At 45.0% G+C, this 138,258-nt stretch overlaps 4 protein-coding genes across 4 annotated transcripts in view; 1 reads left to right on the forward strand and 3 right to left on the reverse strand.

The window, feature by feature from the left end:
* The window catches only part of PKD2 (polycystin 2, transient receptor potential cation channel), a 24,104-nt gene extending 22,279 nt beyond the window's left edge, over positions 1-1,825 (forward strand). The window contains exons 14-15 of the mRNA XM_056855013.1: positions 1-135; positions 1,586-1,825. The exon at positions 1-135 is cut by the window's left edge and continues 13 nt beyond it. Coding sequence (XP_056710991.1) covers positions 1-135; positions 1,586-1,825 — 375 coding nt within the window. The remainder of the gene's footprint in view (positions 136-1,585) is intronic.
* Positions 1,826-4,053: 2,228 nt separating this feature from the next.
* On the reverse strand, positions 4,054-30,209 carry LOC130482557 (broad substrate specificity ATP-binding cassette transporter ABCG2-like). Its single transcript, XM_056855325.1, has 15 exons — positions 30,109-30,209; positions 28,364-28,423; positions 27,463-27,577; positions 25,888-26,040; positions 24,837-24,994; positions 23,064-23,215; positions 21,665-21,769; positions 20,197-20,438; positions 15,335-15,417; positions 12,975-13,064; positions 11,730-11,854; positions 9,380-9,534; positions 7,755-7,844; positions 4,680-4,774; positions 4,054-4,201 (listed from the first exon to the last, which is right to left on the reverse strand). Exons 1-15 carry the CDS (start codon positions 30,201-30,203, stop codon positions 4,054-4,056), a joined length of 1,866 nt encoding a protein of 621 aa, XP_056711303.1. The 5' UTR covers positions 30,204-30,209.
* A 9,601-nt stretch (positions 30,210-39,810) lies between these two features.
* On the reverse strand, positions 39,811-76,359 carry LOC130482512 (broad substrate specificity ATP-binding cassette transporter ABCG2-like). Its single transcript, XM_056855256.1, has 15 exons — positions 76,163-76,359; positions 73,025-73,084; positions 70,197-70,311; positions 69,739-69,891; positions 67,861-68,018; positions 66,453-66,604; positions 64,122-64,223; positions 63,172-63,416; positions 57,392-57,474; positions 55,956-56,045; positions 47,273-47,397; positions 46,395-46,549; positions 42,001-42,090; positions 41,370-41,470; positions 39,811-39,958 (listed from the first exon to the last, which is right to left on the reverse strand). Exons 1-15 carry the CDS (start codon positions 76,357-76,359, stop codon positions 39,811-39,813), a joined length of 1,974 nt encoding a protein of 657 aa, XP_056711234.1.
* An 18,737-nt stretch (positions 76,360-95,096) lies between these two features.
* Positions 95,097-107,307, reverse strand: PPM1K (protein phosphatase, Mg2+/Mn2+ dependent 1K). The gene is made up of 6 exons (XM_056855665.1): positions 106,855-107,307; positions 104,932-105,032; positions 99,698-99,863; positions 97,682-97,826; positions 95,849-95,983; positions 95,097-95,228 (listed from the first exon to the last, which is right to left on the reverse strand). Exons 1-6 carry the CDS (start codon positions 107,289-107,291, stop codon positions 95,097-95,099), a joined length of 1,116 nt encoding a protein of 371 aa, XP_056711643.1. The 5' UTR covers positions 107,292-107,307.
* Between the last annotated feature and the right edge of the window lie 30,951 nt (positions 107,308-138,258).

The following is a 138,258-nucleotide window of genomic DNA, read 5'->3' on the forward strand; positions in this document are numbered from 1 at the left end:
GTGGATCGTATGGAGCATTCCATAGGCAGCATCGTTTCCAAGATAGACGCTGTCATTGTGAAGCTGGAAGCAATGGAGAGAGCAAAACTGAAGAGGAGAGACGTCTTGGGGAGGCTGCTTGACGGGATCACGGAGGTAAAAAGGCAAATGAGCCATTGCCGTATGTCTCGTAACATTGCTGCTGGAACGCTGTTTTTGTTATTCTTCAGATGAGTGGATGCTTCAAATTTCCAAAATGTGCTGTTCTTGTTTGCTGCTGCATCTACGTGGAAATTTTTCCCAGCCAGCCCTCGCAATGCCCAGGTCTTCCCATTCCTCTGTTACCCCGATTCTTCCCTCTCCCCCAAGCTCAGCCCTGCTGAAATCTCCATGCAGAAGGCAAAGCAGGGGAAAGAGAAGCTGGGTTTCTCTCACAGCCAGTCACAAAGCGGTGTGAAAAGTGGTGGGGATTCAAGTGCTTCCTGCTTCCTCAGCTATTTCTGAGCAAAAGGGCTTTTTAAAAATGAGGCTTGGATTTCTACCCTCCCTCCCTTCTTTCACACTGTTTCGTTTTTTGTTCTTAAAATGCTTTTTTTATGCGGCAATTGGGTTTGAGGGGGAGGAATCTTCTCTCACAGTGAGCACTGTGAAGTAAGCCAGTTACAAAGCAGCATTTAAAGGGGCAGGACTTGATTTGAGGTTGGAGACGGCTGGTGCAGAGATTCCCAACTGGAAAGTGTGGGTCCAGCCAGCAACAAACCTCAGGTAAAACTCTCATGCATAAATGACCTCAGAATGCCCCCTGGTTGGTGAGGGTCCTCGTGATGTTGTGCTGTTTGCGAGCAGGTGTGGGCCTCCTGGGGATTTTCCCTATGGGGCAGAGCAAAGGAAAGACCTCCTTTACTACAACTTGAAGGGGTAATGGTGGAGTGGCTGTCGGCAGAAGCTCTAAGTGGAAGCTCTGCCTACAACCAGTGGGGCATTCTTCAAAATGGCAGCACAAAGCTTGTCTCCCCCCACCCACAACCCTTTAACAGGCTTTTTTTTAGTTCACAGCAGAGTGATTTGGGTACAATGGCTTAGCTGTGTAGTGGAGAGGGGGAAATTGCCAGGCACTTCTGTACTGATGAGACAGAGGGTGAGGGGGTTAGTGGAGAGGGGGGGAAACAGCAGCAATAAGCATGGGAGAGCCAGTGTGGTGTAGTGGTTAGGAGTGGTGGACTCTAATCTGGCGAACCGGATTTGTTTCCCCACTCTTTCACATAAAGCCAGCTGGGTGACCTTGGGCCAGTCACAGTTCTCTCTGAACTCTCTCAGCCCTACCTACCTCACAAGGTGTCTGCTGTGGAGGGAGGAAGGGAAGGAGATTATAAGCCAGTTTGATTCTCCTTAAAAGGTAGAGAACGTTGGCGTATAAGAAACCAACTGTTCTTCTCTGCCCCTGCTACTTGTTTCTGCAGTGGAGTTAATTTGTGGGGACAGTCAGTAATTAATAGCAGAGTATTTCTTCCTAACTGGAGAACATTTTCATGTTTTACTGCACCGTCACGTTTTTACAAGTTTTGTGGAAATTAACCTCAATCTGGTCAATGATATTTGTGCCTAGGATGAAAGGTTGGGCCACGGCAATGAAATCCACAGAGATCAAATGGAGAGACTCGTCCGAGAAGAACTGGAGCGTTGGGAATCGGACGATGCGGCGTCCCAAGTGAGCCACCGACTGGGGACTCCCCTGGGACTCAATGGTCACTCACGAGCTAGGAATTCCCGGCCGTCCTCCTCACAGTCCGCAGAAGGCGCGGAGGGGGGAGGGGCTGGAAATGGCGGGAGCAACGTTCACGTCTAGAAGCGTTTTCCCGTTGCCTCGAAAACGACGAACCTTTTCTGCAGTTAGTGAATTGGCTTGGTGGCAGGAGGCGGTATATTCAGTACACGGAAAAACTGCTTGACTACTAAGTGCCAGTTCAAGGTATTTGTGGGAATGATCCTCAACAGGCCCAGTCATAGGTGAGTCCCATTTTAGTCACTGGGGCTTACTCCCAGGAAAGTGTCCTTAGGATTGCAGCCTGTGTGACCCTTGACAGCTGCATTGCCCACCTTGTCCTCTTACGGGAGCAAGCGAAGTCCCGGTGGTGGTAGCAGCGCTGCAAGGATTTGGGTCAGAACTGATAGCTGGCAGTGCAGATACCCGAGGCTATCCACGCCTCACAGACTCAGCTTGGACCTGGCCAACGGTGCAAGTCTGGGAGGCAAAGCTACGCCTGTCTCGTCCTTTGATCCTGCTGCCAGCTGGAAGCCAAACAAGAAGAAGAGTTGATTTTTATATGCCGACTTTCTCCATCACTTAAGGGAGAATCAAACCGGCTTACAATCACCTTCCCTTCCCCTCCCCACAACAGATACCCTGTGAGGTAGGTGGGGCTGAAAGAGTGTGACTTGCCCAAGGTCACCCAACTAGCTTCATGTGTGGGAGTGGGGAAACAAATCCAGTCCACCAGATTAGCCTCTGCTTCTCACGTGGAGGAGTGGGGAATCAAATCCGGTTCTCTAGATCAGAGTCCACTTCTCTTAACCACTTCACCACACTGGCCTCTGGCCCCCAGCCACCTTCCAAGACCGTGACCCAACTGGTAAGTTAAAAGGGCCAGTCCACCTGGCTTTCCACAGTGGAACCTGGAAGCATCCCAGGGAAATGTACCTTTTTCCTGGGACACTTTCCTTGCTAATATTAGAGTGCTAAATTGTCCACCCAGCGCGTTTGGAATCTGCCACTGTGATATGTCTTGGTATGCTTTTTTTTAAAAAAAGTTTCACCTTTTTGGTGTTTAATGGACAGCACAAACATTATCTTTAGTTTGCGGTATGTTAATATGAAAATCAAAACGTTTGTATTCCTAATCGTACATGTTTATATTTCTGTAACATGTTGTTACTTAATAACAAGCTTCATCTTGAAGTGCAATAAGCGTTCATGGGTTATCCATGCATATTGACAATGTACCATACTTTTTAGGTATGGCAACTGAAATACTTGTTTTTGTATCCTTTCTATTTTGTATCCTTTGTTTTCTGCAGTGAAATCACCCTGTCTCTTAGCAGTAAAATACAAAATACTTGTTTTAGGAAATTGATTATACAAGTCTTAACGATTGAAGATGTATTGAATTAATAGTGAATACTTCATCACCTAATAAAGATTTTATACTGGATGCAGCAGGTAGTGTTCAGTTTTTTTGGAGGAGAGGAAGGAGGGAGTCTTCTTTAAATTGGACCCAGAATTGGAAGTCATATAATGAGGAAGGGAGCGGCCAGGAGATGACTTTTCTTTTTCTTCAAGGAGAATCCAGTTCATTTCTCAAATTACGGTAAGACAGAGGACTCTTTGCACCAGGAATGAAGTGTATTTTCTCCATAAGAGGGCATCCAAGGTTCCAGAATGCCATCCTGCCTCTTCAGACCATAGGAATTTATAGTGTTGTGGGCCTTGGTTCAGTAGCAATGACAACTTTTTTTCCACCAGTATTTGGGAAGTTACTGAAGGGTACAAATTCCAGTGGTCAGCCGTGTTAGTCTGCTCTTAACCACTACACCACACCGGCTCTCAGTAAAAGGCATACCCAGGAGCAACCAGGGAGGAAGAGCCAGACGTATTCCAAGGCAGGTGGGAATGGGTAACTGGCAGAGCAGAATGAGTGGGTGAAGAGAAAACCTCCTCCTCTTGCTCTATTCTGAGGCTGTATCCTGGGATGCTTGCCCAATTAAAGCAACCCTTGGGGGTGAGACAGTCCCAGACTCAGACACGACCCCAGCAAAACGTAACAGTAACAATTCCCCTTTAGTCAGAAAGTGGTATGGCCAGGACACTGATTCACTGCCTTCTGTGCCGTTTGTGAGAATGAGTCCTCAAATGCACCCATGAAGCTGGTATATTTTGCAGCAAATGTTGCTCCAGTAGAATTTGCCGGAAGTGAATGTGGTATGCTTTAATCAACAAAACACTCGATACTATACAGGTATTACATGTTTACTATAAAAAGTACAGTATAGTGCTGAAATAGGGAATGTTTTCCTTGCTTACGTATATTTTTTTAGAAGTCTCAACTTTGTGTATGCAATTGTGAGGAAAATGACTGTCATGCATACAAGAGCCACGTAATTCTGCCAGACGCCCCAAGGAGTTATGTTGATACCTTGTATTTTCAAATACTCTTCTCCAGTGCATCTAACAAGAGAGTATTTTAAATATATATTACTAAAAATGCACAACCCTTGATTTGTTTATATTCTTGCAAAGGGTGGCGCCTAGGACAATTCAAAAGAATAACCGAGAATCTGCAGAGACGGAATTCCTCTTCTTCCCGCCCAAATACCATTTCCCCACTTTGGTTGTTATAAGCAGCTTTCTCCCCAATATTTTATTTTATTAGATTTACATCCCATCCTTTCCCTGCCAAAGCTGGGCTCAGGGCAGCCCAGCTGTTCATTTTCATTTTTTACAGGTGATTTATAAACCCACAATTCTCAGTACCAGACTTACTATATCTACGGCCTCTCTTTTAAAAAAAAAGTTTAGGTGGGAAGCCATGCAAGACTATAGGGTAGCGATCAACACACAAAGAGATCACAGCCACAAGGGGAAAAAATTAAAAGACATTCAGGTTTCAGTTCTTAGCTTACTGTGCAGGGGGATAAACACTTACATTGTAAATGGACTAGGGGTGATACAGGTCACATTGACCCCGGTTGTGGAATCCTTGCAAAACTTCAGGCCGGTGAACTCATTGATTTGCAAAGCCTTTGGAGAGAGACAAACTGTATTACTTGCTTGTGTTTGCATGTACGCGAGAAGGCGTCCTTATCGCCAGACTTTATGATTTTGCAAAGCGAAGGCTTTGGAGGCAGACAATGGCTACTAGCCGTGAGGACTAAAGGGAACCTCTCCATCTAGAACCAGCTAATCTATGAATGCCAGAGCTGGTGGCTGCATGAGGGAAAGGCCTTAGGGACCACGCCCTGCTTGTTGGCCTTCCAGGGGTAACTGGTTGCCTGCTGTGTGAAACTGGACGGACCACTGGTCTGATCCAGTAGGGCTCTTGTTTTATTTATATGCCCGTTAATCACTGATGTTTTCAAAAAAAAATAACCCCCCCACTGGATAATTTTTAATTCTATAATCTCTAAATAAATTGCATCTCTGATGTAATTCAGTCCAGGAAATGATAAGTAATAACGGCACACGTTAACCCCATGGAATTCGAGGTCTAGAAAGGGGTGCTGCCAGGCAGTTCAAGGTATCGACCACTAGGGGGCAGCGTTGAACATTCAGATTCAGACCTCCAAGCCGTGGTTCATGTCAAATTGGAGATTCTTATTAGAGGCTCCTCTATAAGAAACTACATTTGGAGCAGACAACCGTCACTAGAAAAGCAGCCTGCCCAGCCAATCACTGCAATAAGGTTTAGAGGTGACCTCCTCAGGTGCCTTTTAAAGGATACAATGGCTATTCACCCAAGATGGCTAAATGGAACCTTCATGTTTAGCAGAATTATGCCTCTTAATGCTACCTGTGGAGGGAGCAATGATGGGAGGAGCCTTTAGCCTCTATGCCCCTGCCTCTGGGGCAAATTGTGGACCCATGTGTAAAACAAAGAGGTTGGACTAGATTGGTCTGATCCAGGAGGAATCTTCTCATGCTCCTGGGGTCTTCCGTGCACAGTTGCAGAAGAGACCGGACTGACTTTTTATGGAATACAAGTTGGGGCCTGCCAGATTGGTAGGGGAGAAACCCATCCTCCCCCAGGCTGGCTCACCAATCGGCACACTCATTGGGCCTCGCTCCTCCCCCACACCTGTCTGCCTTATCACTGCTTCTGCAGTTCAAGCAATAGAGAAGGGGGGCAGTGGTATCTTCTGCTCCTCCTGTGGGGGCACCTCCCACTCCATCCACACACATATCACTGTTGTTTCAACAGCTCCTATGGTAGCTGGGAGGGGTGTCCACTGGCACCATACTTCCTCTGCAGCTCACATGGCAGGAGGGGCAGTGCCAGTTCCCTCTTGACTTCAGCCCACCCACCTGCCTGCAGCACCATCTGCCAGGCGTGGTCATCCATCTGTGAAGAGGATGGATGGGTAAGGCTGGGCCAATGGGCATATGGAGGGTATTTAACCCCCCTCCATTTTTTTAACCTTTTATATTTTTCTGCAAAGCTGGGGGTTCCCCTCCCCCAAGTAGAAATATTTGTTTTCTCTATGTGGCCCCAATCTGTAGTGTTAAGTATCCACAAATTGGGCCATGTTGAGAATTACATATACCAATGATTCATAAGATGTGAGAGTGAAGCCCTACTACAGGATTGGCCTGCAGCCTGCCTGAAAAGTATCCTGAAGACAGAAAGTTTTGAATAGCTGAGGGCTTTCCCACACTGGATTTTTGCTGCAGTTCAGCTTCTTATATGCATTGGCTTTTCTCCTCACTTGCACATAGTGTGTTTTGCAAGTCATTGCTCCCCCAGTATCTTTTCAAGTTTTTCTTGTTTGTTTGTTTGTTAAAAGCTTACCTTTGCCGCAGTCTGAAAAAACAAAAAACTAAAAGATAAACTCAAGGGAGAAAAGGAGAGCAACAACCATAATGACATGCCCATGGAAAGGGGAAAGCCTTTCCCTCTCAGTGATATGACGGTACAGGCAGATAATGTTTGGTGGAAATTTCTACAGTGATTATTTCTTTCAAAACTTTTTTTGGGGGTGGGGGGACTTTTCATATTTGAGACTGTCTTCTCCCATACATTCCTGCCCAGGAACTAAGATCCCTCTTGACCAGGGGTGGGGAACCTTTTTTCTGCCAAGGGCCATTTGGATATTTATAACATCATTCGCGGGCCATACAAAATTATCAACTTAAAAATTAGCCAACCAAGCCCCAAGCAGGCAGCTGCCCCATGACACCCCCCCAGCATGGGCAAGCAGGCATCTAACCGGTGGCGCACCCACCCACCTGGTGGCACAGAATGGTCTGTTGCGCCAGCCAGGCGCCCAGAAACCATCCGCCTGGAATAGAGGCTATTCCCCCTTGAATAGAGGCTATTCCTGTCCGCGGGAGGGGGCGGATCGCCAGTCTTCGATCCTGAGCTAGAGATCTGCCAGGACCCACCAAGGGCCAGACCAAATGATTTCACGGGCCTGAAACGACCCCCGGGCCTGATGTTCCCCACCCCTGCTCTTGACTGTCCCATCCATCAAAGATGGTAATCTGAGAGAGGGCCTTTTCAGTGGCAGCCCCACGATTATGGAACAGCCTTCCAAGGGACGTGCACCTAGGCCCCCTCACTCTCAATCTTTAGAAGGCAGCTGAAGACAGTTTTACTCATGATAGCATTTGATTAGTTCTTCGGCCTGCTGGCAGTTTTAATTAGTGATCTTAATTTGTGATTTTATGTATTTTATTGAATTTTATTATTATTTACATCAGCGGTTCCCAAACATTTTGAGTCATGGAGCACTTTTCAGGAGAGAAATTCATCACAGAGCACTAATTTTCACCTTGGACCTATATACTAAACCGGATGACAGTAGTATTTTTCTTTGCAATCTCTTCACGGAGCACTAGGAGATGATTCGCGGAGCACCAAGTGCTCCGTGGAGCACAGTTTGGGAACCGCTGATTTACATTATAAGCCACTTCAAGTTCCTGTAAGGTAGAAAGGAAATAAATACATACATACATACATACATACATACATACATACATACATACATACATATAAATGACTTACATTCAACCCATATCGAGTGATACTGAAGTACTTTAGCCACAGCAACCAGGGAGAAATGGTTGTGATATTTACCAACAAGCCAGAGAAAAGCTGCAAACACAGAAAAATTGGGGTGGGGGAGCAGAACTCTTCAGAACACAGAATTGTCCCTAGCGTTATTGTGTGGTAGATATATTGTATCGTGTAAAAGTAGAAAACCCTAGTGCAATACAGTGGATAGGAGGGCAGCAACTTCTGCATGTAGAATGTCCCAGGCTCAATCCCAGCATCTCCAGCTCAAAGACTTCAAGGGAAAGTCCTCTCCCTGCTTCCACAGAGCTAGCTAGATGGGCCAATATTCAAGTGATTTTTCTGATATTTTTCAATATTTTCTGACTCAGCGTAAGTAGCACTGCCAGCCTCCAATAACTGGAGATCTCCTGCTATTACAACTGATCTCCAGCCGACAGAGATCAGTTCACCTGGAGAAAATGGCCGCTTTGGCCATTGGACTCTATGGCATTGAAGTCCCTCCCCAAACCCCACCCTCCTCAGGCTCCGCCCCAAAATCCTCCCACCGGTGGCGAAGAGGGACCTGGCAACCCTAAGCATAAGGCATACTTGTGCCATCCATTGGCACGCACATTGCAAGGAGTATCCTATGTGGAAGGCTCTGCGTTCGCCAGAAAGTGAAGCACTTTACTTTCCCCTATAAGAACGGATGGTGGCCCTTCGCTTACAGGAGAGAAAGTAGCCTGGTGTACCACTGGGGTGCAGGTTATGCCTGCTAGCCGCCCCCAGTGGCCACAGTCATGAAGAATCAAGCATGCTCCAAACAGCAAAGCTCCATGCTTGACTCTCTTTCTAGGTTGCACCTGAGCATGGCAAAACTTTGGAGAATGGAAGGAATGTTGGGAGATTTGGGAGGGGAGGAAGGGTTTGGCCCTTTCTACTGGGAGCATCTAAAGAGGCCAACAGCATAGACTAAAACCATTTCTAAGAACTCAAAAACTAAAACATTAAAACAAACGGGCAAACCGAGAAGTTCAAATGGGCCAGGAGCTAGCCAAGCTGGTCCCTACACAGGCCAGCTAGTGAGCTGACATCAATCATTGCATACATGCATTTATTTTATGTGTTTATTTATATCCCACTTTTCTCCCGAGGTGGGAAACCACTTGGCTTTTAGAACATCATTTCCCCCCTCCTCCATTCTCTCAAAACAACAGCCCTGTGAGGTCGGCCAGGTGGAGAGTTTGTGATGGGCCCAAGATCCCCCAGAGAGCTTCCATGGTAGGTGTGGGGATTTGAACCCAGGTCGCTCAGGGTCCCAAGTCTGCCACTCTACCCGTTACACCACACTGGCTCTCCGTTGCTGCCACTGAAGGTCTGAGCCAAGCAACTCTTGCAGCACTGGTGGAGCTGTTGGGGCTTGGCTCTGCTTGCCCCTGGCGGCCAGAGGTCCTCCGGGGCAGTGACCCACTGCCAGTTTCCCCAGGAGGTTAGCCAATCCACCCTTGAGGACAGAAACACACACACACACCCCGGTTAAGCAGCAGCAGCAAAACAAAAGCTGAATCCTTAGCCATACAACAAGATACTCTTGGAAAGAAACATTGGCCAGGAAGGAACGGCCCGGCACTCACAATCATACAAACGAAGCAAATGTTGATGAGGAGGTTGGCAATGGATGAGACGCTTTGTCCGGTTGCGATGGCTAGAGACAGCGAACTAGCAGCATAGGCGATCAGTATAAGGGTAATCATCATGATAAAGAATGCCTGTGCAGTAGGCTTGAATCCTGAACAAAAGGGAAAAAATATAATTCACAACTGCAGATTTTTTTTTTAGTATGTGTTGATACACATCTGCAATGCAATCCTCTGCAGAATTAGCCAGGGGGGTTAGACCAGAGTAACTTCATCACATTATGTTGTTGATATCTTTTTTTTTTTTTGTGGTGTCAAGTCACAGCTGACTTATAGTGACCCCGTAGGGTATTCAAGGCAAGAGACGTTCAGCAGTGGTTTGGCATTGCTGCCTCCGTGTCACAACCTTGGTATTCCTTGGAGGTCTCCCATCCAAATACTAGCCGGGGTCAGGGCTGAGAGTGTGTGACCGGACCAAGGTCACCCAGCAAGTGGGGATTTGAAGTGAGGTTTCCCAGGTCCTGGTCCGACATCCTAACCACAACACCATGCTGGCTCCCGTATCATAGCTTGCTTTTATTTGCCAGTATGACCCAGGCTAGCCTGATCTCATCAGATCTCAGAAGCTAAGCAGGGTCAGCCCTGGTTAGTATTTGGATGGGAGACCACCAAGGAATACCAGGGTTGCTGTGCAGAGGAAGGCACTGGCAAACCACCTCTGTTAGTCTCTTGCCATGAAAACCCCAAAAAGGGGTCGCCATAAGTCGGCTGCGACTTGACGGCACTTCTCACACACACACACACACACACACACACACACACACACACACACACACACATTGTATCCTAAACTGAACATATAGTACAACAACCACTGTTCCCACAGACAGATCATGATGGGTAGCCGTGTTAGTCTGTCTGTAGCAGTAGAAAAGAGCAAGAGTCCAGTAGCAACTTAAAGACTAACAACATTTCTGGCAGGGTATGGGCTTTCATGAGCCACAGTTGTATCTGAAGAAGTGAGCTGTAGCTCACGAAAGCTCATACCCTGCCAGAAATTTTGTTAGTCTTTAAGGTGCTACTGGATTCTTGTTCTTTTCCACTGTTTCCACAATTTAACAGGCTGAATTGTCAGACAAGCCCTTGACTAAAACAATTTTCAAGAACTAAAATATTGAAAAAAAAGGTGCAAACTGGGAATTCAAATGGGCCAGGAACAAGCTAACCTGCTCACTGCATGGGCCAGCGAGTAAGCTGACATCGATGGTTGCATAAATGCATTTTATCAAATCATCTATCCTTTTGGGTTCCAAGGCAGCACTTAGCTATTTTCACGCCCGTCCTCCTGATTCGAACCTACATTTAAAGCATTTTTATGCCAACTTCCCACCCAAATAGTCCCCAAGATGGTGAACATGAAAACATTTGAACACCAAAACAGCATTTAGAGTAACAGATAAAATAATTTGATAAAAACATATAAACATATATCACCAAAACCAAGGAGGAGGGCCAATATGCTATCTTAAGTTGGAAAGAAAAGTTAACCTTTTTTCTGACCGTAAAAAACCCTCCAAATAATTTGCTAATAGAACAGCAAATGAAATTATGAGGTTCTGCCCTGTATTACCATTCATTCCGCTTATATAGGGCAACATTCTGAATCTAAACCACCTGTACACCCTGCAACAGCCTGCCAGCCAAACATTCTCACTCCAGCCCAAAAATCCTTTACATACAAGGAGCGAACCTATTTGCAAGGATGCTCATTCACTCACCTTTCTCCATGTGAAATGCATGAACCCCACTTATGCAAGAAGCCACTAGATCAGCATACGTTTATGACCTAGTTGGCAGAGACCTGAGAAAGTGAAATCAGCAGTGCAATCCTGAGCAGGTCTACTCTGGAATCCACTCAATGGGGCTTACTCCCAGGAGCGTATCCTGAGGACTGCACTGAAAATGTACCACTTCAGATGACACATGAAATGGTGCATTTCTGAATGTCTCTCCCGCCCCATATATTTTTTAAACCCTTCCTGCAACTAGAAACTAGCACTTTGTGGAGGGAAGTGGGCTAGAACCTTTGTCCCTGGTGTACTAGTTTTCTACCTTCGGGACGTTATAGCGGCCAAGCATTTTTTTTAAAGAAGTATTCTCCACCTTTGCCTGAAGTGGTACAGGCCATCCTAACACCTCATTCTGCTGGCATGCATAGATCAGAGCTACATTACCCACTAGCTCAGAATTGACGTATCAAATACAGGGGGGGGGGGAAGAAGGGAAGTTACAATCACAGGGAAATCATAGGGAGGTGGGAGAATGATTACTTTGGTGGGATACTTGCCTATCATGAAATAATTTATACAGGTGAAGATTATCCCAGGTAAAGTCCTCATAGGTATCATATCAGCTATTATCTTTGAGAAGAAATATGCAGACACTCTGTAGTAACCACTTATGTATTCATGCCTTCAACAGAAAATACATAACAATATTCAGGACTGGGACTGGTGGAATAAAACATCCAATCATCCCATCAATCAATTAATCAAATGCCTCAATCCTGTTCCCAAACCATAGCTTTGCTGACAAAGCCGCAGGTGAAATATCTGGATGTTTTTGGTACCATACAAATGTGTTCTTATTAAACACATTGTGTTCAGTTTTGGGCACCGCAATTTAAGAAAGATGTAGACAAACTGGAACGGGTCCAGAGGAGGGCAACAAAGATGGTGAGGGGTCTGGAGACCAAGTCCTATGAGGAAAGGTTGAAGGAGCTGGGTATGTTTAGCCTGAAGAGGAGAAGACTGAGAGGGGATATGATAACCATCTTCAAGTACTTGAAGGGCTGTCATATAGAGGAGGGTGCCTAGTTGTTTTCTGTTGCCCCAGGAGGTCGGACCCGAACCAACGGGTTGAAATTAAATCAAAAGGGTTTCCGTCTAGACATCAGGAAGAATTTTCTGACGGTTAGAGCTGTTCCTCAGTGGAACAGGCTTCCTTGGGAGGTGGTGAGCTCTCCTTCCCTGGAGGTTTTTAAGCAGAGGCTAGATGGCCATCTGCCAGCAATGCTATGACCTTAGGCAGTTCATGAGAGGGAGGGCATCTTGGCCATCTTCTGGGCATGGAGTAGGGGCGACTGGGGGTGTGGGGGGGAGGAGGTTGGGAATTTCCTGCATAGTGCAGGGGGTTGGATTAGATGACCCTGGTGGTCCCTTCCAACTCTATGATTCTATATGCAGAAAAAGTTATAAGGCTGGATTAAAAAAAATCTCCTTGCGGTAGAGCTCTTGTGCAAGCATAATACAAGAAAAAGACTGTGGTAGCGCTAAGTCAAACGTATTCTATTTCCACCTGCATTTCCACCCACGCAACCAATTTCAAAGTGCTGTAATATATACACATACTACCCCAGGGTGCTCTTTTTCACCTGGGACACCTGTGTCACCCTGAAAAGGGGCAAGAAGGACTTTATCCCCTTTGAATGTTGATGTGCGGCAAAAGGGCTCTGTAAGGCTGCAAACAGATAAGGCTCCTAAAAGATGAATGAGCAGCAGGGTGGCATCCCGCCACAAACAAATTTACCTACATAAATATCCTTTTCTCTGTGATAAAAAGTTCAACAGTCGTAACACTATTCAAACACTGATTGGTGGTCAAGAAGAATAAAGCTCCAACTCTAGAGGGGGAAAAAAACACACAGACACAGATTGAGGATCAGAACAAACTGGGGCCCAGACATTTTTTAACTAACAAAGCAGAGATGAGCACATATGGGGCAGTGATCACATTATAGGATTGTAACCGTTGTCAGAAACACTTTGAACAGGACTGTGAAAACAAAAGGCACCACCTTCTGGAAACCTGTCCTGTGCAATTGACTGGCCTGGTGAGTGGGAAGGAGTGAAGGCAACAGGGAAAGGGGAGAGGCTATGTGGGGCGTTCAGGAAAGGGAAAGAGGAAACCGTGGCGGGGGAAGGAAATTTTATTTATTTATTTATAATAAATAAATTTTATTACTGGGGCCCCAAAGCGGCTTACATCATTCTCTTCTCCTCCATTTTATCCTGGGCGGTGTTTAGGCTGAGACTCTGTAACTGGCCCAAGGTCACCCAGCAAGCTTCCATGTCACTGACACTTTAACTACTACACCACGCTGGCTCTTGCAGGGGGACCCAGTGGGAGATCCCTTTCCCATTGGTATTTTGTACCTTCCAAAAGGGAGCCATAATTTGGATGTTTGCACTCTGATATTTAGCTCTACCGTAGGTTTCTTTCCCTGTATTTGGGAGCATCTGCGTGATACTGCCCTTTGCCAATCTTGCTTCTGTGGCTTTCCCCCCACTTTCCTGCAGACTTCTCCCAAACTGGTTTGGTATGATTTTTTTTTTTTTTTTTTGAAAAATCTCAGCAAAAGCACCTTTGGTAACTGTGTAGATAAGAAGAAGACCATTTTTGCTGGTTCCACTTACAACACTTCCATTTACCTTACCTTAGTTCCTAGGAATACCATCTCCCCCCTGCTGCTGGCGCAAGCTTTTTCAGGCTTTAAAAAAAAGGAAATAGATCGCTATAGCATACAAATCTATCGCAACAATGGAGCCGTTCCAAACTTTCATGCAGAGATATAAGGGGAAATATGCAACCTGTGCCTTTCTCCTTATAACTCCACAATGCAAGAGGGTAGGGACTTTAAAAAAAATGAAAGGGGGGAACTGATAATTTTTTGCGATAGATTATTATAATGTTATAATACTATAGTGATGTAGCTGGGGCAGGAGCAGGGAATTCGTAGCCACAGAGGCAACAAAGGTGGAGGAAGAATTTCCATCTGGATAGCCCGTTGCCACAGTGAATGCCTCGGTCTTTGCAGCAGCGACAGGAACTACAAGGAAAATCATCTCTGGTGGAAGCAGCCTTTCAGAAACCAAGCAGTAAAGCATATAAAGTAAAATTAGCAGCATGCTCCAGATCTGACGCACACACGCTGATCCTATATCCACAAGAGCTTCACTATTCACAGCAGTGTTGCTAAGGACCACATACATCTCCGACTGCATGCACAAAGCAACCAGTGGAAATCCAGTGGAATTACTTTCTAAACAGATGAGGCTTAGGACAGAGATGTTGCTGGTACTGGTCTGCCTGGAGTGGGCATATGCTGCAGAAATGAATTCCATTGGAACCAACACCGAAACAGGATCTATTAACCTGACTGCCTCTTCAATAAAATGGGAATCATGGCACGCACTTTAGGCAGTCATTTCACTACACACACACTCACACATCCTAAATATAGCAACACAAAAACACGTTCAAGTAATCCATGGTCAAAGAGCTCTCCCAAACAAGTGCATTCAATAGATCAGCTTAACTCTTCCTTGCATTGAGAACCAATGTGCTGCAGAAGTTAAAGAGCATCAGACTGGAAGGTGGGAGACCCAGGTTCAAATCCCCAGTCTGCCATGAAGCAAACTGCTATGAAGCAATCTGGGTGACCTCAGGCCTCAGACCTCACATCCTTTGAAAGCTGATTCACACATCTCAGTGTCCTCTTGATGTGCACATTGAGTTCCCTGCTGGGAACTTTTGGGTGCCTGATTTGGATGAGAAAAGTGCCACACGAGAAAAGAGGACTTAATCTATTCCCCGTCCCATTTTTTCCAACCTGAAATACCCCTGGGAAGATGCCATTTGCCCTCATGGGTAAGATTATGTGTACAGAGGGGCTAGACATAAGTTTCCTCAAGGGGGCAAATAGCCTAATAGCCTCAAAGGGTTGTTATCAGGATAAAATGGGGGAAGGGAGGATCATGCACATTTTGCCCTGACCTCCTTGGAGGAAAGGTGAGATAAAGGCATACTAGCTAATTTACACTGCAAATGCCAATCCCCCCAAAAAGGCTGAATTGTATTCTTATCTGTAATGTATTCTTCCCATTTACTAACCTATTCTGAATGCCAGTGACATCATTTTCAACATGTGCAAAAATAACTCCAATGAATAGTCCCAGAACAGTTGTAATACAGATCTAGGAAGGGGGGAAAAAATCAAATTAACAAGATGCTGCCTTTGGGGAAGGAAGAAAAAAGCATATTTATTTTAAACACTTATAATCTCTCTTTCCAAAAATATCCAAGGAGGCAAACATCAAAAATGACACGATCATATCATATCATATCATGTTATATCATACAAGCCTCCAGCAGATAAAAATATAAATGGCAGAATAAATATTTCAACAGTATACAAATAGATCCCCATAATTCAATGGAAGCAGGAAATAGTCATTGTTCATAATTGCAAACTAAGTGATAAAAAGGGTGAGAGCACATACAAATCAGTTCTAAACCTTTTTTATCTTCATAATGTAATGCATACTTTAATTGTTTAAAGAAAAACATTTATACTTTAAAATATTGTCTCTGTCCTTCACTGTCCTTCAGTGTTACTCCTCTGAAGATGCCTGCCACAGCTGTGGGCGAAACGTCAGGAAAGAAAATACCAAGACCACGGTCACACAACCCGGATAACCTACAAGAACCGATTTATACTTTAACTTGAGCTCAAAAAAAGATAAAGTTATCCAAATATCTGAAAAAGTAAAATCCCAAAGAAAGATGTTCTACAGTCTGCTGAATTTCAGAATTAGCCCCATCTTATTTATTGTATGAAATCAATTTAATTGACAATAATCATATTATACCGGATTCTACGCTATTTAAAGCATAACGAAAAGTGATGGAAATCTCAGGAAAGATGATGGTAACAGGCTGTTCAGCATTGTTTAAGACACGAGGGATTGTATGAATTTTAACACTGAAATGCACTTGCTTACATGGTACCACAGCGCTAAAGGACCTGTTGAAAGGACCAAATGTAAGGGATAATTCCGCTGCTAAGCCAATTGAAGTGGGAAACAAAGATCACATCAATACCAATTTAAGCAGATTGGCAAACAGGGCTTAATGAAATGTGGGGTCTTTCAAGACTGCATTGCAAATCCACCCTTAATGAGGTTAGGGAGATATGAATTATTGTGAGAAAAAAGGCAGGGCCATTAACCCTGGGCGTTTGTAAAGCTCTTAAGACCATAATCCTTGTCACAAGGTCAAGCTTTTACAAAGCAATTAATAGGGATCCCAATAATATCAACATACACAAAAAGCCTTTAACTTCACACACTCTGAAGAGACGGCCAGCTATCGCTTGGTATTTTGTTTTTAAACAGTTGCAGGTTTTGTAGAAGACATATCACTGGAAGAACTATGCATGCTGCGAACTGCGACACAAACATGATTTGCCAGACCAACTTACCTTTTCAGCTCCCTCGATCAGAGACGAGGCAAGCTCATGATCGGATCGGATCGACAGCTGTTGTCGAAGTTCATGCCCAGCAGCTTTGCACCTGTGCAATAGCCGCTTATTCTACAAGACCTGCCCCGTTGACGCACTAGCAAATAACACCGCAACAGAAACGCGCTCACCACCACAGATTCCAAAATGATTTAAAAATTCTGTACCCACCTATCGCCCTTTCCCGGATTTTTTCTCAAAAAATCGGGTCTTCTCCCTTCGCACCCAGCGATCTTGAGTGCAGTAAAGTTTGAAAGAAGGGAGGGCCAGCGCCCCCGCCATCACAGCGGAGCCCTCGTCCCGAGAAATGCGCATGCACGGCACACTCCGCGTGGATATTAGGGAAAAAAAGTGATTGGCCAGTTTTCGGCTTGAGGGATTGTGGGATGGCAGCGAGGGGAGAAATAAAGTGGATTTTCAGATCGCACTCCAGGCTTCGGGTGGGAAAAACGGCTTTTTTTATTTACATCGCCGTATATGCGATTTCTGTTAACGCGAAGAAATCGTGCGCTGAGGCCGCTTCCAACATCCTTCGCGTGACATGAGGTGCGGACATGCAGGGAAAACGCGCGTGAGAAGGCGGCGCAAATGGTGAGTGCGGACACGGCCCTTATCACCACAGTTTCAGTTATCAACCTCTGTACTGCTTGCCACAGTCACCAAAAAACTGGCAATATTGCACCGTTACACTATTTCTGCCATTAGGTGAAATGCCTGGTGTCATGGTATACTGTGATTTGGCTCAAAATGAAAAAGGAATACTTTTGCTGACATCAGTAAACAGAGGGTGGGGGACAGGCATGGAAGGCACATAGAGACATCTAAATAGACATCCCTTTTAACTGTTCTGATTTTAAAAAATCAGAAATGGAGGAAGTTGAGTGCAAAAAGGATTGCTATTGGGTGAGAAAGCAGCATAATCATGCAATAGACACAACCAAATCCCTTTCAACAGTTCTAAACTTGTTATTTGGATGCAAAATACTATGCTTAGTTTGCCATGAGGTCCAAACTGTTACCAAAACAAAAAGAAACAGGATTCAAGTATGAGAAGGAAGAAAAGAGAGAGCAGGACAAAAGGAAGATGTGAACCTGAGGGATGCTCACAATCACCAAACCATGGTTTTGCATTATTTCTCAGCTGAAGCACTGACCCAGGGATATCACCAAAAGTCAATGATAGCCTGTCTGCTAGAGAAACATGACATCGTGTGAACATCTGTTTCATGTTTTGGGTACTAACAGTGCAGCTTCCAAACTCCTTTCGCCCCGGTAACACCACCCGGGATGCCGGCGGTCCTGCACCATCTTTTTAGGTGGCACAAGACCACTTTCCCCTATGAAGGAAAAAGGCTTTTTTCCAGTTTTTATTTCAGAAAAAAAAAGGCTTTTTTTCCCCTCCGTGGAGGCAGGGGAAGCCTCTGAAGAGGCTTCTCAGCTGTGCCGTCCCGGCCACCACAGTCTCCCCGCCACAGGAAGGGGGTCTAAATCTCTCTCATAATAGCCCTGTTCACGTGTTACAGTGGACGCAAGTACACTCTGAATGTAAATTATTTAAATTAAATTATAAATCTAAATAATTATGTGTTAAAATAATTATAAAATATAATTGCATTATAAACTGTACATTTAAATACATTATATGAATCATAAATTATTTGTCGGGGGCCCTGTGCCTTTCTAGAATTCCCCAATCCCCCGTAATGGGGAATCATACTGGAGTACAAATAGAGGTCGTGGATCTTCTTAATTGTTTAAGAACAGTTTCAGCTATACGGGATGCTGATTCAGACTGGGGCGAAGAGAAAGGGGAGGTTAATTTTCCCGCCCCACGCATGGTTTCAACTGTAACTAGCTCATCCAAGCAAAACATGATTACACCCATCCTTTAACTTTAAGGGGTTTAATAACAGTGCTGGGGAGGGGTATTGTTTTGTTAAACTGTGAGCGGATATTAAACCCTTTCTCTCCTCCCCACATGGCCCCGATCCAAACCGGAGCCCGCCCAGCCGAACGTGTTCTTCAAAAATCACTTTAAAAGATCCTGTGATATTTTTTACTGCGCAAACATTTTGTGTGTGTGTTTATTTTTGTGTTTTAATATGGAGCTTTATATCTCTATTGAGGGGATTTAAAATGCAGGCTGTAGAGTGAGAAAGAGGGGGGACCAGATGGGTGACCGAAGGACGTTATGATTAGATGGTAGCTGTACCTAGGGGGCAGAGCTGACTGGTTTGTTCATAGAGTCTCTGTATGAGAGCCAGTTAGTAAAGTGCACGTGGAGAGAAGAGAGCTGAGTACGGTGCTGCAGAGTGCGAGAGAAATCTGTGCTCTGTGTGGAAGTTATGAGTGGCAAGCGAGGAAAATAAACCCGTGTAGAAGCTATGGGCCTAAGTGGCAAGTTAGGAAACTAAGCTTTGTGCAAGTTATTAGCCTAAGTGGCAGGTGAGAAAAATAAGCTTTGTAGCTAGGTCTATTTAAGGAACTTTAGAGAAACAAGAACTGTACCCCTATCTGAAACCATTCCACTTATGTACCTATCTGAAACTATTATGCTTATTAACCACACCGAAACAGTTATGCTGTTTTACTTGTATAAGGTAAAGGTCCCCTGTGCAAGCACCAGGTCATTCCTGACCCATGGGGTGACGTCACATCCCGACGTTTCCAAGGCAGACTTTGTTTGCGGGGTGTTTTGCCAGTGCCTTCCCCAGTCATCTCCCCTTTACCCCCAGCAAGCGGGGTCCTCATTTCACCGACCTCGGAAGGCTGGAAGGCTGAGTCAACCTTGAGCCGGCGACCTGAAACCGACTTCCCTTGGGATCGAACTCAGGTCGTGAGCAGAGCTTCTGAGTACTGCAGCTTAACACTCTGCGCCACGGGGCTCCGGTTTTACTTGTAAATACACTCTATTTACATTTAAGAAAAACAACTGTTTTGTTTAGGGTAAAGGATCCCCTTTAACCTCACAGTCAACATGCTGACCATTCTGTCATTCTTCCAAGTCTAACTAAATCCTCCTGTTCTTTAGGTCCAACTAAGAATCCTAAGGCTCTCGCCTTTGGTGGCAGAGAATACAATTAGGGAATATTAAGGAAGGCAAGGAGGCAGCGTAACACACGTCACCTCAGAACACGACTAAGAGGTGCTTTGACATGTGTTACATATAAGGGATCCTACAGAAAAGAGTAAAAACATTACAGACCCTATCACAGATCTCCCACCAAGTCCACTGTTTTGACCCTGAACACTCTCACATTTAAACAGGTTTGACATGGGTTCGCATCACTAGTGTAGACATGCCCCAAACACAGGTCAGAGACAACACACTGCGCATCTCATAATATATCAAGCACAATTCTTCCCCTGTTATTTAAATTCAAAGCCTTTTTCATACAAAACCCAGCTGTGTTACTTGTTCCTAGTAATAAATGTGATGAAAAAGAAAGGCTACCTGAGCCGTGGAGTTTTGTGGATTCCCTATCAAATTTTTGAATGTGCGTTTGGAGACCCACTTGAGCTGATGAAAGAAGGAAGTGGAGTATGGAATAAGATGGTAAGATGTCTTTCTTTTTTTATTTTCTAAAGACAGCTGCTTTAATTCTTCTTTCATTTTTAGGTATTGAGCAGATCGAGAATATTGTTTGGCTAACATTGATGCAATACTCGCAACTTCTCCTTCAGGCTTTTCCAGGTCTGATTGAAATTGGGGATGGGGGGAGGAATGAAAACAACAGTTTATCATATTGCAAGTAAGTGGCAGACACTGTGATTTCTGGTTCAATAGGTTTCGCCGGCAGGTTTTCATCATGCTCCAAGCTCTGACTAGGAAAACAAGCTTGAAAGTAACCTGCAGAAGACCTGCATAGACTTTACCGTAACTTCTTGTATATACCTCTTTGGCTATCTCTTGGGCCCAAGAGAAGAAGAAGAGTTGGTTTTTATACCCTGCTATTTCTCTACCATAAGGAGACTTATGGTGGCTTACACTCGCCTCCCCTCCCCCCCCCCAACAGGCACCTTGTGAGGTAGGTGGGGCTGAGAGAGTTCTGAGAGAACTGTGACTGGCCCAAGGTCACCCAGCTGGCTGCATGTGGAGGAGTGGGGAATCAAACCTGGTTCTCCAGATTAGAGTCCACCACTCTTAACCACTACACCACGCTGGTGTATTTCCAACACCACCTCCTCTGTGACCAGATAATTTAGTTTACCATTTTTAATCCCTTGTGGTGACCTTTAAAAGGGGGATGAAAAGACAATGGCTTGGATCCTATGAGCAATTTCCATGTACACTAAATAGTTTCGGAGTATGCTTGCTCTTGCGCTAGCACATGGCTCATTGATAGGGTTACCAGGTCCCTCTTCACCACTGGCGGGAGATTTCTGGGGCAGAGCCTGAGGAGGGCGTGTTTTGGGGAGGGGAGGGTCTTCAATGCCATAGAGTCCAATGGCCAAAGTGGCCATTTTTCTCCAGGTGATCTGATCTCTATCTGCTGCAGATCAGTTGTAATAGCAGGAGATCTCCAGCTAGTACCTGGACGTTGGCAGCCCCTAGCGGGTGAAGCCTAGGAAGGGTGGGGTTTGGGGAGGGACCTCAGCTGAGTATGATGCTATATAGTCCACACTCCAAAGTAGCTATTTTACCCAGAGGAACTGATCTCTGCAGCCGGAAGATCACTTGTAAATCTGGGAGAAGTTTAATACCACTTTATTTTAAGCAGAGATTCTCCAGCCATCTTAAAGAAACAAAACCAAAGCCTGGCCTCCCCCTCAGTCTCCCTGTCCTAAACCCGCTTAGATCTGTGCCTGCCTCAAAACAAGGCCTCTGTGCACTGATTCTTGTGTTGATAGTTATGTAAGCTGATGATGCACACAGAATCAACTTCTTCCACAAGGTGTCAAAAGATTTTCGGCATCCATACCTGTGATGCTAAAGTCAATTTTACTAGCTGCGGCAGCAGTAGAGTCTCCATTAATGATATCCATAAAAAAATCTGCAGGATTGTTATACGCTTCACAGACAAAACCTGTAACGAAATGGCAGGTCATTTAATCAAACAGCTTGTTGTGGAAACCTGTCCTGAAAACACAAATATGCATCACTTAATGCTTAAGAAGCTACTTCTAAAAAGCTAACAGAATGAGGCTGCAAATCCTACATACGCTTACCTGCAGAGGTGGCCTGTCCACTAGGCAACCCTAGGCTTAGGACACCACAGAGTGGGGGAGCCAGGGCTCGCATGTGGGGCTGGATGGCTGGATGGCAGCTCAGTATGTCTGGGCTGGCTGGTGTGTGTGCTAGGGATGCCAGACTCCAAGTGGGACCTGGGGATCCCCCAGAATTACACCCCCATCTCAAGACTACAGAGATCAGTTCCCCTGGAGAAAACCGGCGCTTTGGAGGGTGTATATGGCACCGTACCCCACTGAGGTCCCTGTCTCCCCAAATCTCCAACAGTTTCTCAATCTGGATCTGTCAACCCTAACCCCCCCATCCCCCACCAGTGGCCAGTAGAGACCTTGCAACCCTAGTTTATGTATGTATGTATGTATGTGTGTGTGTGTTTGTGTGTGTGTGTGTGTATGTGTGTGTGCGTGCGTGCGTGCGTGTAACCTGGCCAGCTGGCCTAGAGTGTGAAAAACCCTTGGGCTTATCTTGCTTACATGGGATTAAGCTCCAATGAACCGGGAGACTAGTCTACTAAAAATACATCTTTCTCACCCTCTCCCACATCCATGTTCTCCATGTGTGGAAAACATTCTCAGTTTTTGTTATTTCTGAGATCAGTATTTTAAAATTCTGGTTCCCCCCCCCCCATTTGTTATGCTCCTTTTTCTATTAAAAATTGGCTTGATCGTCTTTGGAAAGACTGCATTTGAGTCATGGGCCAATACAAGTTTGGGATAATTCCGAAGGTTTGTCGAATTTGTGCTGGCCTGCAGTCTGGACACATAGCAATTATTTTGGATCCCTGCTATGACGGGAAAGAAGAGAGCTGTTGCAGCAGAAAATGTTAATCATTGGACCCTAGCCTTTCTCTAGGATTTACGGAGGTAGGATGATATAGACTAACTGGAACAATGCCACCCAGTAAGCTTTATGACCCGCTGACCATTACATGAAACTTATTCTTGAATTTTTTGGATAGCAATCACACACTATGATGATTTCTGCTTTCAAATCTCACAGTTATGGAGGTAATGTACAGATGAGTGTTCGGGTTGTTGCTGTTTCTTTTGTTTGTTTTTGCAACGAAATGATGTTTATGCAGTATTTTCTTATTGGACATGTTCTAGTAAATGCATCATATGAAAACTCACCAATAGATATGAAGTACGGCAGAGCTTTACCAGCCAGGCCGTGATACAAAAGTCTTCCTGCGGCAAGCAACGTCAGGCTGTCAAACAATTTGAAAATAGCGTACCGAGGCTGATGGATTGAAAAAATAATTGTTTTCCCACTCACCGACATCCTAAATGCAACACAGGAAAGATAATTAACTGCTGCAGTTACTCTTTGTTACTCGACCGTACAGAGCCTCAAAGAGGTTTACAATCACAAACCCTTCCTCTCCCCACAACAGGCACCTTGTGAGGTAGGTGGGGCTGAGAGAGTTCTGAGAAAACTACGACTGGCACAAGGTCACCCAGCAGGCTTTATGTGGAGGAGTGGGGAAACCAATCCGGTTCCCCAGATTAGAGTCCACAGATCATGACTGGTTCCCAACCAGGGGTCCATGGACCCCCAGGGGTCCGCGAGAACTAAATTAAGGTCCGCAAAACAAAGTTCTAAACCCATAATAAATTAATATTTTCAATTAAAAGTTCTCTATTATAAAAATATATATATTCAAATATTATTCTAAGTTTAATGTTTAACTAACAGTTATGATTAAAGTTTATTTTCAAATTCTCAGAATTTTTATTTTGAACCTTGGGGTCCCCGCACCGAGCAAAAAAGTCCTAGTGGTCCCTGGTCAAAAAAAGGTTGGGAACCACGGGAATCGAACCCAGTTCTCCAGATTAGAGTCTGCTGCTCTGAACCACTACACCAAGCTGGCTCACAACCACAATCATACATGACATTTATCGTGGCTGCTTTGGATGAGTCATATATTGTACTTTTAGTGCTTGAAAAAGACTACCCATAAGCCACCCTTGCTGCCTTGAGAAAGAACTATACATTCCAACTATATATTCCTGACTCTATCAGAAAAGGGTGGGGAAAAATTGAATAAAATCAACCAATCAATACATTATTGGTACATACAAAACTATGGATTGGATCAAACTAATATTTTCACTCACTTCCATCTAATTCCCCTACTTATTACAGCTCCCGCCGTGCATGGCTTTTGTCCATGAAGGTACCCTGACCCCAGCATAGCCTTTTTGGTCCTCATCTTTGGAAAAGTGGAGTTGAGATCTGCCTCAGGGGGAGAGCAGTGAAAGCTCAGGTCTGGCTCAGGGAAAAGAGCAGACAGAGCGAAGGGTAGTGTGGCAGAGTGGTTTAGCTCTAACTCTGGATGATAATAGAGTACCTGATTGTTAGGGCTGTCTCTGGTAATGAGCAGACCTTGTACCATTTAGTCTGATCCTTGGGAAAGGGCAGGCTGGTGTGGGTGGAATCCCAACCTAGCCAGTAAAAGCCTATTTGTGCCTGAAAGCGTTCAAGTAAATTAAAACCACTCTCTGAAGCCATAACTAGCTTAAATTTATGTTCCTCGGCCAGGTTTATCCTTTGTCTACCTGGAGACCTGTGCTGCTGATCTGTTCTTTGATGCCAACCAGTAAATCAACAAATCTTCTGTGTTTATATAAAAATTTGTATTGTACTTGCGCACCACAAAACTTACGTCACGGCAGCAAACACATGCCCACACATTTTCTACCGTAAGAATGCCTTGAAATCGAATTGGCAACTATGGGGAAGGTTTATAGTTTAAGACAAACCTGGTTCCCCAAAATTATAGGAGGTTGTGAGAGTCACCTTGGTTGATAGAAAAGGCGTGACAGATGTATATGTGCTTTCCCTCCAGGAAGCATATTTCTGCAAAAAAAAACTACAGTTCCCAAGAATCTGATGCAATTCACCTTTTTAAGAGCTCCATGACAGCATTGGCCGTGCTGGAATCCAATCCAGTCGTTGGTTCATCTAAAAACAATATTGCAGGGTGTGTAATGAGCTCTAGTCCAATACAGACCCTTTTCTTCTCCCCGCCAGATATTCCACGAATAAACTGAGTGCCAACCTATGCAGGAGAAGAAATCTCAAAAGTAAAGTTCTTTGGGCTGTAGCAAAATGCTTAAATACTAGGGAAATATTTAACTTTGGTATGATTTAGAATCTAAGGGGTCTCCAACCTTTTTGATTCTGTGGGCACCTTTAGAATTCGAATATAAGGTGATGGGCGCAACCACAAAATGGCCACCATGGGAAGCCAGCTGGGTGACCTTGGGCAAGTCACACTCTCTCAGCCCCACCTACCTCACAGGGTGGCTGTTGTGGGGAGGGGAAGGTGATTGTAAGCCGGTTTGAGCCTCCCTTAAGTGGTAGAGAAAGTCAGCATATAAAAACCAACTCTTCTTCTTCTTCTTCTATTTGCTGCCTGACATGTATTCCTACAAATAGGTGGCACAAGGCTGCGAACAAGGGATCTCTCAAATTTTCCCCCAAGGCAAATAGTCAAGGATGAAGAAGAAGAAGAAGAAGAAGAAGAAGAAGAAGAAGAAGAAGAAGAAGAGTTGGTTATTATATGTCGACTTTCTCTACCACTTAAGGGAGAATCAAACCAGTTTACAATCAGCTTCCCTTTCCCTCTCCACAACAGACACCCTGTGAGGTAGATGGGGCTGAGAGAGCTGTGACTAACCCAAGGTCACCCAGTTGGCTTCATGTGTAGGAGTGGGAAAACCAACCCGTTTCACCAGATTAGCGTCCGCCGCTCATGTGGAGGAGTGGGGAATCAAACCCAGTTCTCCAGATCAGAGTCCACCGCTCCAAACCATCACTCTTAACCACTTCCCCACGCTGGCTCTCAATGGGGGCATCAGCAGTCAAAAGCCACCTCCTTCTGTGACAGGCATTTCTATAATCAGAAATGGACATTTGGTATTTATTCAGCACTACCACATACATCTATACCTTGGCATTTGCAACTTTAGTCAAATCCAGTTCCACAATGACCTGGTCAACCCTCTCCTTCTTCTCCTCTGAGCTCATAGAAGCAGGCAGCCGAAGCGCTGCTGAAAACTCTAAATTTTCTCTGACTGTCAAGGTTCCCATCACTATATCATCCTTTAAGGGAAAAAAAAGAAAGAATAAGAATCAAAAGAATAAGCTTTCACCTGAAAATTTGTCTATACCACAACCACTATCACACCAGTGTTAGTGCTCGTGGATGCCACAGTGGGAATAATAGTGTTGCTGCACCAAGTGAAGAAAGATGACTATATTTTGCCCAACTTGATTTGACAGTTAATGGACTTCTAAAGCTAGGTAAAGGTGACTGCTTTTGATCGCTAGATTTACCCCCAAAAATTGATGATCGATGGGTACTGCTGTTGGTGGGAAGTGCCCACAAGTCACAGCTGACTTACGGTGACCTTGTAGAGTTGCCAGGTCCCTCTTTGCCACCGGCGGGAGGTTTTTGGGGCAGAGCCTGAGGAGGGCGGGGTTTGGGGTAGGGGAGGGACTTCAATGCCATAGGGACCAATTGCTAAAGCAGCCGTTTTCTCCAGGGGAACTGATCTCCACTGGCTGGAGATCAGTTATAACAGCAGGAGATCTGCTGTTGGCAACTCTATGACCTTGTAGGGTTTTCAAGGCAAGAGACAAACAGAGGTGGTTTGCCATTGCCTGACTTTGCGTCATGACCCTGGACTTCTTTGGTGGTCACTCATCCAAATATTAACCAGGGCAGACCCTGCTTAGCTTCCTGGATTAGGAAGATTAGGCTATCCTAGGCTGTCCAGGTCAGGGCTACCAGTTTGGGCAAATGCCATATGGTTAGGTATGACCGAGAGAGAGATGCCTGTTTCCTCTGATCAACTTGCATATTTGCAAACAAATATGCTTTCTGTATTTTTTCCTCATAAGGAAACAGACCCTGCAGCAGCTGTCAGTAGAACTTTCCTACCGCTTGGGAAAAATACATCCTGTGTAGTTCTGTAATTTAAAAAAAAAAACCAAACCAAACCAAAGAAACAAAACCAGAAATCAGACAGTAGCAGAAGACTGGTGCAGGGGGAGAGAAGCTACTTAACTCTTTCCCTCAAGCCATTTTCCAGCCAAAATTCATCACCTGCAAGCTACTTTTACCTACTGTGGCGAAAAACCACAAATACCCATACATTTCTGTAGAAGAAGAATAAACAGCAAAATACGATCCAGCCAAAGATATCAAACACCGTATCAGTAAACAGTGCAAAATGTGTGACAGAGAGGGAAAGTAAAAAATTAAGGCCTGCTAAAGACATTATTTGCCCTGACCTGGCTAGCCCCAGGCTATCCTGATCTCATCAGATCTCAGATGCTAAGCAGGGTCAGCCCTGGTTAGTATTTGGATGAGAGACCTCCAAGGAATACCAGGGTTGTGACGCAGAGGCAGGCAATGGCAAACCGCCTCCAAAGATCTCTTGCCTTGAAAACCCTACAGGGTCGCCATAAGTCAGCTGTGACTTGATGGCACACGAGCACACACAAAAATACATTATTTACCTGTATTACATATCCGGACATACATTTAAACTGTGGAGGTTGAGGGTGCCCATTTATCAAAATCTCTCCAGTCAGTCCACGAGGATCTTTCCTTGTAGCTAAAATATCTAATAGGCTTGAAGACAGACAAAATTACCTGGAGTAAATAAGTTATTATAGCCAGGATGCCTGTATGCATTTTACAGATCCGTCATCTGAATCTTTTTTCAAAGATAATTTATCGCTTACATTATGAAGAAAAGGATACATCAGAAGACACTCAGCAATAAATAGTAACCACAGAAAAAAAGAAAAAACATACTCAAAATTACAAAAAGGTTGCACAGTCATACCAATTCACTGTCAGATGTAACTTTCTGGTCCAGAATTCAAACAGGGATTCCAACTTTAGAAGTAGGATGGTTTCCCCAGCCTACCATCTCTGTCAGGCCATTTCTGTTAGTTTTGGTAGTTTAACTATTTACCACACTGGTGATACTTCAATAAGGGGTTGTTTGCCCTAGACTGGATGCCACTGGCAGGCTTTTCCTGCTTTGATAAAACATCTTAATGTTTCCATGCACCTCCTGCATTTTCCCTGTGATCTTTCCCAAACCTGTTTTGAGGTGGTGTTTCGGGGAAGATCACACAAAGCCAGGGTAGCACCCTGGGAAACTCCAGATCTTCCAAGTCCCACCTACATTGGCACAATTTTCGCTGCCCCTCTACCCTGTGGCCTCTTTCAAAAATCTGAAGTTGAATATGGTTATAAGGTTATAACAATCTGTACATCAGGTTTTCTGAATTCCCAGCTTCCTTAAAAATATGGATATAACTCTAACCCCTTTCATTTCAGAGATATGCCTTTCCCCTTATGTCTCTGCAAATACGGGAGGTAGAGATTTCTTATTTAAACACTTACGATGATTTCCCAGAGCCTGTGGGTCCTAGAATTGCATTGAGACCAGGTTTCATGACCCCGCTGTAAAATAAAATGAACTTGTCTTCAGTTCATTGCTTAATCTGTTCATACATTCAATTAACCAGATCCCCTCTCTTATTATTAGGCAGAACTGTACCTAGAACTTCTTGGAGTGACTGGGAGTGAGCATCCAAAGATACCTTTGATTTGAGGGGTTAGGAAGCTGCTCTCTTCTTACATAGAGTATAGGCTGGTACTCACCATGCAGTGTTAAAAAAATATATCCTATTTTTCCCCTCCAAATATCAATGGACAAATAACAGTTTCACAAGGTTAGGATCTGTGCTTAATAAAGTACTGCCTTAACTGTGGTTGACTACCTCTACTACCTCGCAAGGTTAGGATCCGTGTTTTATAAAGTACTACCTTAACTTTGGTTGACTACCTCTACATGGTAAAGCATGATACAGTGGTTAGAGTATCAGACTAGGATCTGGGAAGCCCAGGTTTGAATCCCTGCTTTGTCATGGAAGCTGGCTGGGTGACCTTGGGCCAGTCACACACTCTCAGCCTAAGCTACCTCACAGGGTGGCTGTAAGGATAAAATGGAGGAGAGGAAGAAGCAGAAGAAGAGTTGGTTTTACACCCTGCTTTTCTCTACCTTTAAGAAGTCTCAAAGCAGCTTACAATTGCCTTCCTTCCCCTCCCCACAACAGGCACCTTGTGAGGTGGGTGGGGCTGAGCGGGACCTCTGAGAGAGCTGTAACTAGCCCAAGGTCACCCAGTAGGCTTCATGTGGAGGAGCAGGGTGAAAAACCCGGTTCACCAGATTAGAGTCCACAGCTCATGTAAAGGAGTGGGGAATCAAACCCGGTTCTCCAGATTAGAGTCCACCACTCTTGAACACTGCACCCCGCTGGCTCTCCTCTAAATGGCTTTGGGTCCCACTGGGGAGAAAGGAAGGGGACAAACAAAGTAAGGAAGCAAATTCATTTTTTACTGAAAGATCATGAATCTTGGCTCCAGCTTCGTTTAACTCCAGGCACATTTGAGATGCCTTTAAGGAAGTGGAAGAGGGCACAGTCCAGTGGGAATTTCTCTCTGTGAATGACTCCATTTCACGGGGATTTGAGAGGAGAACATGCTATGTGCCCTTTGATAATCAGGATTTTGGATTTCCACCTTGGGAACCAAGATACAGGACAGACGTGGACTTTAGACATAGCATGGTATAAAGAGCACCATAGGCTATTTGCACAGATTTTTAAAAAAATATGCAGGAGGGATATAAACCCAGAACAGTCAAGTCTTGTGAAAAGCGACAATACAGAACTGTAATATTCTGTGCTTATGTTTTCACACACTGCTGGTTCACAAGACATGTATTTTGCCCTGACTTTTAGGATCTCCCCATTAGCTTTCAAACTCGCACAATGCTTTCTCAGAGTTCACCGTTTATGTATGGAACATAAATCATGAGCTCCAAGAAAGCCTAACTCCTGAGTATGTCTCAAAGGGCCTGGGGAGGTACCAGTCACTCAATGCTTCCATGCGGGATGCAGGAGGATTTGTTTTTCGGTGAACATTCTGGCTATAATGTAGTATGCATGGAGGAGATCACCAGCTGGGCATTGCAGAATCATAACTAAGAAAGAAGGGCTCTACCAGACCAACTCTGTTCCACACAAGGGGACAGCAGGAGGGTACTCGAGATCAGTAAGTATCAGCAAGCAATTAATTCTTACCTGATATCTCTTAAAATCTCTTTCTTAATGGTTTTTCGGAAGCCAAAGTAGCCCGTCTTCACTTTCATGTTGTAGCTGATGTTGTAAAAAGTCATGGTGCTTCCGTGAGCAAATGCGGATTCTGAAAGAGTCACTTTTTTCGTCTTAGATTCATCTGCATGTTTCACATGTTCTTCATTCAAGATCTGTGTAAGCCTTTTCATTTTGGGAGGATAGCATTACTGAATAAATGATGGGATGGGGGAAAAGTCACAGCGAGCCCGGAATAATTCCACGGAGACGAAAATTAGGCAGGCGCGTTACTGTATTAGCCCTGAAAGTAGAAACAGGCCCTTGATAAAAACAGGCTGAATGGACATGGGGGCAATGTGAGGGTGGGAAAGGAACTCCGCTGGTCCTCAGACCAACTTCCCATGGCAGAACCCTCTACCTGACAGGTGAAGGTTTCTTCAGTGATGCTGAGAATCTTTTAGGGTATGGCTCCAGAGGATCCATAACAGCCTACCCCACATTGCTTTCAGCAGGCAATGGAAAACTGTGTTCCTCCAGCAAGTGGTTTTTCTTGGGGGGTTGGGGGGATGATCATGATTGACTCTAGACTGAAAATATCCATCTGTGGCTATTTTTTTTTTTTAAGTTACATTTCTAATGTACCTTTCAATACATTGTATTTTAAAGTGATGGATTTTTAAGTAACCTTGTTTGTTGCCTTGAATGTATGGAGATATACATTTGTTAATAAATAAATAAATAAGTATAAATTGCCACTGTCAGGTTAAAGTGGGAAGACCTGGGTTCAAATCCCTCCATCAGCTACAAAGTTCCACAGATGATCTTTGGCTAGTCACTATCTTTAACCTATCTTGTTGTAAGGATAATATTTGGAAAGAAAACTAGGTATGCTACCCCAGTCTCCCTGGAGAGGCGGCGGAATAAAAACACGTATGTGGTGACATATGTGCATGGGTGCCCAGATTGCAACTGACCCCCCCCCTTAATATTACTTCTTCATTTTAAAATCCCAGTCTAAAACCAATCCATCGCACACACACCCAAAAAACCATGGCCCCACCTGTAGGCAGCTCTCAACCTTTACCCCATCATGCAACTGTACATTTCACTGGAATTTACTGAGATGGCGAAGCTTACAGCTTTGATAAACCAGAGTGATAACGTACAATTTTGGGGGGAATGGGAGGCTTGGAGAATTTACTGTGAAAATCAATTTTCAATGGGATCATTTAAAGGACATTCTTTGATCTAATCCCTTATCTATACTTTGTATTAATTTTATATTAGGTATTGATTTAATAATGTTGGATAGGATAAGAACAGGTTAAAAATAATATCGGGATTAGCTCCGTTAGCAAAAGTTTATACAATTTATTTTTAGATGGAAGAGGGAGAGGGGGAAGTCATCTTATTGTTAAATTAATGATATTATTTGGTTTTTTTATTTTTATTATAATTATTTAGTATTGGATATCGTTTTTATATTGATATATTAAATGATGAAAATAAAAAAAATATTTAAAAAATGCAACTGTACATTTCAGAACCACTGTATACGCAAGAACAGGGAAGCGCATCTCACTGGACACGCGGCAAAGACTGGGCAGGTTTCTGTTTCGTGGTTTCCTGACAACTTATTTTTAGATGGAAGAGGGAGAGGAGGAAGTCATCTTATTGTTAAATTAGTGATATTTTTTTATTATAACTATTTAGTATTGGATAATGTTTTTATATTGATATATTAAATGATGAAAATAAAAAAAACTTTTTTAAAAAAATGCAACTGTACATTTCAGAACCACTGTATACGCAAGAACATGAAAGTGCATCTCACTGGACACGCGGCAAAGACTGGGCAGGTTTCTGTTTCGTGGTTTCCTGACAACTTATTTTTAGATGGAAGAGGGAGAGGGGGAAGTCATCTTATTGTTAAATTAGTGATATTATTTGTTTTTTTTTATTCTTATTATAACTATTTAGTATTGGATAATGTTTTTATATTGATATATTAAATGATGAAAATAAAAAAAACTTTTTTAAAAAAATGCAACTGTACATTTCAGAACCACTGTATACGCAAGAACAGGGAAGCGCATCTCACTGGACACGCGGCAAAGACTGGGCAGGTTTCTGTTTCGTGGTTTCCTGACAACTTATTTTTAGATGGAAGAGGGAGAGGGGGAAGTCATCTTATTGTTAAATTAGTGATATTATTTTTTATTACAACTATTTAGTATTGGATATTGGTTTTTATATTGCTATATTAAATGATGAAAATAAAAAAAAACATTTTTTTTTAAAAAATGCAACCGTACATTTCAGAACCACTGTATACGCAAGAACGTGAAAGCGCATCTCACTGGACACGCGGCAAAACCGGGCAGGTTTCTGCTTCGTGGTTCACTGACCCTTTTAAAAGAAAATCCCCTTTCCACGGACAAACCACCCCACGGGGATGGGCTGCCAGAGAGAGGCGGCTCAGGCTTCCCCGCACCCACTCCCCTCTCCTCCATCGCCCCCAGTTTACCCGGCGGAGATGCTGCTGGCAGGGTCCAAAGCAGTCCGCGCCAGGGCTGCGCGCGCGTCGCAAGCGGTCCCCGCCGGAGGCACCCAGCGGCTCAGGTGAGCGGGGCGGGGCGGGGCGGGGCGGAGGCGCTCAGGTGCGCCTGGCCAGCATCCTTGCCGAGCAACGGCTCCGGCCCGGCGCGTTCCTTCCACCCGCCTGCCCTGGCCACGAGGGGGCGTGGGCGGGGGTCGCAACCGGGCAGCGGGGCCAAGGGGTCGTCCGAGCGGCCGCTTGCACAGAATGGGAAGCGCCAGGCTGGCGTGGAGCGCTGTCCAGTTGCTTCCAACCCATGGCGACCCTACGAACCCCCTAGCCTGCTGGCATGCGGTCTTGTGCTCTTCTGGTTGGTCCTAATGGAAGTTATGGCACGGCTTTGGGTTCTGGTGCTGCTATATTGTGGTTCACATATATATAATATATATAATATATAATATATATAATAATATATATTATATCACATATATATATAAATAAAATGTGGTGCTGAGAACCACAAATACCACAAATATAGCTTTGGGCCAACACGGATATCTGCAGTCTCTATGGCGGTGGCGGGAAAGCGTCCCTCAAGTTGCGGCCAACTCACGGCACCCTCATGGGGTTTTCAAGGCAAGAGATGTTCAGAGGTGGTTTTGCCATTGCCTGCCTCTGTGTAGCAACCGTGGACTTCCTAATGGAAGTTATGGCATGGCTTTGGGTTCTGGTGCTTTGGGCCAACACGGATAGCTGCAGTCTCTATGGCGGTGGCGGGAAAGCGTCCATCAAGTTGCGGCCAACTCATGGCACCCTCATGGGGTTTTCAAGGCAAGAGATGTTCAGAGGTGGTTTTGCCATTGCCTGCCTCTGTGTAGCAACCGTGGACTTCCTAATGAAAGTTATGGCATGGCTTTGGGTTCTGGTGCTTTGGGCCAACATGGATATCTGCAGTCTCTATGGCGGTGGCGGGAAAGCAACCATCAAGTTGCGGCCAACTCATGCCACCCTCATGGGGTTTTCAAGGCAAGAGATGTTCAGAGGTGGTTTTGCCATTGCCTGCCTCTGTGTAGCAACCTTGGACTTCCTAATGAAAGTTATGGCACGGCTTTGGGTTCTGGTGCTTTGGGCCAACATGGATATCTGCAGTCTCTATGGCGGTGGTGGGAAAGCGTCCATCAAGTTGTGGCCAACTCATGGCACCCTCATGGGGTTTTCAAGGCAAGAGATGTTCAGAGGTGGTTTTGCCATTGCCTGCCTCTGTGTAGCAACCTTGGACTTCCTAATGAAAGTTAAGGCACGGCTTTGGGTTCTGGTGCTTTGGGCCAACATGGATATCTGCAGTCTCTATGGTGGTGGTGGGAAAGCGTCCATCAAGTTGTGGCCAACTCATGCCACCCTCATGGGGTTTTCAAGGCAAGAGATGTTCAGAGGTGGTTTTGCCATTGCCTGCCTCTGTGTAGCAACCTTGGACTTCCTAATGAAAGTTATGGCACGGCTTTGGGTTCTGGTGCTTTGGGCCAACACGGATATCTGCAGTCTCTATGGCGGTGGCGGGAAAGCGTCCATCAAGTTGCGGCCAACTCATGGCACCCTCATGGGGTTTTCAAGGCAAGAGTTGTTCAGAGGTGGTTTTGCCATTGCCTGCCTCTGTGTAGCAACCGTGGACTTCCTAATGGAAGTTATGGCATGGCTTTGGGTTCTGGTGCTTTGGGCCAACACGGATAGCTGCAGTCTCTATGGCGGTGGCGGGAAAGCGTCCATCAAGTTGCGGCCAACTCATGGCACCCTCATGGGGTTTTCAAGGCAAGATATGTTCAGAGGTGGTTTTGCCATTGCCTGCCTCTGTGTAGCAACCTTGGACTTCCTAAGAAAGTTATGGCACGGCTTTGGGTTCTGGTGCTTTGGGCCAACATGGATATCTGCAGTCTCTATGGCGGTGGTGGGAAAGCGTCCATCAAGTTGTGGCCAACTCATGGCACCCTCATGGGGTTTTCAAGGCAAGAGATGTTCAGAGGTGGTTTTGCCATTGCCTGCCTCTGTGTAGCAACCTTGGACTTCCTAATGAAAGTTAAGGCACGGCTTTGGGTTCTGGTGCTTTGGGCCAACATGGATATCTGCAGTCTCTATGGTGGTGGTGGGAAAGCGTCCATCAAGTTGTGGCCAACTCATGCCACCCTCATGGGGTTTTCAAGGCAAGAGATGTTCAGAGGTGGTTTTGCCATTGCCTGCCTCTGTGTAGCAACCTTGGACTTCCTAATGAAAGTTATGGCACGGCTTTGGGTTCTGGTGCTTTGGGCCAACATGGATATCTGCAGTCTCTATGGCGGTGGTGGGAAAGCGTCCATCAAGTTGTGGCCAACTCATGGCACCCTCATGGGGTTTTCAAGGCAAGAGATGTTCAGAGGTGGTTTTGCCATTGCCTGCCTCTGTGTAGCAACCGTGGACTTCCTAATGGAAGTTATGGCATGGCTTTGGGTTCTGGTGCTTTGGGCCAACACGGATAGCTGCAGTCTCTATGGCGGTGGCGGGAAAGCGTCCATCAAGTTGCGGCCAACTCATGGCACCCTCATGGGGTTTTCAAGGCAAGATATGTTCAGAGGTGGTTTTGCCATTGCCTGCCTCTGTGTAGCAACCGTGGACTTCCTAATGAAAGTTATGGCATGGCTTTGGGTTCTGGTGCTTTGGGCCAACATGGATAGCTGCAGTCTCTATGGCGGTGGCGGGAAAGCGTCCATCAAGTTGCGGCCAACTCATGCCACCCTCATGGGGTTTTCAAGGCAAGAGATGTTCAGAGGTGGTTTTGCCATTGCCTGCCTCTGTGTAGCAACCTTGGACTTCCTAATGAAAGTTATGGCACGGCTTTGGGTTCTGGTGCTTTGGGCCAACATGGATATCTGCAGTCTCTATGGCGGTGGTGGGAAAGCGTCCATCAAGTTGTGGCCAACTCATGGCACCCTCATGGGGTTTTCAAGGCAAGAGATGTTCAGAGGTGGTTTTGCCATTGCCTGCCTCTGTGTAGCAACCTTGGACTTCCTAATGAAAGTTATGGCACGGCTTTGGGTTCTGGTGCTTTGGGCCAACATGGATATCTGCAGTCTCTATGGCGGTGGTGGGAAAGCGTCCATCAAGTTGTGGCCAACTCATGGCACCCTCATGGGGTTTTCAAGGCAAGAGATGTTCAGAGGTGGTTTTGCCATTGCCTGCCTCTGTGTAGCAACCTTGGACTTCCTAATGAAAGTTATGGCACGGCTTTGGGTTCTGGTGCTTTGGGCCAACATGGATATCTGCAGTCTCTATGGTGGTGGTGGGAAAGCGTCCATCAAGTTGTGGCCAACTCATGCCACCCTCATGGGGTTTTCAAGGCAAGAGATGACAGAGGTGGTTTTGCCATTGCCTGCCTCTGTGTAGCAACCTTGGACTTCCTAATGAAAGTTATGGCACGGCTTTGGGTTCTGGTGCTTTGGGCCAACATGGATATCTGCAGTCTCTATGGCGGTGGTGGGAAAGCGTCCATCAAGTTGTGGCCACCTCATGCCACCCTCATGGGGTTTTCAAGGCAAGAGATGTTCAGAGGTGGTTTTGCCATTGCCTGCCTCTGTGTAGCAACCTTGGACTTCCTAATGAAAGTTATGGCACAGCTTTGGGTTCTGGTGCTTTGGGCCAACATGGATATCTGCAGTCTCTATGGTGGTGGTGGGAAAGCGTCCATCAAGTTGTGGCCAACTCATGGCACCCTCATGGGGCTTTCAAGGCAAGAGATGTTCAGAGGTGGTTTTGCCATTGCCTGCCTCTGTGTAGCAACCTTGGACTTCCTAATGAAAGTTATGGCATGGCTTTGGGTTCTGGTGCTTTGGGCCAACATGGATATCTGCAGTCTCTATGGCGGTGGCGGAAAGCGTCCATCAAGTTGTGGCCAACTCATGGCACCCTCATAGGGTTTTCTTTTTAAATATATATATATATATATATATATCACAAAAATGTGCATCATTCAATAACATTGTTATATGATATAAACATTATTTTTCTTAACCAAATAACTAATTAATGCTAGCATTTCATTGACTTCCCCTCTCCCCTCCTCTATCTATTTGATAACTTAATTGTCCCCTTTGCATTTAAATTCTAATTCATTGTAATATATTTCTTATATCAATCTAATTACAATTCTTTTAAATCTAAATCAATATCCTTAATAATATTTCTACTTCTCTCATTTGAATTAGATCAAAATATAACCTTTAAGCCTTTCCAGCTTTAATTCATTTTCACAATATGTTGTCCATGCCTCCCATTCTCCCACAAATTCTGTGTTTTCCTTTAAATTTACTAATGCTGTAAGTTTAGCCATTTCTGCTAGTTCCAGCATTTTGTTTATCCAGTCCATCTTGTCCGGTACCTCATAGGGTTTTCAAGGCAAGAGATGTTCAGAGGTGGTTTTGCCATTGACTGCCTCTGTGTAGCAACCTTGGACTTCCTTAGTGGTCTCCCATCCAAGTACTAACCAGGGCCGACCCTGCTTTGCTTGCAAAATCTGATGAGACTGAATTACCCTGGGCTATCCAAATCAAGGTGTTGCCTCTATAGCAGGGCTTTTTGAATTACCATACTCACTGATACTGAGTACCAGCACCTGCAAGGGGGGGGGGGCTCTCCCAAGTCCTGAGGGGGAAATTGGTGTAGCCTTATATATAAGTAAAGCTAAAGGCAGTCTCCTGTGCAAGCATCAGGTCATTCCTGACCCATGGGGTGACGTCACATCCCGACTAGACAGACTATGTTTACAGGGTGGTTTGCCACTGCGTACTGGCACTTAAAAAAAAATCACAGCTGCTGCATGAATGGGTTTGTTGTTGTGCCACAATGTTTTTCATGAGGTTGGAGGCATTGATTCAGTATATCTGATATTTATTTTTCTAGTGCATCTACAGAAATTGTGTACTTTACATAAAACAAAAACAGGCATAGCCAAATAAGAGACTAAAAACATAAGGGAAGAAGAGAACAGAGGGAGCAGATGAAGATGAGTGGACAGAGACAGTAGGGTAGCTGAGGTCATGCACACATGCTAACACAAGACCCTATAACTCAGCATGTGAAAATCTGCACTAATTCTGCACACAGGCCTGAACAAGACGAGCCATTGGTCCACGGGTTGTGTCCAGGTTCTTCTGACTCAACTTCCCCACAGACAAACAGTAATTGCAAGAAATGAGACATGGAGCCCCCAAGGACATTTCACCTCAGGAAGACGGCACAGGGGAAGGCGGGAGCCCTTTCTTCCCCACTCCACTCGTCCAGGTCAGGCCTCAGATGGGGCAGAGAAACCACACAAAATATTGCAATCGTACACACACTTAACAGCGAGTAAAATTATTGCACAAAGTAGGATTTACTTTTGACTCAGCCCATCAGAGGATTGGGCTGAAAGAAAGAAGCTTTTTTGTTTTAATCCTAAAAATCAGAAGCATTAATACTGGCTGCCGATAACGACTGCACTTCAAGGAACGTGATCTGCTAAACCTTTTCACTGTTAACCAATGGCACAAATATGTTTCCAAGTAATATTTTGCGAGTGAACTCACTGGTTGACTCCTAAGGTTTAAAAGTAATAAGATGTTGCATAAAATTTGGCACTGCAATAAAATAGGAACAGAAGAGCGAACGTGTTTGGTGTCTCGGGGGGCAGGGCTTCATGGGGATGATTTAGAGCTTAGAAATAGGTCGGAACATGGACCCTTTCCCCCCCCCCTTCCCCACAATCCTTCTCCACTCTCACTTGCTCCCTCCCAAACCAGCTGCTATCTAAAAAACAAACAAACTCTATTGCTAGGGTTGCCAGTTCCAGTTTGGGAAATACCTGGAGATTTTGGGGGTGGGGCCTAGGGAGGGTGGAGTTTAGGGAGGGGAGGGACTTCAGTGGGGTACAATGCCATAGAGTCCAACTGCCAAAGTGGCCATTTTCTCCAGGTGACCTGATCTCTGTCGCCTAGATATCAGTTGTAATAGCGGGAGATCTCCAGCCACCACCTGACAGTTGGCAACCCTATCTATTATGGTAGTTGCACATAATGTTGTCTCCTGGCATGGCTGCTGCTAGCATTGCTGTGATAATGTGTGCATTTGTCTTCAATGAGACTATGGTGCATAATGTCCCAGGTTCCGTCCCTGGCATCTCCCCTTAAAAGTAACAGATAGCGGTTGATGGGAATGACCTCTACCTGTAGGGTTCAACCTCCAGGTGGAGCCTGAAGTTCTCCCAGTATCAGAATTGATCTCCAGACTATGGAGATCTAGATCCCCTGGAGAAAATGGCTGCTTTGGAGGGTGAACTCTATGGCATTATACTCTGCTAAGCTCCCTCGCCAGGTTCCACCCCCAAGTCTCCAGGAATTTCCTAACCCAAGTCTAACTGGGTTAAATGGAGTGGCCCGGTGCAGTGCCACAGGTAACAGTTTTAACTAGGACCACGTGTGAGCAAGTAGAGTTAGTTTCTAATAAGCATCCTCTGTCTGAGCAGGAGCAAAACACAAACACAGCAACAAGTCAGGGCTTAGTAATGTTTGAAAGTAGCCAACACATTGTGTGAAATACACTGACACTGGGAACGTTCGGTGCTTAATATAACTAGTGGATCTACAAAAAGCAGGGTACGTGTTGTTGTTTTTAAAGAAACCAAAAGTATCTTACTTTTAAATTACATGTCTGTGATGAAAGTGTGAAGGCAACTTCTGTCCCCCTCAAAAAACTATTCTGTATTTTAACTACTATTGAGGGGTGCCCAGCCAAGACTCCCATTTTATGTCCCTTTTGGTTTCAAAGGGAGAATTAAAGCACCTACTGAACTGCATGGAGCTTAAGAAGTGCTTAATTTGAATCATTCACACCAGTCATAAACAGCAAAAGCTGAAGAACATTGTTGGTTCAGACTTCAGGTGCACAATATAATTAATGTAGCAAAAGAACATTTAGGTGTATTATACAGGTAAACATGTGGCCGTGCTGTTTTTTTCCCTAACTGTTTAATTGCTTCCTCAGTTCAGTTTACCAGAATCTGTTTAACAAAACCAAAAAAGAAAGAGTCTATCCTGCAGCCCTTCTGTTTGTGACAGGACCGTCTGAACCGCAGACCCATTTCCATGTACATCTTAAGATAACTTCTTCATGAAACGCAACTTCAAGTATGTAATTGTAAGGAAGATGATGAACATGCAAGCCAGCGCAAAGTGGTTCTGCCAGAGGCCCCACAGTGTTGCATCGATCCCCTGGCTTTCCAGATACTGCTCTCCGGTGCACCTGCAAAGAAACACAAGACACCATTTTGGGAATTTGTCTGCTATTTAGTATATTGTTCTTATTTGAATGGACGTTCTAAAGGGTTGAACAAACATGAAGCTGCCTTATACTGAGTCAGACCCTTGGTCCATCAACATCAGTGTTGTCTGCTCAGACTGGCAGCGGCTCTCCAGGGTCTCAGGCAGAGGCTTTTGCATCACCTACTTGCCTAGTCCCTTTAGCTGGAGATGCCGGGGATTGAACCTGGGACCTTCTGCATACCAAACAGAAGGGTTTGCAGCCCAGGCAGGCAAACATGACAAAATAAAACTTATCGAAATGTGCTAAATGAATTAATTTCAGTAATGTGGTTACTAATTTACTGTTTTTACACCATTCTTTGTCTAAGGACCTTGGGGCAGCAAATGTGGTTCTCCCCCCCACCAGGTAATCCTCACAACAACCCTTTGAGGTAGGTTAGGTTGAGATATGGTGATTAGTCCCAAGGTAGCAGATATGGTGATTAGTCCCAAGGTAGCCCATGAGCTTCACAGCAGAGCCGGGATTTGCACTCATTTTTCTCTGGTCCTGCTCCCAACACTTCAATACACACGGCACTTTAATAACTACTCTTTTGGCACTAATTATTGCACTAAGTATATTTTGAAAAGGCCTTTCAGTGTTGCATTACTCTTTGGCACTTCCGCATAGGGCAGTGTTCATAACCGGGGGTGGGCGGATAATTTGGCCCAAGAGCTTTCAGTTGCAGATTGCTCACTACACACTGCATCCAGTTATAATAATGCTATGAAAAATCATAGGAAAACCACCGCCAGAATTCTTTATGCTACATATTGGAAATCTAGCTCACTTCCAGACATCACAGAGTGGATTAATAAATTGTTTGATTTTGCACTCATGGCTAAACTATCACATTTGATTAGAATGGATTTAATGGATGAATTTAAGACAAAATGGCAACCTTTATATGATTATTATTCACGTGCTATAAATACCTACTAGAGAATACTTATTAAGATTAGAAATTTAGAGAAATTTAGAGAATTGTCCAGATATTTTAATTGTCCAGAACTGACGAAATGATGAGACTGTGAATTATGCAAAAGCTCGGGCACTGATACATTTCAGATAGATAGATAGATAGATAGATAGATAGATAGATAGATAGATAGATAGATAGATAGATAGATAGATAGATTTTTCCCTTCCCACCTCTTTTCTTCTGTATCCTATTATATGAAAAGAAAAAAAAGAAGAATCTTAGGAAATACATGGTCTAGTCCCTTCTCTTCTACTGTCCTTTTGGAGATCTTCGAAGCAATATATGAATGTGGCTGGTCCTCAGGTGAAGACTGCATATGATTCTGACCTACTGGGGTCAGTTTGATTAGAAGAAAGAGCTAATACTCACGGCTGTAATTGGCTGATCTCCATGCAATTAGGATCACTCACATTAATGCTTGCGCTAAGATTGCAGAATTGTAGACCAGTAAATTCATTAACCTGCAGGGCCTAAGACAACAACGGGCAAAACAAAATGATCAGTGGGCTTAGACTGGAGTTAACTCTGTTTAGGATTGCACCGTACGTCCCGTTGCTTTCGCTGGAATTTAGTCAAAGCTGGGATTGGGGGTTGAAGGAGCGGACATGCTATTCCCCTCATCCCCAGTAGCCATGAGAAATTATTGGACGAAATCTTAAGGCAATTGAGCTGATTTCACTGATGATTTGATTTGGCGTCCAGCAACGTGTGTGTAAAGTGCCGTCAAGTCGCAGCCAACATTTGGCAACCCAGTACGGTTTTCAAGGCAAGAGACTAACCGAGGTGGTTTACCATTGCCTTCCTCTGCATAATGACCCTGGTATTCCTTGGTGGTCTCCCATCCAAGTACTAACCAGGGCTGTCCCTGCTTAGCTTCTGAGATCTGACGAGATCATGCTAGCCTGGGCCCTCCAGGTCAGGGCATCCAGCAATACTCTGATGCAAATGGGGATGTTCCTTTTGGGACAAAGATGCATATGCAAGAGACTTTAGCACTTACTGCCATTCCATAGCGAGGGATGCTAAAGTACTGGAGCCAGGAAAGCCAAGGCAGGATACTGGTGAGATTGACCAACAAGCCGGAGAAAATCTGCAACCCACAAAACCATAAATCCAACTCTAAATCCAATTTTCAGCAGAATCCTGAGGTTTATTTTACAATGATCCCAGAGATTCAATGAGCACCAGCCACCATATTTTTAAACTTGCATGGGTTCTCCTCTAAACTAATTTCCTCTCCCCCTAATCTGCAGTAGTGCACTGCGTTTAGAAAGCTCAAAGCCCTTTCTAACCAAGGCAGAAACAAAAGATGGACATAATGACGTACTGTATCCACAGCTTCAACTATTTATGGTGTTTGGACAACATCAGAAACCCATTCCAATGTTGCAGCTTGGACCAATCGGCACAGGGATGCTTGAGCAACATAGGCATTGGACCATAAAATATAATGTTTTATGATTATGCAAACAATTTATTCCCAAAAGTTTTAAATCTTTGTTATTGAAGGAAACACGCCAATGCATGAATGTGGCATATATTGCTATGGTAAACGAGGAAATGAATGTGTGTTATTCTTGAGCAATGCTGCCAGAATGTGGAAAGTTACTAGAAAATATATTGGATACATTACTAGGGAATGTTACTAGAAAATACATGGAACACATTAGATGGCAGGGAGAAGATGGGAAGCTGGCCAAGCACAAAGTATGAACCCTCTAAAAACGATAAGCAGGAATGTACTTGATACAGCATAGCCCAAGTAGTAGAAGAAGAGTTGGTTTTTATATGCCGACTTCTCTACCACTTAAGGGAGAATCAAACCGGTTTACAATCGCCTTCCCTTCCCCTCCCCACCACAGACACCCTGTGAGGTAGGTGAGGCTGAGACAGTGTGACTAACCCAAGGTCACCCAGCTGGCTTCATGTGTAGGAGTAGGGAAACCAACCCGGTTCACCAAGTTAGCGTCCGCCGCTCATGTGGAGGAGTGGGGAATCAAACCCGGTTCTCCAGATTAGAGTCCACAGCTCCAAACCACCGCTCTTAAGAACTACACCACGCTGGCTCTCCAGTACTGGCTAGGACTAGGGTTGGCAACTAAATCTTAGTCAATTAATCTAGTGGCATATCTAGTTTAAGAACATATTTTGTTTGTGTATGATCTAATAGCTCTATGTAAGACCAGGTATCTATAACCACAGCTGTTTAGCCTCTGCTGAATCATTTGGTTTTTGTACCACAGAGTTTACCTTGCTTATGAAGTGTCATGTGTTTTGGAGTGAAAGCAACCACACCAAGGGGAAAAAAACATGCCCCAGCATTTCCTATGCTTTTGATACACAGAATCATAGAGTTGGAAGGGACCACCAGAGTCACTAGTCCAACCCTGCACAATGCAGGAAATTCCCAACTACCTTCCTCCCCACACACACCCAGTGAGCCCTACTCCATGCCCAGAAGACGGCTAAAAAAAAATCTTCCAGGATCCCTGACTAATCTGGCCTGGAGGAAAATTGGTTCCTGATCAGCATTTCCCTTGGCACATAAGAAAGGGCCACAAGAGCCAAACACTCATTCAACCCTACCTGACGCAACATGGGGTACAATTGTTGTTTTCTGAATTTAAAATTGACGGTGTATTCTTATGTGATGAAGAATATTTTATTTTTATGGAGCAGCAGGAGCTAGCTGTTCCATAAACCAGCCAATGATTCTCAACAAGGGCCAATCAATCCCACCTCCACCTGCCCCAAGTACAATCTGCAAATCTAGAAGAAGAGGAAGAGGAAGAAGAGTTGGTTTTTATATGCTGACTTTCTCTACCACCTAAGGAAGAATCAAACCGGCTTACAATCGCCTTCCCTTCCCCTCCCCACAACAGACCCTGTGAGGTAGGTGGGGCTGAGAGAGTGTGACTAGCCCAAGGTCACCTAGCTGGCTTCATGTACAGGAGTGGGGAAACCAATCCGGTTCACCAGATTAGCCTCAGCTGCTCATGTGGAGGAGTGGGGAATCAAACCCGGTTCTCCAGATCAGAGTCCACCACTCCAAGCCACCGCTCTTAAGCACTACACCACACTTGAGGGTCTTTCAGTACTTTTGGAGGCATATGGAGGGGTTTTTTTTAATTTATTTTAGGTAGCCCATTTTCCCTAACTGAAATGGTTTCTGACAACCAGCAGAGGAAAGAGTTTATCCAGCTCACCCCACCCCAAGGATAAAAACCCTTAAAACCAGGGCCGACAGCAGATAAGAATCAAGCCTAAGACGGAGGAGTTGGCCGGTGGCCATCAGACACAATGGCCTCATTGAACGTATGCCCATGATCTGTGTACTGTATTCATATATCATAAATATATACAAGTTACCTTTGTCTGGAGTGTTGATTTCATGTCCTAATTCTTTACTTGTGGCTTGGGGGTGGGGAATTTGATGATAATGTTGTATTATTTGTGGGCTGGGAATGGATTAAAGGTTAAGAACCACTGAGCCTAGCCATGAAGGAAAAGCTTCTGTTTGTACTTAAGTATTTGTTGCCTCCTACCATCTTGATCCCATCCATAAGAACATAAGAAAGGCCACGCTGGATCAGACCAAAGTCCATCAAGTCCAGCAGTCTGTTCACACAGTGGCCAACCAGGTGCTTCCAGGAAGCCCACAAACAATATGACTGCAGCAGCATTATCCTGCCTGTGTTCCAAAGCAGATAATACAATAGGCATGCTCCTCTGATCCTGGAGAGATTAGGTATGCATCATGACTAGTATCCATTTTTACTAGTAGCCATGAATACCCCTCTCTTCCATGAACATGTCCACTCCCCTCTCAAAGCCTTCCAAGCTGGCAGCCGAGTTCCACAAATTAACTATGCGTTGCGTGAATAAATACTTCCTTTTATCTGTTTTGAATCTCTCGCCCTCCAGCTTCAGCAGTTGACCCTGCGTTCTAGTATTATGAGAGAGGGAGAATCGCTTCTCCCTGTCCAGTCTCTCCATACCATGCATAATTTTATAGACCTCTATCATGTCTCCCCTCAACCGCCTTCTTCGCCTTCGTAAAACGTGACATTCTCAGTATAATAGAGAAGCAAATGACAGGATAGCCTTGTTCCAGATTAGTTTCAGTTGTTCTGCCCTTTGATAAGACTAAGCAATGGGGTGTGTTTGGTGGACAACAGTGATGCTTTGGAGATTCCCATCATGCTCATTAGTTGTGGTCCAGGCTGCATCAGGGAGTCCAAGCAGGGGTGGTCTCAGTGATTCTGGGGCCCTAGGTAAAAGTCCAGGATGAGTCCCCAAAATCACTTCCACACTAGAGCCAATCAAGGGATAGTCCTCACCCTGGGCAAGGTGGGCAAGAGTTGCTGCCACCAGAAGCCAATTGCCCTAGTCCCAGAAGCAGTAGGCATGAATGAAGGCAGTACCCTACACTCCCCCCCCATCTTGAAAGGTCCTTGGGTGGTTAGCCCCCCCCCCAGTATGGACCCAGGGCAGCTGCCTCTTTTTCCCATTGGTTAAGGGCCAAACTCAACATGACTCTGTCTTCATGTCCACCATGGGGACGCCACTGCCTTTTTAAAGCCTAAAATGGGAGATTTAACAATGTTGCAGGGGATGATGGCACTTTTAAACCACCCATTTTAGGCTTTAAAATGGCAACTGCATCTAGTTTAGCCCTAAGACCACCCCCAAGTCCAAGTGTGTCTTGTTCCCTCCCTCTTGTTTCCTACTCCCAGTGGTGCTGCCCACATTTGGGCAAAGGGACATATCACTGCAATATAGAGCTCCCTGTTCAGAGGGCAGAGAGCATTGGGTGAATCCAACATGGTGGCATTCCCCCCCCCCCCAAAAGCAGGTTTCAGCCCTTCTTGTACCTCAGGAGAGCCAGCATGGTGTAGTGGTTAAGAGCGGTGGTTAGGAGCAGAGGACTCTAATCTGGAGAACCGGTTTTGATTCCCCACTCCTCCACATGAGCGGCAGAGGCTAATCTGGTGAAACAGGTTGGTTTCCCCACTCCTACACATGAAGCCAGCTGGGTGACCTTGGGCTAGTCATAGCTCTCTCAGCCTCACCTACCCCACAGGGTGTCTGTTGTGGGGAGGGGAAGGGAAGGCGATTGTAAGCTGGTTTGATTCTTTCTTAAGTGGTATACAAAAAACCAACTTTTCTTCTTCTTCTTCTCACTGCTGTATTCCTGCACACAGTCTTGAAATCACTGCCATACGTTGTCCAATCTATTGTTTCTGTTGGCACAAAACCCTCCACAGGTTGGCCCTTCCTACAGCTAGCTGCGTGGCCAGAGGCCCACATGGCTCCACTTCCTAGCAGCCAGCACGCAGCTGCTACAATAACTCGTAAAGCAGCCATAAGTCACCATGAAGTAAGGATACTCACAATCATAAAGACAAACGTGATGGTCATGAGCAGGTTAGCGACGGCTACCACGCTCTGTCCTGTGGCTATAGCAAATGCCATAGATGTAGCCGTATAAGACACCATCATTAGGGTGAACATCATGGTGAAGAACGCCTCCACTGTTGGCTTCAGACCTTGAAGGACAAGAAAAGAAGGATGGGGGTGTTTGCATCCTCTGTTAAATATCCGTAGTTATTCCATTTGAAACACAACACATTTTTTATTTTCTAATCATTTCCATTTGTGTGCTGCAGCAGCAGCCCTGTGAGGTAGTTTGCTATTACTCCCGCTTTGGAGAGAACCTGTCCTATGTGAGTTCAGTCCTCACTGGTATTCATGGCTGCTAATAAAAATGGATACTAGTCATGATACATGCCTATTCCTCTCCAGGATCAGAGGAGCATGCCTGTTATATCAGGTGCTGAGGAACACAGGCAGTTGTCTTGTTTGTGGCTTCCTAGAGGCACCTGGTTGGCCACTGTGAACAGACTGCTGGACTTGATGGGCCTTGGTCTGATCCAGCAGGGCCTTTCTTACGTTTGCATGTTCTCACGCATTTCACGGCCTTGAGATTTGACCAACCGTGGGGGCAAGGCCTTGCTCACCACAGGAGGAATGCTTACAACCCAACCACAAGATTCCACATCCCAGTACACACAGAATTTCCTGGTCTACTCACTCTCTTTTAGTTGTGGGGAATGGAGGGTGTGTACGAACTCAAGGTCCGCTTTTATCACACCCTGGTTATACCCAAGTCAAATAGTGCCAACGCAAACCCAATTAACAAAGTGGAATTTGAACTCGCCTTTCTTAGATTCACACTTTTCTACCCACGGCTGTGTCTAGAGTATACTTGCCTAGCATGAAGTAAATTATGCATGTGAAAATGATGCTGGGTAAAGTCCTCATGGGTATTAAGTCAGCCATTAGCTTTGAGAAGAAATATGCAGATATTCTGTAGTATCCACTGATGTATTCATGTCTGTAATACAACAACAGAATAAGATAAGTCAGGTCTAACTAAGCACACAGGAACCATTCCGGTAAGTTGTAAGGAATTCATCAAGTTGTATGACGTTACCGTGATCAGAATGAATGCATTTTGGAAAAGTGCATACCGGTATATCCATTCTGTCTTCTACGAGCATGCTGTGCCATAAACTAAACCATGTTTTTAAACAATCCGTCTGAAGAGATCCTCTTGCATGGGCACCAAGATAAGCATCAGAGCTTCTCTTCTATATGCCCTCACGTTCTGGAATATGCTGGGCTCTGGAATGCCTTTCCACAGGAAATCCTCCTGGCCCCATTCCACTGACTGCTAGTCCTCTTTAAGGAGGCCTTTGGTATGCAAACAGTTTCGGTCTGTGGACTTAAGCCGTTAAGCTGCAGATTTGACCCTTTGCTAACTGCTTGTGGCATTGGTTATGGTGTACTGGTCATGGCGTTCTACTGATATGGAGAAGTGTCCTCTGTATTTGGAAACTGGATAAGTGCTGACTGCTTGTCATTTGTCATTTGTTGTTCAATATCATTTTTGTTTTTAAGTTTATGTGAAACCACCTTGAGCATTCACTCCAGGGTGGTACATAAACATGTTAAATAAATACAGACTTTGGATATATCCATATCTCAAACGTAAACTGGCTTAAAAGTCATTCCTTCTTCCCAGGGAGGCGAGCAACAGTAGTTAAAGCAGGGGATCAAGAGATCCTCCGCCTGTCAGGCTGCTATCTCGGTTTCGTTATTGCCTCTGTCTCTGCGTTGTATTGTCTGCCCCCCAAGGTCGCATACCTAGGCCTGGGAACCCAGCTCCTGAGAAACTGTATTCAGCCTGTACGTGTAATCTCCCGCCTTCCCTGCCTTATAATATCTCCCAGCTAGTGAGCCTCTCATAGCTGTCATTTTATTCGTTTGCACTGTATGCCTAATTGACCAGTAAAAGCCATCTGTTTGGACTCTATATGACTTTGTGGTGATTTCTGGTTCTGTGGGCCAAGGGCTGACATTATGACAGCTATCTCCTTCTCTTCACCATTCTACTAGCCAGGCTGGAGCCCAGGGGGGTTCGCCTGCCACTTGGATGGGAGCTGTGCAGCTCTCCAGGTGATCTACACCCTGGAGCCCTTCTCTGAGGATCCTACTCTGTTACAAGACTTAATCGCTGAACTTTTCCGGACGACCCGAGAGGTTTACCGCTTGAGGGGACTGGTACAGGAACAGTGGCAATCTCTTAAAGGACGTCTCTGGATGTTAACGTCGGAGGATACTGATGCTCGTCTAGATCTTCAGGACTTGGATCAATTACTGGACGATGCCCGATTGGCGACTGAGGATTTACAAATATTAACTGGACTTTTGGATAATCTTATTTCTCGAGAAACTCTTTCTACCATGGCGGGAGCCCCACCGGAGGGTTTTTCCCTGATCCCAGATGCAGCCAGCTGTCAGGCTGAGGCCAAGCGAGTCGCTATTAGCACCGCTCTTCTCCTTGTGGAATGTACAAAGGACACCCCGGTAGCCACCTTGGCTCAAGTTTTGACCTCGACCTTCGGAGCCGAGGCACCCGCACTGGCGGTTCGAGTACAACTCTGCTGGGCGGGCAACCCGACCCCATACTCTCACTCCTGGAGACAGAACTTTTGCCGCGCATTACGGCAGAGGCTGCCCTGAGACTTGAGAACGCCAAAGTTCTTGCGGATCAGCAAGCCGCCGAAGCGGCTAAGGTCGCAAGAGAGAGAGAGGCTGCGGAAGCAGCCAGGGCGGCGGCAGCAAGGATTAGGAATCAGGCGAACGTGGACACGCGCCCTAAGGGCAATGTACTAGGGCTATCAGGTCTGTCCTTTTCCCCGGCGTTTGTCCCGTCGCGCGCGACCCAACGCGCACGCCGTTTGGCTGACCGACGTCGAGACTCAGAAGAGTCTGAAGACGAGGATTTATATGGGGATAGCTCTCAATGGGCCACAAGCTTCCGGACCAGTAAGCCTCATCTTACTGGTGGCCCAAGTGAGGAGGCTCATCTCTTAAGAGCCCAGAATCGGGAGCTCTCCGACCGTGTTGATCAACTCCAGGAAGTAATGGAACGTATGCTTCAGGAGAACAGGCAATTACAACAAACCCTGATAGCTCTGAGACAGCCCGTTCCGATACCGGGTCAGGGGGTACCCGTACAGCCACCCGCTAATGTGCCTGCTCCACCCTTGCCTCCTGGAGCTCCTGTTGCTCCTCCGCCCGGACCACCCGTGCAACCACCTGCTAATGTGCCTGCTCCACCCTTGCCTCCTGGAGCTCCTGTTGTCCCTCCGCCCGGACCACCCATGCAACCGGGTCAACCTGCGCCCGGCCCTTGGAAGCAACTCAAATTGAGGACTACGTATGACGGATCTCTCGAGACTTTGCCTTGTTTCTTGCATCAAGTGGACAGTTATATGCGAGAACAGGGACAACTTTTCCCCACGGAAGACAGCCGGGTGCGTTACGTAGCTTCCCTTCTGACAGGTAAAGCGGCTGACTGGATGGTCCTCCAGTTTGACACCCGCTCTCATGCTATTCGTTCCCTCAACAACTTCATGACTGCCCTGAGAAGGAGGTTTGAGGACCCCTTCCTGGGGGAAAGAGCCAAAACGGAACTCTTACAATTAAAACAAGGCTCTGCTACAGTTCGAGAATTTGCCGATGAATTTCAACGACTGGCAAGTAAAATTGTAGGTTGGCCCGAGACCACCCTGATCCATCATTTCAGGGAAGCCTTGCATCCTGACATTTTGAACTGGTCTTACATGCGAGGCGATCCCGATACCCTCGAAGACTGGATCCTATTAGCCGAGGAAGTGGAAAGCCGCCGACGCTTCATTTCTCTCGTCCGTCAAAAGCACAAGGAAAAAGGCACCCAAAAGCCTCAACCCAAGGCACCACTGCTCGTCCCACGAAATCCCCCACGTCCGCCCCAGGAACGTGAAGCCCGATTTCAGAGGGGTGCCTGTCTTACTTGCGGAGAAATGGGCCACTTTGCAGCCGTTTGCCCACGCCGCCAGGAAATATTTCGTCCCAGCACAACAACCCGCGCCCGAGGTCGTCCACCACGCAGAGGCACCGCGGCCACCCGCAGCGCAGCTCCGGGAAGACCCACACCCTCTGCACTCCATGCCGGGGACCCAGCCTCCCTGCCTACTACCAACGACCCCGCCAGGTCTCGGATTACAAGTGCCCCATTGGGGGACGATTTTCCCTCTTCGGATGAGGAAAATCCTTGGATTTCTCCAGCCTTAAACCTGGAATCTCCCCTCGACTTGTCAAAAAACGGCTCCGGTCTGTGGTGAATGGAGCGTCTCCACAGACCTCTCAGGATCTTCCTATCAAACCGAATGCTCCTACCAAAATTAAAGACGTGGACTCCACCATCTACGTGGATGCAGTTTTACAGCAACTTAACGGTGGCCCACAAATCCCCGTCAAAGCACTAATTGACTCCGGTTGCTGTCGCACTCTCATAAGCGAAACCACTTTTGCTGCACTCAGAGCCGACTCTGAGGCTTTACCCGCCCCCGTCCAATTTGCCCAAATGGACGGAAGCCATTTCCAGGGGGGTCCAGTTGATCACCGCACCATAGGGGTGGCAATGGGAATTGGTTCCCACTGGGAACAAATAGACTTCACTATAGCCCCTATCCGATTTGAAGTGGTCTTGGGAATTAACTGGATTAAAGGACATAGTCCCAGTATTGATTGGGAAACAAACACTATCTCCTTCGCTAGTCCCACATGCGACCAGCATCGGCAAAACTTTGCTCTGCCATATCCGCCCGTTCCAGCATTAACCTCTACTGCCCCAGCACCACCGGCTCTACCCGCTGTATACCGAGACTTTGAAGATGTCTTCGACCTTAAAGAATGTGATGCCTTACCCCCCCCACCGGGCCTCAGACTGTGCGATTGAAGTGGTAAAGGACTGCACATTAACCAAGAGTAAGATTTACCCTATGAGCGCTTCCGAGCGCACTGTCCTCCGGGACTTTTTGGACAAAAACCTCGCCAGAGGGTTCATTCGCCCTTCGAATGCCCCAAACTCGGCCCCCGCGTTTTTCGTCCGGAAAAAAGAGGGCGACCTTCGCCTGTGCATTGACTTCAGAAAGCTCAATGCGGTTACCCAGACCAATGCCTATCCTATCCCATTAATATCCGATATTTTGGGACAATTACAGGAAGGCCGTGTGTTCTCTAAATTAGACTTGGTGGAAGCTTACTACCGAGTCCGTATCCGCGAAGGGGATGAGCACCTCACTGCCTTCTCTAGCTGTTTCGGAATGTATGAATTCCTTGTGATGCCGTTCGGATTAAAAGGGGCTCCGGGGGTCTTCATGCAACTCATCAATGAAATCCTACATGACCTTCTATATCGTGGGGTGGTGGTCTACTTAGATGATATTCTCATTTATTCGAAAACTATGGACGAGCATGTGGCTCTGGTCAGGGAAGTTCTGCAACGCCTGCGTAACCATCAACTTTTCGCAAAACTAGCTAAGTGCGAATTTCACCAAAGCAAACTCACGTTTTTGGGATACATCATCTCCCACCAAGGTCTTCGCATGGACCCCGCCAAAGTCCAAGCCGTCCTCGATTGGACTCCCCCCACCAACCGGAAGCAAGTACAGCAGTTTCTGGGATTTGCAAACTTCTATCGAGGATTCATCCCTAACTTCGCCCAGGTGGCTCTACCCATTACGGACCTACTGAAAACTAAGGGAAAAGTAAGCTCGGCTGCCTTGCCCTCCGCGAAAATCCTATGGACTGAGCAATGCCAAGCCGCCTTTCTAGCCCTCAAACGCCTCTTCACTTCGGAGCCGGTGCTACAGCACCCAGACCCAAATCAAATGTTCATTGTGCAAGTCGATGCTTCCGATGTAGCCATGGGAGGGGCTCTCCTCCAGCAAGGACCGGATGGTCTTCTTCACCCTTGCGCTTACTTTTCAAAAAAATTTGCGCACGCTCAATTAAACTGGCCCATCTGGGAGAAAGAGGCCTCAGCAGTTCATCATGCACTGACTCTATGGCGACAATTCTTGGAGGGGTCTAAAGTCCCCTTTGAGGTTTGGACCGATCACAAAAATCTAGCTGCCCTCACGGGGTCCCATAAGCTATCGGCGAAACAACAACGGTGGGCGGAGTTCTTTGCGCAGTTCCGTTTCACCCTGAAGCACGTCCCTGGGAAACAGAACGTTCTTGCGGATGCCCTCTCCCGTTTACCACAATATCCGGTAAAACTCGAAAGACCCACCAACTCTCTGTTCACCCCTATGCAACGTGGGGCTCTACCTATGCTGGCTGTACAAACTCGATCCCAGCATCAACACACCTTACCCAACGTACAAGCTCCGCCAGCTCAACCGGCTGCCCAGCCGCCACCACAACAAACCGGAGTTCCCGCCCTTCCTACCCCTCCGACCGCCCAGCCGCCTGCAGTCTGCGCGCCGCCGCACGTAAGCACTAGCCCCATAACTGTTTCTAAGATCTCCATGGCCGACGGGGGGGCCCCCTCCAAACTCCCCATCTCCGAGTCCTTTTTAACTGTCCTTCGGGATCAGTGCCTTTTAGAACGTTCCGCTCATACCCTACCTCCTGGTGTTTTGGAACAAGGAGGATCCTGGTACAAGGACTCGAAATTATATGTCCCCAAGGCTCTCCGAAAGGACGTTTTACATTTAGCCCATGGAGCCAAAACAGCTGGGCACTTTGGGTTCCTGAAAACCCTTCACTTATTGCGCAGACAGTTCTGGTGGGGGGGAATGCGTTCCGACATTGACTCCTTCATCCGCAGCTGTCCCGTTTGTGCCGCTGCGAAACGATCGCAGGGCAAACCCCCGGGACTGCTACAACCTCTTGAAACGCCCAGCAAACCTTGGGAAGTGATTGCTATGGACTTCATGACTGATCTCCCTCTCAGTGGGGGTAAAACTGTGTTGTGGGTTGTTACTGATTTGTTTTCTAAGCAAATACATTTGATTCCATGCGCAGGGATCCCCTCTGCTCAGAAACTGGCCCGCCTCTTCATGACGCATATCTTTCGTTTACATTCGTTTCCGCGTAAGATAATTTGTGACCGCGGCAGTGGTTTCGTTTCTAAGTTTTGGAAAGCTTTCCTCAAGTTGGTGGGAGTGGAACAAGGGTTGTCTAGTGCATACCATCCTCAAACTGATGGTCAAACTGAACGTGTCAATGCTGTACTTGAATGTTATTTACGCTGTTATGTTAACTACCACCAGGATAACTGGGTAGAACTGTTACCTTTAGCAGAATATGCCTACAATAATGCCATGCATCAATCCACAGGTTTTAGCCCATTTTTTGCTGTGTATGGACAAGATTTCAGTCCCATCGCTCCTACAGATGATATAGAGGGGGAGGGGAACCCCGACATTGCCTCCTGGGCACACGCCCTCCGTACCACTTGGCCCTGGCTCGTTAGCAACCTCGACCGAGCCAAACGTAAATACAAAGCACAAGCTGACAAACATCGCTCCCCCGGGGGTGATCTGCAAGTGGGTACTTTGGTTTACCTTTCCACCAAAAATCTCCGTTCCACCCAACCGTGCCATAAGCTCAGTGCCAAATACATTGGCCCTTTCCCCATCACCCGGGTCATAAACCCTGTCACGGTGGAACTGGCTCTCCCCAAGTCCTTGAGGCGTGTGCATCCTGTTTTCCACATTAGCCTCCTCAAACCCCATGTTGCTTCTCCACGATGGCATCCGGACCCACCTCCTGCGCAACCCATCATGGTGGGGGGGGAGGAACACTTCGAAGTCTCCAAGATCCTTGACTCCCGTGTTCACCATGGCAACCTGCAATATTTGGTCCGTTGGAAACATTTCCCCCCTGCCTATGACGAATGGGTACGTGCACGGGATGTCTCCGCCCCCGACCTCGTCGACGCCTTTCACATTGCTTACCCAGATCGGCCAGCCCCCTTGCGAACTGGGAGGGGGCCTTGAGGGGAGCAGAATGTCAGGCTGCTATCTCGGTTTCGTTATTGCCTCTGTCTCTGCGTTGTATTGTCTGCCCCCCAAGGTCGCATACCTAGGCCTGGGAACCCAGCTCCTGAGAAACTGTATTCAGCCTGTACGTGTAATCTCCCGCCTTCCCTGCCTTATAATATCTCCCAGCTAGTGAGCCTCTCATAGCTGTCATTTTATTCGTTTGCACTGTATGCCTAATTGACCAGTAAAAGCCATCTGTTTGGACTCTATATGACTTTGTGGTGATTTCTGGTTCTGTGGGCCAAGGGCTGACACCGCCACAGAATTCTCTGAACTCCACTGACCTACAATTCCTATGGACTAAGGAAGGAGGGGCATGGAAATTGAAACGGGATGTCGCAGAAGTCATTAAAGGAGATGCCAGAAGCAGCATTTTCATAACCAACCAACCTCATTAGGTATGCATCATGATTTGCTGCATCTTTGGCCTAACCAACTAACACATCTTTAATCTGTGATTAAAACTGCAAATGACTAACCTTACCAATTGATTGATGAAATCCTGCAGCCCTTGGAAACCACAGCCTCGCCCCAGTAAGTGAGTTACAGAAAGGCATTCTCAGCATGACCATTCGCTACAGAGTACTGTCTATCGATCACATACAGAGGCTTCATTCCACATCATAGCAAAGTATGTTTAGGATTGGACCCCCCCCCCAAAAAAAATGTCCACCCTCATGTAGCAAAAACCTCTCCCCTGAGCTCAGCCCGGGTGAAATCTCCGTGCATAAGGCAAAGTGCGGGACCCGCAAGCTTGGTTTTGCTCACAGCCAGTTACAAAGCAGCATGTCTAGAGGCAGGGATTCAAATAATTCCTATTTCCTCTAAGCTCTTTCTGAGAAGAAGAAAGGCTATTTAAAACCAAGGCTTGGATTTCTCCCCCTCCCCTTTTTTTTCAGATTGCTCTGTTTTTTGTTTTTTGTTCTTAAAATGCTTTTTTATGCTGCAATTGAGTGTGGGGGGAGGGAACTTTTCTCTCACTACAGCCAATAACAAAGCAGCATTTCAATGGGCGGGGATTCAAAAACTTCCTGATTTGAGCTTGGGGACTGCTGGTGCATAGACTCCCAACAGGAAAGTGTGGGTCCAGTAAGCAACAAACCTCAGGTAAAACTCCCATGCATAAATGACCTATGACTCCTAGATGCAATGGTTTTACTATTGACTCCTGGGCTTTATCTTATTACTGCCTTATGATATTTTGGGCTCTGCCATGTATCTGGTCACTGATCTTCTGTCTTCTTAAAAGTTTTGTATTACAGAGGGAGGGAGGGAGCCTCCTAGCATTCGCTTTCCCAAAGAGGGACAGCCTGACGCAGGCTCCTATATGCCCTTTCCTTGAGCCGCCTCTCCTTCTGCGTCAGGCCCCAGGTGTGACAGCCAACTGGCTTTCCACTCCAGCATCCAGACCATGCCCCTCTTCTCACTTCCTTGAAGGGTGACGATGGGGCAGCCTTTGATGGAAAGACAGAGTACAAGGTTCCTAAACAAATAATATTCAACTTACATAAATATCTTTTTCTCTACAACAAAGAGTTCAATGGCAGAGATGCTGCTGAAACACTGATTGGTGGTCACGAAGAACATGGCACCGATTCTATGGAGGAAGAATAAATAAAATAAAATATTGTCGAAGGCTTTCACGGTCAGAGTTCATTGATTCTTGTAGGTTATCCGGGCTGTGTGACCGTGATCTTGGTATTTTCTTTCCTGACGTTTTGCCAGCAGCTGTGGCAGGCATTTTCAGAGGAGAGACACTGTCCTTCAGTGTTACTCCTCTGAAGATGCCTGCCACAGCTGCTGGCAAAACGTCAGGAAAGAAGATACCAAGACCACGGTCACACAGCCCAGATAAAATAAAGATTGCCATCATAGAAGTCAATTAAGCAAAATTAAACCATCAAGGAAGTTTGGTATTGGCTGCTTGCAACCAATAAAACCATCCCTTTTATTGATAGGTATTGTCCATGTAAGACTGGGGACCCTGAACATTTAACCCATGTGCTGTTGTACTGCCAGCACTACATGAGGCCGAGGAATACCTATATTAAACCCCTACTGCCCAGTGATCAGAGTCTCTCAGATCAGCAGTTGGTGATGTACCTTTTACCTGATAGAAACCCCTCTGTCACCCAACAAGTAGCTAGTTTTCTCCTGTATGCACAAAGGATTCGCGAGCAGTTTGTTCGTACCTCTAAGTAATGTCATTTTAATGTAACCTGTTTTAACCGTTTTGGCAACTCTGTTTTGTATGCTGATGTAAATGCCTAATAAAGGTAATGATGATGATGATGATCTGCCTCGAGCCCAAGTGAGAAAGGCGGACTATAAATAAAAAAAGCAAATAAAGCCCACTTCTTTAACAAGGGGAATAATCCTGCCCTTCCTTGGCCACTTGGTTCCCCCACTAGCCCGCTTCCCATCCCAACTTCCTGGGCTCCTACTGCACTGCAGGTCTGCTGCACAAGGGGCTCTTATAACACTCGGGCAGACTTGGAACTGGAGACCAGCTTGCAGGCCAGAGATTTCAAAAGGCCTTCTATATAGCGCAGGTCTCTAGCAGTCATCTAACCGTTCTTCTTTTAGGTAAGAGAGCCAGCATGGTGTAGTGGTTAAGAGCGGTGGTTTGGAGAGGTGGAGAACCGGGTTTGATTCCCCACTCCTCCCCATGAACTGCAGGCGCTAATCTGGTGAACTGGCTCCCCCACTCCTCCACATGAAGCCAGCTAGGTGACCTTGGGCTAGTCACAGCTCTCTTAGAGCTCTCTCAGCCCCACCTACCTCACAGGGTGTCTGTTGTGGGGAGGGGAAGGGAAATGTGATTGTACGCCGGTTTGATTCTCCTTTAAGTGGTAGAGAAAGTCGGCATATAAAAACCTTCTTCTTCTTCTTAATACTAATTTCACCTGACAAGTGAATTGGAGGTACAGCCAGCTGACTGACCTGTTTTGCAAGCCGCTAGCATCATTTTTCACCCCAAAGAATATGGCACCGACGACCAATCCCAGGAAAACCGTAACACACAGCTGAAAAACAAATGACCCAATGTACTATCCAGTGACATTATTTTACAGCAAAACATTGCAAAAGTAATCAGTTATCAACTATGGACAAATAACAATTTTAGTGGGGTCTAAGGATGCCAACTCTGGGCTGGGAAATTCCTGGAGATTTGGGGGCAAAGCCAGGTGAGGGCAAGGTTTGGGAAGGGGAGGGACCTTACTGGGGTATAATGCCATAGATTCCACCCTCCAAAGCAGCCGTTTTCTCCAGGGCAACTGATCTCTGCAGCCCAGCTCCCACCTGTAATTCCTGGAGATCTACAGCTCCCACCTGGCAGGCAGGCAACTTTAGTGGGTACTAGTGCCTTTTAAAAAATTCCAGCTATCATAACAGTTTTAGGATGAAATGCCAGGGACCAACTGCCACCAACATCCTCGAACCACACACTGGCCTTCTTGCTATGATGCCCACTTGCTTCTTACCTAAAATGCCAATTCCCCAAAGCAAAGAACCAATCCCACCTTTCTATCCACTGGAATATTAGCTTCCAGAAGACATCACCTTCGGGTCTGTAGGGGTTGCTTTTATTGACCTTACACCTTTATATGTACGGGCAGTCTGTGATTCTGCGGTGCAAAACTATTGTGTCTGGAAATTTTGATGTGTGGCACGTGATTGGTCAGTCGACCGTATTAATGAATTTGACTGCCCATATTGAAATAGCTGCCACACCATAGGGAGATTTAGAATCATAGAATCACGGAGTTGGAAAGGGCCATACAGGCCATCTAGTCCAAGCCACTGCTCAATGCAAGATCAGGCTAGAGCATCCCTGATAAGTGTTTGTCCAGCCTCTGCTTAAAGACTGCCAGTGTGGGGGAGCTCACCACCTCCCTAGGTAGCTGGTTCCACTGTTGAACAACTCTTACTGTAAAAAACCTTTTCCTAATATCCAGCCGGTATCTCTCTGCCTGCAATTTAAACCCATTATTGTGAATCATATCCTCTGCTGCCAACAGGAACAGCTCCCTAGACTCCTCTAAGTGACAGCCCTTCAAATACTTGAAGAGAGCAATCCTGTCCCCGCTCAACCTTCTCTTCTCCAGACTAAACATTCCCAACTCCCTTAGCCTTTCCTTGTAGGGTTTGGTCTCCAGGCCCCAGATCATCCTCGTCACTCTCCTCTGCATCCACTCCGTTCTGTCCCCATCCTTTTTGAAGTGGGGCCTCCAGAACTGCATACAATACTCCGGGTGTGGCCTGACCAATTTACTTGGCTTGAAATCTCCTGACATTTTGTAATCAGCCTCCCATGGAAACCATTCTGTGATTGGTACCGCCTAACAAGGCATCCGTTTTGTGCTGGCACCCACTACGCTTTCTCAAAATTCAAAAGCGCCCACAGCCACCATATGACTGGGAAACCCTGTTGCAGGCAGTTGTTTCAAATTGTTCAATGGCAGAAGGGTGGTACATAAGTGTACCGAACAAATAAAGCAGAATAACAGTTGGCTTCCTAATATAGTCAAGAGTGGCTGAGACGGCGCGTTAAGAATTAGGTAGAAATAAATTGCAGCCAAGATGATGGTGTCAGACAGCTTTTTTTTTTGTTCAAAGGAGGAGAAAGCCTTGAACCTTAACATTAAAGAGTATTTCACACATGGTACCATAGTGCTAAGAACCTGCCGAAAGGACCAAATGTCAGGGATAATCCAACCGCTAAGCCAATTGCAGTGGGAAACAAGGATCATATCAAGACCAATTTGAGAAGATTAGCCCAGAAGGTGAAATGAACTGTGGGCCGCTAAGAGTCCGCAGTTCAAATCTGTTCCTAATGGCGTTAGCGAGATCAAAACGATGGAGGGAAGAAATTAGCCGGGGCCCTTAACCCTGGAAGATTATAAAGTTCTGAAAGGCCATAATTCTTATCACAAGGTCAAGCTTTTACAAAGCAATTATTAGGGATCTCCATAATATCAACATACACAGAGAATCAAAGTCTGTAAACGTCAGCACTCTGGAGAGATTTTCTTGTTGAGAAGAAAGATTTAAAAAGATGGCAGCTATATCTAATGATATGTTCTATAAGATTCGTTTCTTTCTCTATTTAATAATTATTTTATTATTAATAATAAACAGCACAAACATTAGGAAAATAATGTTAGTAACAGCAGGACAGCCAGCGTGGTGTAGTGGTTAAGAACAATGGTTTGGAGAGATGGACTCTAATCTGGAGAACCGGGTTTGATTCCCCACTCCTCCACATGAGCGGCGGACACTAATCTGGTGAACAGGGTTGGTTTCCCCATTCCTACACATGAAGCCAGCTGGGTGACCTTGGGCTAGTCACAGCTCTCTTCCATCTCTCACAGCCCCACCTACCTCACAGGGTGCCTGTTGTGGGGAGGGGAAGGTGATTGTAAACCAGTTTGATTCTTCCTTAAGTGGTAGAGGAAGTCGGCATATAAAAACCAACTCTTCTTCTTCTAACGTAAATACTCAATCAGAATGGGTGGGTCTAATTTCTGAGGGCCTAATGAAAGACTCAGCCCAGACCTGGATGGCCCAGGTTGGTCATCCAGGATTTCCAATTCAAAAAGAGCACCTCTATGCAAATGAGCATTTAGGCGTAACCTGATTATAGTTTTCGGCGTATCTTCAAAGCAGTGAAATAATAAACAGATAGAGTAATAGCCTTATCTTTACCAGACAGCAGATAAAGTGGTAGTCGTGAGTACAGGAAAATGTGAAATCAATGGAGTAATAAAAGAAGAATAAAAGAAGAATACAAATCACAACTGAATTAAAAAATGGATGTTTCTGTCTTTGTCTTTCCACATGGGCAGACTCTCTGTTCGACTGGGGTATTTAAGAATCGAATAATAACCTTAATTTATTTCAGGACAACTATGTGAAACAATGGCAACAAATAAAAAAAGATCTGATAAGTTGGGAAAAGGTCCCTTTATCACTTTGGGGAAGAATATCAGTAATTAAAATGATGTTACTGCCTAAGATGCTTTTTCTGTTTCAAAATTTACCAATAGTGACAGAGGTACAGATATTTGAGGAATGGAAAAAAGATATTTTGAGATTCCTTTGGGGTAAAGAGAGACATAGGATTGCATATAATAATTTAATAGAATTAAGGGAGACGGGAGGATTGGGATTACCAGATTTAAAAATGTATTACCAAGCGGCATGTTTCACCTGGATTAAAGATTGGATTCTCTTGGAGAATCCTAAGTTATTAGAATTAGAAGGATATAAACTACGATTCGGGTGGCATGCTTATTTATGGTATGAGAAACAGAAAGTGAATAAGGAATTTAATTCTAATATTATCAGGAAAAACTTATTACAAGTATGGAATAAATATAAAGATGCTTTAGAAAGTAAAACTCCCGGTTGGATAAACCCTATAGAAGCTTTTATGCGAAGAGGTGAACATCTAAATTTGGACTGTGATGTCTATAGAGAATTGATAGAATATAGAGATGGGACATGGATATTGAAAACGCGTGAAGAACTTCAACTAAAAGACTGGTTTATGTATTATAAACTAAATGATGTTTTTATTAAAGATAATAGATTGGGATTTAATCATACTAAATCTAACTTTGAGATAGTATTATTGAAAGGTAATAAAGGATTGATTGGTAGGATTTATAAAATACTTATAGAATTGAACTTAGAACAAGAAAGGATTAAACCAGTCATGTTGAAATGGATGAGAGATTTAGGATATAATATTGATTTGGAAATTTGGGAAAAGCTTTGGAAAAATGAATTTAGGTTTACTATTTCGAATGAAATAAGAGAAAATTTATATAAAATGTTTTATAGATGGTATATAACCCCGGTTTTATTAAGTAAAATGAAAAAAGATGACAAAGCGTTATGTTGGAAATGTGGTACTGATATAGGCACGTTTATGCATAGTTGGTGGTTTTGTAAAAAAATTAGGAGATTTTGGCAATTAGTTATGAATGAAACTAATAATCTTATTAAAGTAAAAATTAAGCGAGATCCCGCTTTTTGTTTATTGGGCATTCCAAATAGAGAATTGGATAAAGGTGATAGAGTCATATGTCAATATAGTTTTGCAGCAGCTAGGATTATAATTGCAAAAAAGTGGAAGCAAACGATTAAACCTTCAATTAGAGAATGGAGAGAAAAATTATGGTTGTATATGCGGATGGCCAAAATTACAGTATCCTTACATGGTAAAGATAGGGAGGAATTTAAAATTAGGTGGTCAAAGGCCGCTGCATACTGGGATAAATCGGCAAAAACGGATTTTAAAAATATAGTTAACGAATTATAGTATAATGTGATTTTAATTAATGTATAACAATGTGATTTTTTTTTTGTATTAGTCAACACACCCCATCGGAAGTCCATTGGTGATGGGCACTGTGGTGGGTGGTGGATTTTTGAAGTAGGGCGTAATATATATCCTTATATGTATAACAAATTATGTATAACAATATATGTAGAACAATATTAACAATATATGTTTTTATATGAACAGTGTAATAACAGAACTGTACGCTCTATGTATTTTTATTTTTATTTTATTATTATTATGTATATATTTTTTTCTATTTTTTCTTTTTTTTTCTTTTTTTTGGATTTATTATAAAAATCAATAAAAAAATTAAAAAAAAAAAAAAAAAAAGAATCTGCCAGATAATTCATTGAGGAGTAAGGCATTATGTCTGGCCAAGAAGAAAAGTCTTCGAAAGGTTGGAATGTTTAAGAATGCAAGATAATCTGGGAGCACTGGAAAAGATGAGGTACTCTGTCCCCAGAAGGACAATGTGCATTTCCCTTTGGCATCACCAGGACCTTGGATGCTTGCAGGGTCAGCCTTGGTCGGTACTTGGAAGGGAAACCACCAGGGAAGTCCAGGATTACTACACAGAGACAGGCAATGGCAAACTACCTCTAAACATCTATTGCCTTGAAAACTCTACAGGGTCGCTATAAGTCAGCTATGACTTGAGAGCACTTCCCACCACCAATGACAGATTCAAGGCTGGGACTTCTGAACATTTAAAAGTGGTAGGGGCATCTTAACCCTCTTCCTGCACGCCACTTCCCCTACATTTTTTCTCTCCAAATATTTTTCTTCCCAGCTGGCATTCCCAGCTGCACCTCTGCCAGAGCTTAGGAGGAAACAGCTGGAAGGAGAATAAGGAAGGAAAACTATATGAAGGGAAATGTTAAGCCAGTGTTTCCACAACTGTGCAGTCTGAGCAAAAAATGTACCATGGTAGTCTCTCAGGAAAGTCACAAGACTTGGAGGAAGGAGAAGAAAAAGAGTTGGTTTTTATATGCCAACTTTCTCTCCCACTTAAGGAAGAATCAAACCGGCTTACAATCACCTTCCCTTCCCCTCCCTACAACAGACACCCTGTGAGGTAGGTGGGGCTGAGAGAGTTCGGAGAGAACTGTGACTAGCCCAAGGACACCCAGCTGGCTTCGTGTGTAGGAGTGGGGAATCAAACCTAGTTCTCCAGATCAGAGCCCACTGCTGCAAACCACTGCTTTTAACCACTACACCACGCTGGAGATATAGGATGAGCTGAGAAAAGAAGCTGCGAGAGGCTTGAGGGTAAATTTGGGCCTGGCTCTACATAATGGGCAAAATTGCCATGAAATACAACCCGTTTCTCATTAATGCCTAGAAATGGGCATTTTCAAGTTAGAGTCACCTGTGCTATGGAAGCTTGTGGGTTGCCTATCAGGTTTTTGAAAGTGCGTTTGGAGACCCATTTGAGCTGATGAAAGAAGGACGTGGAATATGTGATTTCTCTGAAAGAGGCAGTTTTGTGTTGGCTCCCCAACGACAGCTTCTCTAATTCTGCTTTGGTTTCTTGATAATAAGCAGAATTGGAATACTCCTCTGCTAATCTCTCCGCCAACGTCCTGTCACGGCTGATGTGTTCATCGATGCTATCTTGAAAGCAAAGAGAGGAGAAAATTGGTTAGGTTTAGAGACCCAGCTGTGAACAGAGGGTCAGACTAGAATCTGGCTGACCTGGGTTTGAAACCCAACCCTGCCATGGAAGTTCACTGTGCCAATTCACAGAATCCAATTCATTTTTTAATGAAGTCAACCCAATGCGTTTCTGCTCCTTTGTTCCACATTGCTTCAAAACAAAATACATTAAAATTGAGTATGATTTCCATTATCATTCTACATCCGATGTATGTATAATGGTGTAGTAGCGTGGTGTAGTGGTTAGGAGTGGTGGACTCTAATCTGGAGAACTGGAGAGGGGCGTGGCTCAGTGGCAGAGCATCTGCTTGGCATGCAGAAGGTCCCAGGTTCAATCCCCGGCATCTCCAGTTAAAGGGACTAGGCAAGTAGGTGATGTGAAAGACCTCTGCCTGTGACCCTGAAGAGCCACTGCCAGTCTGAGTAGACAATACTGACTTTGATGGACCAAGGGTCTGATTCAGTATAGGGCAGCTTCGTGTGTTCATGCGTTCCCCACTCCTCCACATGAAGCCAGCTGGGTGATCCTGGGCTAGGCACAGTTCTCTGAACTCTCTCAGCCCCACCTACCTCACAAGGGTCATTTATGCATGGGAGTTTTACCTTGAGCTCCATGCACACTGCCCTGAGCTAGAGGAAGGAGAAAATATATATTTTCCATACCTGTCTCTATTTCAACCTTGTTCGAAGCCACAGCTGTCGAGTCTCCATTAATGACATCCAGAAAGAAATCAGCAGGGTTGTTGTACGGTTCACACTCATAACCTACAAAGAAAAAGCTCTCCCGGGTCATCGAAATGTAGAGGAAAAATACTATTGACAAGCACTTAGGGAAATGCCTCTAAAAAAAAATCTACTTATTTTAAAAATACAGGCTTCAATTAACCACATTGCAGCTGAAGTGAGTGAATTCTCTCACATTTAACAACATCACTGTGATTGCAAAATCAGTACGCTGATGGCATGACATTTTTGATACTGGCAGTCCTGTGACACACCTGCAGGCCAAACATGTACTGGATCACTCTGTGTGCCAAGTTAGGACAGCACGGGCACAGAGCAAGCCATTGTCCTCATCTTTCTCCTGGAGACTTGCCAGAACAAGAGTGTGGGCATCTTTTGGAAGCCAAGTAAAGACCAATTCAGATGTCGAGGATAATTATGGCCTTTTATGCTGGGACGTTTTGCCGCAGTCACCCCCGCTGACTGCTTCAGGGCTTCCTTTTGATTATGCGTGCCTTTTCCACCCGTCAGAGGTCACCTCGCTCTCCCCACGCATTTTGCCCACATTTTCCAGATTCTGGCTAAAACAGCATCTGGAAAATGCAGGCAAAACACGTGGGGGGAGCAAGGCAACTTCTGACAGGTGGAAAAGGCATGCATAATCAAAAGGAAGCCCCGAAGCAGTTGGTGGGGGTGACCGTGGAGAAACGTTTCTGCATAAAAGGCCTATGTGACACAGTCCTTCTCAAACTGGACAACTTAACAGAAATAATCTAGAAGAGCCTCTGCTGGATCAGATCAAAGCTCCTTTTAGCCCAGCAACCTCTTTCCAGTAGTGGCCAGTCCGATGCCTCTGAGAAGCCCACAAGCAGGGCATGAGCTTGGCTAAAATGTGGGTTAAAGATCAAAGAAAAAACCTACCATACCTATTACTCTGGGGAGGATTAAAACACATAATCTCTGGCCCACAACTGCAATCTGATGTAGTGCACCATTTTTTTCCTGATTTTTTGAACAGGCTCAAAAATCTTTGTCTAGCCTTGGTTTGAATAGCTAATAGTAGATAATATTGGAAGTGTTTTCAACTGCATTATTCATTTCATTTGAGCTGGCTCATAGTTACATGGTTTAATATCAGTCACAAAGCCATGCTCCTGCACACCTACCATTAATTTCACTGGAGCTCATGCAGAAGAATTTCCTTGTCGTCTGAACCCATTGCTACCAGCCAGCCCCAAGCCTCTACCTAACCCACGGCAAGAAGAAGAAGAGTTGGTTTTTATATGCCAACTTTCTCTACCACTTAAGGAACAATCAACAGACACCCTGTGAGGTAGGTGAGGCTGAGAGAGTGTGACTAGCCCAAGTTCACCCAGCTGGCTTCATGTGGAGGAATGGGAAAACAAATCCAGTTCACCAGATTAGCCTCCGCCGCTCATGTGGAGGAGTAGGGAATCAAACCCGGTTCTCCAGATCAGAGTCCACCGCTCCAAACCACCGCTCTTAACCACGCTGACTCTCAGGTCCATTCAGTCATGAACACTTGTGACATAAATATAACGTGGGGCCAAGTTAGGCATCTTTAGATCAATTGCTATAATGTATACAAGAAAGAAAAATGCTTCCACTGAGCTGAAAGAGAGCTCAGCTTAAAACGCTGGTTTCCCTGTCTGTTAAAATCCATGTTCTCCCTTTCAACTGTTCAGATTCCCTCTCTCTACAGCTGTTTGCTCCAATGGTCTTATCCTGCATTCTTGACATCCATGGTAACCAAGCATTCCCTGCCTTCCCTCTCGGCAGACAATCAAGAATAAAAAGGAAAAAAAACAACGATCACCATCAAGTAATGAAAGTTAGCTCAAACGCCATTCTTATTCTCACGTCCCACAAAGTGGGAGATTGTCAAAGGCAAATGTCAGAAGACATCCTTCACAAAGTGGAGTGGACAAAATTGCTACAGGGCCAAATAAATGAAACCGGATTGGCACACTGATTGACAGGGGAGGGACTGTGGCTCAGCAGCAGAGCCTCTGCTTGGCATGCAGAAGGTCCCAGGTTCAATCCCCGGCATCCCAGTTAAAGGGACTAGGCAAGTAGGTGATGTGAAAGACCTCAGCCTGAGACCCTGGAGAGCCGCTGCTGGTCTGAGTAGCCAATACTGACTTTGATGGACCAAAGGTCTGATTCAGTATAGGGCAGCTTCATGTGTTCATGTGTTCACATCTTCCTCTGAACTCCCTGCATTTGCTAGGGAGCCTTCTGAAAGCTTACCGATGGATTTGAAGTATTCTATGGCATTCTGGGCAGGTCCATGATACAACATTCTTCCTGCAGCCAGTAAGGTCAAGTTATCAAACAGTCTGAAGATGGAATAACGAGGTTGGTGGATAGACAAAATTATTGTTTTTCCTTGCCGGGACATCCTGCACAGAATGGATATTACTCAAATCAATGGACTTAATATCACAGAACGCACATGTAACACACAGCAACACATAAAGGAGGGATTTAAAGTAGAGCGGAACCATTCAAAGCCCCCGAACAGATAAACAATACCGCAATACAAACAATGCTGCATTTCAGTGGCTATCTTTTTTGCCAATAGCTTATTTTATTTATTTCGGTACAAAATTGGATAGCCCCACCTTTCTGCCCTCATCAGGGGCAACAAGGCTGCTAACAGATTAAAAACATACATAATAAAAACACATCTTAAACACCATTCAAACCAAACAAAAACACATCATTCCAACAATAAAAACCAAGTTAAAATACATACAAGATACAATAAATATACATAAAAGGAGCAATTAAAAACAGGACAGGAAGGAGAGATGACTGAAGGAACACTAGACAAAACAAAAAAAAAGTCTTCATCTGCTGGCACAAGACGGCAACAGAAGGCGACAGGCGAGACTCTCTGGGGAGAGAATTCCAGAGTTTTGGGGTGCCATGACTAAGAAGGCCCTCTCTCAGGTTGCCACCTGCCTAATCTCAGAAGGCGGGAGCATCCAAAGCAGAGTCCTGGAAGATGACTGTAGTGGACATGTAGGTTTTATTTACCACATGGGAATCCCTACCCTTTCTCCAAGGAGATCAGGTGAGCATGCATGCATTTAATGTTCCCCTCTACTGGATCTTACAATAACCCTGTGAAGAGAAAGCCCAAAGTCACCCAGTGAGCACCATGGCTGCGTAAGGATTTGAACCCAAGTCTCCCTAATCCAATTTCTGCACTAATCACTACCCAAACTAGCTCACGCAAGAATTTCTAATGGTGCCACAGTCCTTTTTGTTAAAATGAAGAAGGTAGTAAAAGGGTAGTGTGTGTGTGTGTGTGTTTAGTGTCGCCATAAGTCAGAAGCGACTTGACAGCACTGAAAACACACACACCGTACCCTTTCACTACACACCTAGGGGAGGGGCCATGGCTCAGTGGTAGAGCATCTGCTTTGCATGCAGAAGGTCCCAGGTTCAATCTCCAGTTAAAGGGACTAGGCAAGTAGGTGATGTAAAAGATCTCTGCCTGAGACCCTGGAGAGCTGCTACTCAGACCAAGGGTCTGAGTAGACAATACTGACTTGGATGGACCAAGGGTCTGATTCAGTATAAGTCAGCTTCATGTGTTCACCTAGTTTAACATCCCATCAAAGAAAATGTACCATTGCCTAGTGTTTACCTCTTCAGCAGCAGCAGAACAGCGTTGGCTGTGCTGGCGTCCAACCCAGTGGTTGGTTCATCTAAGAATAAGACTGCAGGGTCAGTAATGAGTTCCATTCCAATATTGGTCCTTTTCCTCTCTCCCCCTGATATACCACGAATGAACTGGGTCCCAACCTAATGCAAAACAAGAACATGCATTGTGTTTTCTTACCCCCTTTTGAAAACTGATACAATTTTATGGTTTTCTCCCTCTCAAAAGCAGAAGGAATAGTGAAAATGACTTTATTCCACAATTATTTATGCAACAGTTTTTATCTCATTAAGCTCCTTAATGAATGGATACAAAAATATTGGGTTGGAGCCAACAACTCTCTCCCACTAAACACTTCCTTGATGAGGGAAGCCTCAGGACTCAAACAAATGAGACAAATGTCATAGGAAACGCATTGCAATCTTGTGCAGCCTCAATTTGCCATGGGGGCATGTGCTCAAAGGAGAGAGGGGTGGACCAAGCTGAGCAATCTAAACCTCATCTGTTTGAGCCTTGTGGAAGGAAGTCAAAGTGAGGTTGGTCATTATTATTCCTACAGGAGAGCTGAGGATGGAGAGAAGCGATTTTTTTACGGCCCAACATCTTACAGCGTCTCTCATGCTGACCATAGTGCAGGAGCAGCAGAACTATTAGAAACTTATTTCCTTTTATTAAAAATCAGGGCCCATGCCCACCTATCCAGCAACCACCCTATCAATAGAAATCTTGTTTGGTTCCTTTAGATTCCTGTGTGTATTTTGGTCATTATACAATCTCCACTGTTCCACTGTCCCATAAAGCTGAATCAAGGTTTCTGCCCCTTTTTTTTTTTTTTGCACTCTCCCAGAAACTCTGGGAATCAACTTCCTGTTGCATTATGAATACTTTGATCTAAACATCTCAACTGTACGAAGATTGTTTTGGCTGTTCATCCATTTATTTATAATCAACTTGTACCATGGAAGTAAGAGGTAAAGGTAGTCCCCATGTGCAAGCACTGGGTCATTACTGATGCATGGGGTGACATCCCATCACTACTAGGCAGACTGTGTTTATGGGATAGTTTGACATTGCCTTCCTCGGTCATCTACACTTTACCTCCAGCAAGCTGGGTACTCATTTTACTGACCTTGGAAGGATGGAAGGCTGAGTCAACTTTGAGCCGGCTACCTGAAACCGGCTTCCATCAAGATAAAACTCAGGTCGTGAGCAGAGCTTAGACTGCAGTACTGCAGCTTACCACTCTACACCACGGGGCTCCTCATCTTGAAAGTAACCAATGAGAAATAAATCACTAGACCAAAGAACAAAATACATCACTAGACCAAAGAACAAAATACTATCTCTTATTCTTAGTAATACACAGCCAATAGGCCGGCTAAAATTGTGGGGAGAGGAGGCGGAGAAGGAGCAAGAAGAGGAAGAAGAGTTGTTTTTTATATGCCAACTTTCTCTACCACTTACGGAAGAATCAAACCAGCTTACAATCACCTTCCCTCCCCCACAACAGACACCCTGTGAGATAGGTGGGGCTGAGAGAGCTCTAAGAGAGCTGTGACTAGCCGAAGGTCACCCAGCTGGTTTCGTGTGGAGGAGTGGGGAAACCAACCCGGTTCACCAGATTAGCCTCCGGCGCTCATGTGGAGGAGTGGGGAATCCAACCCGGTTCTCCAGATTAGAGTCCACCGCTCCAAATCACTGCTCTTAACCACTACACCACGCTGGAAGGAGATTGTAAACCGGTTTGATTCTCCTTAAAAAAGGTAGAGAAAATCAGCATATAAAAACCAATTCTTCTTCTTCTTAAAATATGCTTACTTCCCATAAAAAGTACAAACAGGACACGTGATAATAAGCCAGTACCTTTGAATCTGCCACTTTTGTCAAGCCCAGTTCTTTGAGGATCTGATTAACTCTCTCCTCCTTCTCACGAGAGCTCACAGTCTTTGGAAGGCGGAGGGCCGCTGAGAACTGGAAGTTCTCTCTCACCGTCAGCGTTCCCATCACCACATCGTCCTGTTCGAAAGAAAATAAAAGCAGGCTGCTTCCAGATATGTGGCCCCAGCCAGCATCTCCAGTGCACACAACGGCAACTCCAGAGCATACACGGAGCTCCGTACAAGCATACCTAATAGAGCCAGAAAAATGCATGAGGCAAGCCCCTTTGTAAACACAAGCACCACTTCGATTAAGGGCACCCATCTATAAATCACTAGTTTGTGTGAATGGTAAAATAAGAAATGGAGAGGCAATAAAACAGTGCATTTCAATGGGCATAGAAAGGTGAAATTCTGCTTAAGGTTGCACTGGAAATGACTTACCTGTACCACATACCCAGAGATGCATTTAAAATTGGCAGGCTGAGGGGCTCCATTGATCAGAACATCTCCACTCAACCCATGAGGATCTTTCCTAGCAGCTAAAATGTCCAGTAGCCTAGAAGAATCATTAGACAAGCATCACATGATACATTTCTGTAGCCACAATATGGTGTAGATCACGCAAACAGGACCATGACATGTAACACAGGGCTCAGCTGGATGATTCTGCAGAAGGCTGAGTCAACCTTAAGCCGGCTTCCTGAAACCAACTTCCGTAGGGATTGAACTCGGGTCGTGAGCAGAGCTTGGACTGCAGGACTGCAGCTTACCACTCTGCGCCACGGGGCTCCTGGCAACCCTATTAGGAGCTGTTATGACGAAAGGGTTTGTTAAGCAGTCAGTTGAGCTGTGGTTAAAGATATGGTTTAAAAACTCTTACCCCCGAGTCAGTCTGGCCTGCAACAGAAGAGGGAAGGCCCAGAGCTTGACCGAGAGGACTGCTAATTCCCTTGCAATTGAAGGAGACAGAGAAAGATCTGCTGCAGCAGCAACCACAGAAGAGCATATTGGGAAGAAGCAGCCCTGCACTTCAGGTTAACATTTTGGACTTTCTCTGTCTTTGTATTACTGGGCACGGTTTGCTATTTGCCATTGTTCTGGGTGCCCTTTCTGAAGATCCTGCCTCCTTCAATTGTTACGGTTGCCAACCTCCAGGTACTTAAACAAATAACTCACTCTACTGTAAAAAGTATTGCTCAAATAAACAGTAGTAGGCAAAAAAAGAAAAGAAACAATGGACAAGTATAGCAAAAGGCAACAGCAGCAAGGCTATTACTATATTACAAGGTGCAATGATATAAGCAACCAAAGCTTTGTTTGCTTATATCGTTGCACCTTGTAATATAGTAATAGCCTTGCTGCTGTTGCCTTTTGCTATACTTGTCCATTGTTTCTTTTCTTTTTTTGCCTACTACTGTTTATTTGAGCAACCTCCAGGTACTAGCTGGAGATCTCCTTCTATTACAACTGATCTCCAGCCAATAGAGATCAGTTCGCCTGGAGAAAACGGCCGCTTTGGCAACTGGACTCTATGGCATTGAAGTCCCTCCCCTCCCCAAACCCACCTTCCTCAGGCTCCGCCCCAAAAACCTCCCACCGGTAGCGAAGAGGGACCTGGCAACCCTATCAATAGGGCTGCCATGTGCCCGGTGGTGGAGGGTAAAATCCACGTGAGCATCACTTTCAGAGTTTACCCAGAAGCGACGCGGACGCTCTGGCAACCTCGGCTAAAACCTGCGGCCGAGATTGCTAGAGCATCCGCGTCACTTCTGGGTAAACCTGGAAGTGATGTAGGCGCGTTGCGCAGCATGTGCGCGTGCCGCGACAGGCGTGCACGTGCATCGCACACCTCGGCCGCAGCACCGCAAAGCTCCCACCGGTGGAGCTACAGGGCCTGGCAAGCCTACCTATCAATTGTGCTACGTTCATAGCCATTATGATTTCATTTTAATTCTAGTTGTAAAGTTGTGTTTGTGATAAATATTTATTACCTTGAATGTTTTTCCCTCTGAAGCTATTTCACATTTGTATACTTAGCCAAAAGGGTGATGTCATTTATTGATTTGAATCCCCCCCCTCTCCAATAGGGATCTATGTAGTCATGGTTCTGCTGGGTTACACATAGAAAAGCACAGATGGGAACACAACTACCAGTATTTCAGGAAAAGGCAACCACCCCAATCCTAAACATTTTACTTGTTGCAATCTCTCAGTCTAGTCTAGTTTACAGGGTCATTGTGAGGATAAAGTCGTGGAAGCTATGTATACAGCCTTGACATCCTTGGAGGAAGGACGAAGTAAATATTTATTTCATTAAAAAAATATTATAAACAATTAATCCTACAATAAGAGAAAATAAGAATATAACAATAAAAGAAAATGGAAATATAACATTACTAAAATACTCATAATACAAATTATTGAAAAGAAACTAAAACCATGGTACTAATATAACTAAAATACCCATAACAGTGAACCAAGCAATACTCTATCTATTTATCTAAAATCCACATGATTGTTACATCACTACCTCTCTGTGATTTGCACACTGGAGTGTTTTTTCCATCCTTCAAATTCAAATTCAAATTTATTAATACAGTCAACTGACCAATCACTTGCTGGTTTTTTTTTCATCCTTGAAATTGTTAAAATCCAGCAAGAGTGCAGTTCTTTTGTATTTTTGTCATTATTATAATACGTCAACTTAATTAAAGCATAGGTTTTCTTTAACCTTATCAAGCCAATTACTTAAATCAGGGAATTTATTGTTTTTCCAATATTTTGCAAGATTTATTCTAGCAATCATTAGCATATGGAGAAACATAACTCGAATATCCTTTGGTTTATCAGGAAAATAATGTAATAATATTGTTTCCAGTCTTACTGGAATATTTATTTATTTCAAAGAAGCTTACAATAATAGTTTAAAGAACATTTCCAGTTAAAACCAAATTAAAATAACAAATAAAATAACTTCCTCCTAGATGTGTGCCGATTCAAACCCTCTCAAAAACTCTGGCAAACAAGCAGGACTTGAAGCACCTCACGAAAACCTCACCTCTACAGGGATCCCATTCCACACAGCAAGAGCCATGATGGAAAAGACCTGGGTTCTGGTCAGTGCAAGATAGACCACTCTAAGTGGTGGGACAGCCTGAAGACTGTAGTTGGCACACAGGGACATATAGAAGGAGATGGCCTTTCAGATATGTGGGTCCCACGCTGTGAAGGGCTTTCAAGGTAGACAGATTAACTGTTGCAATACTTACGAAGATTTTCCACCGCCTGTTGGTCCAAGAATTGCGTTCAGTCCTGGCCTCATTATCCCACTGTAAAGTAAAGCTCAGCATGTTTCTCATTCATTACTTTCATAGAAGTACATCCATTCCATTGATCATCAGTGCTTGCTAAAATGAGTGTCATAAGAACATAAGAAAAGCCCTGCTGGATCAGACCAAGGCCCATCAAGTCCAGCAGTCTGTTCACACCCCTCTTAAAGCCTCCCAAGTTGGCATCCATCACCACATCCTGGGGCAGGGTCCAAGAACAGTTTAACATTTCCCCCTTTTTTCTCAAGTACACCATAACCTATAAGAAATTGTGACTGTCAATCAGGAGTGAAGCCCAGCAGGACAAGCAGCCTGTCCTTCTTCACCAGATGTTGCGAAGAAGGGTTGGTTTTTATATGCCAACTTTCTCTACCACTTAAGGAAGAATCCAACCAGCTTACAATCACCTTCCCTTCCCCTCCCCACAACAGACACCCTGTGAGGTTGGTGGAGCTGAGAGAACTGTAACTTGCCCAAGGTTACCCAGCTGGCTTCATGTGTTGGAGCGGAGAAACCAACCCAGTTCATCAGATTAGCGTCCACCGCTCATATAGAGGAGTGGGGAATCAAACCCAGTTCTCCAGATTAAAGTCCACTGCTCCAAACCATCGCTCTTAACCGCTACACCACACTGTAGTGGTGTAGTGAAATAACTATTGAAAATAACTTGCACGGGCCAAGCTTATATTGCAACGAGCAGAAGGCAAGGCAAAGGTTGCAACTAAATAGTGCAAATCCACGGTCAGATTTCCCAACGTAGATTTGAAAGTAGTTGTGAGTTTCCTGCATTGTGCAGGGGGTTGGACTAGATGACCCTGGTGGTCCCTTCCAACTCTATGATTCTATGATTCCATAAAGGTTAAACAACAGCCATGAACATGAAAAAAGCTGCCTTTTACTGAATCGGACTGCTGGTCAATCAAAATTGGTATACTTACTTATTTGTTTTACAAAATTTATGCCCCATCTTTCTGCCTTTATAGGGGCCACCAAGGTGGCTAACAAATAAAAAAAATTGTCCAGCAATTTTCCGTTTGTGACATCTGCACATGTGGAACATCACTGGTTAAGGTATCTCTGTCCAGCAGTTTGCTGTTTTTGACATCTGCACATGTGGAACATCACTGGTTAAGTTATCTCTGCAGATACAAGTTCACAGTTTTGAGATCTGCAAAACCAAGCATCTGCAATCTCAGGATAGAATAGTGTGAGATGAGAGAGGGATGAACCAAGGACAACCTACCCATGCATAAACGACCCCTATCTTCTAGACAGAAAAATTGCCCAAAATAATCTTACAGAATTCTCTATAAGAACATGACATTGTGAATGGATTAATGGAATTCATTTACCGAAACAATTAAACATTGCATGAATATACAGCCTCCTGCAGTATAAATAAGGATTAGATTTTAATTCATGATGAATAACCTTTGGACTATAATGTATCTTAAATAGAAAACTCTCTTTAAATATATTTCCCTCAAAAAAGCATTTTATTTTTTAAAAATTAAATTTTAAAAATTTGATTTTTTAAAGTTTTTTTTTAAATCATTGATTTTTATCCACCCTGCTTTCCTGTCACTTCCCGTTGTCAACCCATAAATTGTCCCTAATGCTACAAGGGGTGGCCCTGTTACCTTTTGCACCCAAAGCAATATAACTCAGTTAATTATTTATAGGCCTCTTACAAATGATGGTCATATAATATTGAACATCTAAGACCTAGATATAAAGAATAAAATAAAACACCCTGACTGAGATCATCCAAAGAAGCCATATGCAAGCCAAAGGGGGGTGGGGTGGAAATGAGTAGGCGTTGGGAGTTTTCTTTTCCTGGTTGGGGGTTCCCTACCACCAGCATTGCTAATTGCTGAAAAGACAAGACACTTGTTAAAACTGGGCAGTGCCTTTCCTTTTTTTTTAGCAATGGTACAAAATCGGTAGTGCGCAACAGCTGACAGATGGGACCCGCCTTAATTTATTTTGACAGCAACATTACATGAGGCGTGGGACTCCCAATGGGCATAATGTAAGCAGCAACATTTATTGTAGGGTTGCCAACTGCCAGGTAGTAGCAGGAGATCCCCTGCTAATTCAACTGATCTCCAGCCAACATAGATCAGATCACCTGGAGAAAAATGGCCCTTTGGCAATTTAACTCTATGGCATTGAAGTCCCTCCCCTCCCCAAATCCCACCCTCTTCAGGCTCCGCCCCCAAAATCTCCTGCCGGTTGAGAAGAGGGACCTGGCAACCCTAACTTATTGGCTTCTTGTTTATAGAGCAACCTTGTGTATTGAAGGGACTGAAGGCTGAACTAGACGAAATGTGAAAGATTTTAGATTAAAAAACACACACACACACAGGCAAAATCCTAAATAGCCAGTTAGTGGCACCAGGAGGCTACACTGAAGATTACAGAGGAGTCACTGGGGAATAAGGAGTTTAACGATGTCCTTTTGTGCTTCTTCCACAATTTAAATAACCCCCTGTAAAGCTGCAATTAGCTCCATGGATATGAAAAAGACGGGATCTGGCTTTTCCCCAAGGCAGAGATGTTTTTGCAGCTTTGGAGCCAAACTGGAAGGATACTTAGATTGTGTATGGAAAGGGAAGATTAAATATCCTCTTCCCATAGTGGCCCTTCCCAGGTCTTCACAATAACCACCAGGAGCGATTAATTGTCTTTTTTTTAAAAAAAACCCACAGAAGATCCTGACTAAGGATCTTGCACATCCTGTCTAGATATTACAAAGCCGGCACCTCACTAGATGGCTCTGATAAGTGGTTATTCTACATTTTAACAGTTTTTTTAATCACCAGGAACCACCTTGTGGTTTCAATTGAGAACCTGGTAGGTGTATAAATGCATTTAAAATAAATATTATTTCAGCCTGTAAACCTCCATCCCACCCCGGCCACGCACTCCACTCTACAATACGGGTTGTTACAGAGTTGTTGCAAGGATTACTGAGAAGACATCTGTAAAGAATTACTTCATATACCATAAAGGCCCACTACAAATACTAAGAACTATCAAAGAATGAGCATGAGATCCATTTTAAGAAATACATACTTGATATCTCTCAAAATATCTTTGTCAACCGTTTTTCGACAGCATACGAAGCCACTCTTGGTCTTCACTGTGTAGCAGATGTTGTGAAAAGTCACAACAGTGGCTCTCGCCACATCTTGAGACAATTGCTTTCTGCTCGGGACGCCATTCGTATTGGCCTCCGACATTGGGATGCTGATTTGTGTTTTGTGAGCCATCGCTGAGGCTCTTCTTCACCCCTGGGAATCACAAAAATCAAGTCATTGACATGTACGCAAAAAAACAAATTTCACAGAATCCCTCAGTACATGGGGCAAATGGGGCACGAGAAGTCCAAAGGAGTGTTGTCCTTATTGCAAATCAAAATGTGAACATGTGATCCTGCCTTATACCGTGTCAGACCTTGATCAGCATTGTCTACTCTGTAGCAGTCTTAACAGCCCAGACTAGCCCTATCTTGACAGAGCCTAGAAGCTAAGCAGGGTTGGCCAGGGCCAGCACTTGGATGGGAAACCAATACCAATACCAAAACCTTTAATGGCATAAAAAAAGAAGATTTAAGTTATACAATAAAATATTACATGTGGCTCGAATAATGTTACAAATACATCCCTGAGTTTTGTCATGTCGTACTTTTATGACACTCTGAAAGTATTTTGCCACTTTCTCAATTATGTTGGGAGGGCGATTATTCAAGAGAAAAGACACCTTGGCAGGATCAGATAATCCAATCTTGTTTACCAAGATAGGAGTGAAAAGTTTGAGTCGAATTTCATCATAATAAGAGCAATAGAAAAGCATATGTGAAATTGTTTCAATACAGCTCTTCCCACAGGGGCAATTCCTTGCTGAGTGGGGTAGATTTTGGAATCTCCCGTACAAAATTGAAGATGGCATAACATTAAATCTCGCAAGGGAGAAGGCTCTGTGTTGCTGAGGAACTTGCGGGAGGAAGAAATACGAGGATGGTTGGCTTCCTTCCAGGGACATCCCCAAGTTAAGAGGAGAGCAAGGCTTATTTGCTGTGCTATTGAGATTTTGGTGTTCAGTCTCCAAAAATCTGTGTTTTATCATTTGGAAAGCCTCTGTGGCTGAGAGCATAAGGAACGAGTCAAGAGACAGACCAACTGATCTAATTTTTCTTCAATATAAACTAACCAGTTAGAGGATTTGTAATCTACACGCATTTGGTAAGTAAGGCTAGTAGGGTCCGAATTATAATGCAACTGCAACCAGTATTTTATGGTTGTGAGCGGCCAGCCAAGGATGGGAAACCATGGGAGGAAAACCGGGGCTGCTGTTCCAAGGCGGGCAACGGCAAGCCACCTCCGTTCATCTCTTGCCTTAAAAACCCCATTAGTTGGAACTTCGCGGGATTGCCATGAGTTGGCAGTGAGTTAATGATAGACTGTATTGAGTGGCAGATCTCTTGCCTTAAAAAACCCATTAGTTGGAACTTCGCGAGATTGCCATGAGTTGGCAGTGAGTTAATGATAGACTTTATCTGAGTGGCAGATAGAGGACTCAAAATATCTATCTGGCAGGCAGAAAACTCTCACCTATCACCTGATCCTATAGTGCTGGGGATCGAACCTGAGACCTTCTGAACACAAAGCAGACACCCTCCCACTCAGCCACTGCCATCCCCCAGCCTCAAAAATCATACAGGGGCATGGACAGTCTTGCCATGGTTTTTCTCCTGTGGGATAAGCTCAACACAAAACAACAACTGGGGCACCTCCTACACTTTTCTCCACTCCCCAGATAGACTAGCAATGTTGGAAGGAACACAAAAAAGAACATTTATTGGATTGCTACAAAGGAATTGCTACTGTATCATAGCCATTAACGAGATAAGGTGAAACTGATATCAAGTTGCAGCATTAGACTTCTAAGATGACGGGGGAATCGGGTTGTGCCCTTTTCATGATACCAGACAGCCACATCCTATGCCCACTGAAGGAAGAAGAAGAGTTGGTTTTTATCTGCTGACTTTCTCTACCACTTAAGGGAGAATCAAGCCAGTTTACAATCACCTTCCGTTCCCCTCCCCACAACAGACACCCTGTGAGGTAGGTGGGGCTGAGAAAGTGTGACTAGCCCTAGGTCACCCATCTGGCTTTGTGTGTAGGAGAGGGAAAACAAATCCAGTTCGCCAGATTAGCCTCCGCTGCTCATGTGGAGGAGTGGGGAATCAAACCCGGTTCTCCAGATCAGACTCCACCGCTCCAAACCACCGCTCTTAACCACTACACAACACTGGCAAAGCATTCTACACAAGATGCTAACAAAGACATTTATAAGGGTTATGGCCCAGTGGTACAGCATCTGCTTGGCATGCATAAAGTCCCAGGTTCAATCCCTGGCATCGCCAGTTAAAAGGGTCAGGTAGTAGGTGATGTTAAAGACTTTGCCCTGAGACTCTGGAGAGCCGCTGCCAGTCTGAGTAGACAATACTGACCTTGATGGACCAAGGGTCTGATTCAGTATAAGGCAGCTTCATGTGTTCAAAATCCAGCCTGATGAAGAGTTCTGGAAAACTCAAAAGCTTGCTTCAGCATGGGAGGGGGCAGGAGCCCCTTCCCCTCAGCATCCTGGTCCCAATACAAATCCCACGCACTTTTAAACGGAGCTTCCACCAAGTACTCACAGCTACAACAGGGCTGCGAGTCATGATGGCAAACTCACATACTTTTTAACATCTAGCTTGGTCCTAAGTAGATCTCAGGTCACAAAGGCCTAAAAGGTTAAGAGCCAAGACCATGAACTGAATTCAGAAACAAACTGACAACCAGTATAAATGTCTTAAAATAGGTGTGATGGTTTTTATTGCTGATCCTGTTATTCTGTTAATTAAACCGTAAAATATTTTGTCTTGTAATCAGCACCAGTTTCTCTCTCTAATCGTTTCTCTAACAAGCCCGAGATACTTTTCTACCTCCATGGCAAAATAAGGGCAGGTCAACTTTGCATATTATTTCAGAGTGGAAATGATATAGACAAGTTTTGCTTTGATAGTCAAGAAAAACCCAGAACATTTAATTCTCTCTCTCCCACTCTTTCATTTTACTTTCTTAGTATTCCAAAAATTGTACTAAGCACGCATCAAGCATGCTACAGAAGGGGAGAGGAATAACCGAGATGTAGGGGTGAAAATTAAAAAACAGAATTTAAATATTTAATAACAATACACTGAAGAGCAGACACCTCTGTCTCTGTACGTAGCACAGTGGCTTCTATTGAGGCATCGACTGCAGACATTTTCTTGGGAAAGGAAGTTTTAATTGGAATCTTATTGAACTTTGTATGACTTCAAAATTTGGAAACATAAGCCACCTTGAGCCACAAGGGAAAGGAAGGTTTTGTTTGCCCCCCAGTTTTGTTTGCCAGCGTACCTTCAGCACTCAGGCCAAAAAAGGTTGCTTACCTCTGGTCTAATCAATGAAATTGTTAAAAACTGAGTTTATGATGTGAGAGCCAATATAGTGTAGTGGTTAAGACTGTCAGACTAGGAATTGGGAGACCCAGGTTCGAATCGCCACTCTGCCACGGAAACTTGCTCTGTGACCTTGGGCCAGTCATACACTCCCAGGCTATCTTAATTCACAGGGTTGTTGTGAGGATAGAATGGAGAACAATGTAAGCCACTTTGATAAGAACGATAAGGTATAAATTAAGTAAATAACATCCAATAAATACAAAATGGAAGTGTCGCTAGTGAAAGTGAGCTAAATCTACCGTTCAACAGACTCAGCAGTTTAGGCAAAGATTTTTAGGCAATGGTTCTCAAAATGCGAATTGCAAGGCCGGGAGGAAGGAAAAGAAAACAGGGTGAGCTAGGTGAAGATAGTCTGGGGGGCTCGATGACACATTTGGGTTTGCTTCTGCACAAGGTGAAGTATCGCCATGTAAAACCGCCTGTTCCTCAATATTTATATATAATAAAGATAAAGCTGTACATTTTTAATTCATACGTGATTCTTGATTTTTTGTTGGGGAGGGGGGGAAATAGCACTGAGGCAGTTTCCAAATGGATCCAAAAAAGTAGAACAAGTTTAGAAACAGGTCCCGTGGGACAAATTTTGTGGATCACTCCTCATAAGGCATTTGCATTACATGCATAAAGATCACCAATGTGGGACATGGAGTTCTTTCTTTCCAAATATAAGGCATTTCGGTCCACCATATACCAGCCACACTTTAGTCAGATGTGAACCCTGAAATTACTTCGGGGAAAAGTCACCAGCTCTTTTGTAGTTAGCAGCCTTCCACACGACATTTTCAGTAGTAAAGAGCCAACTGCCCTTAAATTGCGTGGAACCAATGAGACTTCTAGATTCAGCGAAGCTCCTTTGTTTCCACTGGAACCAGAGCATGGCCAGTGTTCAGTGGTTGTATCAGCGTCAGACAGACGTGGACCACCGAAACCTTATCTCTGCACTGGCTTATCCCAATTACACAACTGTATATATTCTTCTTATTTTAAGTCTTAGTGCAGCCCCTTCCCTCACAAACCATGGAGTTCTTTAAAGACCGGCTGCAAGGGTTCAGATGTTTGGCAAATATTGTCCTAATTTGAAAACTCCCTTTTAATTAAAAAAGAATCGATGTGGCAAGAGTAACGGGTCACAGCTGTTCAGACTGCCTTCCTTGGTATCCGAACGGAAAAGCTGTAGAATCGGAGTATACAGTTAAAACTGTTAACAACAGTACTTTGGATCCATGCAAGGATGTAGCCCTTGACAGAACTACCAAGCAGCCTGCCCCCACCCCCAAAAAAAAAAATCCCAGTTACCCATTTGGGACTTACCCTTTTAATGAGCTCAGAGATGGCTACACGACAGAGGAGTACACTGGAAGCAAATTCCTGTTGGAGAAGCTGCAATTGCCCAGCTTTTGGACAACTGGCAAAAAAGGCACAGATTCCCTCCTCCACCACCTGGGTCATCCAAAGGGCCGGTTTCAGCAGCATAAAGAGTTAATCCGCCGAGAGGACAGCAGACGAGTCTTCTTACAGGGCCTTGCAAAGAAGACTGTTCAGTCCTCCCCCTTCCAGCTGCAATTAAGGGAGGGTGAAAGGTCTCTAGGGAGGGGCAAGCACAGAGGCTGACTTTCTCTTGGCCTTATGTCCATAGCTGATAACTGACAGTGCTGCAAGAGCCATTCCATAGGTGCAGAAACTCACCAGTGTTCAGAATTGGACTCAGTTTCATCTTGCGCCAGAGAGATATATGTTTAATAAAGAACACGCTGCGTTAGAACAGCTATCTACACCTGTCTCTAGCTCACTAGCATGGTTTAATCTTTCCCACGGCCAGATAAATTAAAGGAGCAGCCAGGCCACGAGAGGAGAATCCAGAGCAATTGTTGTAGGATCAGTGTCATATGCAATTTCCATTTAATACCAGACAAAAGTTGTCACATGTTGCACAAACTTTTCCGAGCATTATTGTCTTTTCCGGTGACTTTTGCCTTTTCATAATGTGACCAAAGTTTGATAGCCTCAGTTAAGTCATTTTAGCTTCTAGGAAAAGTTCAGGCTTGATTTGATCTAGAACCCACTGGGGAGGGGTCATGGCTCAGTGGTAGAGCATCTGCTTGGCATGCAGAAGGTCCCAGGTTCAATCCCCGGCATCTCCAGTTAAAGGCACTAGGCAAGTAGGTGATGTGAAAGACCTCGGCCTGAGATCCTGGAGAGCTGCTGCCGGTCTGAGTAGACAATACTGACTTTGATGGACCAAGGGTCTGATTCAGTAGAAGGCAGCTCCATGTGCTCATGTGTCTTTTTAGCCATCCAAGGTATCTGTAAAACCCTCCTCCAACGCCACATTTCAAAGGAATCAACTTTCTTCCTATCAGCTTTCTTCATTGTCCAACTTTCACATCCATGCATAGTAATGGGGAATACTGTAAGGGAAGTGGCAGAAAGCATGAAGGCAATGAAACCAGCATTTGTTGGGGCAAACCAGGCTATCCAGATTCTTGGGAAAAGTCTGACCCAGTTGTGTGGTGGCTGCCAGTCTGTGACCAGTTTATGATGGCCAGCAGACCACTGGTGTGGCAGCCGCTGGGCTGGGCTGTGTGGTAGTGATTCTCCATGGTCTCCGCTGGTCTTGATGAATTCTCCTCCATCAGGGTACCGGACATGGGAGGGGGAGGGGATCCTTTCCAGAGCTGTTTTGGCCTCTCAGTCCACTCCTGCTTCCCCCCCATGTCTTTAAGGCTTAGAAGGCTCAGCAGTATTGTTGTGGTTGCCTAGTAACCTCCAAAATGGCAACTGAGTTTAGTGTGCACTCTATTTTAGTATTATATTCTATTATTTTTAAGGAGTTTAATTTTTTTTAAAAAATATTTCAGGGTTTTTTTGCAAACCTGGGACTTCCTTCAGGTTTATAGAGAAATCCCCCCCCCCCATCTTTCCCTAGCTCCATTTTGTGGATCTTTTAGTCCTCATTAAGGCTGTCGATTTGGTTTGTCTCGAACTGAAAAACAGCTGAATTTTCCCCGATTCGGCGGTTTCTAGTTCGGATGGAACCGAATTCAAAAAAGGCGAAAAATAACGATCCGAGTTCGGGGTGATTGCTGAATTAATTCAGAAAATTCGGGGGCTCAGGGGACCCTTATTGCAAGAACCCCCAAGTTTTGTAAAGATTGGGTCAGGGGTTCCCGAGATATGGGGCCCAGAAGGGGTCCCCCCCCCCCGCAAAATTGCCAATTGGAATAAAGGCATTAAAAACACATTTGCACATTTCCACAGCTCTGGGGGGGGGCATGTTTGGAGGTAGAGGTCCCAAAATTTCAGCATAGCTTGATGGGACCCTTCTTGCAAGAACCCCAAAGTTTTGTAAAGATTGGGTCAGGGAGTCCCGAGATATGGGGCCGGGAAGGGGTCCCCCCAAAATCGCCAATTGGAATAAAGGCATTAAAAACACATTCACACCTTTCCGCGGCTCGGGGGGGCATTTTTGGAGGTAGAGGCCCCAAACTTTCAGCGTAGCTTGAGGTGACCCTTCTTGCAAGAACCCCCATGTTTGGTGATGATTGGGGCAGGGGGTCACAAGTTATGGGGCCCGGAAGGAGTCCCCCCACCCATCTGCCCATTACAGCCTTTAAAAACACATTTGCGTTGGGCCGTACCATTACCCCTGCCCGGGGGTCTGGTTGCCTCAGCAGTTGGGCCATACCATTACCCCGGCCTGGGGGTCTGGTTGCCTCGGCAGTTGGGCCGTACCATTACCCCGGCCCAGGGGTCTGACTAAAAGGCAATTAATCCCGAGTTATGGGGTCCCCCTCATCCATCCATTGGAATGAATGGGAGCAGGCAATCCTTAATGTGCATCTAGAGAGCGGCAAATCCAAGGCAAAACCTCCTGTGCCAGAGAGTATGTGTGTGTGAGTCTGCTAGAATCATATTGGATTACTCCTGAGTCCTGACTCCCAGTCCCTGCTCCTGATAGAAGAGAAGAAGACATCCACAGTAAGACCCATTTGGGGGCTTTTCTCTATAATTCTCTATAATTTTTTTCCTGTGTGTGTGTATGTGGGGGGGAGATTGTGTGTGTGTGTGTGTGTGTGTGTGTGTGTGAGAGAGAGAGGGGGGAAGCCAAAGAGGGGTGGGTTTACCTGTTCTGCTGGGGGGTGGGCTTGATTGCCTCTGTGTGGGACTGTGCTTTCTACTGTTTTCACCGGTTGCCAACTACGTGTGGAGTTAAGTGTGGGCCAGTGAGTCTCTCTCTGGCTGGTTCCTATTGTTTCCAATGGGCTGGGCAGCCTCTCCCATTGCTTCCAATGGGCTGACTTATCATTCGTTTTAGTACATCCCTTTTAATGGCTTTATTCCAATGGGCAGATGGGGGGACCCTTTCCGGGCCCCATAACTCGGGGGCCCCTGACCCAATCTTCACAAATCTTGGGGGTTCTTGCAAGAACGGTCCCCTGAAGCAACACTGAAATTTTGGGACCTCTACCTCCAAACATGCCCCCCCCAGAGCAGCAGAAAGGCACGAATGTGTTTTAATGCCTTTATTCCAATTGGCGATTTTTGGGGGGACCCCTTCCAGGCCCCATATCTCGGGACCCCCTGACCCAATCTCTACAAAGCTTGGGGGTTCTTGCAAGAAGGGTCCCCTCAAGCTACGCTGAAATTTTGGGACCTCTACCTCCAAAAATGCCCCCCCGGAAAGGCGTGAATGTGTTTTTAATGGCTTTAAATGGCTGAATTTTCCCCAGAACTCCAAATCTCGCACCAAATTCCATGGATCCAAATCAGGGGGAGTTCGGACTTTGGTATTTCCCAAATCAAAATGGGCTAAATTTTGCCGAATCTGAATTTTACTGAATTTTTTTTCCAACAGCCCTAGTCCACATTCTGTGGCCCGATTCATAACTAGAGATATGATAAACAACGCTTTTGCATTATGACTGAACTGACCTATTTTTGTTTCGCAATATATAGTTCTATAGGAGTTCCCAACCTTGTGGAGCCTGTGGGCACTTTTGGAATTTTTAGAACGTTGGTCTTGGGGGACAGGGCCAATCTCAAAATATTAGAGGCTTCCAAGCCAAGTATTAGGGTTGCCAACCACCAGGTACTAGCTGGACATCTCCTGCTGTTACAACTGATCTCCAGCCGATCAGTTCACCTGGAGAAAATGGCTGCTTTGGCAATTGGATTCTATGACATTGAAGTCCCTCCCCTCCCCAAACTCCGCCCTCCTCAGGCTCCGCCCCAAAACCTGCCACCAGTGGCGAAGTGGGACCTGGCAACCCTAGCCATGGTGACAAGGGTTGCCAACACTGGACATCACTAGTTCTACCCTAATAACAACATGGACTTTTCTGTATCCTGTGAACTTGTGGCTGTATGGTCTTCAGATCATATCCTTAAAGTCATCCCTCATCTGCATGATAAAGCAGGGGAGTTTTATGCTAGGAAGGCATGACTGCCACCCATATAACCATAAATGTTCCCACAACCATATAATAAAACCTGATTGTGGCTATTGATAGCTCGTTACATAATGGTATTTGACCTTTTAGATCTGATGTTTACGACACTTTATAAATAATGCTACAGCTCTTATCTTGTCCAAAGCATGATGTAAGACATGAAAATGAACCTATTTGGGATTCTGTCCCATTAACTCTGTATGGAACTTTATATAAGAGAAAAAGCCAGCACATGACTCCTTATCAAGTATGCTGGCCTGACTTGAAAGCATTTTTTTTCTTGGCCTGATGCACTATTGACGATTGATCTCAGTTTAACTCTATGAGATTGCTGTTTGCTACAAATCAGCAAGGTTCTTCAAAAAGTTCATTCCAGAATGTGGTGGCAATGGGAGGTGGCAAATTCAAGGTTTGGAGTTAATGGGAAACAAACTGAAAATAAGACCACAACTCCCATAATGCCATTTTACAGCGACCTAATGCAACCACATTTAGGGTCACACATAGGGTTGCCAATAAGATTGCCAACCTCCAGGTGGCGGCTGGAGATCTCCTGCTATTACAGCTGATCTCCAGCCAATAGAGATCAGTTCACCTGGAGAAAATGGCTGCTTTGACAATTGAACTCAATGGCATTGAAGTCCCTCCCCTCTCCAAACCCCGCCCTTCTCAGGCTTAGGGTTGCCAACCTCCAGGTACTTTCAAACAAACTGGAGCGTACTGAAGGAAGGTTGTGCAAAAAAACCACTAAGGTAAGAATATCAGTACTCAACCACTGATTAATTTATATGCAGTTTTACTACTCTTGAGGTACTATCTTAATTATACAATAGAAACCAGATAACCCTTCATACAAAATAATGAAACAGTGGGTGATGTAAACAATAGCAAGATGACTGTTTTACTATTTGCAAGACTATTGGACAACGTATACACACACAAAGATTCCCCTACTCCTAGCGAGATCCTATGTTGTCAAAGTCCCATAAAGTCCTGTGGACCAAACTTCCACTAGTGTTGTAATCCACTGTATTATTGTGTGATTTGCCAAGGACAGATTTCTTCCAGCTGTGTGGATCCTACGCGCTGCAAAACACCAAGAAGATGCACTTGCCAAGGAGATGCACTTGCTTCTGTGATAAGCTGACCGTTGCTGGCCAATCAGACACACGCCTTTTTAGAAATATTGCTATGCATTTCTAAATACTTGGGCAAAAGCCCCTTTATGACAAGATTCTAGTTCTATTTTGTTTCAATGGCTTCTTCAGACTATATATTCCATTTTATCCAACCGCAACCTTGCAGTTCATGATATTTGACTCTTAGGTCCAAGGTTGCGGTTGGATAAAATAGAATATATAGCGGTAACCATTGGTGGTGAAAAGTGCTGTCAAGTCACAGCTGATTTATGCTAATCCTAAAGGGGTTTTCACGGTAGGAGACGTTCAGAGGTGGTTTGCCATTGCCTGTCTCTATGATGACCACTAGATGGCTATAGTTATTTTCATTCTTTGTGAAGGAGGTTTGGCAACACCCTTTCAGATCGTGGATGGGAGGTCATATGATTAGGACCATTCAAACAAAAATAAAATAAAAACCAATCCATATAAAAAACTAGCAGAAATTTCCTTGCATCATCATTTCCATTAGTGCCAGTTTTCTGTGGTCAGGGAATTATAAACAGGCAGGAGCATTCCATTCCATGAGTAGGGTTGCCAGATTCCAGGTACTAGCTGGAGATCTCCTGCTATTACAACTCCCAAAGCTCTGGGGCCCAGGAGGGAGGTGGAAAGGCTCAGTTGCTGCAGTTACCTGCTGCTCAGGATCCCATCCTGGTAAGGTCGCCAACCTCCAGGTACTAGCTGGAGATTTCCTGGTATTACAACTGATCTCCAGCCAATAGAGATCAGTTCACCTGGAGAAAATGGCCGCGTTGGCAATTGGACTCTAGGGCATGGAAGTCCCTCCCCTCCTCAAACCCTGCCCTCCTCAGGCTCCACCCCAAAAATTTCCAGGCATTTCCCAACCTGGAGTTCCCTAACTCTAACCCTAACCTATCAACTATCTGAAGTGGTTCACAGAAGTATCTGAAGAAGTGAGCTGCGGCTCACGAAAGCTCATACCCTGCCAGAAAATATTTTTGTTAGTCTTTAAGGTGCTACTGGACTCTTGCTCTTTTATATCTGAAGTGGTATGGCTCAAACACGTTTATCATCTCCTTAAGAGTTGAGTTTTTCCCAAATCCTGTTCCTTTCCATATAATATGGGAAGTGTCCTGTTACTGAGAGCCAAACTACTCTAGACCCCAGAGCTTTGCAAGCAAGACTCCTATCTCTTTAAGCTTCTGTAATTAACAGCCCCATGAGGTGAGAAGTGAATTTGCATTGGAAATATGGCAGTAGACTCATACTGTTTCCCTGGTACTATCTGCCCCAGTAAGTGAAGCAAACTCTTTATTCCTCTGTAGGCATGGTAACTGGGATCTACCCTACTTTTTCTTACTTTAGATAAGCTTTTTTATACTTGTACATGCTGTTTAAATTTGGGTTCTATAATCTTTGCTTATAAACTTCTGTTATAATGATGCTTACTTTTTTTCTTGAATATGCTGCACAGCCTGTCATTCATATGATACAGCTGAATGTATCTATTGAAGTCTTTGGCACCGTATTTCCATCTTGACAATCCTTGAGTTTATACTCCTTACTCTTTGAAGATGTGGGTAAGCTGTTCTATCCTTGCTTTTAGACTTGTACATGTAGTTTAAAATTTGGTAACTTATTGACCTTTGTTACAATGATGCTCATTTTATTGCATTCAGAAACATGCCACAAATACCTATTAACACCTGAAAGCAATTCGCAGCGGCGGTTTCCACAACAGCCATCTGGTTGGCAAGCTGAAGGTTTTTTCCGTTCTTGCCACCTACCTGCTATTATTATACTAGCTAATTTGTCTCTTTCATCCTGGTTTTCAGTGATTATTCTGTGACTGCTGTCACAATTGATAAATAGTAGCCCTGAGTGGTTTATTGATAGATTGCAGCCCTGTGAGGCTTTTTGTAAACGTTTTTTTGTGTAATTATGTGTGCTGTAATACATTACTCTTCAGTTACTTACTTCTGTCTTGTTGATGAGAATTAAGCCCTGCGCAGCATTACTCCTGAGTAAATTTTCTTTCTACTCTTTAGTAAATTTACGCCCTGTGGGGCAACTTTTTGTATGCTGCAATATATTACTCTTATGTGTGTGTGTGTGTGTGTGTGTGTGCCTGTATATATATATATATCTATATCTATATCTATATCTCTCTCTCTCTCTCTCTATATATATATATATGTATATATATATATATAAACTTTTCTTTGCAATTGAGCCTCGTGCTGCCTTCTCTTTCAACCTCCAGGTACTAGCTGGAGATCTCCTGCTATTACAACTGATCTCCAGCTGATAGATCAGTTCACCTGGAGAAAATGGCCACTTTGACAATTGGACTCTATGGCATGGAAGTCCCTCTCCTCCCCAAACCCAACCCTCCTCAGGCTCCACCCCAAAAACCTCCTGTTAGTGGCGAAGAGGGACCTGGCAACCCTCGTTGCCAACCTTCAGGTGGGGCCTGGAGATCTCCTGGAATTACAACTGATCTCCAGACTACAGAGATCAGTTCCCCTGTAGAAAATAGGTGCTTTGGAGGGTGAACTCTATGCCCTGCTGAAGTCCCTCCCCAGGTTCCACTCCCACATCTCCAGGCATTTCATGTCCCAGAATCGGCAGCCTTATCAAAAGAGGAAGAGAGCTGGATCCAAGAAACGCAAACCAAGCATTAGGAATTTTGCTGTAGTGAGGAACGAGCCAAAGGTTAGACCCATAAAGGGATTCTCTCCACCACTGAGTGGCTTCATCTTATTGTCCTGCTGCTCCTCTCAGCTTCTGTACGAAGAGGGAGAAGACATGGCTGCCTTGCTCTATACACAGGCACGCCAGCAGCCATTCCTTCTAAATAGCAATCAAAAAATGGCAACTCTGTAAGGGATTGTGACCAAGCAGGTTGGCCTCTGTGACACACATGGGGGTTCCTTACCCATGGGTTGAAGAGCACAGATTTAGGATATACGTGTAAGGTAGATCAGGTGCTTTCCAATGTTTGTTATGGTCAATAGCACTCTGTTGCAGAGTAACTGAGGATGTAAGGAGACAGTTCCATAAATGGGTCGCTGCAGCTGTTTTTAGAGCAAGGGTAGCTTGGCTTTGGTCCTAGAAACTTTGACTTGAATTTTCATTGCAACGCATGAAACCACACCAGCGGCGTTTGCTCCAAAATCAGTGAGGTATAGCCCATTACCCTTCCCCGCAGAAGGGATCTGGGTCAAAGTGACATACATTTGAAGGTAACTACTTCAATTACTGAGTAATTTGGCTGACTAGTGCACACAAGGCTTTGATAGTAGATATTTGGTCCAATGAGCTAGACCTCAGCGCTGGCCTTGGGCAGGGTTCCCAGTTCTGCGCTACTTGCCTATTTGCCCTGCCTGTCCTGTTGTGTACCCATGGCCTTCCCAACCCTATCTATAAAATCATTGCTTCTGCAGCTGTTGTTCATTATAAGGCAACTACTGACACTATTTATTATTCATATGATCCCTTAGAGCAGGGCTTCTTAAACCTTTTCCACTCGTGACCCCTTTTTGCCCGAGAAATTTTTATGCGACCCCGGGTATATAAAATAGGTACACAAATCAAACATTTACTGATAATAAATCATAAAGAATTTTATTTTAAAATAATTCTTTGGTGCACATTTATTAAAGATGAAAGCAAATGTGCATACTAATGAGATTTTCACGACCCCCACATTCAGTTACGTGACCCCATATGGGGTCGTGACCCACAGTTTAAGCTTTGCTTGAGGATGCAAAACACTTTGAATGGAATCAAAAATCAAATTGAAGGACGTGGTCATGCTGCTTACAGGAGAAACAAAAGGCATGACTGAACTGCACTTGTTCCCCCCAAGATAATGTGAAAATGAACACAGTAGGGTTGCCAACTGTGGGTTGGGAAATTCCTGGAGATTTAGGAGTAGAGCCTGATGAGAGACCTCAGTGGGGTACGTAATGCCATGGAGTCCACTTACCTCATATGCTTCCCTGATGAGCTGCCACAACCCATGGCTTGGATCCAATTGAGAAATTGCATGAACGGAAGAGTGATTTTTACTGAATCTCCCCTCATGCTATTTCTGGGGATTCCCTGTCCCCCAAGAAATAGACTTTGATTTTATGGGATAACAGGAAAGTAGAAATGCCATTATGAGATTTTGATATGTCTTATTGACCCAAGATAACTGATTGGCCACTATATGAAATGGGAGGCTCAATGAGATGAACCATTGGTCCAGCAGGGCTCTTCATATGTTCTTATCCTTATGTCTCTTTAAAAATAAAACAGATAACAAATCGAGAATTGAAGATTAGGAAAATATCTATACTTTTTTTTAAAAGCCCTTGGTGGCCCCATGATTTTTACATGTTGTGCTGATACCTCTGGTCCTTTATGGTGAGCTAAATACCAGAGGTGGAAACTGAATGTTTGTGTGTAAAATGCTGTCAAGTCACAGCTGACTTATAACAACCCCATCGGGTTTTCAAGGCAAAAGACTTAGAGGTGGTTTGCCAGTGCCTTCCTCTGCGCAGCAACCCTGGAATTCCTTGGTGGCTTCCCATCCAAATACTTACCAGGGCTGACCCTGCTTAGCTTCTGAGATGTGATGAGATCAGGGCAGCTATCTCATACATGCCCATCAAGAAATTTTCACACAATATTAGAAACATTTTTGAAATATGGCACAGCCGAGGTCACCAAGGGGCTCGCTGAGGTAATGGGATCATTTTATACTGGGCAAAATGAGCTAGCAGCAAAGCTAGTATAGAGAAGTGCATATTTTATTTCAGCAGAAAAACTGATATCATATGTATGTTTGCATGATTATTTGCATTGTACTACAGCAATGTGTTTACCTCCTCTCACGGCAATTCTGTAATAACGGTAGAAGTATGAGGCGGCAATTTTGGCTTCTCTGAGCCTCCATCACACCTTGAGATGTAGGCCAAACAATACTTTACAGTCAAGAGGTTGTCACATGGAAATGCTCAGCATCATATAAGGTCTTTCTTCACTTAGCTTCCAAGTTATTAAAAAGAAGATCTCCCAATCTTTCAGGTCCACCTATCTATCAGACTACATATGAAAGAAAACACTGCTGAAGAAACAGAAAACACAGAACTCTTGGAAACAAGTTGTTTATTAAAACATTATTCAGACAATTTTCAGCCAGCTTCCATGACATCTTTGTTAACTGGACATTTTAAAGTGAAGTAGCAGCTGAGCCACAGAATTCAAACACTTCCAAATCATGGTGACATGCTAGGCTGCAAACAGCCAATTTCGTTGTTATGGGGGAAAAATAATGACCAGCCAGTGATGGCCCTGCCTCTGAGCTGTAAGCTGTTTTAGCAGCAAACAGCAGCCAAGCCCACGAGACAAGGAGCCCCTGCATTTCTTCCATCCACTGGGGCCATAACTCTCACTGTCTGCCACCACCAGCAGAAGTGAAACAGGAGCCAGCAGAATCCAACTTCTGGACCTTCAAAGTTTTGATTTTACATATTTCTCCAGGCAAAATCTGCAGCAGAATTTACATAAGTGCACTTCAGTCCTTACACAAACTAGTTGTGACATATGGAAGTGCTGGCACCCTCTACCTGTCAAGGAACGAGAATCCTCTTTACCTGCCTATTCTAAGGCACTGCACCTCCAGAATACCGGAGTCTCCGTACTCTCATGTGCTCACATTCTGTCAGGCCACAAGCTTTATCAACCCCCTTGTGGACTGCCGTCCGTGGCTACTCGACTGTGTTTGGCTTGGCAGGCCACTAGTACCTCAGGCACTATTGTAGCACTTTGTACCTTTCCATGTGAATCCCCCCCCCCATTTTTTTAGGCTTTTCCTCAGTTCTTTTCCTGACCGAGACCCTCAGGCAGAGCTACACAACACTGGGTGCAGCTTTGAGCAGCTGCCTCAGTGCCACCTTCTCCCCATAACTTACAATAGGTCTCTTGGAAACTGAAGTACTTCTTCATTCAAAGAGCACAGGATGTGCTGATGGCCCCTAGTTTAACTAGGCTTTGAAAGGAAATTAGACAAATTCATGGAGGACACGTCCACCCATAGGATGGCCAACATCCTGGAGAAAAAGCGTCTTGCAGGATTTATGAATTGCCTCTCTGCCAAAACGAAAACCAAAGTGACATATGGCGTCTCAAAATGCCTTACACAATACAATTCTTAATTTCATTCACTGGCTTCGGCTGGTGGTGGTAGTAGAAGGAACAAGGAATCTCATACCTTCTTACGTTTGAAACACCCCTATTGTCATACCACGGATGACTGTGCAAGCCCTCCTCCACCCGCAATATGACGTGATGCTGGAAGCTCTACTTCATTTAGTCTATTAAAGCACGCATTTGAAAGTGGAAAAGAGTATTTGGTTTTTGGTTAAACAGATTAGACGGTGGGGGTTTTTTTTTGGTTAAACTGATGAGAAGAGCTTAAAACATATCTGTGTGCGCAATGACAGATTGTGCAGAATTGTGCCTTAGTGCTCATGTGCAACAGACATTCACCACCCCCAAAAGTTCAACTTTTAGAGAAGTTTATAGTGCAAACTTGCACAAATGGGGAGCGTACAAGTTTCCTTGCGAAAGAGAGCAGAAACTTGAAAGACTACAACACTAGCAGCTCACAACTGCAAAACATTAAGAGGGCATCAACAATGGGTAAAGAGAGGGACAAAGTTTGCCAGGGTCAAGTGCCAGAAAAATCAGAATGGCCCCAGATAAACAGAAACCATTGCACTGGATGGACTCAAAGCAAGAAGATACCACATAACTAACTTCATAGCATTGCTCATTACAGGGAAGAAGGAGACCTGGGATTGGATCCAGCCAGCTTTTTCACTCCATTTTGGACAGTTTCACTCCTTATTACAAATCCCCTCCCACATGGCTTTTGTCCATGCAGACAAAGGGGGTTTTGACAGTCAAAGGGGACCCCTTTCCTCCAAAAGATCAGTGCACACTGCTATAGTGACCTATTTATAACAGCACTGGAATATTTACAAATATTATACAAACATAAATACTAGTTTTGATGCTAGCAAAGTTCCCAAGGTGCCTGTGTCAAAACTGAAGAGGAGTGGGCATCTCACACGCTGATGCAGAAGCCATGACCTATGAAACATACAGCGGTGATTCCCCAATATGGCAGCTGTGGATGCAATGGAGCCTTCTGACAGGTTTCCTGGTATTTGCTTTGCTTCTTCCCCAAAGCGAAGAGCCAATCCTAGCTTTCCTCCATCTCGTCAAAATAGGGGGTACTTCCCAAGAGCCCAAGAAGGATCACACCTGGGCCTGCAGGAAGCACACCTGGCTGCCTGCACCATAGGATTACGCTTGACTTGGAGTCTGTCGACATTTTGTGATCACCCCCTTCGTTGTGGCACCCCCTGCCCTTTCTCAAAATTTCAGAAGTGCCCAGAAACTCCCCAAAGTTGGGGTCTGCGATGCAGAGAAATGCAACTATCCTTATACAGAATTTTAACCGGGTGATCTAGGTCATATCCTCAGGCAGTGGACGTTCTGATTACCCTGTAAGATTACCGTGATCTTGCCAAGGCGCCCCTGCTAGCAACCACCTTAACTTTTAATTAGGCATAGGCATCTCTCACACTCTCAAGAAATTTGACTAGCTGCACTAAAATTTTGTTTCCCTTAGCAGTTACTGCCTAATTTGCTTTGAAGTGAAAGTCAGTGACACTCTTAAATATAAGTTTATTCCTCTCTTCCAACAGTAATTGGTGGAGAGCACTCGAAAGGATATACTCATTTTCTTGCCAAGTGGGGAAAAAAACATCCCTTTATCCAAAAACCTGGAACTTAAATGTCCAAGTATCCCTGACAAGATCTCCATACCAGTTGATGCTGTACATTTGGGAAAGAGTTGATCAGGGACTTGGAAGGGGGGAAAGTAGACATTTAAAAAGGAACTTAAAACATTCTTTTATCAGTTTTGCTCACAGAGTTTTTCTTTCTTTAAGCAAGAGGAATTTCTTACTATCTGCCTCTGAAGAAAAATATAAAACAATAAAAATGTATGTAGTTTTCACCCTTGTCAGTTCCCCCCTTGTCAATGTCATGTCCACAGCTTTCTCTAGAGCCGCAATGGGTCCCTTGAACTCTATACTGGCCAAAGTCCCTACAAACCAAAGAACAGGTATGCGCTTCAAGCTGAGAGTGAAACTCTCCATTTTGGGACCCAAGAGTAGCAGCCACACAGCTGGATTACTGCTACTCCATTTGCACGGTATGATGTCCATCAGGCCTGTAGTCATGAGGGAACCTCTGGACCGTTAGACTAACTTCACATCTGAACTTAAAACTGGTTTAACTTGGAGCCAATAGGTTGCACAAAACAACACGCAACCACTAGTGCAACTTCTTGGGTCTCCCACTGGCTGGCTTTCTCGGATCTCCTTAAGCAGGCCTATCCTGTGATAGTGGAGGAAGATAAATGCTATCTTTCCACAGCTTCTTGACACCTTGTACAAATCGAGAGAGCTTGGTCGTAATAGCCTTTCAGCCTCTAAATGTCTCAGGCATATTAAATAAAGCACCTGGTGCAAAACCCATAGATGGATGTCAACCACAGAACTGAGATCTTTCTCCAGCCCATGACGATGGAGGAACGGGAAGCTGTTGGACTGAAATAAGCAGTTAATGGCCTATCGTTTAAAAGGCAACACCATGACAAGTCTGCTGCCCAGACAGAAAGCGCCAGGCTGGGAAGAAAGATGGACGAGACAGTTGTGTTGACTTATCTACAGGTCGGCTCTCTTCTTGTATGCTTCCTACACCACAGCATTTTCAACACCTGGCTGTAGAAGGCCCCCTCACGCCCATCTCCCACTCGAGGCGAAGCTCCGGCTGAATGAGAAGCTGATCTCCGAGTTTTTGTATTTTCCCCAGGCTCCAAAGGGCACAACAATGGCGGTGCTGTTATCTTCCGTCCCATATTGTATGGCCTGGCAGAGAGAGGACAAGACAGAAGTTTAGCTGTCTCAACACCATCCAATTGTGCCTGTCTGTACAAGAAGGCTCCACTGCACCACAAAAGGGGACAAAGCACACCTAGCTTGTTTTGCTTCAGAAAACTGTAGTGGAAAGTGCCATCAATAGGTCGCCAGCTCCGGGTTGGGAAATATCTGGAGATTTTTGGAGTGGAGCCTGAGGAGGGCAGGGTTTGGGGAGGGACTTCAATGCCATAGAATCCAATTGCCGAAGCAGCCATTTTCTCCAAGTGAACTGATCTCTATCGGCTGGAGATCAGTTGTAATAGTAGGAGATCCCCAGCTAGTTCCTGGAGGTTGGCAACCCTAGCCATCAAGTCGCAGTCGACTTATGGCAACCCTGTAGGGTTTACAAGGCAAGAGGCGAACAGAGGTGGTTTGCCATTGCCTGCCTGTGCGAGGCCACCCTGGACTTCCTCAGTGGTCTCCCATCCAAGTGCTAACTAGGAGTGACCCTGCCTAGGTTCCAAGGTCTGATGAGACGGGGTTAGCTTAGCCCATCAAGGTTAGGGCTACAGAAAAGTACCCAGTGGTAAACCACACTGTTCCCAGCTTTGCTGGCAGAGGATGCCTACCTGCTCAGTAACCACGTGAGCTGCTTCAGTGGGATCGTGACACTGGTTGACAAAGTCGCAGATCTCTTGGCTGTTCACCATGAAGTTGATGCCATCTGTGGTGAGGACCAAGAAGCTGTCGTTTGCATGGTGGAGCTGTAATGACACAGGCATGTAGATGTTGCTCAGATTGATAGCGATTTACTACAAACTGTTAAGATTAATGACGCATATTTGTTATTGACAAGACGGGAATATATTGCAAGCGTCTCCCCCCCCCCAGTGGAATGGAGCAAGACAGGGACAGATATTTCCCCTTCCTCTTCAAACACATCTCCAATTGCAGATAATAGCCCCTAATGGGAGCCATTGGTTGTTTATGCATGGGAGTTTTACCTCGTGCTCGATGCTCGCTCGTCCCACACTTTTCTGTTGTGAATTCAAAAAACACTATGCACCAGCAAAATACCAGCTCAAATCAGGAAGCATGAGTCCCTGCCCCTTGAAAACGCGGCTTTGTAATTGGCTGCAGTGCCCAGTTTCCTTCTCCCCCTGGGGGAAACCCAAGTGCTCTGTTAAAAACCAAACAGAGCTCTGTAAAAGAAATGGAATGGGGGGGGGGGGAAGAGACCCAAGCCTCACTTTAAAACCTAGTGCTGAGACAAATGTCTGCTCAGAAAGAACTCTGTGCAGGAAATAAACCAAGAAGCATTTGAGTCCCCGCTGCTTTGTGATTGGCTGCAGTGCTTGCTGTGAGAAAAATGTCATTGCCCCACCTTCCTTGTCCCATGCTTTGATTTATGCATAGAGATTTCACCCAAGCTGATCTCAGGGAAGATTGAAGAATGAGGTTATAACAGGGACGGGAATACCTGGGATTTGCAAGGGATGAGCGTGAGGTCATCTCTAATGGACAGAAAACTCATGCATAACTCCAAGGAAAAAACGAGTCAGTCTGGAGACGAATGTGAGTTCAAGTACCCATGCATAAACACCTGTTGAGAACAGAACCTGCTCCTCCATGAATATATGAAGTAGCCTTATACTATTGGTCAGAGTATCGGTCCATCCAGCTCCGTACTGTTTACTCTGAAAGCAGATCTCTATGCTAACCAAAATGCTTACCAAAATGCTAAAACCAGAAATAACCAAGAACCGAACTTTCTGCATGCAGAGCAGAAGCTCCACCTCCAAACTACGGCCCCTCCCCTGTATTCTCTCCCATTTTTATTTGCAAAGATAATCCCCACCACAGATTTCACTGACTGGAATATGACAAGCCCAAAAGATTTAATACTTTTACAGTGCAATCCTAAGCAAAGTCTTCTAAGCCAGTTGACTTCAGCGGACTTAGAAGGGCGTAAATTTGCTTCAGACTGGACTGTTAACGTCCACAGCATTTTAAGCATTACCGTCCAAATCCTATTATGGTCATTAAAATCTCAATTTTACAGATAGGGGGAGCTGCTGCTTCAGTTTCAAGATCTGTTTTGGACTCGTCTTCTGTTGGGGGAGAGGGCAAGCTTTTGAGTTGATAATACAGTCTTGCCTATCTGCATCACTGATGTTAGCTTTAGTGCTACAGACATTTTGCATGTGATCAAGCACTGATTTGGGATATTTCCAGAGGATACATTTTTAAAATACCAGGCATGCCAACTCTACGTGCCCGACAGCTACAAACCAGACCAGGTCCACTTGTGCCGCCCGCTGCTGCTCAGCACAAACATCAGTAGCCAAACCCAGAACAGGGGTGAAGATTGGCAGTGAAAATTATTAGCCCCGAGTTGGCAGCCGTACCACCCACCCGCTCTCAGCTGAAGGAGAAAGTGCGCGGCTTCAGTGGTCTCTTACCTGAATCCTTTTAGTTTCTGGTTCTGCTATCACACCACAGTTCTTAAGATCCAAGTCACCAATGCTTCGCGTCATGGCAAGTCTGCCATTCACATGAGGCTGTCCTAAGCTGTTCCAGGAGACAAAGCCACCAGCTTCCTTGATTCTTTAGGTGGGGGGGGGGAGAGGGAAGAGAGAGGAAGGGAGCATAATATTTAGATTATCTCTCTGTCCCTTCTCTATAACATATGCCCAAGGCAGTTTATACAGGTTACCCTTACAGAATCCAGACAACCAGGTTATCTGACTGCTACCCAGAGACAGGAAACTGCCATAGTATGAGGATGTGAAAAGACTTTTGCAGACTATCATTCAGTTTTTCCATCACCTTTCAAGGTAGGTGGTTCTACAGCTGCAATGAGATTTGGTTAAGAAGAAGAGTTGGTTTTCATATGCCAACTTGCTCGCCGACTTAAGGAAGAATCAAACCGGCTTACAATCACCTTCCCTTCTTCCTCCCCACGACAGGCACCCTGTAAAGTAGATGCAGCTCAGAGAGTTCTGAGAGAACTGTGACTAGCCCAAGTTCACCCAGCTGGCTTCATGTGTAGGAGCGGGGGAACAAATCCAGTTCACCAGATTAGCCTCCGCAACTCATGTGGAGGAGTGGGGAATCAAACCCGGTTCTCCAGATTAGAGTCCACCAAACCACCGCTCTTAACCACTATACCACTCTGGCTTAAATACATACTATTATTAGTATGGCTTAAATACATACTATCTCACCCTCTCTGCTAGGAGTAGGTGTAATTTGCTCAGCATAAGCGTGGGAATCCCAAAGTGCCCACCATGAATGCCTAGGAAATGGAGCATGAAATATCTCTTCACCTCAGTGTTGGGCTGGCAATAGTTGTGCAGAAAAAGTGCGTTTCAGATTCTGCATGGAGCGGTAGAGAGTATCTGGCTAGGATTTGGGAGACTCGGGTTCAAACCCCTACTGTGCCATGGAAGCTAAATGGGTGACCGTGGGCCAGTCAAACTGGCTCAGATTTACCTATCTCACAGGGTTGTTGTGAGGATAAAATGGGGGGGGGGGAGAATGTCGCAAGCCACTGAGTAGAAATGCAGGGTAGCAGTTAAATAAATTTAAAAATCCAGTGATTCAGATTCACAATTGACTCAGAAACTCCAAATGGTCCAGATGCCAGGGCTCAACTATTAGCAGGAGCTAGACGAGAGTGTGCCTATTACTCCCATTCTGCAGACCCTCCATTGGTTGCCCATTAGTTACCAAGCTCAGTTTTAAGGTGTTGGCTATAACGTATCAAGCCCTTCCCGGTCTAGGCCCCTCTTATTTACAGGACCACCTTTCTTCCTATGTTCCACCACAACAACGCCCCTCATGTTGCAGGTGCCAACCAGGAAATGGACAAAACCAAGAGCTGCCCATTTATGCAGAAGTTCCTCTGAAAAATCAAGGGTAATTCCCCCCCCTACATGTAGTTTGTTTAGAAGAGAACTGTTAAGTTAGCTGGTCTAGAGATGCATGGCCAGCTCTACAATGAAGTGGGGTGAGGGGGTGGCCTCCGATAGTGTGTGTGGGGGGGGGTCCAACCCCCACCCCTCTCAGGAGAAAAGGAGATAACAATCTTTCCCCTCTTTGAAGAAGAGTTGGTTTTTATACCCCTATTTCTCTGCCTTTTAAGGAGTCTCAAACCAGCTTACAATCGTCTGGCATTCCTCTCCTCACAGCAGACACCCTGTGAGGTAGGGTGGGGCCAAGATAGGAGAGAACTGTGACTAGCCCAAGGTCACCCAGCAGGCTTCATCTGGAGGAGTGGGGAATCAAACCTGGTTCGCCAGATTAGAGTCCTCCGCTCTTAACCACTAAGCCACTCGGGCTCTCTTTCAGTATAGCCTGGAAATCCTTGCATGCCCAACAGGAATTCCTGAACTCTCTCAAGATAGTGAGAAAAATTGGAATGCCTAGGCAAGTATATTGGATGAATCAAAGAATATCTGGGTGAGGAGGTGTACCTTTTTTTCTCATCCTTCCTTTCGGGAGTGTGATCGATGGTCAGCTTCAGAGCTTTCCCCTTGCGACACAGAAGGGCGCGGCTGTCTCCGACGCTGGCCACGACCAGCTCTATCCCGTCCCTCAGCAGAGCCACGGTTGCCGTGGTCCCGGCACTCAGCAAGGTAGCTACAGACGTCACACGAGAGGAGACCGTCAGCACCTGGGTGTGGAACCCTTCCTGTGCCTTTACATTTGAAAGCGTTACCAACTATCCTATTTACCAGGAGACTCGCTGTTGTACAGCTAAAATCTATGAAAACAGGGAGAAAAGGTGTCGCATGCACAGAAAGAAAGAGGAAGACTTTTACAACATGGCTGCATGCAAGGGGTGGGTGGGATGTAATACTAACAGGAGAGGTCAATAGCAAATTGTTTTATATTCCTCTGTGGCAGCTTTTTTCAGTCAGGGTTCAGAGAGACTTCCCACTTCCAGCGCTTCACTTTCAACAAGCAGCGTAGTGGGGTTAGACTAGGATCGGGAGACCCCAAGTGGGGGCTGTGGCTCAATGGTAGAGCCTCTGCTTGGCATGCAGAAGGTCCCAGGTTCAATCCATGGCATCTCTAGTTAAAGGGACTAGGCAAGTAGGTGATGTGAAAGACCTGTAACTGAGACCCTGGAGAGCCACTGCCGGTCTGAGTAGACAATACTGACTTTGATGGACCAAAGGTCTGATTCAGTAGAAGGCAACTTCATGTGTTCATCCCTGCTCATCTGGGTGACTTTGGGACAGTTGGCTTCTCTCAGGCTAATGTACCTCAAAGGGTTAATGTTATTGGGTTAAAACAGAGGAAGGGAGAACAGTGTTGGCTGCTGCTTTGGTGAGAAAAGCAAGGTATAAATGTAAGGCACTACAAGCTTGGGTTGGCAGCTCCTCTGACTATGGAGGGCTAAGAACTGAGAACGTTCTAGTGGATGGCAGCTGAAGAAAAAGTGAAAGCATTTTTTTCTTTGCAAAATATTTTTTTAATGGGACAGGCGCCTCCTAATACACAGGTGTGTGAAGGATGTGAGGTAGGGTTGCCAACTCTGCGTTGGGAAATAACTGGAGATGTTGGGGGTGGAGCCTGGGGAGGGTGTGATTTGGGGAGGAGAGGTACCTCAGCAGGGCATAATGCCATGGAGTGTACCCTCCAAAGCAGCTATTTTCTCCAGGGGAACAGATCTTGGTCATCTGGAGATCAACTGTAACAGTGGGAGATCTCCAGGTGCTACCTAGAGGGTGGCAACCCTAATGTGGGCGCACGTAGCCTCCCCCTGTTTGTAGCCAGGTAAGGTACATCTGCACTGTAAACTAAACGAGTGTGACTCTGGTCTGAAATCAGTTTAGTTCACAAAGCTGCCTCCCAAAGACTTCTGGGAACTGTAGCTTGGTGAGGGTTCTAGTCCATGCTTTTTCATTCACCACGGGGTTCACGGGACGGGGGGTTCTAAAGGAAGAGAGGATCTGAGAAGCCCTGAACTGCGCCCCATATTGATGGTGTTTTTCCCCTGCCCAAAACTACAATGTTCAGAGAGCCCAGAATTTTCTTTTCCTCATCAACAATACGAGGATGACAAGAAATGCACCAAAACTTGTTGTGAAGTGAACCCACCGAGGAATCAGATACAAGAGAAAACTACCAAAAAGGTAACCTATAACTAGGCAGCATTACGGTTGTGACTATTTAAAACAGGTATTCTTTCTGCAAGGAGGGATTAAAGCTCAGTAGAAGTCTCTTGAGCATGGCCTTTACTAAATTTCAGGATTCAAAAGTTCCCTCCCCAAGTTGTTCAACATAAGTCTGCCCTTCAACTGTACAAGCACGTTCAGTCTGATCTAGCCAAAAAACCTCCCCAAGTTCAGAAGGTCTTCCTCCAAAGTGGGTACAGGACTCGTGGTTTAGTGTCACCCTCTTCACTTTGTAAGAATCACTGTACCTTAGGGCATGTCTAAACATGAACGAGGGCAGGGGAGAAGGAGAGAGAACTGCATAATATTTTTAGATAGGCCAATTCAGAGCTTCACTCCTGTCAGTAAAATACCTGTTTTAAAGCAACAAGTGAAATAGGATGCAGCAAAATGTTAAATGTTGAGATAGTCTGTGCCTTTGCCTTTTCCACCCCGTCTAAAAATTAAAGACCAAATTTTGAGGTTGCCACTAGCACCCCCCGCCAATTGTTGTATTCCTTGCTTTCAGAACTGCTGTCATTTTTAGCAGAATGCTAACACAATCTCTCACAAAGCTAGGAATCACTGAAAATGGGAAACCCCGTTTGCAAAGCAGGAAAATGACTGGATCTATGTATTTGTGTTTGCTTGCTTGCCTGTGAACAGAGTTCAATTGGAATAGAGAGACCAAATGATCTTTAAACTTGAGGAGTTTGTTATTGCAAAAATAATAAAAATCAATGAATATGAAGGCATGAAGGGCTAGCTTGTTAAATTTACTGCAGAACCACTAAGATTGCTTCTAAAGGCACAGGCATCCTTCACCCAGCAGCTAGTGGTTGCAATGGCTTCATCTCTCAGTCAGATGAAGCCCACCATTAACTAAATTGGAAACATCTGTAAATGTATGTGGTATTACACAGAATAAATACCACCTGGGGAGAGGTCATAGCTCCATGGCAGAGCACAGGGAGGTCTTGCGTTCAACCCCAGGCATCTCGAGTATCTTGAGAGATGGGATTGGGAAAGGTTTCTGCCGGAGGTTCTGACCAGCCATCGCCCATTGGAGTAGACAGTACTGAGCTGGACTGACCCAACAATCTGATTTTGTATGAGGCAGGTTCAAAGTCAGTGGGATCTACTTAATCAACAAGCATTTTACAGTCAGTTTCTACAAGGAAAGCAGATGCACTCTTTTCCACTGTTTTTTTTTTTTTTGCATATGAGCCCTTTACAGAGCTCCACTGTTGGTAGCTTAGGCCCCCTAACTAGTAGCACAGTTCCAAAACCAAGGAATCGTGTTCTTTATTAAGATGCCAACGCTCTACTACTATTGAGTCTAATTCAATCAGCAACAAGAAAGTCAGCTTTGGCACACATTAACTTTTAAAACAACAACAGCAACAGATTGCTTGTTTCCTGAACAGCATAAACAACAGAAATATAAATTCTTTCAATAGGTATCTTAACACTCACTGGACAATTTTTAGAGCATGTCATCTCAACTAATATGACAAAGTGGATGTGGGAACCTTCCAGTAGTCCAGGCAAGGAACCCCTCGGACTCCTTCACCTGGGACCAAATTAAGCAGATCTCTCTTGCCACTGAAGCCCAGCATATAGAGTCCCGGGCCTCGAGTTCTAGAGCTGCTGGTCGGGTACAGTGTCTGCCACAAATAACATGGTACACAGAGGCAAATAGGAAATTCACCCAGGAATTTTTGCTCAAAGTTAAAATAGAACCTGCAACACTTGGGAGGATCCGAGCTGCAAAAGGAAGCAGAGCATCCACTCCGAGTTAGAGGGCTCTGCTTATAGATCGCTTTTGTAAAAACAAAAAAACCCTGCACCCAATTTTACTATGCATCATTCTTCCTTAGCAACCCCTCAAATCCACTTGCACACCCATGGCTGTTAAAAAAAAAAGTAACAAAAAGGAATGACATCAGTTTGGAATTGAAGGGAACTAAAAGGCATTTTTCTAGAGAATTTAAATTTTAAAGATAAGCCCCCAAATCATAAAAGCATCCATAATGGACACAGCTCAGTTAGAGGCTTTATTGTAATACTTTCCATATTGAAATTGTTGTTATCCACAAAAAAGTGGCTTATTTTTGCTTCTTTTCTCACTTTTAGCTAAACAAAGGCCACTGATCTATATATCTAGAAGAATTTATCAAGGCAGCCCTGGCAGTCCCAACAGCTTTTCGGAAGGATGCCGCAGCTACTGCTCTCCAACTTAGTTAATACTGTTAGGAGGCAACAACTTCCAATAATCCGTAAGTACAATTTACTAGGAGTTTACTTGCATTGTAAATGGGACACACAAGGCATCCTTCCATTCATTCCAAGGTGGCTTCAATAGAAGGCGCTTGTGCCCACTGGCTGCTGAGTCACATCCATCACAAGGGGGGGGGAAGAGATGCAAGGTAACAGCATCACAAGAAGAAGTCTCATGTTTAGAGTTGTTGTTTTCATTCTGCAGCTCTCTCACTTCTGCAGTGTTGCAGGTTAACACGTTAAAGTTTAAATCATGGTTTTGACTATCTTTTAAATCAGGAAAAAAAGTTCATTCTTTAACTTAATTACATTAGGAACACTATTTTATTTGCTGAAGCCAAACGAACAAGATTCTAAAGCCCTCAAAAGGTCACTTCTCCCCATTGGCCTGATAATAAAATCTCTACTGTTAAAATACACAGCTATTGTAGATAGGTTCTTAGGCAGGGGAGGCTACCTTTTGCTTAGGACAGGCTATAAAGTGGCACACGCCCTATGGTTTCTCCTCTTCCATTCACTGCATGCACTTACTGGAGTGCCCTCACCTTATCCTATTAATAAGAGATAAGTATTGTGTATGCAGTCAGAGCAAGAAGGCATGGGGCCATTTTAAAAAAAAAACTCCTCTCTGGTGTCCCTAAGAAAACCCATAAACACTCAAGTCCTTTGCCACCTTGTTTTCTCTCTGTTCCTTTTGGTTAGCTGATCCACAGGCTCAGAACAGAGCTGAACACAAGTTAGCCTAAAATCTAAACCCAAGCCTCAGTTAGGTGAGCACGGGACTCAGATGGATCGCATGCTGTCAGCCTAACCTCACAGGGTTGATGCGAGTGTAAAATGGAGGAGAGGCTAAACAACATATGCTGTCCCGAGCTCCCTAGAAGAAGAGTGAGATAAAAATGTTCTACTTAATGAAACACTAGACTAGTAACAGCCTATTCAGAACCAACACAGCAAAATTAGGCCTGAGGCTTGTATGTTGTATTTTACGGGGAAGCAAAATTATAAAAGCCTTAAGGATCTTTTTTTAAAGACCCAAAACCAGCACATCAATTAATTTTGTTCCTTAAAATAATTTCTTTTAACGTTTTCAGCAGTACAAGCCTGCAGGAACAGAGATTTGACAACATGTGTTTAGCAAACCCACATGTGAAAATGCTGGGGGTGGAAAGCATAATATCAAAGCTCCAAAAACCACTAGCCCCTCATAAAGGAATAAGTCCCTTCTCCTTCCACCTCTGAACACAAACACATTTTGTACCTACCGTCAGCAGATAAGTGAGCGTGCCTTTCATATGCTTTTTCTATTTCGACAAAAGCTTTGAACAACACTATTTCCATGTTCGGCTCCTCAGCAAGGAATTCTCTGAAAAATGAGAAAGTGAGAATACTGAACTAAGAAGCCACCTCTCAGTCCACCTCAGAAAAAGATGACTGGTGTGGTTAAGTGGTCCATGCCACCCATTCATGGAACACCAGTCTCCCTGTATGGACACCTTGTATGGGCTATGGAATAGTTTTGAAGGTGCCACCATGCAAGCAATTAAGGTCAGCGGCTCCCTGTACTTGAGAATTCTCTGTTGTGGCCACCACCTGGCAGAATAACCTACCTAATGAGAACAGGAAGCCTCTCTAATTAAAATTTAACCGGTCGCCAGCTCTAGACCAAATCTGGACAGCCAGCCAGCTCACCCATTTTCTTGGTTAATTAAATGCTGCACAAAATGCTTGCCCTTACTGAACCCTAATAGATCCCATAGGGCACAAACCTCCTCAGGAGCTGGTTCCAGACAGCAGGGGCAGCCACTGAGAGGGCCTTTGCCCTAGTCAGTGGATGACAAACAGGCTATTTGTGGACCAGGCACCTGCAGTTGGCCCCATGAAGCCCCATGAAGAAGTCCAAAGGGGGTGAGGGGGGTCATATTGGGAGATTCCATAGTGTAGGTTGGCAGCAAAATTTGTGAGAAAGGTTCCATTCTAATTCTTTCTTCCTATCGCCTATCAAGTGCCATGCCCACTAGCATTCTTTAGAATATTGCAATACCAATTCTTTTAATTGCTGGAAATGCTCTGCTCCCCTCTCCAAATATTTTTTTTATTCTGTAGAGGATGTACAGGTAGCCCCGTAGTGCAGAGTGGAAAGCTGCAGTATTGCAGTCCAAGCTCTGCTCACGACCTGAGTTCGATCCCGACGGAAGTTGGTTTCAGGTAGCCGACTCAAGGTTGACTCAGCCTTCCATCCTTCCAAGGTTGGTAAAATGAGTACTCAGCTTGCTGGTGGTAAAGGGAAGATGACTGGGGAAGGCAATGGCAAACCACCCCATAAACAAAATTCTGCCTAGTAAACGTTGGGATGTGACGTCACCCCATGGGTCAGGAATGACCCAGTGCTTGCACAGGGGACCTTTACCTTTAGTGGATGTACCCTCTATACATAAGACAACTGACCTAGCATTACATCAGCCATCTTTGGATGTTACAAGTATTACTATTGATCTTAATCCACTGGATACCTTATTAAAATTTTGCTCAGGTAGAGTGTCAATCCTCCATAAAATAGTTGAAACTGAATCTTGTTACTACAACCAGAACTGCATGGGCTAGATATTGGGGAAATGCTATGTAATGACAATGGTTACTTAAAGCTTTAGACTTGTCTCAGTCTCAGTCATTATTAAAAACAGTCATACACAAGCACAGCTTTTCACAATTTACCCTTTAGACTTGTCAGAGATGGGACAAGTTTTCAGACAAAACACCCTTTAGAATGTGCTGAACTTCTCTGCTTGTTTTTGCATTAAAATGAATTCCTTTTATTAATTAATGGAATGATCTGGACGTTATATGATTGAAAGGGAGATGGGGTAGGGATGTGATGTAATGCAGAGCAGAAACAGTATTTTATTTTGTGACACACAGCAATAACTTCTTTCAAAAAGACCATTTGTATTAGTTTGCATGCTCCACCCACTATGACATTGCAGCATTCGGAGCTGGGTTTCCACAGTCACGTTGCAGGCAGCCTCTCCAGGCTGCCTAAAGCCAATCACTGGATGCACACTATAGATTCATTCATAACACAAGGGGATGGGGAAAATAGACCTGATTAGGTCAAATGGTGGCCACAGACTGCACAATGTTTTATCTCTAACCTTTACTATAACAGAGACCCAAAACCAGGTACTCACCTGATATACTTTTGCATGTACTTGTTGCAGAAGTCTGCTACTGCCACTCCTCCATGCCCATCATAAACAGCAAAATACAGGACCTCATCGGTCAGCTGGGCATAATCAAAGCGGTCTTCATTTTCTTTACGCTTCCCAATTTGGCTGGCACAGCCCACATTCGACAGGCTGACCTTGGGGATCGGCTTCCCGTACTTGATGCTTTGTGGGAGGAGGATGGGCTCGTCGATGCGGTTATCCCAAATACCGAACGAGTCCCAGGTGGCAGGGCGGCCGCTACCATCCAGGTCAAAGCGGGATGCCCTGCGGTCAGTAGTGGAGCTCTGGCACACGGCCGCCAGTCGGCTGTCGTCTTGCAGGAGGCGGGACGTCAGCAGCGCTCTCCTCACTTGGGTCCCTCTGTTTCTGACCAGGCTTATTAAAGCAGCAGTGGACATAACTTGGTTCCGCAGCACTTGGTGGTGAACGAATGGTGGGAAGCTGGTCTTGGAATGTCCTGAGAACAATGAGAGTTGGGGAAGAAAAGAAGAAAAAGGAAGTTACATCATACTTTTTCATAGCCATGGTACATTAAACATGAGAATTAAGCAAAAGGTAAAGGTCCCCTGTGCAAGCACCGGGTCATTCCTGACCAATGTGGTGGCGTCACATCCCGAAGACATTTACTAGGCAGGCTTTGTTTAGGGGGTGGTTTGCCAGTGCCTTCCCCTGTCATCTTCCCTTTACCCCCAGCAAGCTGGGTACTCATTTTACTGACCTCGGAAGGATGGAAGGCTGAGTCAACCTTGAGCCGGCTACCTGAAACCGACTTCCGTTGGGATCGAACTTAGGTCGTGAGCAGAGCTTGGACCGCAGTACTGCAGCTTACCACTCTGAGCCATGCGGCTCTTAAACATGAGAATTACCACTCATTTTTTAAAAAATCTAGTGTACACTGTAAAAGGATTGTATACATTCACTGTTAACTTGTGAACAGGGCTTCCGTGTGCACACTTGATTTTTTTGGGTATGTGCATCGAGTAATTCTCATGTTATATTCAGCACATGTATAGTTGAACATGGGATTAAAACCTTACATTTATCCAGGTACCTTTTCCCAGTTTCATTAGTAAAGTGACCGCACATTGGGTCTTACAAACCAGTGTATGTATGTTATTTCTTTCAGCATTGTGTTCAATTTCAAGAGCAAGGTCACCCTTTGCTGTGGAGCTTTTGCCTTGACTGAGGAATTTTCCACTGATGGCTCAGAAGAAAGCTTAACCAGGAGGTGCACAGAGTCGGTGGCTGCTGAGGGGTTAAGACAGGTTAAGACAAAATGGAAGTGTAGCTGGGAAAATGAAATATATTTCCTTGCTTCTGAAATGCTGCCAAAAATTACAAATGGAATTTTTTTGCAAATAAGGAAAGGCCTTCAATGAGAGCCATATTCTTAAAGTTGCCAACATCCAGGTACTAGCTGGGGCTCTCCTGCTATTGCAACTTATCTCCAACTGATAGAGATCAGTTCACCACGAGAAAATGGCCGCTTTGGCAATTGGGCTTTATGGCACTGAAGTCCCTCCCCTCCCCAAACCCTGCCCTCCACAGGCTCCTCCCCAAAAACCTCCCACCAGTGACAAAGAGGGACCTGACAACCCTACATATCCTCTTAATAAAGGTAAAGGTCCCCTGTGCAAGCACCGGGTCATTCCTGACCCATGGGGTGACGTCACATCCCGACGTTTCCAAGGCAGACTTTGTTTGCGGGGTGGTTTGCCAGTGCCTTCCCCAGTCATCTTCCCTTTACCCCCAGCAAGCTGGGTCCTCATTTTACCGACCTCGGAAGGATGGAAGGCTGAGTCAACCTTGAGCCGGCGACCTGAAACCGACTTCCGTTGGGATCGAACTCAGGTCGTGAGCAGAGCTTTTCACTGCAGTACTGCAGCTTAACACTCTGCGCCACGGGGCTCCTATCCTCTTAATACAGCTATTGAATTTTTATCCCACCTTTCCTCCAAAAAGCTCAGAGGGGAGTACAGAGTTCTGTCTTCACCCAATTTGCCCTTACAACAATCCTGGAAAAGTAGATTAGGATGAGAAACAGTGACTGTCCATGAGCCAGCCAGTTTCTTGGGTGATTAAGAGTTTGAACTTGAGTCTCTACATCAGGAGTGGGGAACCTTTTTTCCGCCAAGGGCCATTTGGATATTTATAACAGCATTTGCGGGCCATACAAAATTATCAACTTAAATATTAGCTGACCAATACGTTTCTCCATGGCCCAGGTGGGAAAGGGTTAACACAGTTTCTTGGGCAGTCCTAGCAGCTCCATAGCTAACGACTCTTCTGCAAGGGGGAAAAAAGGTTCCTTTTCTTGGCAAAACAAACTCACATCCGCCTTGAATAGAGGCTATTCCTGTCCGCGGGAGGGGGCGGATCACCAGCCTTAGATCCTTCTGAGCTAGAGATCTGCCAGGACCCACGAAGGGCCAGACCAAATGATTTTGCGGGCCTTAAACGGCCCCCGGGACTGACGTTCCCCACCCCTGCTCTACATGCTCACAGCCAACTCATAATGGCATAAGACAGTGACGCCCAGTATGGTGCCCACTGATAGGCTTCCCAGTACCCATTAGCATCTTGGACGAAGCATCTCTTCCCAAAAGAAAATACCAGTCTTGGTTTTCTTCTACCTCACCAGAGCAGCAGTTGCCTTAGAACAGTGGTTCTCCACCTGGGGGCATATGCCCCCCCGGGGGGGTAGGATATTCCAAGGGGGCCACAGGTGAAAACTGATGTGCGCATTTACTGTGGCTATTTACAAACAAAACATTTAAATAGCTACCTTTCTGCAGGTAGGACAGGGTGCCACAGGAAGGAAACAAGGTCGGAAGGGGGCCACGGTCGGAAAAAGGTTGAGAACCACTGCCTTAGAAGACCCCCCAGGCATCCACAGAGAACAATTCAGAAACAGTTGAGTCCTACTAGTTAACCATGTACCTCACTTCCAAGTAAGAACATGAAGCCTATATTCTCAGCAGCATGGGAAGCCCGGCTGTATCACTTTTCCCTAGGCCACCACAGTAACACAAGAGGTTCAGGCCCAGGCAGGAGGAACTGCAGCTCTTCTTACATGGTCTCAAGCATCTCACTTTATCCTGGTGGCATGGGAAAGGTCATTGTACTGCTCCTTCCAGAGCTGTATAATGTAACAGCCCAAGGTCAGGGCTGCAACCCTATACCAGCCTACTTGGAAAGAAGGTCCTCCTGAGCTCCATGAGACTTGCTTCCAAAGCCACATGCACTGGAGCAAGTTACAGGACCATAACTCCTAAGACTGACCCCACAAACACAGACTTGCAACAAAAGGAGCATGCCATAATTAAAAAACGCAATGCTGCTTAGCTGCAAAACCATCACATAGAACTACAGTAGTTTATTTTAAATGTTGATATCATGCTTTTCCCTCCTGACTCAACGCAGCTTACATCATTTTTTAAAAAAATCTAAAATCCACAAAAATACAAACAGAAAGTCAGAAAAAGCAACTGATTACTAATTGCCCATCACACGTCACTGACAGACTTCCGCTCAAGGGTTGCAAAAACCATGTTGGAAAAGCTCCACTTTACAGAGCTTCAGGAATCTATGCAAGGCTAGGAGCCTTCCTCAGACAGTTCCTCAGGGAGATTGTTCCATAAAATAGGAGCAGCCACAGGGGGGGAAAACCCAAGTTGAACCATTCTTGCTGCCTGGAGTGGAGAAATAACTAATGATCCCTGGTCAGATGAGTACAGTTGCTTTGTAGGCAAATGTCTAACATTCAGCAGTGAACTTGTGGATTCTGTTCATTTTTATCAACTTGGAACCAGGGTACTTGAAGGACCCTCTCCACCTGTGCCATCCTACCCATGGTTTGAGACCACCTGCTGCTATGCGTGCCTTCAGTGAGGGAAACTAGGTTAGTTGGTACATGAACCAGGGCATTTTCAGTGGTGGCCCCTAGTTTATGAAACTCCCTGCACCAGGAAGCTTGCTACATCCCCTTGCTTCACCTTCCAGAAGCTGCTTATTCCTCAGCCTCATCTGGATGAATTTTTGTCGTCTGTTTTTCTGCTGAGGGTTGCTTTGTTTGTGGATTCGGTGCTGTGGATTTCTTCGTAATCGATTTTCTTTGGTTTGCCCTTCTTGGCTTTTTGCTTGCAGATGATATGTTTTAGGTTTCTGCTTTAATGGTTTTAATCAAGTATGGGGCTAGACCGGATGTAAATGAAAACAAATAAATATCTGTGGAGGAGGTGAAGGAGGAGAAGGAGAAGAGCTGTTTTTTATACGCCGACTTTCTCTACCACTTAAGGAAGAATAAAACCCACTTACAATCACCTTACCTTCCCCTCCCCACAACAGACACCCTGTGAGTTAGGTGGGGCTGAGAGAGCTCTAAGAGAGCTGTGACTAGCTTACGGTCACCCAGCTGGCTTCATGTGCAGGAGTGGGGAAACCAACCCGGTTCACCAGACTGGCATCATCCACCATATGGAGGAGTGGGGAATCAAACCTGGTTCTCCAGATAAGAGTCCATAGCTCCAAACCACCACTCTTCACTACTACACCATGCTGGCAACCAACCACACTGGGCATACTGGTGCCAAACTGGCCAGCTGGCCTAACCAGAGCAGAATCTACCTATTTGCTTTCGAAAACAGGAACTACAGCAATAAAAGGGTTGACGGGAAACACAAAGGCAGTGGCTTTTTCAAGCGATTGCTTTCGAACTACCAAGTTGCCACATTCAGTAACACACAAGCCAAACTGACACGGAACGCACACTGGTTTTGTTTAGCTGGCAGTGTTCATGCAAAGCACAGGTCACGCGACTGCCCGGCACAATTTGCACCACTCTGTGGCTACACGGCTCAGCCACCACACCTAGCATGCCAGCGGAAGCAACAGGGACTGCTATGAATGGGATACATGATGCAACCCAGCTAAGGAATCGCATCACAGGCCCTGTTGCCGTGCCAGGATTTGTAGAGAGGCAAGCCTTGGAAAGGAGCCCAGGACAGCTCACACTACAATGCACCTCATAAGTATATGTCAACCACTCCTTCCCTCAAATACAATACTGAGAAATGACAGCTTTGAATCCAATGGAGATTTAAGGGTCTGTGCGTGACAGCGGAACAAGCCATTGCAAGTCCCAGCCTTATAGAAGTGTCACTCCAGGCACAGCACTCATGATGTGACTCCTTTGCTCCGTTGCATCAGCAGCTTTTCAGCACCAGGCCTAGCCTTCGTTGAGACAGTAATAAGGATGCCAACAGACCTGGAGGAAAACGTCCGGTCCCTTTAACAGAAGCTTGATAAGAGGTTATTTTCCAGGTGATGTTATTTAGTTCCACGTTATAAAAAGCTTCAGCTGCCCACAGTAAGCCTCTGTTGAAGCGATAGGGCATTTGTTCCCCAGGCCTGCTGGCAATCCCAACTCTGCAACATGCAGAGGTGGGGCTCCTGGCACCATTTTCCCAGCCTAAAACCGCCCCAAAGAGCCACTGCTTGTCATCTTGCACAACTTATGTGTACTGATGGGCTGACTGTAAATTTCCCCCATGGTCAAACAGCAGCTCCGCAGGGCTGTTTCAGGGTGGAAAAATGGCTCCCCGCCCTTCACACCATGGCCCTCATCCAAACTGGGTCCCCATCCGCTTGAGAATTAAGTTTTTTAACTGCAGGGAGCTCTGAACGCATAACTCCTAAAGCTTTTCAGCATTGTGTTCAACTTCAAGAGCAAGGTCACCCTTTGTTGTGCAGGTTTTGCCTTGACAGAGGAATTTTCCACTGATGGCTCAGAAGAAAGCTTAACCAGGAGGTACACAGAGTCGGAAGTTGCTGAGGGGTTAAGACAGGTTAAGGCAAAATGCAGGTGTAGCTGGGAAAATGAAATTATTACCTTGCTTCTGAAATGCTGCCAAAAATTACAAATGGAATTTTTTATTTTATTTTTGCAAATAAGGAAAGTGTCTATTTCTGAACTGCAGAAAATCAAAATAGCTTCCTTCTAGCTGAAATTGGAGAATGTAATTTTTCAGATGGGAATTGTTCCCCAGCCTCTTTTTTAACAGTGAAACAACAAAGGTACTAATTATTACCCTTTTTTTCTTGCCCTTCATTTGTATACGTCCCTTAAAATAGGATTTTATGGTTTCGGTATTTCCAAAGAAAAGTTGATAGTGCAAATCCAGATTCTTTTAATCTAATTACCTGTAGTCATCCAATACACAAAGAATATGGAGATCTCCAACATATCTCAATTACCTGAAAGCAAGGTTGTTGTTTTTCAAAACAGCAAAATGCCTCAGTTCTTTAAGAATATATATATTAACCACTTTTAAAGGCAAGTCTTAGATATACAACATGCTTTTTTGAGAATATCGCATCCTGAACCAGCACTGATCCTGATTTGTGTTTTCTGAAGTCCCATAATCAAAACAGCCCAATGGTCCTATGTTCCTGATGTATATATTATTTTGAGGTCTGTAGAGCCCTGCTAAAATCAGTGTTCATTGTCTCTGGATTAGTTAGTTGTACCCACACGTTAGGCAACTGATTATTTTCAGGGTAACAAGAATAAGCTTATTCTTTAACAATATATTGATAAGTACCATTCAGAAACTAAGGACTTGCACAGCTACCTCCGCTAACAACACGGTGTGGTGGTGAGGACTAGCAACTGGGAGACGCAGGTTCAAATCCCCATTCTGCAATGGAAGCTCGCTGGTTTAGACCGGGCAAGAAAGCAGGCATGTAATCAGATTCAAGATCCAGTCACCATGGAGGCAAGAACTTGGTCAAACTTCAACCCAAGTTTACACTAAGTTTGGAATGGAAGCCCTCAGGCTTCCAGATAACATCAGGCAAGATTGGAAATTTGGAATAGAATATGTGGAAGCGGCAGGGAAAGGCAGGGACAATTTAAGTCAGTCTGCATTGGAAACCAACACAGCGGAGGGAGTAGATTTACCAGGTGTTCTTAAGGTAGCAAGTGTCCTCAGTTACCAGGTGTTCTTAAGGTAGCAAGTGTGTAGGAATGGGTTCAGTCCCGTGAAGTACATTTTATGGTGCGCAAGTAGAATACGGGGATCACTGAGTCAGCATTTTTCTATATCCAACACAGGTTTGCAGGTGGGTTTCAAAAAAAAAAACAGATCAGCAGCACAGGTCTCCAGGTAGACAAAGGAGAAACGTGGCTGAGGCACATCAATTTAAACTAGTTGTGGCTTCAAAGAGTGGTTTGAATTGTCTTTTATGCTTTTAGGCACAGACCGGCTTTTTGTATGTTCAGACACCAGGTTGGATCCTCTCACACACAGGGTTCCACCCATACCAGCCTGCCCTTTCCCAAGGCTCAGACCAAATGGTACAAGGTCTTGTCGAAGGCTTTCACGGTCAGAGTTCATTGGTTCTTGTAGGTTATCCGGGCTGTGTAACCGTGGTCTTGGAATTTTCTTTCCTGACGTTTCGCCAGCAACTGTGGCAGGCATCTTCAGAGTAGTAACACTGAAGGACAGTGTCTCTCAGTGTCAAGGGTGTAGGAAGAGTAATATATAGTCAGAAAGGGGTTGGGTTTGAGCTGAGTATTGTCCTGCAAAAGTATTGTCCTGTAAGTATCAAGATAATGTGCTAATGAGGGTATGGTATGTTAATATGGAACCATTGTATCCTGAAGTGATCTGTTAATGTGTGTAATCCAAAGCTAATTCAACAATAGCCATACAGATTAGCTTTGGATTACACACATTAACAGATCACTTCAGGATACAATGGTTCCATATTAACATACCATACCCTCATTAGCACATTATCTTGATACTTACAGGACAATACTTTTGCAGGACAATACTCAGCTCAAACCCAACCCCTTTCTGACTATATATTACTCTTCCTACACCCTTGACACTGAGAGACACTGTCCTTCAGTGTTACTACTCTGAAGATGCCTGCCACAGTTGCTGGCGAAACGTCAGGAAAGAAAATTCCAAGACCACGGTTACACAGCCCGGATAACCTACAAGAACCAAGGTACAAGGTCTGCTCATTACTAACAATCGAGCACTCGCTTCTCTACACTACCAGGCAGAGCAAAAAAGGGGTTTGATATAACAAGCACACAAGCCACAAATGATAAGAATCAGCAGTGTCTATGTCAATTTAAATTAAAATATATAAGCAACATACAAAATCGCAAGCCATGCATCAAGAAGCACATTACAGCATATGCTTAAATAATAAGGTGCAAATGTCTCAACACAATTTAGAACCAGTGTACAATGCAAAGTGAGAGTCCCAAGATGTACAATAAATCTAAGCCAGAAAGTATCAGAAAGCAGTAGCGTGTCCCAAAAGAAAAGAGCGCTATGCGGGGCATGTGCACTGAAAACTTTGAAGCTGAATCAAACGCCGTTCTTGTGCCTCAAAGTAGCTTGTCCCAAAAGAAAGAGCGCTGGGCAGGGCATGCGCACTGAGAACTCTGAAGCTAATCAATCGCCGTTCCTACGTTTCAAAAGAAGCTTGTAGTTGCCTCTAATGATTCATGCTTTCCAATACTTTTATACCCCAGTTTTTATACCCTGCTTTTAAACCGCACTTTTCCTCCCAATGGGACCCAAAGCAGCTTACAGTGTTGTCCCCACTCCTCCATGTTATCCTAACAACAACCCTGTAAGGGAGCTTAGGCTATTAGAGAATGACTGGCCCAACAGCCAGCTTCCTTAGCAGACCTGGGGATTCACCAAGATCCTATCTGACACTCTGACCACACCACCACACCCACATTCCTTTCTCTAGTAAAAGGTCCTCTGGCACATTTCCCAAACACACCTTCACCACTGAGCTTGTTTCCAGGGCACACCTACGGACTCTATCCAATGCACAGGGCTCTCCGCCCCTTTCCATACACTGGTGCTTCTAGACACCTCCCTGCCAAGAGTCGTTCTCATCTCAAAGGAAGAATCGTTTCATCTCAGATTGCACACACCCCTTTCCAGATATCACTGCTTCTAGATGGCTTTACACCAGATTTCTTATCTGACTGAATGGTATCTGGGCTGGAGCCAAGCCTAATTGCTCCAAGCAAAAAGGGGGCGGGGTGGAGTTGGCAGGATGAACCAGCCACATGCCTCCTTCTCCCCTTACACAGACGCATGAAGCTGCCTTACACTGAATCGGTCCAATTCATCAGACCAATTCATCCATTAAGGTCAGTCTTGTCTACTCAGACCAGCAGCAGCTCTCCAGGGTCTCTAGCAGAGGTATTTCACATCACCTATGGCCTGGTCCTTTTAACTGAAGATCCCAGGGGTTGAATTTGGGACCTTCTGGCTCTGTTTTCATCCCTGAATGTCAAATTAAGAATGAGAAGGTATGCTGGTAGGATAGGTTTCACTACCCATCTGCAAGTCTGACTCGCTTTTGCACTGGCGCTTAGAAATCAACTCAAGGGCTGTGCGGAGGGGGGGGTCACAAGGAACTAAATAGCACTATGTCTTTATCAAGCATCAATTAGAGATAGGTGGTACCTTCCAACTCTATGATTCTATGAGGGGGAGGTGGAATTTGTTTAAAAAAAGCAGCTTTGAGCATCAAAATCGACCCTGCAAAAATAGTCCTACAGAAAAGCGATGCTGTGAGCCAAAGCACGCCAGTGCGCAATCGCAGTGTTATGCAAACGGTTTTCTAACGCAAGCAGCGATTCTTCTGTGTGGACTCGCCTCCTTGCCTGCAAAGGAGAGAAGGAAACTCCAGGCGGGCTTTCTTTCCTGAACCAGGAGTGGTCCCGGCGGGATCCCCCTGGAAGGAGCCCTGTGCCAGTGGGTTCCGTTCCAAGTAGGACGGGGCAGAGCTCACTTCCATTGATGCATGGGAGGTTTCGCCTTGCATTTGCCGCTCTCTAGATGCACATTTCCCCCCACCCGAATTCTCAGAACTCAACAAGAAGCCCCTGTGCAGTTTTGAGTATCCGGATCGGGAAAATGTGCATTTAGAAAGCGGCAAACCCAAGGCGAAACCTCCCACGCATAGCAGAAAATCCATGCACTCCCACCCCCAAAATGTCTGAAATCGAAAGTAGACCCACAGCCTAATTGCTGGTTCTAGAGAAGCAAAAACTTCAGCATTGGCGGTGCGAAAAAACAGATTGGGATTGGGGAGGGAGGTGTGCTGCGAGTAGAGAGTGCGGTAGAGTGGTTACAGCGTTGGACAAGAATCTGGGAGGTCCGGGTTCAACGATTCAGCTTCCTGAAGAACGCACGGCGGCTGTCACACTGTCTCAGCCTCAGCTACATCACAGGGTCGACAGGAGGCTGAAATAGGATGGCGGGAAGCTCCTCGGAGAAAGTGAGAGATCAAAACGCACTCGAACGAAAGGATGGGAATAAAAGGGGCCGAAATCGCAACGTCAGCCTCTGCATTCAATCCTAAAAAACAATTACCGGGAACATTGCCAGGGTAAGAAAGTCAGTCCCCGAAAAAGGGCGAAAACACATGGGAGGTTTTGCCTTGGGTTTGCCGCTCTCTAGATGCACATTTTTCCCCATCTGAATTCTCAAAACTCTGCAAGGGGCTTATTGTTGAGTTTGGAGAATTTGGCTGGGGGGAAAAATGTGCATCTAGAGAGCGGCAAATCCAAGGCAAAACCTCCCATGCATTTTCGCTCAAAAGGAAGAAACGTGCATAGCATAGTGTGACAGCCAGATAGATTTCCCTTGAATATGGAAGATCCATTTAAGCAGTCTGATTTAATAAGTTTGTAATAACCTCTTTTCCTTTCTGTAAATGTATTGACAATGTATTAGGACAGCAAGGGATTAGCTAGTTGCTCGGCAGGATAACTCTGCTACAATAGGGCCTGACTGTGTTACAAGCCCATTAAAAAGCCCTTTCCGCCAAGGGAAAGTCCACGTGCTCCAGAAAAGCGGAGGCTCGGCCGCGCCGAGGGCGAAGTGTCCTTACACTCTTGCTCCTCGGAGAGCCTCTCCGGATCAAAACTGAACCGGGAGAGCACCGTCTCCTTATTGCAATAGTAGAAAAGGGCAAGAGTCCAGTAGCACCTTAAAGACTAACAAAAATATTTTCTAGTAGGGTATGAGCTCATGTGTGTGTGTGCCCTACCAGAAAATATTTTTGTTAGTCTTTAAGGTGCTACTGGACTCTTGCCCTTTTCTACTAGCTGTATCTGAAGAAGTGAGCTGTGGCTCCCGAAAGCTCACACCCTGCCAGAAAATATTCTTGTGAGTCTTTAAGGTGCTACTGGTCTCTTGCCCTTTTCTACTAGCTGTATCTGAAGAAGTGAGCTGTGGCTCACGAAAGCTCACACCCTGCCAGAAAATATTCTTGTGAGTCTTTAAGGTGCTACTGGTCTCTTGCCCTTTTCTACTAGCTGTATCTGAAGAAGTGAGCTGTGGCTCACGAAAGCTCACACCCTGCCAGAAAATATTCTTGTTAGTCTTTAAGGTGCTACTGGTCTCTTGCCCTTTTCTACTACTGCAGACCGACTAACACGGCGACCCACTGTGCATTATCCTTATTGCAAGACAGAAAGATCTCCAGCGCTCTGCAATGCATCCCCCCCCCCCCGCTAGCTTGCAAGCCTTCTAAGCCCTTTCCGGGAATCGAGCCTAGAGGAAGGATGGAGGCTGAACGCAAAAACAGGCAGGCGAGCGGCACATGCGGGGCTCTTTACCTGCAAGATGCCTCCTCCGGGAGAGATGCTCGGGAAGACAACGGCCGCTGCGCTGTGGCTGCACCCCCCCGAAGGCGCCCGGTGGCCGCGAACCCTCCCCGCCCAGCAAATGCCCGGGATCTTTCCCTGCCGCCCACGCTCCTAGCAAAGGCACAGATGGAACCCCGCGCACATCGTGACAGCCCTCCTGTCCTATCGGGACGCGGCGGAGCCCGCCTCCCCGCCCTCCGCGGGCCAATCGCCGCCGCGGGACCGAACGAGCCTCCTACCCTCCTTCGAGAGGCTCGTGGGCGGGGCCGGCGGGGCCTGGAGCGCGAGGCGCGTGACGCAGCCCCGCGGGATGACAGCGCGGCTAGGCGGGGTGGGAGGGGGGAGGGAAGCGCCTTCTGTCCCCGCCCTCCGCGCCAGCCAATAGGAAGGGCGCGCCGGGTTGGCAGCCCAACGAGGAGGGCGGGAGATCAGGCTGGCCAAGGGGCGGGAAGCCGGCGGCGCGGGTTGCATTGCAGGGCGGGCGCGGGTCTGCAAGCCCGAGAGGGTTGCCAACGGAACTGAGTGAAGCGAAGGATGAGGACGGGCACTTAAAATTCTGCAATGCACAATTTCTCCTCTAAAGGACATCAGATGTTCTTGTTAAATACCATGGTGATTTAAAAAATAAATAAATGCATAAATGTGCCAATATAGTTTTGCAGCAGCAAGAATTACTATAGCAAAAAATTGGCACACAAAAAAAAAAACCCTTCAATTAACGACTGGAGAGAGAAACTGTGGATGTATATGCGGATGGCCAAACTTACAGATTCTTTACATGGTAAAGATATGGGAGAGTTCAAAAAAAAACTTGGCGAAAGGCCATCGCATTCTGGGATGAACTGGCAAAAATGAATTTTACAAGTATAGTTAATGAATTATAGATAAAATGTAATGTTGTTTATATAATAACTGTATAAGATAATTTTAAAATACTGTCAGAATACTTCTCCGGATGTTCATTGGTGGTGGGATACACATTTTAAGGTGGGTGGTGGGTAATTGGGCACTGTTTATTCTATAATATTATAATAGATGATGTAAAACTATAGCATAAGTGCTCTTTGTATTTTTGTTTTTTATATGTGATTATAATTTGTTATGGTTTTTTTTTACAAAAACCAATAAAAATTTATATATATAAAAATGCATAAATGTTAAAATTAACCCTGAAAAACTTTTGCAATAACTGAACTTTGTAAACCTTTTGTGGAGTAAGTATTAATTTTTAGGAAAATGAAGTTGTAATGTTATTCTTAAAAAAAAAAAACCTTGAGTTTACAAATAATATTGCTTGGGAAGTGTAAATAATATGATCATGATTACCTGAAGGAGGAGAAATTATATATTAAAAAGAGGAGGGGGTAACTATGTTAATCATAGTATCAGAGAACAGATTTACCACATCATGAAGGGGGTAAAGGTTTGAAATAATACAAAACAAACATACCTAAAATAAAAAAAAACCTTGGACACAGTCTAAATATTCTGGCATGTACACATTAGATGCTGTATGCAGGTCCTTGGCAAATATATTAAAACGTCTGCTATGAAAAGCTTGCCTGGGTTGTGAAAGCAGGTGCAATCCCTGGAGCTTCTAACTTTTTGTAATAGCATTTCAAATTCGCCAAAGTATTTTATAGCCTTTTATCCAAACAACCACCGTGCAAAGTAAGCCACAGTGTAATAATACTCATATGTTTGAAACCAGTTCATGTTAGCTGTAGCGGCCTAGGTAGTGAACAGTTGCCAATGCAGAACCTACTTGAACAACTCTTTAGAGTGTAGACGTTTTAAAAAGAGGGCTTAACAGGCTTGCTGGGGCCATTAATTAACTTTTAAAAGGAACTGGTTCAGCATCCAGTTCAGCAAACATTACAAAATCACCAGTAGGCCTTTTCAGGTGCCCCCCCTTAGACATAAGGATGATTCAAAATAGCATCCCTTTTCTGTCCCAGGGTAGTCCTGAACTGAATTATCTAATGAATGGGAAGACAGGAGAGGTGGGGAAGATCTGGAGTCCAAGTTCACAAAGTGACATAGGTATGCAAGGAACGATAGGAAACCTGCATGTGTTGGACAATATAGACCACAGAATTTTTACTTTATCTTGTAGAGCAAATCATCATAAAGTACAGATGAATGGATTTCAGGCCTGGCCGCCCCCTTTCCTGGTCATTTCCTGGCCGCTGCCAGGCCTCTGGCACGCCTCCCTGCCATCCCCCCCCCCATCCAGAGTCCTCATCTGGAGGCCTGGTCTACTACAGCCATAAAAGCCTATTGGTAGAAGCTCTGCAACCCAAAACAAGGATTGGACCACCACAAACCATACATCCACACATTCAGGGAACTGTGCCCTCTGAGGGGGCAAACGGGGGCTCAGCTGCACCCCAAAACAATCTTTGGGTCCCCAACATGAGGCATTTCAAGAAGACATACCGTGTCTGTATGTGCATTTGTCCTGGGGGCACCCCACTTGGGAGCAGCTGGCACAAGAACCAGACTTTGGATCAGGACCCAGCATACACCTCCTCGAAGGGCACAGCCACCTGAATGCGGGGGTGTATGATATGTCATGTTCCAATCCTTATTTTGGAGTGCAGAGCTTTTAAATTGTCCTCAATACCGTTCAGGAACTAGGAAATGTGAATAAGGAACTGGGAATAGGGAATGAACATAAGAACAACAGAAAAGCCCTGCTGGATCAGACCAAGGCCCATCAAGTCCAGCAGTCTGCTCACACAGGGGCCAACCAGGTGCCTCTAGGAAGCCCCCAAACAAGACGGCTGCAGCAGCACCATCTTGCATGTGTTCCCTAGCACCCAAGAGAATAGGCATGCTCCTCTGATCCTGGAGAGAATAGGTATGCATCATGACTAGTATCCATTTTAACTAGTAGCTATGAATACCCCTGGGAACTGGGAACCAACTTACTTGCCTCCTTCTTTTCTAAGGCTTTGGCTGCAACCTAACTCCCTTGTTAGGGGGAGAAACTGAAACTGAAATAAGAGCTTAGGAGTACTTGAAGCGCCCCCCCTTAGTACCGTGGAAAAAAATTTTTCTCAAGCAAGGATGCATATGATAGCCCAGCCCCATGCCTAGCAAAAAATGACAACAGCAGCAAGCAAGCAAACAAAGCTATTTCAACAAGGAAATCCCCAGTGTTCAATTTCCAAACTGAAATGATAACTGAAAAGGTAAAATAAAATACTTTCCCCCCTTTGTGGATAGATAATGGGTAGCTGTGTGTGTTTGTCTGGCTGAAGTGGAAAAAAGCAAGAGTCCAATTGCACCTTACAGACTAACAGAGTGGTAAGCTGCAGTACTGCAGTCCAAGCTCTGCTCATGACCTGAGTTCGATCCTGACAGAAGTTGGTTTCAGGTAGCCGGCTCAAGGTTGACTCAGCCTTCCATCCTTCCGAGGTCAGTAAAATGAGGACCCAGCTTGCTGGGGGTAAAGGGAAGATGACTGGGGAAGGCACTGGCAAACTACCCCATAAAACAAAGTCTGCCTAGTAAACGTCACCCCATGGGTCAGGCATGACCAGGTGCTTACACAGGGGGTGGGACCTTTACCTGTTTTAGAATGCAGACTCAATTTACATCTGTGGGAGAACTGAAACTCCCTGCTTCTGTCAGGAAGCCATTTGTTGTTGACAGATGGTCAATTGCAAATAGATTTGTCTCGTCTCAGAGAGCCCCAGGGCAATCTAGATGGATTTTATTTACATCTCTAAGATTCTGCAGACTTTGGCTGTGTGAACTGGCCCCCCCCCCGCAAAAAAATTTCAAGTTGGGCTGTGGAGGCCCCTAGACTTAGAAGCCCTAGGCTGCAGCCTACTTAGCCTACACATAAATCCAGGCCTGGGTGGAGGAAAAACAAGCCGGGCCTGTTCCTCTGCTTTATAAAGGGAGCTTTATTTGGAAGAATCGGCAAATAAATCTTTTAATGGCCTAAAATGATCAACCCGGCCCTCAACATGCAATTAAAGGCACAGGTGCAGTGGGAGGTAGAACAGTTGCCAACGCTGGGTGCTGGCTGAAACCGGGGTTATAAGAGTGAGATGCTCCCACCATGCAGTTTTATTCCTAAAAACCTGCTTTTTTATTTTTTTTGCAAGTTCATGGAAGCAAGCCACACTGGATTATACAATAAGTGTGCATAAGAATGCAACCTTTGATTGCATATTCTAAAGATCACTTAATGTGATAGCCCTTAACCACAGCTGTATGTTTGCAATCTGGGTTGGCAAATCAATAAATGAAATTATTCCCCACCACCACCATGAACTGATAAAGCTGCCTTATACTAAATCAGACCACTGGTCTATCAAGGCCCGTGAACGCACTAGCCAATTACCTCTCAAGAACAGCGCGTCCACCATTGAAGAATCCACGTCGAATTAACTTTCCTGTCCCCACCGCGCTGCCCTAATCAATTCAATAAAAACCGAATGTTTCCCCTTCGCACCAAACGAATGAATGCGAACAAACCAAAAAAGAAGCGGGGGCCACCAATTCCGCCATCACGGCCCTGGCCCATAAGCAGCGCAACGAATTGTGGGATGGCCTGGCGGCGGCGGGAAAAATAAATTGGGTTTTCCTGAACGCACTTCAGGCTGTGGGTGGGGAAATCGGGTTATTTCCTTTACCTCGCACTATGAGCGAATCCTGTTAACGCGGATAAGTCGAGCACTGGAGCCGCATTGGACATCCTTCCCATAACATGAGGTGCGAACATGCAGGGGAAACGGGCGGAATCAGGCGCCGCAAATGGTGAGTGCGGACATGGCCAAGGTCAGTCATGTCTGCCCAGAGTGTTAGTGAGTTTTCCAGGGTCTCTGGTAGATTGATTATAATCGGCATTTAGACTCCGGTTACATAATCTAAAGCACCGTTGGTGTTGTCTCTGACTGGATGGGCCACTATGCTGCCCCTACGTATCCTTCACATACACTGTGGGTTCTTTATGATCCCTTATCCATCCCATTACCTGAACTGCAATCTCCACTACATATTCTTGAACATAAACCCATTTGTTCTTGTAGGTTATCCGGGCGGTGTAACCGTGGTCTTGGAATTTTCTTTCCTGACGTTTCGCCAGCAGCTGTGGCAGGCATCTTCAGAGGAGTAACACTGAAGGACGGTGTCTCTCAATGTCAAGTGTGTAGGAAGAGTCAGAGAGGGGTTGGGTTTGAGCTGAGTACTGTCCTGCAGACGTAATGTGCTAATCATTGTCCTGTACAAGATCATTTTAGGATACAATGCTTCCATATTAACATGCCACACTCTCATTAGTACATTATCTTGATACTTACAGGACAATGATTAGCACATTACGTCTGCAGGACAGTACTCAGCTCAAACCCAACCCCTCTCTGACTCTTCCTACACACTTGACACTGAGAGACACTGTCCTTCAGTGTTACTCCTCTGAAGATGCCGGCCACAGCTGCTGGCGAAATGTCAGGAAAGAAAATACCAAGACCACGGTCACACAGCCCGGATAACCTACAAGAACCAATGAACTCTGACCGTGAAAGCCTTCGACAATATTATAAACCCATTTGTTCCTTACTTTTCCAATCAACCTGGACTGGTAAATCATGACTCAGGCAGAGACCATTGAATGGCACGCAGTAGTTTCAGAGTAACTGAGGACAGACTGACTCTTCGAACTAACCCTGGGTGGCACTGTGAGGGGGAGTGAACCTGCCAGTATATAAATATGTTTGTATGTGGTGGACAGTTTCACGTTCCACCCTCTGGGAACCACTTTTAAACGGTGAATTGGAATGTTGAAAAAAAAAGGGTGGTGGCAGTTTAACCGATGGCCAACTGGCAGAGTTGGAGGTTGTTGGATTTTGGTGGGAGAAGGGTTAGGAGGTCTGCTGGTTAGGCAGGGAGTCCGTTAAGGGCTATAGGTATTTTGAAGATAGGTAGGGTGTGTCCGTTGTTCCTGTCAAAAAACAGTTAAAAGCCTTTCCGTGTTATAAGTCTGAATCCGTCAAACATACTGAGAGGGCTGGAGAAAAGGAAAACAAAGAAACAACCAACGCACATGCGCCAGTGAAATAAACCTGTTTCTCAATTGTTTTCATCAAGCTTACTGTGGGGTTCCTTCAAGCCTATAATCCCCTCATAATAGGCCAAGAGAATGCCAGGTGGCACCCTGAGTCCAAGCATTGTCTTCATTGAGAGCTAGAAGACTAAGCGGTCCCACAAGTATCAATTATAAAAAATATTTTTAAAAGAAATTTGTAGGGTGTGAAATTTAAGTCCCTGATTTCTGGGTGGGGAGATGGGGTGTTGTCACAGTGCCTGAAGTAAGAAGTAAGCATTCTGGGAGCAACCCAGGCTGAGGATTATCCATTTAACTCATCCTGAAGATTATTTTTATATGAAACAATTGTTTTATTTATCGCTTGCTGGTAATATACTTTTAGGGAGGAAAGGTGGCATGCTGTAGCCTGATTGTGGCAGATCTCAAAAGCTATGCAGGGTCCAGTACTTGGATGGGAGACCACCAAGGAAGACTCTGCAGAGGAAGGCAATGGCAGATTAACTCTGCTTCACAATTGCCTTGAAAGCCCCTTGCTGGGGTCCCCAATGGCTCAGTTGTGACTTGATGACACGTACGTAATATACTTTTATTTAAGTGGCTATTTGTTGATTTACTATGTACTGATCAACATACTGCTTATTCTAGTGCTGCAAAGAATCTACGCAAGCCCGTCTGACAATTGCTTTTGTGCTTCCTTCGTGTGCAAATGACTTAACAGCTTCCTTGAACATTACCTAAACCTTTATAGTTATTTGCAATGTGCCTTGGGGATGACATAACTCCTCCATTGAGATTCCAATTTCTACAAGGTGTGGATTATATTTCATTTTAGACAGGATCTGATGCAATACAGCTCTGAGCTTGCCACTGACTTTGAAACAAGCAGTCCTGTCCAACTTATTACTGAGTTTTATATCTTTAACGGATGTTTGCTTGCTTCCCCACTTGAGTAGTCCTTGGTGCCTCTCGAAATCTGTTTGCCATTTAGCACAGTCTAACTTAATTCACAATGCAGTCCTATCCAGAGTTTCTCCAGTCTAAGCCCATGGAAATCAGTGGGTTTTGACAAGAACCTCTGTAGAGAATTGTGCTGTAAACCAATTTAAGGATGGTACAATCTGCAGATTGTGGGGCTTTTCCACTGTGCCCGCCAGCATCTTTTTCTGTCTTTATTTTTTTAAACCTCTAGGCTGAAGAAGAATTCAAAAGCTTGTATTTTAGTTATCTTATATTTTCTATTCAGATATCATTGCAAGTTTTGGTGACTGGGTCTGTCACTATGATTTTGTCCCCCAACTATCGGTTTTGACAAAGTTCATCTGCAGAGATGCATGTCTGAGGGTCAAGGTACGTGTTACATGGGAAATCTATGACTAACTATCCTGATATATTTCTAACCCTTCAAAAGCTTGGGGGAGATTTGGATCAGGACCACAGCACTGTGGATCATGGCGGTTACTCAGAGGAGGGGCCATGGCTTAGTGGTAGAGTATCTGCTTTGCACATGGAAGGTCCCAGGTTCAGTTCCTGGCATCTCCACTTTAAAAGTAGGTGATGTAAAAAACCTCTACCTGAAACCCTAGAGAGCTGCTGCCAGATCCTGTAGCTTGACCTTCTTAAAACACTCCATTTTCATTTACTGTCTTTCTGATTTCCTGAGCTCACTCTGTTCTCCAGCAGGATTAGTTTCCATGGATATTTCTTCTCTTGCTGAAGCAATTATGGAATCAGGGGCAATGCTTTTGCAAAAAAATTTGCTGACAAAGTGTACATTCTGAGTTGGATGCTGGTTGCAGCACAGCTTAGGAAGACAGAAGATAAGTCTAATGACCTGTTTGGTCCGTTTACAGATCATTTCAACCCAGTTAGCATGGTGGATGTGGACAGGATCTTGGAATCTGTGTTAGCTACCACTTGCGCTCTGGATTCCTGCCCATTCTGGCTGCTGCAAACTTGTAAGGATCACATTAATGAGCGCTTGGTGTCCATCATAAATCAATCACTGACTCAGGGCACCTTTTCTTGGCTACTCAGAAAATAGGTTATCTGCACACTCCTTCAAAAGCTATCCCTGTAGAAAAATGATGCAGCCAATTATCTCCCAATTCTCTCAGTCACAAAGTGACTGAGAGAGCACTGGAAGACAAAGTCCCAGACTTTTTGAGTAATTCATCTGCTCTGGATCCTTTTTCAATCTGATTTCAAGCCAGGCTATAGGATGGAGAGGAGCCCCATGGTTCAGAGTGGTAAACTGCAGTCAAAGGCTCTGCTTACGACCTGAGTTCAATCTCAACGGAAATCGGTTTCAGGTAGCCAGCTCAAGGTTGACTCAGCCTTCCACCTTTCCAAGGTTGGTAACATTAGTACCCAGCTTGCTGGGGGTAAAGTGGGAGGAAGGCACTGGCAAATCACCCTGTAAACATAGTCTGCCTAGTAAATGTCGTGATGTGATGTCACCCCTTGGGTCAGTCATGACCTGGTGCTTGCACCTTTACCTTTGATAGGATGGCACTGGTAGCTTTCATTGATGATCTCTGTCTGAATCGAGATAAAAGCCCATGCCTCTTTGTTGCTCCTACTAGATTTATCTGTAGCCATTGATACAGTGGATCATGCCATCTTATTGAGACATTTGGAGGCAGAAGTAGGTATCAGGGGATGTGCTTTGAACTGGTTTAAATTTTACCTTGCAGACCAGTCTCAAAGAGTTGCTAGCAGAGACAAGTTGTCATCAGAGTGGGACTTGTCCTGTGGGGTTCCTCAGGGCACACAGTCTTATCCCCCTTAATATTCAACCTCTTTGAAAAGCCCTTAGGAGAAATCATTCCTAGCTTTGGAACTAGATGTCATCAATATGCAGGTAACACTCAGATCTATATCTATCCAGATTTCCTGGTATTGCGTTAGAGCTATTAAACCACAACCTGAGGTCTGCAGTTAAATGGCTAAGAGTGAACAAAGTGAAACGGAATATTGATAAGACAGACGTAATGCTTGTTGGGAAGGCTGAGGCCTTGCAGGACCCAGCACTTCCCACCTTTGATAGATATCAGCTGACCCTTGCTGACTCAGATAACATTGTCAAGCCTAAAAGATGGCCCCCTATCTTGACAGCCAATCTAGCCACCTGGATCCATGCCGTGGTAATATCGACATTAGACTACTGTATTACGCTCTACATAGGTCTGCCCTTGAAGTCAATCTGGAGACTCCAGTTAGTACAGAATGCCATCGCTTGGTTATTATCAGGAGCTAGACAGGATATGCGCATTACAGCCATTCTGCAGTCACTCCATTGGCTGCACTTCTGCTACCGGGTTCAGTTCAAGGTACTGGCTATCATATATACAAACCTGCATGGCCTTGGACCCTTGTGTCTACAGCACTGCCTTTCCTCCTGTTTCTGCTATAACTGCTTTGCTCATCTGCTCAGGGCCCTCTGCAGGTGCCACCTTGCAAACAGGCAATATCAACCATTGCCCGTTTGGGTTTTCTCTGTTGTGGCCCTCTTCTTGTGAAATGGTCTGCCCGAATAGATCAGGAAGGCTCCCCTGCTCCTGTCACTCTGCAAATTATGTACAATAAAGTTGTTTGGGAGAGCTTTTCTAGTGGCAATAGGGCTATACTATAGCGGAGAAGGAGGAGGAGGGGGGGAGTTGGTTTTTATATGCTGACTTTCTCTACCACTTAAGGAAGAATCAAACCAGCTTACAATCACCTTCCCTTCCCCTCCCCACAACAGACACCCTGTGAGGTAGGTGGGGCCGAGAGAGTGTGACTAGCCCAAGGTCACCCAGCTGGCTTCATGTGGAGGAGTGGGGGAACAAATCCAGTTCACCAAATTAGACTCTGCTGCTCATATGGAGGAGTGGGGAATCAAACCCTGTTCTCCAGATCAGAGTCCACCACTCCAAACCACCACTCTTAACCACTACACCATGCTGGCTCTTTATGCATTATGAAGGGAAAGGGACTGCGGATAATACCAGTATGTATAGGAGGTATTATCAGTTTGCTGCCCATATCACCCTGTTTTCATTTAATTGTTTTCTACTGATGTAATATTGTTTTTCTTTATTATATCCACATTCTGTATCATGCCTAATTTGCTATGCTCACTCAGATTTTGGTAATGCTACGCATAGCACACTGCACATTTGATATTTCCTCGTATTGATTGTATCGACCTTATAACACTGTGCTTGTTTTTTTTTATAAATATTTTTATTAATTTCTAGTATTGAATGGGAATACAGGAAAGGAAAAAGGGTAAGGAAAAACATAAACAAAAGAAACAGTCATATTTTTACCCCCTTAACAAGGTTAAAATTGTCATCAGTTTTTAACATGTTATGTTGAATCATCAACTTTATTTTCATAACGGTTATCAAATTTATTGTTGCTTTTTGGTTTTAATAAATTCATAGAAGGTGTGCCATTTGTCTTTTTTTGAATTTTGAGTGTCTGTTTGTAATAATTCTGTTAGGTGTGCCATTGATATGAATTCATATGCTTTATCAATCCAGAGTTCAAATAACACTGTGCTTGTTAAGATATCTCTTCCGTCTGGACTGCTATCAGTGTACACTATGTAATCTGCTTTAAGAAAGGTGGGCTATAAATGCAGTAAATAAACAAACAATACATGAAGAGGGAAGTTTTTTTTTTAATGAAGCCAAAACGAATAGCAGACTGGCATTGTCTCCTGCTGATTATCTAAAGTCTCCTATGACAAGTGTTGATAATGGATTCTTCTCAAAAGTTAACTGCAATTCTCTGCCTTGGGAAAACTAATAAAGTTCACTTGTAGATGGTAATCTAGCAAACTTTGGATACATCAAAGAAACCTCTGGTTTTAACTCCCATTGTAAACATAATGCAGTTAATTATCTTCCAAACAAGAGGAAGGAAATACCTATCCTTGTGCGCCTTTCCTTACTGAAAAGCAAATAACCTCTCAAGGTCAGCTTGAGTTTCTTTCACTCAGATATCTGTCTCTTTCCTCTCTGAAAATAGAAAGTACAGAATGGGCGTAGAGCTTGCTTGGGATTGCTATTGGCCAGTTGTTCAGCCAATGACTGTCAAGTCTCTCTCTCACACACAGCCTCCGTTCATGTCACCCTTCCCAAGAGTGACTTGCAACTGGTGTTTGGAGTTGCATCTTAAAATCCTGCAGACTGTCTGTGCACTGCTAGTGTCCCGTTGCTCACACTTTTTGACCCGGGATCTTCACTGGGGGGGCAAAGGATGATGACATATGCAATCTGATATTGCATCGCAGGTTGATAGGTCTCAGATTGCGAGCCTTTTGCTTCGGAGTTGTTCTAGGGCAGTGTTGTTTGTATGGTACTTTCATTACTCCTGGAGCAAAGGGTTTTATGGAGTGCAGCCATCTACATGCAGCCCATGTTTATTCAGAGAACAAGTCCCATTGTGTCTAGCTGACCATTAGGAAGCAACATTCCTCAGTGATTTGCTGGGAAGGAAAACAGGTTACTAATATGATCTAGCTGCTGCTGATGACTCACCGGTGATGAGTCAGATAGGAAGCACCTGTCTTTTTTGCTTTGAAAGGCAGTGGTGTCTTTGGAAGAGGTGGTTCTAAGGCAGAGAAACTGGAAAGGGAGGAATGTCCTTTCTCCACTTTCAATTGTACACCCATGAGTTGTGGTTTTCCTTGCTGTGACACTCCAAACATCGCAGCATTCAAAACGGTCCATCCTCTGTAAGAAGAGATTCAACACATGCACTCACCTCTGTGTGGCCCCACAAGAATCCTTCATTTTTTTTAAGCTACATCTCCCAGAAGTCCTTTCACCGCACAAAAGTATGCCCTGACACGCCACTGGGAATCTGGTCTAATTACTTGATGTGCTAGAAAGCAGAGCGAAATGCAGAAGTAGGCTGAAATTACAAACCCATGGGTGAATATCTATTGCACATGGTTGATGGCAGCTAGGAAGCAAGAGAGAGCTGAGGAGGGTGCAATAGCTTTGCAAGTGACATTAGCAACAGGTGCTGGATACTCTCTATGTGTGCAAGAGCACTAGTGATCTTGGCTGTGGCATTCATCGATGGGTTTTCTGGTGAACAGCTGGATCTGCTACTATGTCACTGTCAGGTAATGCTCCCCTAGATAAAAATTACAAAAAATTGTTTTCCTTTCCTTTATTATTGTTCATATGACCAAAGATCTTGAGCATGAAGAATACATAAAAGATAAAACAACATTAAAACATTATAAAATTTTGAAGGACTTAAAACATTATAATATTACAAATATAGGCAATAAAATAGATAATACCTCCAGTTAACACGGACAAGAATAAATACCTAAACCCATCCAATAGCACATAATCAGCAAATAAAATAATTTTAACATAACTTTAAACTATTGCTAGCAGACTTTGACCCAGAAACAACTAGATGTGTTGTAAAAAGGACACATCTAGTTATTTCTGGGTCAAAGTCTGCTAGCAATAGTGATACCACCCATTGTTTTTAAACATCTTTTTCTTTCTCCCTGATAATAAACAAAGCTGGTTCAGCTGGCAAAACCGAGTGGAGGTTGAAGGGTTAAACTGCTTCTCCCTTTCCTGCATGACCCTGAGGCAAGTCAAGGCAGTAATGGGATGCAATATGCACTCTGTAGGTGAGCGGGGATGTCTGATGTTCATCTTGCCTGTTTTTGCCTCTTAGAAGAGCTCTTGTTGGATCAGACCAAAAGGCCATTTAGCCTTGTATCTTGCAGGACAGGAATGCAACAGCCCTCTCCTGCTGTTATCCAGCCCCCCCCCCAAAGCTGTTTTATAGAAGACCCCCTAAAGATCATTTGGAGACATCTGACCTTTCCATTGTAGCACACATAACCAAGGCAGGGTTCTTTTTTGATCCCATGAAAGATTTATTGCAGTGGGATTGCCTTTTGGCTTCAGTGCTAGAATTGGCTGCCAGATAGCTGAAATATCTCTGAACTTGCACAATGGAGCTCCCCCAGGACTACTTTGAAGGACTGAGCTGTTGCTTCAGGCTAAATCATAAAGGCATTTTAGATGGTGGCCATGCCAGGAGCCGCCTCCTTCGGAATTTGTGTTCCAGATCTGCCGTCTCCATTTCCAAGGATAACCTTTCTATAGCTCATATTCCAAAATTTCATTTAAGACCAAGTGATATTTAATCACCTAGAAGCCCTTGTCAAGAATTCCCTTTTCTGAAAGATGTCAGAAAAATAAAAACAGTATCTCTTCCCTGAAGCAGGGGCACCAGCAACCTAGAGGGGGGAAATGCCCCATGGCTTTAATAGAAACTTTGTGTTTGGAAATGGGAAGCTGAAGCTTTCCTTGGCATGGAGGTGAATAAGAACTTTTTAAGGTTTTAATAGACTAAAGGGGAGGGCAATTTTTGGTCAGGCTGTTGGCAACGGTACCCTGAAGGAGTATGAGGACAAAACTTTTCTCCTTCTCTCATAATACTAAAACACAGGGTCATCTGTTGAAGCTGGAGGGTGACAGATTCAAAACTGATAAGAGGAAGTAATTCTTCACACAACGCATAGTTAAATTGTGGAACGCCCTGCTCCAGGATGTGGTGATGGCTGCCAATTTGGAAAGCTTTAAGAGGGGAGTGGACATGTTCATGGAGGAGAGGGGTATTCATGGCTACTAGTAAAAATGGATACTAGTCATGATGCATACCTATTATCTCCAGGATCAGAGGAGCACGTCTATTATCTTAGGTGCTGTGGAACTCCGGCAGGATGCTGCTGCAGTTGTCTTGTTTGGGGGCTTCCTAGAGACACATGGTTGGTCACTGTGTGAACAGACTGCTGGACTTGATGGGCCTTGGTCTGATCCAGCAAGGCTTTTCTTAAATTGAAACATAACAGAAAAAATCTCCAAGTATTTCTCAACCCAGAGCTGGCAACTCTACCTATAGCACCCCTCTTCCATTTCAGGCTGAGATAATGGTGCTGTGGTCCTGATCCTTAGAGGGCACAGCACACACAGGAACTGAAGGGAGCTCAGCTCACACGTGATTGTGTTATGTCTGACACAGCTTGGGGACCCAGACCCTATCTGTGCACTCTGTAATGGGTAAAAAGGGACTGAACTCTAAGAGTGGGACTGAAGAGTTTGGGGGAGGGGGGCTAACAGCACATTGACAAGAAGGGGGAATAAAATTAGCTTTCCAAATTGCCCAGAACATATCCCCTGTAGGCTCTTATCTAAAGCATGGTATAGTGGTTAAGAGCTGTGGTTTGGAGTGGTGGAATCTGATCTGGAGAATCCGGATTTGATTCCCACTCTTCCACATGAGTGGTAGAGGCAAATCTGGTGAACTGGATTTGTTTCCCCACTCCTACACATGAAGCCAGCTGGGTGACATGATTGGGCTAGTCACAGTTCTATTAAGAGCTCTCTCAGCCCCACCTCTACCTCACAGGGTGTCTGTTGTGGGGAGGGGAAAGGAAGGAGATTGTAAGCTGGTTTGATTCTCCATTAAGTAGAGTTGCCAGGTCCCTCTTTGCCACCGGCAGGAGGTTTTGGGGGCAGAGCCTGAGGAGGACGGGGTTTGGGGTGGGGAGGGACTTCAATGCCATAGAGTCCAATTGCCAAAGTGGCCATTTTCCCCAGGTGAAGTGATCTCTATCAGCTGGAGATCAGTTGTAATAGCAGGAGATCTCCAGCTAGTACCTGGAAGTTGGCAACCCTATTCATATAAAAACCAGCTCTTCTACTACTACTACTATTACTAAAGGGCCCCCCTTTCCCCCTCCTTATGCCTTCTTGACTTTTCAGCCCAGCCCTCAATATACATCTTTGTGACAGGAAGGGTGACTGCTTCTGATTCCTTATCATTAATGTGTCTCTTACTACAGCAGGCAGAGCTGAGCCTACATGCAGTGATTAAAGCAGCATATCAAAAGTGACTGCACAAATAGGTAAGATCCCCATCATTTGGGCCTCTCTTTGAAGATAGCATCTGATAATCCTGGCAATCCAAGGGGGATTCAGGACAGCAAAGAGGAACTTGGTAACCCCAGTCCCTCATACATGACTTCTGCCCTGTCCTGATAAGGAAGCTGCTTAGTCAGAGGGAAGTTTCATCAGTCTTGAAAATGCATCACGAGGCAAAGACTAGAGGTAAGTAAAGTGAACCTCTGAAATCATCCATCCAAATTACATCAGCTTTCAGCTCACCGAGGGTTGGTTTCCCCACTCCTACACATGAAGCCAGCTGGGTGACCTTGGGCTAGTCACAGTTCTCTGAGCTGTCGCAGCCTCACCAACCTCACAAGGTGTCTGTTGTGGGGAGAGGGCCGGGATTGTAAACCAGTTTGATTCTTCTTCAAAAGGTAGAGAAAAGCGGGGTATAAAAACCAACTCTTCTCTTCTTCTAATGACTAAATGTTCTTGTGTTCTTAAACCCCAGGGCTGCCAACTGTCTGGTGGAAAAATAAAGCCCCTGTCCCTTTAACAGAGGCTTAATGGGATGTTCTGTACCAGGTGATGTTACTTATCTCTAAACCATAAAAAGCTTCAGCTGTCAATCTCCACCCATTAATTTATTTTTATTTATTTATTTCATCTATACGCCACCTTTCTCCCCAATGGGGACCTGAAATGGCTTACAGAAAGAATATTTTTTTCTCCAGGCAAGCCTAGACATGGATCCACTGTTGTACTTACACATATACTATTCAACTGCTGTTAGCAGTATTAAGCCCTCTGGACAGGACAATTAGTAAGCAATTCTAAGCAGGTCTGTTCAGAATCTTACTCAGGTCTATTCAATGGGGCTTACTCCCAGGTAAGTGTTCTTAGGACTGCACTTGTAAATCTTATAAACATACAATAAACTAGATGCTCAGATTTATTTGGCACATTTTAGGTAGGGTTGGAAAATTCCTGGAGATTTGGGGTGGAGCCTGGGGAGGTATTTCAGTGGGGTATAATGTCGTAGATTCCACACTCCTAAACAGCCATTTTCTCCAGGGGAGCTGATCTCTGTAGTCTGGAGATGAGCTACAATTTCAGGGGATCTCCAGGTCCCACTTGGAAGTCAAGGTAAAATATACACATTTCATATTGTGGCTGCCAAGAACCCACACACACTCAAAATGTGAACTGCAGAAATCAGTCATGCCAATTGCATCAGCTTCCATATCATCAGGCCAGAGGGTTCTAGGATTGCAGCCACACCTCATGAGAAAACAAGCTCTCTGCTTTTAAATATGTATTTCCCACTTCCCCCAAACAGTGAGAAGTTCCAGGCACAAGTCCAAAGGATATAATTTCATGTGGGATGAGGGACTTTGCCTTTAGTAACCTTTTGTTTATTGTTAGAAACACAGGTCCATCATGAAAGAGCAGGGGTGGCCAACAGGCCTGGAAAAGACACCCTGCCCCTTTAGCAAATGCTTAATGGGTAAAAAATGGCAGCGGAAGCTTTTCATGGCAGGGAGTGAAATAACATCCCCATAAATCCCTATTAAGGGGGCAGGATGTTTTTTTCCTCAGATTGTTGGCTATATTACATACCCCCAAACAGTTCTCTCTGTATGTCTATCAAGACCTAACTACATGATATATTGCTTATGGGTCTAGATCATGTCCTCTTGACCAGACATCTAGGGTTGCCAGCTCTGGGTTGGGAAATACCTGGAGATTTTGGGAGTGGAGTCTGGGGAGGGCATGGTTTGGGGAGGGACCTCAGAGGAATGTAATGCCATACAGTCCATACTCCAAAGCAGCCATTTTCTCCAGGGGAACTGATCTTGGTCATCTGGAGATCAATTGTAATAGCGGGAGATCTCCAGGTGGCAACCCTACAGACATCTGTTGGGAGTTCTGTGTTGAAACTCAGTTCCCAAGTATGTGCAGTCCAACTTGGATCAGGAACATGGTGTGTGGGGAGGTGGGTAGGGTTGCCAGGTCCCTCTTCGCCACCGGCGGGAGATTTGTGGGGCGGAGCCTAAAGAGGGCGGGGTTTGGGAGGGGAGGGACTTCAATGCCATAGAGTCCAATTGCCAAAGCGGCCATTTTTCTCCAGGTGATCTGATCTCTGTCGGCTGGAGATCAGTTGAATTAGCAGGAGATCTCCTGCTACTACCTGGCATGGCAACCCTAAGGCTTAAACCTTATCCCATTTTTCTTATATAAAACAGGCCTGGAAAGCCACTATTTGCTCCCATTGGAGAAACTTGTAGCCCATCAGTTGTTCACTTCTAACAAGAATCATCACTGGTAAAGTGTTTATAAGACTGGACAAGGACCAGGCGGGAGGGGATTCAGGTTCCAATCCCCACTTTACTGTGAACTTTGTCTGGACCACTTTCTCTCTTAACCCAGTTTACCTTAACCCAGTTTACCTGTTGTGAGGCTAAAATTTACCCCCTTAATTAACCCCATGACCCAATGATGTTGTGGCTGCAGTTTGATGAAAGACTGTTTCACACATCTGTATTTATTGCTCTACATCCCATTCAGGTATACTGCCTCCTAGTATAGAGGTTCCATTTACTTTGTGTACCCTGACCTGGATGGTCCAAATAGCTGGCTCTCACCAGATCTTGGAAGCTAAGCAGAGTTAGCCCTGGTTAGTACTTGGACGGGAGACCACCAAGGAATACCAGGATTATTATGCAGAGGAAGGCGATGGCAAACCACACATGAATCTTGCCTTGAAAACCCTACAGGGTGAACAAAAGTCACCTGCGACTTGACAGCACTTTACACACACATTTACTTAGTGTGGGTAATAGCTATTAATTGATTCTCCGGCAAATTTGTCCATCTAGTCCTTTTTAAAAGCCATCCAGCTTAGCAGCCCATACTAGATATTCTAGTTATCAAAGAGTACAGGTGTAGACACAACATGAAACTCTTATTTTTACTGTGAACAGAAGAAACAAAAAGAAAAAGAATACCAGTTCTTCTTGGTGAAAATTCTTGTACTTTTGAACTTTTCCAGCTTTCTATACCATCGAATGGCAAAAGTATCATTATCTGTCACATTTCCTGGTATTCCCCATTCTGGCACAGGCAAGACTCAGGAGAAATCCCACTGTTGAGGAATTGGACAAAGTTCAAACTGGGAGTGCAGTGCCATCTACTGTAGCTAAGTGCCATCTACTGTATCAGTGCCATCTACTGTATCAACAAGCTTGGATCATGCAATACTGAGCGCACACATGTAGCTAGCTGCCTTATACTGCATACGACCATTGGTCCAACAAGGTCAATATTTTCTGCTCAGACGGGCAGTGGCTCCCAGGGTCTCAGGCAGAGGTCTTTCACATCACCTACTGCTAGCTCAGGCAGAGGTCTTTCACATCACCTACTGCTAGCCCCCTCTTGGACGCACACCTTAACATGGTTTGTGTGTGTCAGCGAAGATGAGAGCAATGCTGTAAAGGATCTAGACTCTGTCAAGAGGCTAAACTCCTAGCAGAGTCACTCAAGGCGGAATGGTTACAGCTGAGACACAAGACTAAGATGCAGCCACTCCCTTCAGGGATCAACGGCCACATCAGCAGAAGGGAACAGACAGGTCGAAGGCGGAGGAGGTTTTTATATGCTGACTTTCTCTATCACTTAAGGAAGAATCAAACCGACTTACAATCACCTTCCCTTCCCCTCCCCACAACAGATACCTTGTGAGGTAGGTGGGGCTGAGAGAACTCTAAGAGAGCTGTGACTAGCCCAAGGTCACCCAGCTGGCTTCATGTGGAGGAGTGGGGAAACCAACCCGGTTCGCCAGATTAGAGTCTGCCGCTCATGTGGAGGAGTAGGGAATCAAATCCGGGTCTCCAGATTAGAGTTCATTGTTCCTAACCACTACACCACACTGGCTGAATGGTGAAGAGGGTGGAGGAATCCTTGAAGGGTAGCTACTGGGCAGCAGTAGTAGTGAAAGGTGACACTGGCAGAGGGTCTTTCATCGACAACAGCACTGCCACTTCAGCTAGCCCTGGTTAGTACTGCACAGAAGAAGGCAATGGTAAACCATTTCTGACCAACTGTTACCTTGAAAACCCTACAAGACAATCCAAAATGGAAAAGATATAATGCTGGGAGATGGAACCCCCGGGTTGGATGGCATTCAATCAGCTACTGGGGAAAATCTGAGGACAAGTACGGGTAGCGCTCTTCTTAATGATGCAACTGGACTAAAGCCATTGTTGATGTGAATGGATGCAAAAGAAAAGTCCAAAGCTGTTCGACACTTATAACAGGAACACGGTACATGAGAAGTATGAATCAAGGTAAGCTTGAAATTGTAAAACGAGAAGGGGAATGTTTAAACACTGCAATCCTAGGAGTGAGTGAACTAAAGTGAACTGGATTAGGACATTTTCAATCAGACAATTATAAAGTGTTTTACTTGGGGAATGACAAACACAGAAGAAATGGAGTTGCTCTAATAGTGAGAGAGGCAGCATTTGAAAGGTGCCGTTGGAGGAGAGTTTTACGGATATCGTGGACCACCAAAAATATAAATATGTGGGCTCTAGATCAAATGAAGACTGAACTCTCCCTAGAAGCTAAAATGACTGAACTGAGGCTATTGTACTTTGGTGGCATCATGAGAA

This window comes from Euleptes europaea, chromosome 9 (genome assembly GCF_029931775.1).
Source record: "Euleptes europaea isolate rEulEur1 chromosome 9, rEulEur1.hap1, whole genome shotgun sequence".
Classification (NCBI taxonomy): Eukaryota; Metazoa; Chordata; class Lepidosauria; order Squamata; family Sphaerodactylidae; genus Euleptes; species Euleptes europaea.

Coding starts and splice junctions, on each gene's coding strand:
- LOC130482557 (XM_056855325.1), bottom strand. CDS start 30,203: ATGACTTTTTACAACATCAGCTACAACATGAAAGTGAAGACGGGCTAC. Junction 24,995..25,887: donor CTAAAGTTGCAAATGCCAAG/GTATAGATGTAT, acceptor TCTCCTGCATAG/GTTGGCACTCAGTTTATTCG. Junction 9,535..11,729: donor TATAAATTATTTCATGATAG/GCAAGTATCCCA, acceptor CCTTTTGTTCAG/GATTCAAGCCTACTGCACAG.
- LOC130482512 (XM_056855256.1), bottom strand. CDS start 76,359: ATGGCTCACAAAACACAAATCAGCATCCCAATGTCGGAGGCCAATACG. Junction 57,475..63,171: donor CACAAGCTTCCATAGCACAG/GTGACTCTAACT, acceptor TTTGTTTTTCAG/CTGTGTGTTACGGTTTTCCT. Junction 41,471..42,000: donor TCCCTCGCTATGGAATGGCA/GTAAGTGCTAAA, acceptor TTGTTGTCTTAG/GCCCTGCAGGTTAATGAATT.
- PPM1K (XM_056855665.1), bottom strand. CDS start 107,291: ATGTCCACTGCTGCTTTAATAAGCCTGGTCAGAAACAGAGGGACCCAA. Junction 105,033..106,854: donor TACATGCAAAAGTATATCAG/GTGAGTACCTGG, acceptor CTCATTTTTCAG/AGAATTCCTTGCTGAGGAGC. Junction 99,864..104,931: donor CGCTCACTTATCTGCTGACG/GTAGGTACAAAA, acceptor TGACGTCTGTAG/CTACCTTGCTGAGTGCCGGG.